This window comes from Nycticebus coucang, chromosome 10 (genome assembly GCF_027406575.1).
Source record: "Nycticebus coucang isolate mNycCou1 chromosome 10, mNycCou1.pri, whole genome shotgun sequence".
Classification (NCBI taxonomy): domain Eukaryota; kingdom Metazoa; phylum Chordata; class Mammalia; order Primates; family Lorisidae; genus Nycticebus; species Nycticebus coucang.
This window is the reverse complement of record NC_069789.1, coordinates 106359509-106496323: the sequence shown is the minus strand read 5'-3', so window position 1 is coordinate 106496323 and position 136815 is coordinate 106359509. Positions and strand designations below refer to the sequence as shown.

Here is a 136815-nt window from a genome sequence, read left to right as displayed (position 1 = left end):
GCGGCCTGTGGGGTGGTCGGGCAGCGGCCAGGGCCACGTGCTTCCCGCCCCCGCCACTCCCTGGGCGTTTTTTGCCTGTGACTCCCGGAGAGACTGAGGGCCACAGCCGGCTGCCGGAGGCTGCGCACAGGGCTCGGCGGTGCGCGGGTTGTAGCCCCGCTCTGGCCTCTTACCGCGCCGTATGTTGCCGGGGACCGCGGCGTTGACGTACCTGGCCAAAGAGGGTCAAGGGACCGTTCTCCCGTGGACCTGCGCCCCACCGAAAAAATGACTCTACCTGGACGACTTCCCCGCGTCGCTTTCGTCTCCGGCTGTCCGAGGGCGAACAGAGGGGTGAGCGCGTGCAGGTCCGGACCTCGGGCATCCGTGCGCTTGAGGCGGTGAAGGAAGTTCGGGGGAGGGTCCCGTCAGTACAAGAGGTGGGAAGGAGACTGAGCCCTGTTTCTGAACTGAGCCTTCTCAGCGTGGCGCTCGGGGGCGGAGATGCGGGCTCCTGAAAAGGCCGGCCAAGGAGGTGGACTTCACCTCGAGGGCAGCGAGAGCCAGGGAAGGTTTTGAACAGAATTTTGACATCTTCTGTGTTGGGATTTTAAAACCTCTATTCCACCGTTTGTTTCATGGGAGTGTTGGTGTGAATGCAAGAGGTTACTGCCACAGTCGGGGGAGCAGTGGTTGCCTGGGCTACAGGGGGCAGTTGAACCCCGGTACCGCTGCTGCTGTCAGGTATGGGATGTGAGCGAGTGTTGTGACTAAGAAACGCCGGGTTCAGGCGGCGCCTGTGGCTCAGTGAGTAGGGCCCCATGTACCGAGGGTGGCGGGTTCAAACCAGGCCTCGGCCAAACTACAACAAAAAAATAGCTGGGCGTTGTGGCGGGTGCCTGTAGTCCCAGCTACTCGGGAGGCTGAGGCAAGAGAATCGCCTAAGCCCAAGAGTTGGAGGTTGCTGTGAGCTGTGATGCCATGGCACTCTACCGAGGGCGACAAAGTGAGACTCTGTCTCTCAAAAAAAAAAAAAAGAAAGAAAGAAACGCCGGGTTCTTCAGCCTGAGCACCTAGAGAAAAGGAACTGCTGTAGACAGAGAGGAGGATGTGAAGTACACCGGCTTTCACTCAGGGGAAGCATAAGGATTCTGTGGCATCCAGGAATGGAGAGGTCCCTGGACCTGATGTCGTTGGCATTCTGGGCCAAAGCAGTGCCTATGAATTACACTGAGGAGAGGGTGATGGCAGGGCCTGGGCCAGGGATAGACAGTTAGGGCTTGAGGTGAGAAGTGTGTGTTGGGGTGCCTGCAGATATGGCAGGGTTGAGGGAGGGGAGGGTGGCAGCAGAGTAGAAAGAAACTGAGGGGCACTGGTGTGAAAGGTGCAAAGGATTGACTTCCATGTGTTCACCAGGTCCTTGGGGTCACCCCCCTGGTCGGAATCATTTAGTCCCACAGGCTGGAGGAGCAACGTGGAAATGTAAGGCAAACATAGCCGGGAGGGTTCCCAGAATGGGCATGCCCTGGGGGTACATGGCTGTGACTTACACTGTAGCTTGGTACAAGAGCAGGAAGGGCCTGTCTGGGGAGGGTCAGGCATTAACGTGCTGAGACATGAGTGGACACCTGGAGCTGCCCTTGATGTGGCAGCCAGCATAGACCCCAGGGCTAGCTCTGACTTGCTAGTGTAGAGTAGCCCATTTGGGTGGGGACCTGGGTATCAGTGACCCAGACCAGGACAGCAGAGGGGAGGGAGCCCTGACAGGGGAGGGAAGTGCCATCTGTCCCACGCAGTGCTGAGACAGAAACAAGAAAGAAGGAGGCTTAACACCCCTAGCTCAGTGGTTACAGCACTGGCCAAATAACACCAGGGCTGGCAGGATCAAACCTGGCCAGGGCCTGCTAAAAGACAACTGCAACAAAAAATAGCCTGGCATTGTGGCAGGTGCTGTAGTTCCAACTACTTGGACGGCTAAAGCAAGAGAATTGCTTGAGCCCAAGAGTTTGAGGTTGCTGTGAGCTGTGACACCGCGGCACTCTACTAAGGGCAACATAGTGAGACTCTGTCTCAAAGAAAGACGAGTGGCCAAGGGACATCAGGGAAGGTGGCCATTGGAGGGGAGCTTGGTCCTGGGTCACACAGCCATATCTCATTAAATAGGGCTTAGACTTGTGTATCTCCCCTTGGTTGCTGTTGTAGGGCCTGATGGCCTTCGAGGATGTGGCCGTGTACTTCTCCCAGGAGGAGTGGGGGCTCCTGGACACAACCCAGAGGGCCTTATACCGCCAGGTGATGCTGGAAAACTTCACACTTGTGGCCTCATTGGGTAAGGACTTGGTCCTCTGTGGGAAGTGCACCTAATGATAGGCTGGCCTGCTAGGACTGTGCCCTCACATCCCTGGGAGCCAGGAGCAGGCCCACACCTTCAGACCTGGGCCCACATGGGCTAGCAGTCTGGGCCCAGAGCAGTCTGGTTGACCCAACCACTCACAGCATCCCTCTGGCTGTCGTGTCTCCATGCCTGGGGACCCATGAGCTGTTCCATTAATTCCCTTACAATGATGCCCTGGTTCTCCTGGTTACAAAAATGACATGATCCCTTTCTTTCCTTCTTTCTCTCTTTCTTTTCTTTTCCTCTTTTATTTTTTTAGTTTTTATTTTTAGCCAGTCTCACTCTGTCACCCTGGGATTGAGTGCCATGGTGGCATCCTAGCTCACAGCAACCTCAAACTCTTCAAGAGAACCTCAATAGAACCTCTTGCCTCAGTCTCCCAAGTAGCTGGGACTATAGGCCTATGCTACCATGCCCTGCTAATTTTCTGTTTTTAGTAGAGACAAGGTCTTGCTCTTGCTCTTGCTCAAGCTAGTCTCAAACTCTTGAGCTCAAGCAATCGTACAGTGCTAGGATTACAGGCGTGAGCCACAGCTCCCAGCCAGGACATGATTCCTTTCCATGAACCCTGATTCCTGTCCTCTGTTGGGAGGTGGGTGGCCCTGAGCTGGGGCTGGGCTCTCACTCGTTCCTCCTTCTCAAAGGACTCTCCACCTCCCGACCTCGTGTGGTTGTCCAACTGGAGCGAGGCGAAGAGCCCTGGGTTCCCAGGAGGAGTGACTCTACCCCAGCCAGGAACGCACAGGGGAAGCACAACCCTGGTGAGTGGGAGCTCACATGGGGCGAACTTGGGACCAACCTGTGGCCAAGCCTCTTGGCCCCCTTCCTGACCCCTAGACACACTTCCTCTCCCACCTCCCACCCGATTGCTTTCCTTTCCATTATCAGCCTTTCCTGGAGGCTACAGCCTTAACTGCCCTGGAAGGAGGAGCTCCAAGGGCACAGACAGTGGTGAGACCTGCCCAGAGTCCTACCTTCAGGTAGATTATGAGGCCTCAAACCTTCCATTTCTGCCTGCCACACTTGTGAGTCAGTTGATCCTCTTCATTCATGTTTGTGTTCATCAAGTGTTTCTTGAGCACCTGTGGTGGCCAGGCCCACCCCAGGTCCTGTAGACCCAGCCTCGGCCAGGACTCTGTGGTCCTGCTTTTGTGGGGCCAGCTGGTCCCAAGAGAGGCAGTAGGTGAGCAGGGTTTATGAATGAATCTACAACATTAGATGGAGGTCAGTGCCAGGAGCAAAGGCAGACTGGGGCGGCAGTGCCTGAGCAAGGAGCACTCAGGGAGAAGGGAGCAAGTCTTGGAAGGGGAGGAGCAGCTGCCACAGCTGGGTGGCACACAGCATCTACTCAGCTTTCCTCACCCCACGTTTGAGCATCTTCAGGTGGTGCCTAGATTGTGGGAGCCCCCGATAGAGTGAGTGCCACACTCACCAGTGCAGGTGCTGTCCCAAGTCCCCCAACACCTACCCCATGGTGGGCCTCAGCCTCTCCTTTTTCCTAAACTACTCCCAGTCCATAGCATCCCTCTTGCCTGTCCAGTCAGCCTGCTTCAATTGCCTCCTGGCTAGGATATGTCAGGTAACCACCATTTCTCTACCTTCAGGTTCCTGGCATTTGGCAGAGGACAGAGATGTTTCCGGAGAAGCAGCCTCACCAGGGGCCTTCCCTGTTATTGGTGCCTGGCACAGTGCAGAAAGCCAGGGGGGAGAACAGGGTGCCTCCCCGTCACAAGAGCGAAAACCCACAGGGGTGTCGATGGTCTACTGGGAGAGTCTCCTGCTCAGCTCAGGCACTGGCCAGGCAAGCGTCAGCCTGCGACTAACATCCCCCTTGCGGCTTCCTTGCCGCACTGAGCCAAGGATGCAGCCCCAGCGGCTGGAGCAGCTGGAGCAGCAGAAGCTATCTGCCCGGGAGGCCCCTGGGAGACCTTTCCGGAGGGTCCCGGACCCGAGGGCTGTTAGCAGTACCCAGGAACGCAGAGTGGGTGCGGAGTGGCTCAAACCCCAGAGACTGCTCAGCGACCAGGCACCTCCAACCTGGGATGAACTGGGCGAGGCTCTGAACACTGGCCCCGGCCTCCCTGGGGAGAAGTCCTTCGAATGCAGGGCATGCAGCAAAGTGTTCGTGAAGAGCTCCGACCTCCTCAAGCACCTGCGCACCCACACTGGGGAGCGCCCGTACGAGTGCGCACAGTGCGGCAAGGCCTTCAGCCAGACCTCGCACCTGACGCAGCACCAGCGTATCCACAGCGGCGAGACGCCCTACGCGTGCGCAGCATGCGGCAAGGCCTTCCGGCACAGCTCTTCACTGGTGCGGCACCAGCGCATCCACACGGCGGAGAAGGCCTTCCGCTGCAGCGAGTGCGGCAAAGCCTTCAGTCACGGCTCCAACCTCAGCCAGCACCGCAAGATCCACGCGGGCGGGCGGCCCTATGCCTGTGGGCAGTGCGGCCGCCGCTTCTGCCGCAACTCACACTTGATCCAGCATGAGCGCACGCACACGGGAGAGAAGCCCTTTTCCTGCGCACTCTGTGGTGCTGCCTTCAGTCAGGGCTCCTCGCTCTTTAAGCACCAGCGAGTGCACACGGGGGAGAAGCCCTTCTCTTGCCCACAATGTGGGCGTGCCTTCAGCCATAGCTCCAACCTCACACAACACCAGCTGCTGCACTCAGGCGAGCGGCCCTTCCGCTGCACGGACTGTGGCAAGGCCTTTGCTAAGGGAGCCGTGCTGCTGAGTCACCGGCGCATCCACACTGGCGAGAAGCCTTTTGTGTGCACACAGTGTGGCCGCGCATTCCGGGAGCGCCCGGCACTCTTCCACCACCAGAAGATCCACACTGGCGAGAAGGCTGTGCGGCGGCCTAGGGCCAGCCGACAATCTCTGTCCAAGCCTCCTTTAGCAACTTCATCAACAGTATTGAGGAGGGAAGCAGATTCCAGTGCTGCCCCTGCCTCAGGCCCAGCTGCTGTCCCCAATTTAGCTGAAGCCTGAGGCCATAGCCCACCCCTCCCCGGCCTTCTGTGAATCCCTTCCTCAGTTGCTAGGCCCATGTCTTCTACAAATCCTTGGTGAGAGAAATCCCTGTGCATTTGAGTCAGGCACAAGCAAGACCCATTGGCTGTGGTTCTATTTGCATGTGCTGACAGAATTTGCCACTTCAGCTCCAGCTTACACCTCCATCCCCAAAGAGGTCACAGTGCAGAATCATTACAGATAGAATCCCAGGTGGCTGGGATTCTGGTGGGCCAAGACTGTAGTCAGAGCCAGTGAGAGGCCGACAAAGGCAGCCCTGCACAGTGAGGATGCTTCAGGTGCATTTTGACAGGGATGATGCTAAGGTGAGGAGAGAAAATGCCAGCATGGGGGACAGGGAGGGTCAGAGAACCTTCTAATGTCTGCACACAACCTGGCCACTGGACAAATGGTGAGGAACTTCCCCTTCTGCAGCCTTGGTTCATCCAAAGCTTCCTGGCTCACCAGTCTTAGTACACAGGAGGGGATAGGGAAATGGGGTCAGTGCTGGCTTTGGCCAGGTGACTTGCTGTGAATTTTAGCTTCCTCTGGGAAAAAGAAAAAAGATTTGGTCAGTGAGGATCATGTTGGCAGACGCTCTGATAGTCAACACAATTTGCTGCAATCTCTGGTTTTGAGTGCTGGGAAATTGCAGCCCTATGTGTTAGCTTCTGTGCCTTGTATCCCTACTTGGAAGATAAGGAAACTGAGACACACACAGGATAGGACTTGCCTGTGTCAAACAGCAGAGCTTGGACTCAAACTCAGGGAGAATGACATCATGTCCTGAGCTATGCTCTAGCCTTCCTGGTATGGGGCCTGGCCTGACAACCCACATACAGCCAACTGAGGCTGTGGAAGCCTCCAGGGGAAGGTGTGGCTCTCAGTATTGGAAGCACAGATGCAGGGTGATGGGTCTACAGTGGCACTTGTTCACATTCTCATCCAAGTCTCAACCTTTGCCTAGAGTCACTGACTTGTTCCAAATTCAACCTCACAAGGAGTCTGCATCTGAGGTGACAGTAATAACTTCAGAGGAGAAAAGAGGCTGGCTTATATTTTCTAGGTTTGACATGCACTCCTATTCTTCCTTTTCAATTGCAGGTGGACAGAGAGCCAAATAGGAAGGAGTTGCCATTACCTAAGGCTATGTGTAACACCATCCTGAGATCCAACTCCCACCCCCTAATGTAATACTCCTGAATGGTAGGGATAGAAAGGTGGTATGGGGGACCTGTTTGCTTCCTCTGGCTCTCACACCACCTGGAGCCTTACTTGGTGGGAATTTAATGGCCTTTTGCCTAGAAAAAAAAGACTAGCATTTACAACTTGAAATAGACATTGTAATTCTTGCTTAGCAATATGAACCTCTGTCCTGACTCCATGGCATGGTTCAGATTAATAAGAGTTCAAATTGGCTCTCTGATAAAAGTTCTTTTCAAATACTTGTACATCCATGTCACCCTAATATAATTACAGATGATGCTGAACATGCAAACGTCAGGGTATTATTGTTGCAGAAGTTCAGGGTCTTGCCTTTATCCTCGGTCCCTTCAAGAGGGGACTGGGTAGAGATGGAACCTGTCTAGGGCCCAGTGAATGACTGAGATCCCTCCATTCTCCCTGTGGAAGGGGACAGGGTGGGCCTTCTCTAAGCAGCAGGTCTGCTGGCAGGTGAGTCTTCCTGGTGCTGGCCATGGAAGCATGGCAAGTTGGGAATCCAAAGCAGGAATGTGTGCCACCTGCTGCTGAGGCAGTAGGTGTGGCCATGAGTGGTTACCCTGCAAAGTTAACTGCAGCCTAGTGAGCATTCCATCCCATGGCCTCCCAAATCTTGCAGCCATCCATCACATACAAGGAACACTATGTTCCCACCTACCTGAGCCAGACCCAACTTCTGCCCCTCGAACCTCTCAAGTTCCTGCAAGGGGGAGGGTATGCAGGACCCAATTCCCCAAGACCCTGAAAGGGTAGGCCCTCTGAAGTGGGCCTCCTGATAATCTGTAGGTCCCTGAACCACTATCTGTGGTTGTTGATTCGAGTAACTGTGGAGCTGTGAGATGCAGATGAATTCACCCTGCCTGCCAGAGACTTCAAGGAATCCCTGAGGATTCAGCAGCAAAGGTATCATACAAGTGAGTATCCTGAAAATGAAATGTTTTCTGGCTTTGGACAAACTCTTCCTGGGGCTGTTTCTGCCCTAAGCCCTTATCCCTCAGACTGGCTTCAATGCCTTATCCTGTGTTCTCAGCAGCCTCCTTCCTCCTGCATCAAATTTTCTCCTACCTCTGCTTGTGTCCCTGTTGGTCCTCAGCTCCCCTACTATCCTTAAAAATACCCCTCCCAGGGCTGGGTGTCTGTAGCACAGTGGTTAGAGTGCCAGCCCTGCACAGTAGGGGTGCCAGGTTCGAACCGGCCCAGGCCTGTTTAACAAAAAATGAAAGGAAAAAGAAAAAAAACTACTAATCTTTGGCTGGGTGAGGTGGCTGATGCTTGTAATCCTAGCACTTCATGAGGCCAAGGCAGTGGATTGCCTGACCTCACAGGTTTGAGACCTGCCTGAGGTTGAGCGAGACCTTATCTCATCTCTAAAAATAGCTGGGTGTTGTGGCCGGCACCTGTAGTCCCAGCTACTTGGGAGGCTGAGGTAAGAGGATTGCTTGAGCCCAAGAGGTTGAGGTTGTTGTGAGCTATGACGCCATTATATGCAACGGAGGATGACAAAGTGAGACTCTATCTCCAAAAAGAAAAAGAAAATACCCACTTGGGTGGCGCCTGTGGCTCAGTGAGTGGGGCGCCGGCCCCACGTACGGAAGGTGGTGGGTTCAAACCCAGCCCCAGCCAAACTGCAAAAAAAAAAAAATAGCCAGACATTGTGGCAGTCACCTGTGGTCCCAGCTACTTGGGAGGCTGAAGCAAGAGAACCACCTAAGCCCAGGAGCTGGAGGTTGCTGTGAGCTGTAATGCACTCTACCAAGGGCAATGAAATGAGACTCTGTCTCTTAAAAAAAAAAAAGGAAGATACTCCTATCAATATGAAGTACTAGTTGTTGGACCCCAGTACTTGCCTCCCCCCAGGTCTTAGCCCCTCACTTGAAAAACACACACACACACACACACACACACGCAGTTAATTGTTCCTGAACAGGCAGTGATTGTAAATGTGCCCCTGGGCTTCTGGGTCAAAAGATCAGATGGAACAGATGTATCACCTAACTCAGAAATCCACTGAAACCACAGGGGCAATGTTTAAAGCATAAACCCACAAGTGCAAGGATGGTGAAAGGGCACTCAACAGCAATGTATTCCGAATCTAGTAGTGGATAATGAGATGTCACTAATCATAGAATGTCAAATACTCAGTCGGCACTAATGGAAGTGAACAGAGGTCCCCCCAGGTAGCCGGGAGAGGAGACTGGAACGGTTGCCTTGGGTACACCTACTTGAGAAGCCTTCAAAGCCTCAGTGCTCTCCCCACCTGGTTTAGGGTGAAAGAGTTGTTTCTTAAAAATCTGCACGGTGGGCGGCGCCTGTGGCTCAAAGGAGTAGGGCCCTGGCCCCATATGCTGGAGGTGGCAGGTTCAAACCCAGCCCCAGCCAGAAACTGCAAAAAAAAAAAAAAAAAAAAAAAATCTGCATGACTCCAGAGGTAAAACCTAAGTGCCCCCTAAAAAGCACAACCTGAGGAAGTCATTGGGAAGCTCAGCATTGACAACCCCACCCACGCACATGGGAGCTTGCCATGCTTGTGCAAGACCACTGCTCTTCATCCAATTCAGGCAGCCAGGGATTCCCAGGTAACAGATGAAACCAAACCAAAGAGGCAGATGCAATTTAGGTTTGAATAAAGTCATGGTTCAACCGCTTGATGTGTGGAAGCACACTGACCCCATCCCACAGGCTGATTTTAAAACAGTATCATTGCTGGGCGGCACCTGTGGCTCAAAGAAGGTGGCGGGTTCAAACCCAGCCCCGGCCAAAAACTGCAAAAGAAACATGAAAAACAGTGTCATTGCCTATTGAAATGAATAAAGGTCGCCCTGTCTAGCTCTGCTTCCCAAAGTAAACAAAAGGTAAATAGGCTCGGCGCCTGTGGCTCAAGCGGCTAAGGTGCCAGTCACATACACCTGAGCTGGTGAGTTCGAATCCAGCCCGGCCCGCCAAACAATGATGGCTGCAACCAAAAAATAGCCGGGTGTTGTGGCGGGCACCTGTAGTCCCAGCTACTTGGGAGGCGGAGGCAGGAGAATTGCTTGAGCCCAGGAGTTGGAGGTTGCTGTGAGTTGTGATGCCACGGCACTCTTACCCAGGTGACAGCTTGAGGCTCTGTCTCAAAAAAAAAAAAAAAAAAAAGGTAGCTACTTGGGAGGCGGAGGCAGGAGAATTGCTTGAGCCCAGGAGTTGGAGGTTGATGTGAGTTGTGATGCCACGGCACTCTTACCCAGGGTGACAGCTTGAGGCTCTGTCTCAAAAAAAAAGGTAAATAAACGGTTGAGCACGTCCGTAGCCTAGATAGAAACCTCCGTTCCTTACTTTGCAGGACTGACACCTGGATATGGCAGAAACTGAGGGTGCAATCACGAGACAGTTAACCTCATCGGCAAAGGGGTCCAACCAGAGTCACTGTTCCCCGCATATGCGCAGGGTGCATGGTGCAGATCGAATAAAGAACCCCGCACCCTGTTCGCGAGGGCACTCCCCAGGGGTGGAGACAAAAGCCCTGGTTTAGGCTGCCCCTTCAGCGTCGGCTCCCACGGCCACCTGGAAGCGAGTCTCGGCAGAATTATTCGACTTGAGCGCCAAGCCGCCGCTCCAGGCCTCCGAGAATAGCAGGGAGGAGGGTAACAGCTGTGTCCGGTGGAAGCGCTCTGCCTGTTACCTGGGCGAGCCCGTTCTCATTGGCCTGATGATCACACTTTCCATCCTACCACCCTTGCCAATGGTAAGGGAGCGCATCTCAGATGAGAGCAGCCTCCGAAAACAAAAAGCCTTTGCTTCCTGAGGCTCATGGAAAACGTAGCTGGACGCGTTGGGGGCGGCGCCTCCAGAGCAGGGGCGGTATTGGCCAGGCGGTGTCGTCAGGCTACGCTCCGACAGGCGGTGTTGTGGGTTCCACTTCCCGGAAGCGGTCTCCGGGCCCTGGCGGCGGGATTGAGGTGAGCATGGGTCTCGGTGGGTAAGTCGCGGCTTTCCCCACCCCGCCTCGGTTGGGTCTGGAGCGGGCTTCTCTTCCCTGCGCTCTGGAGAGCCCGCCCTTGTCCCAAAGTGCTCTGCGCGTCCCCACCTGGTAGTCTTGCACAGGCCTGTCCGCTCCCCCTCAGCCCGACTCCTTGTGACCCGTCCCCGGTACTCTTGGAAGCCATTCTTACTCTTTTGAGGGGAGTCAGATCTTGAATTTCCAGTGTGCTGTGGATAGGTCCAGGGTCTGGCCTGGTCTGAGAGGGCCCCTCTCAGGTGGACGTGTTTCACTGCAAGACCGTATTCAGGGCTTGGATACCATGGCCACCCCATGACTCTACGCAACATTTTTCTTGATTTTGCATTGCGTTTGTACATACTTGGGCTTAGTCAGTGGTAGTCATCCATCATTCCCTGTGGTCAGCAAGTATTGTGTCTCGTGTTGCACCTAGTCCTTCAGCCCCTGCCTGCCCTGTGGTGTGGACTGTGCCTTGTGCCTCACTGAAGTAAATATGTCCCACAGATTGTGGAGACACGCCTTGTACAGCCCAGCCTGGCCCAGCCTTCTACTTTTTGACCCTTTCATGCCCAGGGCTCCTGCTCCCCCTGGACCATGGCCCAACTGACCACTCCCCTTCTCTACTGGGCAGCGTCTGCAGCTCCTTGGCCTGACCCTGGCAGCCTGTGAAAATTCCCCATTCCTATCCCTTCACCATCACCTCCCAACAGTCTTGCAATTTCCTAGAAGCTCCCTGGACACTTTGCTTCCAGGCATTTGTCCCCAAACCTGCTTCCTGCTATCAGTTCTCATTGTGTTCATCCTGCAGTCCCTTCCCTCCATAAAGATTTCCTGTCCTCCCCTACTTACACCCTCATCATCTATTCTGTCTGGCCTTAGCTGTCTGGGATGGACCTCTTGACTGATGCCCTGGCTTCTCCTCTCATGTAGGTCCATCTTTGTAACTACAAGAAGACCCTCTTGAACAAGAATGCCATCCTCTCTGGGTCCCCCATGCCTGCCTCTCATGGACCCTCAGACCACCTTCAAAGAGCCTGAGGCTGCACGCCTGCGCTTTCGGGGGTTCTGCTACCAGGAGGTGGCAGGTCCCCAAGAGGCCCTGACCCAGCTGAGAGAGCTGTGTTGCCAGTGGCTTCGTCCTGATACCCACTCCAAGGAGCAGATGGTGGAGCTGCTGGTGCTGGAGCAGTTTCTGGGCGTGCTGCCTCCTGAGATCCAGGCATGGGTTCGAGGTCAGCAGCCAGGCAGCCCTGAGGCGGCTGCTTCCCTGGTCGAGGGGCTGCAGCATGACCCTGGGCAGTTGCTTGGCTGGGTGAGTATGGGCTGGCATTGGCTTCTTGGAGAGACCAACCAAAGCTAGAGCCCCTGTGACTCTCCTCTTCTCCTCAGATCACAGCCCACATCCTGAAGCGGGAGGTACTCCCTACAGTCCAGAAGACAGAGGAGTCTTTGAGGAGCCCCCATCCCTCAGGGACAGTGGAGTCCCCTGGAGCAGCCCCTGGGGAGAGTCCACAAGACACCAGGATAGAGGGTTCCACGCAGCTCAGCTGCAATGTGAAGGAGGAACCCGATGCTGATGGGCAGGAAATGGGTGCGGTTAAGGCTGTGCCAGGGATGAGGGTCTCCTAGAGGAAGTGCAGACATCCCTGGCTAGGTTGGGAGTCTGGGAGGTTGAATAAGTGTGAATGTCCCCAGCTGGGGTGGGACCTGGGAGGGACTTCAGAACTGGGTCCCTGTGAGGCTGGAGCAAAGGGTGGCTGCCCATCACATCACACAACAGAGGATCAAGGCCACAGCAACACCAGCTTCTGATCTACCCTGTCTCACCTGGACCTGACACTCCCCCTCCGGTCTGCCCCACTTTCCAGCACCCTCCGGTGCCCTCCTTTCAGCCCAGTCCCCCAAGAGGCACCTTGGACACCAGGAACCAGCCCCCATGTCATTTCAACCACACAGGATTCAGGTAAGCAGTCCAAGTGGGAAATGTAGGCTACAGGAGTGGAAGGGGACTGTCCCCGTGGCTGCCCTGTGGTTTTCCTGGCTCTTTGCTGCCCAGAAATGGAGTCAGTACCAGTAATCCCTGCCCATAGGACCTGGGGACAGAGGAACAGACTGGTGGCCTCTCTAGCATTGGAAAGGATTCAGGCCTTAGACCATGGAAACCTAGTTTAGAATGGCTAGAACTGATGGGCTTGGCTTTCTCACCTCCGGAGAAGTCATTCAGGAGGTTTGCTGCTGCTAGAGGTGCTGGGCTGGCTCCTAGAGGTTTGAACTTTCTTGTGTAAGTGGGGAAGGGACAAGATGACCAGCTGGCATGATTCCCCCCACCTGGGACCAGAACAGAAATTCTCTGGGAAATGCCTGAAGTCCCTTCTCTCCTGGGGTTTTCCTCATAGGGCAACCTGCTGGGCCTGGAAGCTCAACTCAAAGTTTCTGCTACCTGGAGCACTTAGCTCCCAAGTGTGGGTAATGGGGTCTTGTCCTCTCCCAGTTCCTCTGCTTCTCAACCACTCCACTGGGGAGCTTCCACAGTAGAAGTGCGAGTTAAGACAGCAGGATGCACCCTCCACAGTATCCTCACTTCCAGCCTACACCATCTATAGCTGTGGCTCCTTGGATCGGCCACCTCCCTGCCCCTGGACCTACTTCAGCTTGTCCTTCAGGATTATTTTCCCCAGCCCAGCAAAGCCCCAGGTGATGGGACTCAGGCAGGGAGGAGGGCTGGCCCCTTAAACAGGGAGTACCTCCTTGGTAAAGCCCATTCTGGTCCTGCTATGCTGCCAAGCTGACCCTCTCAGTTGGGTGGGGCAGCCAGGGCCATGAGCACTGGCAGCTTGGTCAGATTGTCCGAAGGAGGACCCCAGCACTCAGCACCCATCTCAGCTTCATCCTTAGCCACTCAGCAGATGAGGCTTAAGTAGCCCGTTTTCCCCCCCAGGTAATGAGTAAGGACGTGGCCACCAGTGGGGCAATGAGCGGGCAGGTGCCTACAGGAATAGGCCCTGGATCCCAGGAGGAATGGGGGCTTTTGGGCCCGTCGCAGAAGGAACTGTACTGGGATGCGATGCTGGAGAAGTATGGCTCTGTGGTGTCCCTGGGTGAGGACCTGCCCACCCCAGCCCTTCCTGATCCTGCCACCCAGTGCCACCGAGTTCACCCTCCTTGCAGAGGGGCACCCTTCTACCTCCTTGAAGCCCTCACTGTGTGCCTCCTTTGTGTGATCCCAGAACCATGCCTGACTGTGCTCCTTATACTGGTAGGGTTGCCGCCCCCACCAGAGGCAGAGCCTGGGACACTAGGTATGGGGACCAACAGCAGAAGCCGCTGTCCAGGTGAGTATCACCCCCCAGGGGAGCTCGTGCTGCCCCACAGGCATGAGTGGGGTGGGCTGGTGTCACGGGTGCCAGGACTCAGTTGGGTGTACCCCCTCCTCCTGCTAGGAGTTGAGTGCGAGGGTCCATCTGGCTGCCCAGAGGCCCAGCGACCCCAGGGGCCAGAGCCTGTCTGGGAGGGCCTGGCCCAGGCAACCCCGCCAGTGGGCCCCAGGACCCAGCCTGCACATCCCCTGACCACGCCCCTAGAGGCTGGAGAGCCGGGTGCCCCCTCCAGGAAGCCCTACATGTGCGAACAGTGCGGCCGTGGCTTTGACTGGAAATCCGTGTTCGTCATCCACCACCGGACACACGCGGGTGGTCAGAGTGCGCGGGCGCTGGACACTCAGGGCGACGCAGGGAAGTTGCCACAGGGCCCCCGGGAACCAGCCACTTCACGACAACCCCGGCGATCATTGGCAGGGCCTCGCAGCTATGCGTGTGAGGAGTGCGGGCGCAGCTTCAGCTGGAAGTCGCAGCTGGTCATCCATCGCAAGAGCCACGCTGGCCAGCGGCGCCACTTTTGCAGTGACTGTGGCCATGGCTTCGACTGGAAGTCCCAGCTGGTTATCCATAGGAAGAGCCATCGGCCTGAGGCCCTGTGAACCCCTGAACAGAGCAACCCCACCTTAGGGGCTTTACTCAGCACCAGGAACTGCCTCAATCCAGAAGACTCTGGGGCAGCAGAGAACTCTGGAGTGAACCAGGGTTCCCCAGCCAGTCCTATGCCCCTGGTCTGGCCTCCCCAAAAAGACCTGGGTGAAGTTTAAAGCAGCTGCTCCCTCCATTCTTCCCCATCTTCTGAAATAAGGCCTGGGTTTAAGTCCTAGGCTAACTAGTAATTCTGGGGTGAGTGCCAACCCCCAGGCTCCCCACTTGTGACATGGTGCAGGCCGACCGTACTCCCTACTCCTGTAACCTTGTTGCCCCAGCTGGGGGCTCAACTATGCCTTTCCACCCCTGCCAGTGGCCATGCCTGAGGTCTCAGTTTGGAAGGCTGCAGAAAGCTCAGGAAAGCACGGCTGCTTCTGTTTGTCCTGTTTTGTGTGACCCTCGCACCTCCATGTGTGTTAGGTTTTTAAATAAATTCCACTTTTATAATGGGGAGTTTCTGCATAAAAAATCCTGATTTCTGGGCAGCGCCTGTAACTCAGTGAGTAGGGTGCCAGCCCCATATACCGAGGGTGGTGGGTTCAAACCCAGCCCGGGCCAAACCGCAACAACAAAAATAGCCGGGTGTTGTGGCAGGCGCCTGTAGTCCCAGCTACTTGGGAGGCTGAGGCAAGAGAATCGCCTAAGCCCAAAAGCTGGAGGTTGCTGTGAGCTGTGTGATGCCATGGCACTCTACTATGGGCGATAAAGTGAGACTCTATTTCTAAAAAAAAAAAAAAAAAATCCTGGGTGGCGCCTGTGGCTCAGTGAGTAAGGCACCGGCCCCATATACCGAGGGTGGCGGGTTCAAACCTGGCCCAGCTGAACTGCAACCAAAAAAAAATAGCCGGGCGTTGTGGCAGGCGCCTGTAATCCCAGCTGCTTGGGAGGCTGAGGCAGGAGAATCGCGGAGGCCCAAGAGAGGTTGCTGTGAGTCCTGTGACATCATGGCACTCTACTGAAGGCGGTAAAGTGAGACTCTGTCTCTACAAAAAAAAAAACAACCCTGATTTCTGGCTTCTGCTGGTCAGAAGAGTAGCAGTGTGTGTTTTCTGCCCAGCAAGGGGAGTCACAGGGCAGCCAAGCCCAGAAAGGCCAACCCTCCTTGCCACGGTGCCCAGGTCCCCAGCCTCCCTTTCTCCCTGGCTACCCATCTCACTTCCCAGCTCGTTGGACTGGAAGCTTTTAAGTGTGGGCTTGGGTGGATAGAAAAGGGACTTCCTTTAAAGCATGAATGGACAAGGGTTGACCTCTGAAAGGATGAACACACATAGGTGTTGCTGAGGCCTATGCACACCTCCAAATCAGGGCTGCATCTCCACAAGGTCAGTTGGTCATGTAGCAGAAGGGCAAAGGGTCAGCTCTATACTGCCCAAGATGATAGGGTTGTTTTTTGTTTTTTTTAACAGAGCTGCTTAGATCTGAGATTGGGGATTTTTGGTTGGGTTCCTTTGTTATTTTTTCCCAAGAGACAGAGTCTTGCTCTGTTGCCCAGGCTGGAGTACAGTAGTGTTATATCTCACTGCATCCTTCAACTCCTGGGGTAAAGCTGTCTTTCTGCATGTAGCTGGGGGCTGTAGGCGCATACCACACACCCAGCTAATTTTTTGTAGAGACAAGGTCGTGCAATTGCTGAGGTCTCAGTCCTTCCCAACTTAGCCTCCCAAAGTGGTAGGATTAGAGGTGTGAGCCAACTCACTGATCCTAAAATTTCTTTAAAATATGGAATGCTTCATAAATTTGTCATCTTCTCTGCCTCATTCCAATTTTAGTATATGGGCTGCTGAAGTGTGCAAAAAACTTGTGTATTTTGGCTCAGCGCCTGCGGCTCAAGCAGTTAAGGCGCCAGCCACATACACCTGAGCTGGTAGGTTGGAATCCAGCCTGGGCCCACCAAACAACGACGTCTGCAACCAAAAACATAGCTGGGCATTGTGGTGGGCACCTGTAGTCCCAGCTACTTGGGAGGTGGAGGCAGGAGAATCACTTGAACCCAGTAGTTGGAGGTTGCTGTGAGCTGTGATGCCACAGCACTCTACCCAGGGTGACAGCTTGAGGCTCTGTCTCAAAAAAAAACAAAAAAAAAAACAGTGTGTTTTTTTAATGCCTGGATGCATCTTCCATTTTCTGGCCAGTACCATTTCTGCCAGAGAGTTTGCTGTTCTACCCCATGCTATCCTGTGCTACAGTCAATGCTCCTGAGCAAACATTTTGATACTACTCTATTTCCTTAGGATAAATTTTCCAAAGTGGCATTGGTAAATTACAGGGAGCATGGGATGTTTTTCTTTTTTTTTTGTTTTTGTTTTTTGGCTTAACACAAATTAATTATCCAGTATCTAAAGACCAGTATTTAGAAACCATCTCATCAAGCTAAAATCAAGATGTTGGCAGGTCTGATTTCTTCTGTAAACTAGAGGGAAATTGTTATTTGCCTTTCTGTTTCTAGAAGCTGCCTGAATTCCTCAGCTCATGGCCCTTTCCTCCATCTTCAAAGTCAGCAATGGCTCATCAATATAACCCTTCCTTCTGCCTCCTTCTTCCACTTGTAAAAAAGAACTCATGTGGGCTTGGCACCCATTAGAACAGTAGTTGTGGCGTCAGCCACATGCACCAAGGTTGGCAGGTTTGAGGCCAGCCTGGGCCAGCTAAACAACAATGACAACTGCCACAAAAAATTGCCAGGCATGGTGGCAGGAACCTGTAGTCCCAGCTACTTGGGAGGCTCAGGCAAGAGAATTGCTGAAGCCCAAGCATTTCAGGTTACTGTAAGCTGTGACACCACAGCACTCTACTGAGGGCAACATAGTGAGACTCTTGTCTCAAAAAAACAAAAAAAAGAAAAGAAAAGAACTCTTGTGAGCCAGGCATGGTGGCTCACATCTGTAATCCCAGCACTCTGGGAGGCCGAGGCGGGTGGATTGCTTGAGCTCAGGAGTTCAAGACCAGCCTGAGCAAGGTGTTGTGGCAGGTGCCTGTGTTCTAGCTACTTGGGAGGCTGAGGCAAAAGGACAACTTGAGCCAAAGAGTTTAAGGTTGCTGTGAGCTATGATGCCATGACACTCTAACAATGTCTAAGTAAGACTCTGTCTCAAAACAAACACTGAACAAAAGCAAGACCCCATCTCCACTAAAAAAATAGAAAAATTGCAGCTAGCCATAGCTCAGTGCTTAGAGCGCCAGCGACATACACCGGGCAGGTGGGTTTGAACCGGGCCTGGGCCTGCTAAAAACAATGACAACTACAACAACAGAAAAATAGCTAGGCGTTGTGGCGGGTGCCTATAGTCCCAAATACTTAGGAGGCTGAGGCAAAAGAATCGCTTAAGCCCAAGAGTTTGAGGTTGCTGTGAGCTGTGATGCCACAGCACTTTACTAAGGGCAACATAGTGAGACTGTTTAAAAAAAAAAAAAATATATATATATATATATATATAAACTGAGCCAAAATTACTTCAGCCCCAGAGTTGGAGGTTGCTTTGAGCTCTGACACTACGGCATTTTGCCCAGGGTGACAGCTTGAGAATCTATCTGTCTAAAAAAAACAAACATTGCGGCAGATGCCTGTAGTCCCAGCTACTCGGGAGGCTGAGGCAGGAAAATTGCCTAAGCCCAAGAGCTGGAGGTTGCTGTGAGCTATGACGCAATAGCATTCTACTGAGGGCAACAAAGTGAGACTCTGTCTCTAAAAAAAAAATTATAAAATGAGGGCGGCGCCTGTGGCTCAGTGAGCAGGGCGCTGGCCCCATATACCGAGGGTGGAGGGTTCAAACCCGGCCCCGGCCAAACTGCAACAAAAAAAATAGCCGGGCGTTGTGGCGGGCACCTGTAGTCCCAGCTACTCGGGAGGCTGAGGCAGGAGAATCGCCTAGGCCCAGGAGTTGGAGGTTGCTGTGAGCTGTGTGACGCTACGGCACTCTACTGAGGGCGATAAAGTGAAACTCCATCTCTACAAAAAAATAATAATAGTAATAATAAAATGAAACAAACAAACGGGCGGCGCCTGTGGCTCAGTAAGTAGGTAGGGTACCAGCCCCATATACCAAGGGTGGTGGGTTTGAACCCGTCCCCCGCCAAACTGTAACAAAAAATATAGCCGGGCGTTGTGGCAGAGGACTGTAGTCCCAGCCACTCAGGAGGCTGAGGCAAGAGAATCGCCTAAGCCCAAGACCTGCAGGTTGCTATGAGCTGTGTGACGCCACAGCACTCTACCGAAGGCGATAAAGTGAGACTCTGTCTCTAAAAAAAAAATAGCTGGGCGTTGTGACAGGCACCTGTAGTCCTAGCTACTCTGGAGGCTGAGGCAAGAGAATTGCCTAAGCCTAAGAGCTGGAGGTTGCTGTGAGTTGCCAAGGCACTCTACAGAGGGCGACAAAGTAAAACTGTCTCAAAAACAAACAAAAACAAAAAAAATCCCGAAACCTCTTGTGATATAATTCCCACCTTGATAATCCAGAATAATTTCCCCATCTCCAGGTCACATGACAAGGTATGGGATTTTTGTGTGTGTGTGTGTGTTTTTTTTTTTGGCTGGGGATGGGTTTGAACCCACCACCTCCGGCTTATGGGACCGGTGCCCTACTCCTTGAGCCACAGGCACCGCCCTAATGTTTTTTTTTTTTTTTTTTTTAAGATAAGAGTCTCACTTTGTCACCCTCAGTTGAGTGTCATGGAGTCACAGCTCACAGTAACCTCAAACTCCTGGGCTCAAGCAATTCTCTTGCCTCAGCCTCCCAAGTAGCTGGGACTACAGGCACCTGCCACAATGCCCGGCTAGTTTTAGAGACAAGGTCTCACCTTGGCTCAAGCTGGTCTTGAACTCGTGAGCTTAGGCAGGCAATTCATCGCCTTGACCTCCCAGAATGCTAAGATTACAGGTGTGAGCCATCGCGCCAGCCTGGGATTTTTAAATTCTTTTTTTTTTTTAAGAGACAAAGTCTTGGGCAGTGCCTGTGGCTCAAAGGAGTAGGGCACCAGCCCATATGCCAGAGGTGGTGGGTTGAAACCCAGCCCTGGCCAAAAAAGAAAAAAGAGACAAAGTCTCACTTTATCGCCCTTAGTAGAGTGCCATGGTGTCACAGCTCACAGCAATCTCCAACTCCTGGGCTTAGGCGAGTCTCCTGCCTCTGCCTCTCAAGTAGCTGGGACTACAGGCGCCGGCCACAACTCCTGGGGTTTTTTGTTCTTTTTTTCAGTTGCAGTCGTCATTGTTGTTTGGCGGGCCCGGGCTGAATTCGAACCCGCCAGCTCAGCTGTATGTGGCTGGGGCCTTAGCTGCTTGAGCCACAGGCACTGAGCCCAATTTTTTAATTCTTAATGGACATGCCAAAGTGTCTTCAGAAACATGGGTCTAGTCTGCCTTCTATCCAGAAGGGTTCCCCACAAACTCGAACCCTCTAGACTCTCATTTTTTTCTGTTCTTCTCAATTCTGTAACAAGAACATGATTCAAGTGTTGTTTCTGTGGATGCTGTTCCTTCTGACAACTGCTCATATATGCCACCTCTTCCGTGAACAAAAAAGGGTGTATGCCACCCACTTGTCACATCTTCGTACCCCTGGTCATTAGTTGCTTTTATTAGATAGTTTGCCCATTACATTTTCCCTAGTCAGATCAGTGGCTCTGTCAATCTCCAGGGTGGATGCCAGAATCTACCTCTTCACATTAGAAACTGGACCAGACCACCCATACACAGTGGTGCCCACTCACCCCTTCCATTCTCAGGGCTGAGACTGGTGAACATGGGAGAAACTGTCTTTTTTTTTCAAATATTTTGTTTTATTAGTTTCCAATCCTATTGAGGATTTTTTTGTTGTTTTTGCTATTGAGACAGAGTCTCACTTTGTTGCCCTCAGTAGGGTGCTGTGGCATCACAGCTCAGAGCAACCTCAGACTCTTGGGCTCAAGCGATTCTCTTGCCTCAGCCTCCCAAGTAGCTGAGACTACAGGCACCCACCACAACACCCGGCTATTTTTTTTGTTTTAGCAGGCCCAGGCTGGGTTAGAACCCACTAGTCCTGGTGCATGTGGCCGGCGCCCTACTCACTGAGCTACAGGTGCCACCTATCTTCTCATACTATGCTAGTTGTTAGGGATCTCTACAGGGTCCCCTAAGTTTCATGTGTGAAGGCATGTGTGAACTCAGTCTAGGGTGCCAGTCTGCCACATTGATGTCTATTCAACCCCTGTTCCAGGAATGCCTCTATGTTATCTACTGTTACCTTAAATCCTGGCCTTAAATGGATGGAAATGATCCTGCCCATAAATCATGTGCTTGGCAGATTCACACAGAATTCTCCAGTTTCCCTGAAGGTCCAATTTTAATTGTCCTGCTCATTTCTTCCCTATAGTATACAAGCCTTGTGTCTGGGGAGTAATGGAGCAGAGATCCACCATCTCTTCTCCTATTGCCACCTAAGACATGGCTTCTGTTTGTAAGTCCCTATTAAATGTTTCTTTCTAGGCTGGGAGAAGTGGCTCACACCTATAATCCTAGCACTTTAGCAGGCGGAGGAAGGAGGTCACTGGAGGCCAGGATTTCAACACCAGTCTAAGCGAGAGCAAGACCCTGTCTCTACAAAAAATAGAAAAATGAGCCAGGTATGGTATCATGCCCTGGTAATCCCAGCTACCTGGGAGGCTGAGGCAGGACGATAACTGCAGTTCGTAAGCTGCGATTGCAGTGACCTATGATGACACCACTGTATTCTAGCTTGGGAAAAAGAGCAAGTCCCTGTCTCAAACAAACAAACAAAGAAATAGGAAGATGACAAAAAAACATATACTATTTGGCCAGCACTTTGGGAGGTCCAGGTGGAATGACAGCCTGAGGTGGGGAGTATGAGACCAGCCTGAGCAATATAGTGAGACCTTCTCTCTACAAAAAATATAAAAATTAACTGGGTCTAGCGGTGCACAGCTGCAGTCCCAGCACTTTGAGAGGCAGAGGAAGAAGATTGCTTGAGTTCAGAAGTGTGAGGCTCCAATGAGGTAGGCTCCATCATGCCACTGCACTCCAGCCTAAATGACAGACTTTGTCTCTTAAAAGAAAAAGACCCGCACTCGGCACCTATAGCTCCGTGGTGAGGGCACCAGCCATATACACTCAGACAGGGGCCAGCCCGGGCCTGCTAAACAATGACTACTGCAACAAAAAAATAGCTGGGCATGGGGGCAGGGGCCTATAGTTCCAGCTACTTGGAAGGCTGAGGCAAGACAATCACTTGAGCCCAAGAATTTGAGGTTACTGTGATCTGTGATGCCATGGCACTCTACTGAGGGCAACATAGTGAGACTCTGTCTACAAAAAAAAACCCAAAACAAAAAACACAACAAAAACAAAACCCCAAAACACCCAACACTTATTATAAAACTATGCTAATTACAGCAGCGTGGAGCAAGGTGTTGAAACAGAAAGATCAATACTAGGCTCAGCCCCCGTAGCTCAAGCAGCTAAGGCATCAGCCACATACACCAGAGCTGGCAGGTTCGAATCCAGCCCAGGCCCGCCAAACAACAATGACAGCCACAACCAAAAAATGGCCAGGCATTGTAGCAGGCGCCTATAGTTCTAGCTACTTGGGAGGCGAGGCAAGATAATCGCTTGAGCCAGGAATTGGAGGTTACTGTGAGCTGTGATGCCATTGCACTCTACCCAGGGTGACAGCTTGAGGCTCTGTCTCAAAAAAAAAAAAGATCAATACTATGAAATATTGGCTCAGTGCCTGTAGCTCAAGAGGCTAAGGCGCCAGCCACATACACCAGAGCTGGCGGGTTTGAATCCAGCCTGGGCCTGCAAAAACAACAATGACAACTACAACCAAAAAATAGCTGGGTGTTGTGGTGGGCACCTGTAGTTCCAGCTACTTGGGAGGCTGAGGCAAGAGAATCGCTTAAGCCCAAGAGTTGGAGGTTGCTGTGAGCTGTGACACCATAGCACTCTACCCAGGGAGACAGCTTGAGGCTCTGTCTCAAAAATTAAATAAATAGTATGAAATATTAGCGTGTGTCACCTGCCACCAGCTTATCCCATACTTCACAATAAGGGGGTTAGGGTAGGACTCCATCTGTTCATTTTACCCCAGGAAGTCAACCCTCCGCCCAAGCCCAGGATATTTTTGGAAAAACAAATAGGGCTTTCTGGGCGGTGCCTATGGCTCAGTGGGTAGGGTTCCAGTCCCATATACCAAGGGTGGCAGAATCAAACCCAGCCCCAGCCAAACTGCAACAAAAAAAAAAATAGCTGGGCATTGTGGCAGGTGCCAGTAGTCCCAGCTGCTCCGGAGGCTGAGGCAAGAGAATCGCATAAGCCTAGGGAGTTGAAGGTTGCTGTGAGCTGTGATGTCACAGCACTCTACCAAGGGCAATAAAGTTAGACTCTGTCTCTAAATAAAAAAAATAAAAAATAAAAAAAATAGGGGCAGCGCCTGTGGCTCAAGGAGTAGGGCGCTGGTCCCATATGCCGGAGGTGGTGGGTTCAAACCCAGCCCCGGCCAAAAAAAAATAGGGCTTTCCAACATCCCAAGATCCTCTTCAGTGTAACCAAATGTTTCCGATAAAAATGTTTTGTTCAAGGCAGTGCCTATAGCTCAGTGGGAAGGGGGCTAGCCACATACACCAAGGCTGGGGGGTTCAAACCCAGTTCCTGACAGCTAAAACAACAATGACAACTGCAACCAAAAAATAGCCGGGCATTGTGGTGGGCGTCTATAGTCCCAGCTACTTGGGAGGCTGAGGCAAGAGAATCGTTTAAACCCAAGAGTTGGAGGTTGCTGTGAGCTGTGACACCACATCATTCTGTGTAGGGCGACAGCTTGAGACTGTCTCAAAAAAAAAAAAAAATGTATATGGGCGGCACCTGTGGCTCAACAAGTAGGGCACTAGACCCACATACCAGGGGTGGCAGGTTCAAGCCCGGCCTGGGTCAAAAACTGCAAAAAAGAAAAAAAAATTATATATAGGCTGGGCGAGGTGGCTCGCACTTACAATCCTAGCCCTCTAGGTGGCTAAGGCATGCAGACTGCTTGAGCTTAGGAGTTTGAGACAACCCCGTCTCTAAAAAATAGCTAGGCGTTGTGCTGTGCACCTGTAGTCCCTGCTACTTGGGAATCCCCTAAGGAGGCTGAGGTAAGAGAATCACTTGAGCCCAAGAATTTGAGGTTGCTATGAGCTATAATGCCATAGCACTCTACGGAGGGTAACAAAATGAGACTCTTTCTCAAAAAGAAAATATTGATATATAATAGTTGTACATATTTTAGGGGTACATGTGATTTTTTTTTTTTTTAAGACAGAATCTCAAGATGTTGCCCTGGGTAGAGTGCCATGGCATCATACCTTACAATAATCTCCAACCCTTGGGCTCAAGTGATCCTCTTGCCTCAGTTTTTCTATTTTAGTAGAGATGGGGGTCTCACTTTTGCTAAGGCTGCTCTCGAACTCATAAGCTCAAGCTATCCACTTGCCTCAGCCTTCCAAAGTCCTAGGATTACAGGTGTGAGCCACCTTGTCTGGCCTACATGTGATATTTGGATAACATGTATACGATATGGTTGAGGAAGCCCCAGGTGGTAGGGGCAGTGAGTTATTTAGCCAAGCCCTTTATTGGCAGGTGTTGGGTCAGAGGGCATGGATATTATATTAAAAAAACTCACTGTGGGTTAGGCACCTGTGTCTCAAGTAGCTAAGGCGCCAGCCACATACAGCTGAGCTGGCGGGTTTGAATCAAGCCCGGGCCCACCAAACAACAATGATGGCTGCAACCAAAAAATAGCCGGGCATTGTGGCAGGTGCCTGTAGTCCCAGCTACTTAGGAGGCTGAGGCAGGAGAATCACTTGAGTCCAGGAGTTGGAGGTTGCTGTGAGCTGTGATGCCACGGCACTCTACCCAGGGTGACAGCTTGAGGCTCCTTCTCAAAAGAAAAAAAAACCTCACTGTGTAGAAGTAATACGTTCTAGTATTCGGTGCAGGAGCCCAGGAAAGCCTGGAGAACAGGACCTGGCAGATCTCAAAGGATGGTCACAAGACATGGCAGAAGCATGGTACCAAAGTAGGAGTGGCAAGCACCAGTCTGCTGCTTTCTCCAAACACTCCAAGCTCCTTTCCAGGTTGGTCTCTGGTCCTAAAGGGTGTTAAGGGCCTTTATGTAACAAGGACCTACTATGTTCAGGGTAGGAAGGAAGTGCCATAGTGGGGGAACCAGCACAGCATACTGGTCAAATGATATCAGACCTATTGTGCACCAGAGGGAGGCAAGCTGAAGGTGCAGCAAGAGTGGCCAGCCTGGGTCTCTGCTGCTATGTTTATATAGCTCCAAGCACCCTTCTTGCTCAGGGTCCCTCCTGAAGGAAACAGGAATGCGACCAAACTTGAAAACTTAATTTTTGCAGTAAACAGCACCGGCCTCTGCTACTATATGAACCCAGCTCCCTACTTCCCTTCATCTCTTCTGGAGCAAACAGGCGTGTAAAGGAACGCAATGACCTACAATGTGTAGAGGATCACAATGGGTCCGCATCCAAGTCCAGTTGTATGAAAATGGCTGGAGTTCCACAGGGGACATGTAGAAAGGTCAGAGAAACAGCAAGTGACAATAACGACCACTTCTTGTGCGATAATTACAGTGCACAGCCGCCACAGATGACAAACAGCAGAACGCAAGCTAAAATGACCAGAAACTCAGAAGGGCACTACCTCCGCCTCAGGCTGCTGGCGGACAGGCAGAGGCTCAATTCCTACCCCCAGGGTTCACAGAAGCATCACTCGCTTCCCGAGGACCTTGGCACAGCACGGCTGCCCGAAGGCCCTTATGGGACGCCGCCTGCGCTTCCTCCTTAGAATCTCCGTTCCGACCCGGCAGAGGCCCAAGGGCCAGAGAAGGAGGCCGAGGCACGGTGGCGCACCGTCAAGGGATCGGTGGGGTTGCGGCCTGCAGTACTACCAGGGGACAGTCGAATCCAAGTGTTACTGTGGAGAGCTATCTGTTGTCACCGTCATGCTCCCGCTGGGAGCCTGAAGGTCACCCGCGGACTGCACCTGCCTACGCCGCCTAGCCTACGACTCCCACAGTGTCCTGAGGATCACCGCTGGTCACAGAAATGTCGCTAAGATACCCTCCCAGTAGCCCCGGCATCCGCTTGCACCTGCCCAGTTCCCACAACGCCGAGAGGGACGTTTCCGGTCGCTGCGCCCGGACAGACTACACTTCCCAAGGGCCTCAGTAGCTGCCCAGCTCTGCCCACAGCTTCCTCAAGGCCCCGAGAGACGCTTCCGGTCGCCGACCTGGCACAGACTACACTTCCCAGAAGCCTCGGTAGCCGCTTGCTCCGGTTCACATGTCCCACAAGGCCCCTAGTGACGCTTCCGGTCTCTGAGGCGGCACGGACTACATTGCCCAGGAATCTCGGTAGCCGCTCGCAACTGCCCACGGCTCCCACCGCGCCCTGAGCCTGCGCAGGCAACACTTAACAGACCTGAGGCGCCTGCTCTCGTCTACCTTTCATCAATGCTACGGGCAAGTATGTCCGTCTCCTGAGATGTTTAGCCTCCAATTTCCAGAGGCCTCCCCGCCTATAAAACTTGCCCTTTCCCTTGCTGTTCACTCTGCAGGGGACTCTCCTTTGCCAATAACTTCCTGCTTACCTTTAGCTTTAGTCCAGCCCTTGTCAGATCGCCCGTTCTTAGCACTTCTCCCCTACATCCTGTAGAACACAGGTCACGGGGACGATCCACATTTGCTGGCCCACCTGATCCAGGTTCGGCCCCTTTATTGACCACAAAAGACCCACAGATGGAGTCAGGGTTATTTCTCCTAGTTGTGGCTGCAAGACTGGCTCCTCCCACCCCTTTGGCCTTACCCATGCAGGGTCATCCCACAGGGATGGCTGAGTTCTCTGAGGAAGTCAGGAAAGACCCTAAAGCAAGTTCTCTGGAGGCACTGGCCCTGCAGGCTCACAGACGTACGCGTATACATTCAAGTTTACTCTTGTACTGCTACAGGGCCCACTGTCAATTCCAGCCCAGTGAGGTTGGGGATACGGTCAGGCTGGGATTCATGACAACCTCAGGCAGGCCCAGGGCGAAGACGACAGGGGAGGGGGGTAGTTGGCAGGAGTTGGTCCCTGCTCCTATGGGCTGGTCAGATGATCAGAGCCTCCAGGTTCCCTCACACACAGCCTGGTAGATGTCTGGTGTCAGAGGCAGGAAGGTCTGGGCTCGGTGGTCCAGTATAAACAAGGGGTCAATGACAACACCCACGTTGAAGCCCTCACGCACCAATCGAGTCTTCACCAATTTGAACGTGCTCGTGATCTCCAGAGTGTCCTGCAGGGCAGTGATTGTGACCTCCTTAATGTGACTGCCCACGGCAGGAATCACTAGCCGTGATTCCTCACCCACCTACTCCTGCTACCTTAGACTCACCTGGATACGGATGAAATGAGGGGCAGCGTAGGCAGGGAGCCACGCACGGACGTGCCGGTAGAGCTTCTGCCCATCGAAAGTCTGGCCGGGAACCAGCTGCACCGCAGCCATACCCACCTTACCCTCACATCCTAGGAAAAACACTGGTCAGTCTCAGCTGACCCATCTCGAGGGGCCCCTAACTGACCCTCTAGCCTCGCTCAGCTCTCCTCAGTGGCTGTATGACCAAGCAAGTCTCTAAATTTTCCTGTACCCTTGCAGTTCTCCACCTGTAAAACTGGAACATCTCCCAGCCTGAGCAAAGCAAGACCCATCTCTACTAAAAATAGAAAAACTAGCCGGGTCTTGTGGCGGGCTTCTATAGTACCAGCTACTCGGGAGGCTGAGACAGAGGATCGCTTGACCCCAAGACTTTGAGGTTGCCGTGAGCTATGATGTCACAGCACCCAACCCCAGAGCGACTGAGACTCTGCCCCCCACCCCCAAATTGGAACATTCCTCCACCCACAAAGTTGTTAGTTTAAAATGAATCAAACCCTCCGCACCTGGCACAGACACGCCGTAGACATTAACCTCCTGCAGGAAGTCCACCTGCGACAGTACGTCCTCTACCTCCCGCGTGGACACGTTCTCACCCTTCCATCTGCAAAGTTGGAGCATCAGCTGCAAACACGCCACGCCCCTGGCAAGGAGGAGGCCCTGCCTCCTGCCCTCTCCAAGCCCCGCCCCCTCTAGGATCCGGAAGTCCTCCAACCTGCTCCAGAAGACGGGGCCCCCTAGTCCCTCCCCCAAAGCCCCGCCCCAGACCGGAAGGTGTCCCCAAGGCGGTCGCGGAAGTAGAGGAAGCCTTCGCGATCCATGGCCACTGTGTCCCCGGAGTTGTAGTAAACGTCACCCGTGCGCCGCACGTCCCGCACCAACTTCCGTTCTGACTGCTCTTGGGGGCCACGGTAGCCCAGGAAAGGGTGCCGGCCTACCACCTGGGTCAAAAGGAGCCCCGTCTCTCCTGGAGTAGGAGCGGAAGTGGAGTTATCAGCCAGGAACTAGAACCCATCGCCCAGGACCCTGCCAGAGGCTGACCCAAAGATATAAGGACCTTGAGAGAATGGGGCAGGAGGACACAGAAAATGAGAGAAGCAGAGAGAAGGTAGCATCAGGGAGTCAATAAAGAAACAGGAGAAGCGGGCGACGCCTGTGGCTCAAAGGAGTAGGGCGCCAGCCCCATATGCCGGAGGTGGCGGGTTCAAACCCAGCCCCGGCCAAAAACTGCAAATAAAAAAAAAAAAAAAAAATTATATATATATATAGGCTCAGGGCCTGCGGCTCAAGCAGCTAAGGCGCCAGCCCCACATACACCTGAGCTGGCGGGTTCGAATCCAGCCCGGGCCCTCCAAAGACCAATGACGGCTGCAACCAAAAAAATAGCCAGGCGTTGTGGCGGGCACCTGTAGTCCCAGCTACTTGGGAGGCAGAGGCAAGAGAATCGCTTGAACCCAGGAGTTGGAGGTTACTGTGAGCTGTGATGCCACAGCATCACAGGGTGGCAGCTTGAGGCTCTGTCTCAAAAAAAAAAAAAAAGAAAGAAAGAAAAGAAAAAGAAACAGGAGAAAGAACAAGGAATGGAAGAGGGACACAGATAAGTGGTGGGTAGGAAGACATATGACCAGGACCTTGCAAGGCCCCATGAAAGAAGAAACTAAGAGAAGGTGTAGGACAAAGGACTGATGCCTGGAAGATGTGACCCTCACAGAAAGTTTGAGAGAACAGCTCAGATGGACAGCCCCAGAGATTCAACAGGCCACAATGAGAGATTGAAGCAGAGGGTCCAGAACAATGGCCAGGGACTCAAGGTTCAGATGAGGATTGATATATTTCTACTGAAAATCAATCTCAAGGATTTGGGCAGTTCCAGACAAGGAGGAAAGTGAAGGTCTCCACTCCTTCCACACCCAGGAAAGGTTCCCCAAACCCTCATACCTGGTCCCACAGGGACGCAGAAGCCCTTATTATTCCTCACAGGCTCCTCTGTCTCCGTGTCAAACTGTACCAGCTCAAAGGGGGACAGCACCTGGGGTGGAGGGTGGGGAGCATCAGCATAGGTCCTGTGGACACAATCTCAGATAGGGTCACTCTCACACCAACACCCAACCCACTTACCCTAAGGAAGAAGCTTGTCTTGCCCAGAGCCCCACAGCGCCCAGGATAGTTAACGAAGCCTATGTTGCCCTCTGTGGAACCATAGAGTTCCCAGATCCGAATGGGACCAAAGCGCTGCTGGAAGGTCTTCCACACGTCAGCCCGGAGTCCATTGCCCATTGCCAGGCGGACTGTATGCTTCTGGTCGTCCGGTTGCTATAGGGATTTCCCCAGAGGGAGAGGAGGCGGTGCTCTCGGAGTATGCCCTGAAACCTTTACCTGGACAGGGGGCTATCTTGGGTCATTACCTTAAGCACCTCTCCCTAGAGCAGCGGTTCTCAACTTGTGGGTCCCGACCTACAGCAACTGTATTAAAGGGTCGTGGCACTAGGAAGGTTGAGAACTACTGACCTAGGGGATCTACCTGGAGTTCTTACAAAAGAATAGTTATTGGAGTCTACCTGGAGGATTACCTGTGAGTCTTGCCTTGGAAAGTTACCTAGAAGTAACTGGGAGCCTCATCTAGGGTCTTACTTGGAGGGGATACCCAGGTTCTTACCCTAGGGGTAGTTGCCTGGAACTGTAATAGGAGGAGGGAGTTACTTGGATGTCTTACCTAGAAGCATTCCCGAGGGAGTTTTACCTGGAGGCACCTAGAGAGTCACTTAAGGACTCATCTTGAGGAGTTACCTGAAGTCCTTACCTGAGGGTAGTTACTTGCAACATTTCCCTGAGGAGTTAACTGGAGACTTTATCTGGAAAGCTATCTGGTGACCTTTCTTGGACATAGTTACCTGGAGACTGTGTAAGGATGAGGCCAGCTCTCATCTGGTGCGTTTACCCTGTGTAGGCACTTTGTATATATTTAATTTATTCAATTCTCATGATACCCCCTTGAGGTAGGGGCTATTAATATCCCTGTTTAAGCCAGCGCCCATAGCTCAGTCAGCAGGGCATTGGCCACATACGCCAAGGATGGCAGGTTCAAACCCAGCCCCAGCCTGCTAAGCAACGACAACTGCAACCAAAAAATAGCCCGGCATTGTGGAGGGTGCCTGTAGTCCCAGCTACTGGGAGGCTGAGGCAAGAGAAATCACTTAAGCTCAATAGTTGAAGGTTGCTTGAGCTATGATGCCATGGCACTGTACACAGAGCGACAGCTTGAGACTCTGTCTCAAAAAAAAATCCATTTAACAGATGAGGACACTAAGTCTGAAAGTTAAAGTCACCTGCTTCAGGTAGCATAGCTAATCATCAAAGGAGCCGCTATCAGAAAACATGTATAGAACTCATTCTCTGAGGCTCTGGCCTAGGGTGTATTACCTGCCTGAGAGACCTTGCTTGAGTCCAGTACCTGAATCTTTTTTTATTTTTTTTGAGATAGAGTCTCACTTTGTCACCCCCCACTAGAGTGCCACACAGCTCACAGCAGCCTCAGACTCTTGGGCTCAAGAGATTCTCTTTTCTTTTTTTTTGTAGAGACAGAGTCTCACTTTATCACCCTCGGTAGAGTGCCATGACGTCACAGGATTCACAGCAACCTCCAGCTGTTGGGCTTCCGCGATTCTCCTGCCTCAGCCTCCTGAGCAGCTGGGACTACAGGCACCCGCCATAACGCCCAGCTATTTTTTTGTTGCAGTTCGGCAGGGCTGGGTTTGAACCCACCACCCTTGGTGTATGGGTCTGGCGCCCTACTCACTGAGCCACAGGCACCACCCTCAAGAGATTCTCTTGTCTTAGCCTCCCAAGTAGCTGGGATTACTGGCGCCTGCCACAACACCCGACTATATATTTTTTTAGAGACAGGGTCTTGCTGTAGCTTAGGTGATTCACCTTTCTTGGCCTCCCAGAGTGCTGGGATTACAGGCATGAGCCACCTCCACCACCCCAGTATCTGAATCTTTACCTGAGATCTTTTCCTGGGTTCCTGGGTTTTCATACCTGTTTTATTTTGGGGGGTTTTGTTTTGTTTTGGGACAGAGTCTCACTCACTTAGTTGCCCTGTGGCATCATAGCTCACAGCAACCTCAAACTCTTAGACTCAAGAGCTCCTCCTGCCTCAACCTCCTAAATAGCTGGGACTACAGGCATCTGCCACAATGCCCAGCTAGTTTTTCTATGTTTAGTAGAGATGGGGTCTCACTCTTGCTAAAGCTGGCCTCAAACTCCTGAGCTCAGCCTCAGCCTCCCAGAGTGCTAGAATTATAGGTGTGAACCACCATGCCTGGCCCATCCCTGGGGTCTTCACCATAGAGCCCTAATCTTACAGCCTCACCTGGGGAGTGTTACACAAATACCGCAGGACCTCTCCCACATACAGGATCACTGTCACGCCATGCTGCCTACAATCATCCCAGAAGTTGGAGACAGAGAACTTGGGGGCCAGGACACAGGTGGCACCTTGGAAGGAGAAGAGGACGGGGTTTCAGGACATACTTCCAAGTTGCTGTGAGAAGCTACTTTGATCACCTGTGTGGTCCCCTGAAATGCAAAACAGTGTCAAGCTCATCTCTGTGTCTTCAGCCCAACCAGAACTGCTCCCATGAGAAGAGCAGACCTGAGTTCAAATCCTGTCTTCAGGCTTGGTGCCCATAGCTCAATGGTTACAGGACCAGCCACACACGCCAGGGCTGGTGGGTTTGAGCTCAGCCCCAGTCTGCTAAAACAACAATGGCAACTGCAACAACAACAAAAAATAGCCGGGTGGTGTGGCGGGCGCCTGTAGTCTCAGCCTACTTGGGAGGCTAAGGCAAGAGAATCGCTTAAGCCAAGAGTTTGAGGTTGCCATGAGCTGTGACACCATGGCATTCTACCAATGGTGACTTAGTGAGACTGTCTCAAAAAAAAAAAAAAAAAAATCCTGTCTTCAGGATGTGTGGAAAGCTGGTATAAAGTATAAAGCTGGTATAAAGGTATAAATGAGGGCGGTGCCTGTGGCTCAGTCAGTAAGGCACCAGCCCCATATACCAAGGGTGGCAGGTTCAAACCCGGCCCTGGCTGAACTGCAACCAAAAAATAGCTGGGCGTTGTGGCGGGCGCCTGTAGTCCCAGCTACTTGGGAGGCTGAGGCAAGAGAATCGCTTAAGCCCAGGAGTTGGAGGTTGCTGTGAGCTGTGTGAGGCCACGGCACTCTACTGAGGGCCATACAGTGAGACTCTGTCTCTACACACACACACAAAAAAAAAGGTATAAATGAATCCCTACCTATGCAGATGGGTAAGTTAATGGACAGAAAGATAAGTAGGTGATGGGAGGCGCCTGTGGCTCAAGGAGTAGGGTGCCAGCCCCAGATGCCGGAGGTGGCGGGTTCAAACCCAGCCTCAGCCAAAAACTGCAAAAAAAAGAAAGATAAGTAGGTGAATGGACAGATTTGGTGGGTAAATGAATAAATGGGTGGACAGGTGGCATGGATAGATAGGTGAGTGGAAAGATGAATGGATAGGTGTGAGGATGGATGAAAAGATGGGTGGGTGCATGGAAGGGTGAGGAGGTAAGTAGATGAATGAGTGGGTTGTTGGGTGGATGTATGGAAAGTGATGCCCCCCATCTCCTCCTTTGCATCTGGCTCTGTGGAAGGCACTCTCCCTCCCCCAACACTAATCATTATAAAACCCTGCAAGCTAAATATCATCATCCTTCCACCCAAAGGGATAACTGCTGATGTGCTCAGTGAGATAATAAGGTGTGCCTTCTTTGAGACTGTATTTTTTTTTTTTGTAAAGACAGAGTCTCACTGTACCACCCTCGGGTAGAATGCCACGACATCACACAGCTCACAGCGACCTCTAACTCTTGGGCTTACGTGATTCTCTTGCCTCCTCCTCCCGAGCAGCTGGGACTACAGGCATCCGCCACAACACCCAGCTATTTTTTTGTTGCAGTTTGGCCGGGGCTGGGTTTGAACCCGCCACCCTCGGCATATGGGGCTGGCGCCCTACTCACTGAGCCATAGGCACCGCCCATTGAGACTGTATTTTTGAGTAACATATAATGCATGCCCTCTCTTGTGAAAATAAATGATGATTCCTTTAAATAAACATCTTTGTGGTTCCGGTGCCTATAGCTCAAGCGGCTAAGGCACCAGCCACATACACCAGAGCTGGGGGTGTGAATCCAAAAAATAGCCAGGCATTGTGGCAGGCACCTGTAGTCCCAGCTACTTGGGAGGCTGAGGCAAAAGAATCACTTGAGCCCACGAGTTGAAGGTTGTTGTGAGCTGTGATGCCATAGCACTCAACCCATGGTAACAGTTTGATGCTCTCTCTCAAAAAAAAAAAGGCTCGGCGCCTGTGGCTCAAGCGGCTAAGGCGCCAGCCACATACACCTAAGCTGATGGGTTCGAATCCAGCCAGGGCCCGCCAAACAACAATGACGGTTGTAACCAAAAAATAGCTGGGTGTTGTGGCAGGCGCCTGTAGTCCCAACTACTTGGGAGGCAGAGGCAGGAGAATCGCTTGAGCCCAGGAGTTGGAGGTTGCTGTGAGCTGTGATGCCAAGGCACTCTACCCAGGGCGACAGCTTGAGGCTCTGTCTCAAAAAAAAAAAAATCTTTGTTTGCAAACCCTCATGAAACATCTGGTTCAAGAAAAGTCTTCAAGGGGCGGCGCCTGTGGCTCAGTGAGTAGGGCGCCGGCCCCATATGCCGAGGGTGGCGGGTTCAAACCCGGCCCTGGCCAAAACTGCAACAACAAAAAAATAGCCGGGCGTTGTGGCGGGCGCCTGTAGTCCCAGCTACTCGGGAGGCTGAGGCAAGAGAATCGCGTAAGCCCAGGAGTTGGAGGTTGCTGTGAGCTGTGTGAGGCCACGGCACTCTACTGAGGGCCATAAAGTGAGACTCTGTCTCTACAAAAAAAAAAAAAAGAAAAGTCTTCAAGAACTGGTAAATTCTGGCCAGGCATGGTGGCTCACGGCTGTAATCCTAGAACTCTGGGAGGCCAAGGCAGGTGAATTGCCTGGTTTGAGACCAGCCTGAGCCAGAGGGAGACCCCCATCTCTAAAAATAGCCAGACATGGGCAGTGCCTGTGGCTCAGTGAGTAGGGCACCAGCCCCATATACCAAGAGTGGCAGGTTCAAACCCGTCTGCAGCCAAACTGCAACAAAAAATAGCCGGGCGTTGTGGCGGGCACCTGTAATCCCAGCTACTCGGGAGGCTGAGGCGAGAGAACCACCTAAGCCCAAGAGCTGGAAGTTGCTGTGAGCTGTGACATCACAGTTCTCTACGGAGAGCAACGGAGTAAAACTGTCTCAAAAAAAAAAAAAATAGCCAGGCATTGTGGCAGGTAGCTGTAGTCCCAGCTACTTGGGAGGTTGAGGCAAAAGAATTGCTTGAGCCCAGAAGTTTGAGGTTGTTATGTGCCACGACAGCACTCTACTGAGGGTGACAAAGTGAGACTCTGTCTCAAAAAAAAACACACACACACACAACTGGTAAATTCAGCAAGAGGAAGGTTGCTGAAGATGGGGAGCATCTTAGTCTAAGGTAGGATAAAAGGCGTGAGCTGTCTCCAGTGGGATGAGTTAGGAGGCACAAAGGCACCTCCATCAAGGTTCTGGCCAAGAATTATTGAAACTGAAATAACAGCTCTAGAGGTTTCCAATCCAACAAGGAATCTGGGGAAAAAGGAACAGAGACCTAACTAGTAAATATGATGAAGAGACTGATAAGAAAACAAAGGTGCAGTGGCTCACACCTGTAATCCCAGCACTTTGGGAGGCTGAGGCAGGTGGATTGCCTAAGCTCAGGTGTTCAAGACCAGTCGGAGCAAGAGAGAGACCCTGTCTCCAAAAATAGGCATTGAAGCAGGCAGCTGTAGTCTCAGCTACTTTGAGAGTCTGAGACAAATGGATTGCTTGATTCAAAAAGACTGAGGTTGCTGTGAGCTAAGATGGTGCCCTCGCACTCTGCCTTGCCAACAGAATGAGACTCTGTCTCAAAAAGAAAGAAAAATTAGCCAGGAGTCATGGTGGGCAACTGTAGTCCCAAATACTTAGGAGGCTGAGGCAAAAGGACCTCTTGAGCCCAGGAGTTTGAGGTTGCTGTGAGGTATGATGCCACAACACTCTCTACCCAGGGCATGGAATGAGACTGTTTCAAAACAAACAAAAAACCCAAACCACCAATTGGAGAAATTTGAACAGGGACTGGGCATTAAATGATATAAAACAATTACTGTTGATTTTGTTAGGGGTGATAAGTTTTTTGTTTTTGTTTTGTAAGACAGAGTCTCACTTTATCGCCCTCAGTAGAGTGCTGTGGCATCACACAGCTCACAGCAACCTCCAACTCCTGGGCTTAAGAGACTCTTGCCTCAGCCTCCCGAGTAGCTGTGACTATGGGCACCTGCCACAACGCCTGACTATTTTTCTGTTGCAGTGGTCGTTATTTAGCTGGCCCAGGTTGGTTTCGAGCCCTCCAGCCTCAGCGTATGTGGCCAACACCATAACCACTGTGCTACAGGCACAGAGCCTGTTTGTTTGTTTTGTGGTTTCTTTTTGCAGTTTTTGCTTTTTTTTTTTGGCCAGGGCTGGATTTGAACACGCCACCTCCAGCATATGGGGCCAGCGCCCTACTCCGTTGAGCCACAGGTGCCGCCCAAGAGCCTGTTTGTTTTTTTGAGACAGAGTCTCACTCTGTCACCCTCAGCAGAGTGCTGTAGTATTATAGCTCACAGCAACTTCTAACTGTTGGGCTCAAGCGATTCTCTTGCTTCAGTCTCCCAAGTAGCTGGTACCCACCACAATGCCTTTTAGAGACAGAGTCTCACTCTTGCTCAGGCAATCTACCCACCTTGGCCTCCCAGAGTGCTAGGATTATAGGCTTGAGCCACTGCACCCCGCCAGGGGTGATAACGTTTTTAAAGCCCTTATATGTTAGAGATTTGTACTGCAGTATTTACAAGCAAAAAGATAGTGTCTAGGATCTGCTTTAAAACAATCCAGAAAGAAAGAAGAGAGTACATGTGAAATAAAACCAGCAACATGTTAACAATTGTTGAAGCTGGATGAGGACACGTGAGGCATCATCACACTAGTTGCACTTTTTTTTTTTTTACTATTTGCACTTTTATACATGTTTGAAATTTCCCATGATAATTTTTTTTGTGTGTGTGGTTTTTGGCCGGGGCTGGGTTTGAACCTGCCACCTCCGGCATGTGGGACTGGCACCCTACCCCTTTGAGCCACAGGCACCACCCGATAATTTTTTTAAATATGAGAGTAAAAGGGGGAGGATGGCTGGGCACCTGTAGCTCAATGTTTAGAGCACCAGCCCCATGCACTGAGGGTGGCGGGTTCCAACCCTGACAGGGCCTGCTAAACAACAACAAAGAAAAGGTGGGGGAGGATGATAAATAAAACATGTACAGTAGCCAGGCGTGGTGGCTCATGCCTGTAATCCTGCACTCTGGGAGGCTGAGGCTGGTGGATTGCTTGAGCTCGCAAGTTTGAGACCAGCCTGAGCAAAAGCCAGACTCCATAGCTACTAAAAATAGAAAAACTGAGGAAAGAGGATCGCTTGAGCCCAAGAGTTGGAGGTTGCTGTGAGTTATGATGCCATGGCACTCTACCCAGGGCTACAGCTAGAGACTCTGTATCAAAAAAAAAAGTACAATAAAATGCTGATAATAGCTGAATTTGGGTATTGGATATGTGAAGATTCACGTAGAAACATTTAGAAATCTCTTTATGTTTCAAACTTTGCATGATAAAATTTGAAAACAGGTTGAGCGCGGTGACTCGTGCCTATAATCCTAGCCCTCTGGGAGGCTGAGGTGGGTGGTTTGCTTGAGCTCATGAGACCAGCCTGAGCAAAAATGAAACCCTGTCTCTACTAAAAGAAAAACTGAGGCAAGAGGATTGTTTGAGCCTGAGTTGGATGTTGCTGTGAGCTACGACACAACGGCTTGAAACTCTGTCTCAATGAAAAAAAAGAAAAGAAAAGAAAAGAAATTTGAAAACAGAACAAACTGTGGAGAGGTCTCATTATAATTTCTGAGGCGGGTATCCAGATACCTTATGGAATGCTTGTGGGGCATTCCCTCACCAGCTTCTCCTGTCCATGTCACAAATCATTACCTCCTGATCACCCCTGCTCCCTTGGAGGAGCATGATCATCACTCATATCAGCTCTTGTTACCTTCTAACCAAAGCACAGCCATTAGGGACTGTCTGGGTGTCCAAGCCTCTCTATGTGGCCCTAAAACTCATTTTTGTGTGTGTGTGTGTGTGTGTATATATATATATATATATATATATATACACACACACACATACATACATACATATATAAACTGAGACCTAAGAATGCTATATAACTTACGAGGTCTTTTCCCTGATAGCCCCTCCATGACATTCACTCTAATGGTCCCATAGATTGGAAGGCTCCTCAGAAAAGGGCTTACCAAGCGTTAAGCAGCCAAGGACCCCAAGGACAAGCCCCATTGTGTGGTACAGAGGCAGAACGGTGTAGACCACATCATCAGCTGTGGCCCCACACAAGGACAGCATCCCACTCATCTGCAGTATCCGCTCATGGGAGATGATGGCTGGCTTTGGGAGGCCTGGAGGAATGAAGAATGGGAATGGTGGGATGGTGAAAGGACAACATGGGAGAAGGGCTAGCACTGAGGGGTCAGGGGTGCACTGGAGATTGAGGCTCTCAGAGGGTGGTCAAGTATGAACATTTGTGGTTAGGTTCAGAATTTGAATTCAGAGTGGGAATAACAGAGTGGGAATTCAGAGTCAAGATCAAAGGTCAATAAAGGTTTCAGGCTGTTTATCAGAAGAGGCAGGATTCTGCACTGACCACTGAAATCACATTGGTATCAGAGTTCTAACCAATGTCAAGGTCAGAGAACAGGGTGGTTTCAACAGTCAATATTGCAGCATAGGTCAAGTTTGGGATCAGGTCAGAGAGAAAGTTGAGAGGCTGGGGCTAGGACTACTGGGCACCCTCACCAGTGGTCCCAGAGGTGTAGATGAACAGGGCAGGGCTTCGCCGTGTGATCCCAGTACGCAGGTCAGCAGGCACTGGGTCAGGAGGGGCAGCATCCAGGGCTGCCCCCAACGCCCCCACACCCGGTGTAGGGGAGGTATGACTGAAGTAGAAGCAGCGGATGTTCTCAGCCTGCAGCTTTGGAAGGATCTCCTCCAGGCTCTCCTGGAGGTCTGTGGGGATGGGTCAGAGGAAAGACTGAGGCAAGTTTCACCTTGGGAGTCTTGAAGGGAAAGCTAAGACCTGCAGATTGGCAGGGGGTGGGGTGGCAGAGAAGTAGCTAGCAGAGAAAAGCTTCTGCTTTCAAAAAAATTAAAAAATAAAAATAAAAAAAGAAAAGAAATTAGAAAAAATGAAAAAAAGGAGAAAGAAAAAAAAGGAAAGCTTCTGCTTTCAACAAAGAACCCCATTGTTAGTATTGGAATACTGTGGAAAAAATTAAATTCCAGTAACCTCAGAATTACTTTCCAGTTATGTAAGTTTTGATTCTCTCTGTTCACAAAGGTAGGTGAGTACAGAACAAAGGCATCTTTGCCCAGCCCCTCCAAAGATCCCACCCTCCAGCTGGTCCCTTGCCCTTACCCCCTTCCATTCTCCAGTGGCCCTCACCTGGGTCTACTACCAGCAACTGGGCCCCAGAGCTCAGCACTGAGTGTACCAGGGGCGCTCCTCGGCCATGTGGGTTGATCCAGGCTGCTGGGCAGCCCAGCTTGGCCAACCCCAGCCACAAACTGACAGCAGGAATGATCTGGGAGGCCACCAGGAGGGCAACAGGCTTGCCAGAATGTAGGCCCATGGGACCACCCAGCTCAGCCTTCAGGACCCATGCTGCCTGGCAGGCCCAGGTGTCCAGCTCGCCAAAAGTGACAGAGCGAGCTATGGGCCCTGTCCACACCAAGAACACCCGGGCAGGCTGCATTTGTGCTTGTCGCTCAAAGGTGTCCACAAAGCTGTCAATCGGCTGTCGGCTCAAACGCACCCTGACATCCAGGTCCAGGCGGAAGATCTTGGTCAGGAAGGTCACATCAGCAGGCAGCCAGCATAGCGCCAGAGGTGGCCATGTGGGAAGCAGAATCAGTGGCAAGGATGCAGCCACCAAGCTCAGCCAGTGAGGCATCCAGTGGCTGAGCCAGGGCTGCATTAGCACGGCCAGGCTTAGCAACACACAGCATGCACGGCCCCCCAGGAGCCAGTGCAAGGCCAGGGCCATGACTGCTGGCCATGCTGGCTGCCCCAGTCCCCAAAGCAATAGCAGCAGCAATAGCAGAAAGGACAGCCACTGAGGGACACCCATCACACCAACTGTCTCCTCAGAGAAGTAGCTGTGGAATACACAGGTTCTCCTCCGTCACCAGGTTCCTAAGTGCTGACCTCTGGCATCAGAGTAACCTGACTGCTCCTCCCCTTAATCTCCCCCATCAAGTGGTGGCCCAGGTACTGTCAACAGTGGCTGCTCCTGTCCCCAGCACTGTCTTGCTCAATCACCCTTGTGTGCAACTCCAGCCACTCTGCCTATGTGCCACCCACATGAGGTCCCTCCCTTTTTTGTTTTTTTTTTTTTTTTTGAGACAGAGTCTCACTCCTCTGGCTGAAGTCCCATGAGTCATAGCTCACAGCAACCTCAAAATCCTGGGTTCAGGCAATTTTCCAGCCTCAGCCTCACAAGTAGCTGGGATTACAGGTGCCCACCACTATGCCCAGCTAATTTTTCTATTTTTAGCAGAGACAGAGGTCTCGCTCTTCTCAGGCTGGTCTCAAACTCCTGAGCTCAGGCAAGCCACCTGCCTTGGCTTCCCAGAATGCTGGGATTACAGCATGAGCCCCTGTGCCTGGCCATAAGCTCCCTCCACCAGGGTCTATCCCCCTCTGCTCTGCCACTGGCTTTTGGACTCCCACATCTCTGCCCCTCAGGCATACATTGCCAGGCTCTGTCCTGCTGGCTGCTTAACAAGTTCTCCCTCCAGGGCTGACATCTGCCTCCCTTCCCTCACTTTTGAAGCTTGTTGTGCACCAGGCACTCTTGGGAGACCGGCAGAAATCCCTGGTCTTGGGGAACATTCCAATCAGGCCAAAAATAAAAGCAACAAGATAATGTGGACCTGCCTCCAAACATGTCATGCCACACCTCACTGTCAGATCCAAAAGTGACCCAAGGGAACATAACCTCCTGCCATGGTACACAGCAAGTTAACATTTGCATTGTCTGAATTTAAACCCAGCTCTGAATCCCACCCAAGTGCCTGCTTTAACTCTCTGCCCCACCCTAGATGAACGAGGACAGAGTGCTTGGGTTCAGGAGAATGAACTCTGCACGTGTTGTACCTGGTTCGACCATGAAAACCTCAGCCTCTCACCTCTGGGGGGTAATCACAAAGGGTCATCAGATGCCTGTAATCCCAGCACTTGGGAGGCTGGGGAGGGTGGATTGCCTGAGCTCACAGGTTTGAGACCAGCCTGAGCCAGAGCAAGACCTCATTGCTAAAAATAGCTGGGTGTTGTGGTGGGCACCTGTAGTCCCAGCTACTTGGGAGGTTGATGCAAGAGGATCACTTGAACCCAAGAGTTTGAGGTTGCTGTGAGCTAATATGCCACAGTACTCAACTGACAGTGACAAAGTGAGACTCTGCCTCAAAAAAAAAAAAAAAAAAAAATCACAGAGAAGCCACCACTGGCCTAGGAGTATGGAAAATTGGGCTGGGGTATGGCCTTTCACAGGCTCCAATCCTTAAGACTGGCTGCCCTGGCCAGGAGCCACCAACATGCAGGAGGTGGGAGAAGTAAAGGAGAGTGGCCACCTCTCCACACTGGATGTTGGGTCCTGTTACACTGGCAATTGACTATGGGACACCATCTCCATCTGCCCAGTGGTCAGCCCAAGGGTTTGAGCAGTGGCTGTTTCCTGCCTATTCTCAGCACTTGCCCTGCACCCTGGAATTTGGCCCCAGGCAGCCAAAGCAGGTATACCTGGCTCATCTACCTGCAGGGCAGCCTTGCCCCAGAGACCCCCTTATGTCCCCAGAAATAAAGTGCTCAACCATCATACCCATCAGAAAGGGGAAGTGGAAACCTTAAGTCTAAAAGGCCCTTAGAATTTGGCTGAAAGATCTGAGGGGCCTCGAAATCTATATTGTAGATAAAGACAGACAGCAGTGTGACCACATGACAGATTTCCACATGTGGCCTTCCACTCTAAGACCCACTTCAGATGAGCCTATCGCCTTCCCCACGGGATGGAGGGCTCCAAAACAACCAAGTGCCAGTTATATATGCTGCCCACCCTAGCCCTCCAGAACAGAAACCTGGGATGGCAAAAATGGGTCATGCTGTCTCTGCCCATGAGAGCCTGGGGACCAGCCAGGGTGCTGCCCAAGGACCAATACTCTGAGCGAGGACACCCACAGCCCACCTATAAAGAGAAGCATGCCCTGGTACAGGTGCATGCAGCTTTGTGGTTTAGGCCCCACGGCCAATGGTACTTTATTACAGATCAAGAGTCGCAAGGCCCAGCCCCATTCTATCACAGGTGCACCTGAGCCTCCTCAAGCGCCCCCTGAAGGAGGACTAGCTCTGGGTAGGGGACCTTTTGCAGCCTAACACCGGGAAAGGGGCATGGCCCCAGGACACCCCTCTTTCCCCCCTCCCTACCCCATCCCCCAGGAGCGGGCAGGTTACAAGCCGTGGGCACAGGCAGGAACACAGGGCCTGGCTCCAAGGGGAGAGCCGGTTCAGGCTGGAAATGGTCCAGTTATCAGAGGTGGTCGGGTCTCCAACCAGACACAGCCCAGCACCACCTAGAAGGTCGAAGTACAGGGTGGAGTAAGGTGGACTGGGTCCCATTACACAGAAAGGGGTGAGGACAGAGGGAGGGCCTGAGCTCAGGAGTATGTGGTGGGGTTGCTCCCACAGTGGGAGAGGCCGGCCCGACCCGGGCCCCAATCAGGGCGCAGGGTGTGAGGAGAGGTGGCGCTCCAGCAAACCACGGTGGGAGAAGACCTTGCCGCAGGCGGGACAGGGCGCACGCTCAGGCCGGTGCGTGCGCATGTGCACGTTGAGCGAGCTCTTCTGCGTGAAGCGCTTGGCGCAGATAGCGCACTGGAAGGCGCGCACACCGGTGTGCGTAACCATATGCTTGAGCAGGTAGTCGCGCAGCGAGAAGGATCGCCAGCACACGGCGCACTGGTGTGGCTTCTCCCCTGCGGACAACAGGGTATGCCGTGAACCCATGTCAGATCATCCAGCTCTCCACTTGGCTGGGGCTCCACCCCCCTCCTCTCCTGAACCATCTCTCTGGGATTCCTTACCTGTCAGAGATCCCTCCCCTCACTATGGGATCTCCCCTCCAGGACCACCCCTTTACCTCCACTCACATGAGGGCTTTCTTGCCCCATAGGGACCCTGGAACACATGCCCAGGTATGTCTCTCCCACTCATGCCTGGCTAAATCTAGCAGATACCTTCCCAGAAGGGAACCCTGCTCATCTGGGACATCTGTTGCCCATCTAGACTGCCCACTCAGTCTCTCCCCACCTCTAGGGACCCTCCCCCTCAACCCCTACTGCACCTGGCAAAGGGAGACACTCAAGCCTGGCCTCCACTGCCCCTATGCCCATAGAACTAACTCTCAGAATACCAGCCACTATTTTGGGGACACTCTAACCCAGTACCTTTTTTTTTTTTTTTGGAGCCACAGTCTCAAGCTGTTGCCCTGGGTAGAGTGCCATAGCATCACAGCTCACGGCAACCTCAGACTCTTGGGCTTAAGAGATTCTCTTGCCTCAGCCTCCCAAGTAGCTACAACTACAGGCACCCACCACAACACTCAGCTATTTTTTATTGTTGTTGCAGGCCCAGGCCAAGTTGAACCTGCCAGCCCTAGTGTATGTGGCTGGCACCCTACCCACTGAGCTATGGGCACTGCCCAAGGCCTGGTACCTTTTCACAATGAGAAACATGGGCACTCTGCCACCTTCCTGGTGGAAGCCCAGTTGTCCTGCACCCCCACCCACTGGGTCACTATAATGTTCCTGGGGTGACAGCACCCAGCTGGCTGCCCTCCTCACCCTGGGTTGGAGGAGAAGAGGCAGGCTATGTCTGCCCCTAGAGCCATCAGGGGTTAACAAAATACCTATCCCAGTGGCAGGAGTCAGACACTTCCTACACAGCCAGTACTGCCTTGGAACCTCTGGCAGCCTCTTGTTGGCCAATTACCCAGCTTCCCTTACTCCCAGGTCCCTAGCTTCTGCCCATCCTCCCCAAGGCAGCAGGAAGGACCTTTTATTTTATTTATTTTTTAGAGACAGAGTCTCATTTTGTCTCCCCCGGTAGAGTGCAGTGGCGTCACAGCTCTCAGCAACCTCCAGCTCTTGGGCTTAGGTGATTCTCTCTTGCCTCAGCCTCACAAGTAGCTGAGACTAAAGGTGCTCGCCACAATGCCCAGCTATTTTTTTGTTGTTGTTGCAGTTTGGCTAGGGCTGGGTTCAAACCCACCACCCTCAGTATATGGGGCAGGCACCCTACTCACTGAGCCACAGGCGCTGCCCTGGAAGGACATTTTAAAGTGACATCTCAGGGGCGGTGCCTGTGGCTCAGTGAGTAGGGTGCCAGCCCCATATACCAAGGGTGGCAGGTTCAAACCCAGCCCTGGTCAAACTGCAACAAAAAAATAGCCGGGCATTGTGGCGGGCGTCTGTAGTCCCAGCTACTCGGGAGGCTGAGGCAAGACAATCGCCTAAGCCCAAGAGCTGGAGGTTGCTGTGAGATGTGACACCATGGCACTCTACCCAGGGCGACAAAGTGAGACTCTGCCTCTAAAAAAAATAAAATAAATAAAATAACAAAGTGACATCTCAGTCATTCCCCAGCTTAGAACACCAATGGCTTCCCTTCCATTCAGAGTCAAACCCAAAGTTCCTGCCTCTACAGACATTCCTTACACACACTCACTCCCACCATGGCCTTCCAGCCAAATGTTTACTTTTCCAGACAATGCCTGCAGGCCTCTGCTTTCCATATCCCTATCCTCCACCTGAGCCTCCAGAGAGCACCCCCATCCTCCTCCTGTGGCACACACCACCTCAGCCCTCTCTCCATATACACACATTTCCCAGCACACCTCCCACTCTGTACCACTCTCATAGATCTGCACAGCTGCCTCTCTGACATGTCCAAGGTCTAAGGAAACCTCAGAGCCTTCAGAAGCCCCTTCCTCCATCTGTGGCTGTGGGGTCCTCACACTGCAACCATATCTTCCTCCTCTTGCCCCAGTCTCAAAGGGCTCCTTAGGACCTCATTGGCAACCTCTCTACCAGCTTTACACCCCCTAAGCTAGCTAACCCTCCCTTCCTGCCAGCCCATAACCAGACTGCTAGCATCCAGAGAGAAGCAGGAGGCTGTCCAGAACACAGTTCTCCAACCTGACCAGGGCACCCCTGCCAAGTCTCCACTGAAAGCTTTGTAAAGGCAGAGAGCAGGATCCCTGCTCCACCTCTGGGAAGCTTCCCCACCCCTACATGTCTTGTACTTGGGTTGCAGGCTCAATTTCTAGGCCCCATGGAGTTACCAAAAAGCAAACCCTGTCCCCTATGCCCAATTCCCCCTTGGGTTTGAATCTCAGAAAGAGGGATTGATGCCTCTCACCCTGGCTCACCCGAGTGGATGAACATGTGCTTAGTGTAGTTTTTCCGTGAGCTGAACGTCTTGTGGCAGTGGCTACACTCATAGGCCGGCGGCTCTGCACCTGGGGCACGTGCTGGGGTGGTTGAGGGGGTTGTCGCAGGAGCGGCAGAGGGGGCTGGGGCTTCACCCAGCTGAGAGGTGGGGGCTGCATCCGGCTGGAGCGCAGGGTAGAAGGCAGGTGGGGGCGCAGTGGCTGGCCCGGATGGCGCAGGAGGAGGTGGGGCGGGAGCGCCCAGGTGAAAAGGAAAAAGCGAGACAGGTGGCCCAGGGGTCTTCACTCCGGGCGGGCGGGGTCCGGCTAGGACGCAGTCAGGCGGGACAGGAGTCTCAGAAGCACAGCCTTCAGCGCCAGCACCGTCCTCATCGTGCCAAGCAGATACATAGCTGTCGGGGAACACATCTTCAGCTGCTGTAGCTCCCCGAAGGAAGTCCCTGCCAACACCGCCATAGTCAGCAAGGCCGGCGGGCGCAGGGGGGTCCTCACAAGCGCTGTCAGCAGCAGCAGTAAGGAAGCCCGCCGCACAGTCTGGGAAGGAAGGGGGAGCCTGGCCCTCACCCGGGCCACCGCCTTCGCCGTCCTCACCGTCAGTGTCATCATCTGTCTCCTCGTCCTCATCGTCGCCTCGGTCGTCAGAGGCCGATGGCAGTGCAGGATCGGCGTCAGGTCCTTCGGCCTTGGCTGGCGCCAGAGATGTAGGTAGCTGCAGACGTGCGGGCTGGCGCTGCTTGCGGCTATGCGCGGCGCTGGAGTGCCCCGGAGGGCGCGCAGCTAACAAGTGGCGCAAGCGGTGCCGCAGTTGGGCTGGCGCCAGAGGTGGAGGCACCGGCGCAGGCAGGGGCGCGGGTGCTGAAGTGCTCGGGGCGCGAGCACGCGCGATAATCTGCGTGCACTCGTCAATAACTGTTTGGATGCGAAGCACCGACGCAGCTGTGAGCACCTGCAGCGCTTCGCCTTGCGCCACTACCAGTGAGCCGCTGTAGAGGAACTCAACCAGCTGGCGCACAGTCTGCGCGGGTACCACCGGCGGCACGCGGATCTCAGAATGACCCAGCAGCAGCTTGTCCTGGAAAAAGGGCGAGCCAGCAGCTAGCACGCAGCGGTGTGCGCGCAGCGAAGCCTCGCGGATGCGCACAGTCACGTCGCAGAAGTGCCCCCCCAGCCTCTGCCCATTAAGGGTCTCCAGCAGTGAGCGAGAGAAGTTCTGCAGGTGTATGTGGTGCACCGCCTCCGCAGCCGCCATCTGCACGGAATGAAAGGAGGGCGGGAGAGGTCAGCTGAGGACCTTCCTCTGCCCCAGTGTCCCTGTCCCTTCACCCCTTATCACAGGGCAGGGCCCAATAGCGCATCATACCCTCAGACCTCACCGACCCCATTCCTTCCCAGCAGCTCTTTTTTTAAAGGAAACTTTATGTATTTATTTATTTATTTTACAGTTTTTTTTTTGGCTGGGGCCAGGTTTGAACCCACCACCTCCAGTATATGGGGCCAGCGCCCTACTCCTTGAGCCACAGGCGCTGCCCCCCAGCAGCTCTTTACAGTCCCATTCCCAACACAGGACACGCTAACGCTTCCTCCCACCATACTGTCCCCAGGATTTCTTCAGGGTCCTCCACCTCTACAGATCCTTCCACACTCCTAGGAAAGGACTGGAGATACAGAAGGTCTGCCCTCTCACTCCCTCAGGGAAGGTTCAGGGCTTGGCCTCCCCTATCTTGGCTCACCCACACTTCCCCTACCTCTACTAACCTTAAGCCTCTCTACGTCCCCCTCCAAGGGGCAATCCTGTGTAGAAGAGGCCAGAGACACCCTTCCCCAATCCTAACTGGCTAACATGCCTCACCCAGAGTAGACTGTGCTCTCCACCCAGCTAACTTTGACTCCTCCACCCTATCTCAAAGCTCATTTTTGGTCACCCTTAGCCACACTCCCCAATCTAAGGTGCCCTCCTACACATCCAGGATTGCTGCCTCAGAACTAGGTTACATTAACTACTGTACATGGAGGTCTTCCCAGGAAGTGGGGTGGCACCACCTGCCTCCTGGGCAGAGTAATTCAGGATATGCTTGGGCACAGAAGGCTGAAGGTTGGAATTACTCTGGCAAATGCCCCATGGGAGACTCCAGCCCAGCCAGCAAGGAGATTCTCCTGCAGTCCCAGCTTCTTGCAATCTCATTGGGACCTGTGGAACCCAGAGTGTCCATGTGGCACAGAAAGGTAGATTACAAGAGAAAACAGGACCCTTCTTTTTTTTTTTTGTAGAGGCAGAGTCTCACTTTATAGCCCTCGGTAGAGTGCCGTGGCCTCACACAGCTCACAGCAACCTCCAACTCCTGGGCTTAAGCAATTCTCTTGCCTCAGCCTCCTGAGTAGCTGGGACTACAGGCGCCCGCCACAACGCCCGGCTATTAAAACAGGACCCTTCTTAAGAACCTGTGGCTGCCTAATCAGAGCACTGCCCATACTTAGGCGCCAGAAAGAGGAGAGGGGTAGTCCCAGGGGACTCACAACATCTGAGACGCTCTGCTACTACACACATCAAGTCAGCTGACCCCTTGGTCATTCAGCCTGTTTTCCCTTCTACCAAACAAGGGGTGGGATACTTGCTCCCAGGTTCCACCACCACACCTCCAGTCTAAGGAGGTATAGAGGCATAGGATGCACCCTGATATCCATATACTTTCCATCAGCCTGCCTCTCCCTTAGGGCCACACAACCCCAGAGTAGGGCTCCACTTAGTCCTGCCCCTACACCCTCTGGCTCTACTGGGGTCTCAGATCCAACCCCTCAGGGCCCCTTATGCACAAACTGCCTTCCTTTGCTTTAGCCAGACCCCTTCCTTTCTTGGATCCCCCACAGATGACCCCTTAGACCACTTTGCACACTTCCACTGTGCCGGTTACTGCTCTTGGACTGATGAGGTAACTTTGCTCGTCCCCTCCGCGTCCCCCTCTTCCTGTTATATTCCCCACGTGGCAGCCAGAGGGAGCCTGATCAGACCTAACTGATCCAGACACACACCACCCTGCACCCGCCCTGAGCCCTCTATGGCGATGAATTAATTGAAATTTCTAAAATGGGGCGGCGCCTGTGGCTCAAGGAGTAGGGCACCGGTCCCATATGCCAGAGGTGGCGGGTTCAAACCTAGCCCTGGCCAAAATAAAAAAAAAAAAGAAATTTCTAAAATGAACCAAGACTTTTTGGCTTGCCTCTGCCAGCAGTACTGTCCCCCATCTTAATTCATGTAGCATCTGAAGGACTTCAAATCTGTGTCTAGGCAATGGAGACGGAGACCTGTGCATCAACCCGTAGGGCTTGAACCCTTTCTTTTCCGACCCGCCCCCACCTTGCTCCCTGGCGGGCTCCGATTCCTCAGTCCAAAAATCCGATTAAGGGCCTTCTTGGCTACCACAGGACAAAGGACCACCTTCAAGACCTGACACCGAGGCCCACCCTCCATTATCTGGAGCAGGATATTCGCCGCCACGCCTTCTCCCAAGCCATGGATTTTGCTCTGAGGCCCGTCTCCGGTACTCTGCGCCAATGTTCGCTCCCTGCCTGAGCCCAGAGCTCCCTGTATGTTCCGTTACAGCTGCACCCACTCCACTCCCGCCAATTTAGCTTTCCCGGCTCCCACCCTTGCCTGCAACTGTGCCCCGATCCCGCAGCGCCCTCTCGCGTTCCCAGTGTGCGCCCAGAGCCTAGCGCGAGCGCACCTCCCCTGGCACGCCTCAGCTTCCCCGCCGGCCCTGCGGCCGGGGGATGCCCGTCCGACCCCACCTCCGGGTCCTCCTCAGGCACCAGGCCACGCCGCGGCTGCCTCTGGTCGCCAACACCAAGGCTGCACTTCCGGGCCGCGATGCCAGCGGAACTGAAGCGGTGCGCCGCTGATGCCCAGGGGGAAACCCTAGACTGGTGCACGTTTCTCATATTTTTATGACAACCAGGTGCTGCAGTCTCAGCAGGCCGTACTTCCGGCTGTCCTCAAAGTCGGAACCAAAGTCTCAGAAGCTGCGGCTGCCGCGGCTCGAGAAACGAATGGACCATAGCATGCTTCCGGCGTCGCCCTGGAGACCAGAGTGGGGGCGGGGCCTGCTGTCTTTCTTGGGGCGCGCGATGCTGGAGGGCGACCTGTCTTGGCCGGTTTATTTTGTATTTATTTATAGTAAACGTGAGGTCTCACTTTTGCTCAGGCTGGGCTCGAATTCCTGAGCTCAAGCTTTCCACCCGCCTGGGCCTCCCAGAGTGCACCCGGCCTTTTTATTTTACTTTTTGAAGACGGGGGTCTCTCTGTCGCCCAGGCTAGAGTGCAGTGGCGCAGTGATAGCTCACTGCAGAACTCCTGGGCTCAAGCGATCCTCCGGCCCCAGCCTCTCGAGTAGCTGGGACTACAGGCGCCACAACCACGCCTTATTGGTTTAAACACCACTTCGACCCGGGGAAGTGCCCTTCTTCCTCTAACATTCGCTGGAGCTTAAGTCTCTTCACCGGTCTGCTGGACATAGCCCTGTAGCATCGCTCCAAGACTCCTGGCTATGAGTGGGATGCCCCGCTGCGGCCCTGGCTCCCACCCACAAGGTGGAGGCAGCCTTACTCTGTGCCCCCCGCCCCTCAGACCACCAGGCCCACCTACGCCAGGCAAGGAGTGAACAAATAAATTAGTGGATATTGGACCGAATGCCTCCTGTGCGCCACAACCAAGGTCAAAGGTCAGAAAAGAAAAGGTGGCTCCTATGGTGCATCTTAGAATGGGTACAGGCAATTGCACTAATGTACACAGCTATGATTTAACAAAAAAATAAAATAAATAAATAAAAGGTGGCTCAAGCGGCTAAGGCGCCAGCCACATACACCTGAGCTGGCGGGTTCGAAACCAGCCCGGGCCGCCAAACAACAATGACGGCTGCAACCAAAAAATAGCCGGGCGTTGTGGCCAACGCCTGTAGTCCCAGCTACTTGGGAGACGGAGACAGGAGACTCGCTTGAGCCCAGGGGTTGGAGGTTGCTGTGAGCTGTGATGCCATAGCACTCTACCCAGGGCAACAGCTTGAGGCTCTGTCTCAAAAAAAAAGAAAAGAAAAGGAGTGTAGGGATGAGATGAGGTCACAATCAGCCAGAAATGGAAGACCAGAAGACCTGAGGGGGTTGGAATCTGTGAGAAGAACTGTCCATGTAGAGAGAACAGCCTTGGTCTGCAAAAGCCCTGAAGTGGGGCTGGCTGTCTAAGGCACCCATGAACCTGGCCCACTAGATGGTGGGCTGGCAGGGCTTTCTGTTATGCTCTTGCAGGTACCCCTTTGGCCACTTTGTTGGGGCAGGTACCACTGCAGCTGGAGAGAGGTAGAAGGGCCTGGACCTCAAGGCCAGATCACAGGGCCCCAGTGGACCCTATGCCTTATGTAGCAGGTTTGGGGGCCAACATGGGGCTTTCAGCCTCCAAGAGGGAGATAAGATCAGGATGCCTGTCACTCAGGGAAGTTGCTGGATAGCTATATTGTTCGAGATCAAGTTGCTGTATATGCCAGGTTGTCTTTCTTCCAACTCTTGAGTCCCACACTATGACCAGCTGAGCCAATTGGATCTGTTCCCACTGAACTTAACAGCCTCCTCTCCTCTCTTGGTGGATGCTTATTCCTCTCCAGCCTCACAGGCCCCTAGCTATACCCAATATGAGGCTGACTTGTGCAGTTCCCTCTGGCTGTAGCACCCTGTCACACAGCTAAGATGCCATCAGCCTCCCTGTGCCCTTCATGACCCTAAAGGCCCCCCAACTTCTGTCACAGTGTTTGTGAGGGTGGGTGTTCATCTGTTCCTTTATCTTGGCACCTGCTGTTACAACACACATAGGAATAGACAGTCACTTCACCCTACCCTGAACCTCCACTGTGCTTGACCCTGTGGAATTGCAGGATTTTGGAACATTGTGGGTCAATCTGGCATGAGGGAGGTAGAATTCTGAAAATGCCCCCTGCCTGGGCGGCGCCTGTGGCTCAGCGGGTAGGGCGCCGGTCCCATATGCCGGAGGTGGCGGGTTCAAACCCAGCCCCGGCCTTAAAAATAAAAAAAAAAATAAAAAAACAAAAAACGAAAATGCCCCCTGCCAGGATTCTGTGCCCAAATCCACAGAACCTGTAAATATGATATCATCTGTACATAGTTAAGACTACACTATATGGTGTAAGGTTCTTTGCAGACGTAATTAAGGTTGTCAGTCAACCTTAAAACAGATGATTCTGGATTTTTTTTTTTTTTTTTTGTAGAGACAGAGTCTCACTTTATGGCCCTCCGTAGAGTGCCATGGCATCACACAGCTCACAGCAACCTCCAACTCCTGGGCTTAAGCGATTCTCTTGCCTCAGCCTCCCGAGTAGCTGGGACTACAGGCGCCTGCCATAACGCCCTGCTATTTTTTGATTGCAGTTCAGCCGGGGCCCCACAACTCCCTCTTTCTGCCTTACTGCCCTTATCAGGCACCTTCATGATCACATTCCAGAGGGAGCAGCTCTCACTTCCCCCATCCTTACAAGCACAGGGATTTGCGGGTGAAAGAGGGAACCAATAGTCCAGATGCATGGCCAGAACAGGCCCAGATGAGTTTTGGGAAGAGTATAAAAGCCGGTGGAAAGATCTGTTTTGGGGCTCTGAGGAGGGAAGGTGGCCCTCCCTTGGGTGAGGCAGGTGAGGAAATGTCAAACTAAGAAGTGGAATTACAGCATGTGAAAGGTGTGTTTATTTTATTTATTTATTTTTTTTTGTAGAGACAGAGTTTCACTTTATGGCCCTCAGTAGAGTGCCATGGCATCACACAGCTCACAGCAACCTCCAACTCCTGGGCTTAAGCGATTCTCTTGCCTCAGCCTCCCGAGTAGCTGGGACTACAGGTGCCCGCCACAACACCCGGCTATTTTTTTTGTTGCAGTTCACCGGGGCCGGGTTTGAACCCGCCACCCTTCGTATATGGGGCCGGCGCCTTACCAACTGAGCCACAGGTGCCGCCCGGAAGGTGTGTTTAATTGGCACATTTAAAGAGCTATGAGGGGCTTGGCGCTTGTAGCACAGTGGTTACAGCGCCAGCCATATGCACCAAGGCTGGCGGGTTCAGGCCTGGACCAGGCCAGCTAAACAACTACTGCAAAAACAACAGCAAAAATAGCTGGGCAGCTCGGCACCTGTGGCTCAAGCAGCTAAGGTGCCAGCCACATACACCTGAACTGGTGGGTTCAAATCCAGCCTGGGCCCACCAAACAACAATGACGGCTGCAACCAAAAAATAGCCGGGCATTGTGGCAGGCACCTGTAGTCCTAGCTACTTGGGAGGCAGAGGCAAAAGAATCGCTTGAGCCCAGGAGTTGGAGGTCGCTGTGAGCTGTGATGCTACAGCACTCTACCCAGGGCGGCAGCTTGAGGCTCTGTCTCAAAAAAAAAAAAAAAAAAAAAGCTGGGCGTTGTGGTGGGTGCCTGTAGTCCCAGCTACTTGGGAGGCTGAAGCAAGAGAATCTCTGAAGCCCAAGAGAGTGGAAGATTGCTGTGAGCTGTGATACCATGACACCTCTACCCAAGGCAACATAGTGAGACTCTGTCTCAAAAAAAATAAAAATAGGCTCAGCGCTCGTAGCACAGTTGTTATGGCGCCAGCCACATGCAGCAAGGGTGGCAGTTTTGAACCTGGTCCCGGCCAGCTAAACAACTGCAACAAAAAAATAGCCAGTCATTGTGGTGGGCACCTGTAGTCCCAGCCTCTCCACAGACTGAGGCAAGAGAATCGCTTAAGCCCAAGAATTTGCGGTTGCTGTGAGCTGTGATACCATGACACTCTACCGAAGGTGACATAGTTAGACTCTGTCTCAAAAAAATATTAATAACCCAGCTACTTGGGAGGCGGAGGCAGGAGAATCGCTTGAGCCCAGGAGTTGGAGGTTGCTGTGAGTTGTGATGCCAGTCGTGAGATGTGATGTCAGGGCGACAGTTTGAAGCTCTGTCTCAAAAATATATATATATTAATAATAATAAATAAATAAAGAGCTATAAGGAGGTCTCAGGTCTGTAGCTCAGCAGATAAGGTGCCAGCCACATACACTGGAGCTGGCTGGTTCGAATCCTGCCAAACAACAACGACAACTACGACCAAAAACTAGCCAGACATTGTGGCAAGCACCTGTAGTCTCAGCTACTTGGGAGGCTGAGGCCAGAGAATTGCTTGAGCCCAAGAGTTTGAGGTTGCTGTGAGCTGTGATGTCATGGCACTGTACCAAGGGTGACATAGTGAGACTCTGTCTCAAATAAAAAAAAAGCCATGAGGCAGTCAGGCAAGGAGGCTGAGGTGGGTGGATTGCTTGAGCTCACAGGTTCCAGACCAGCCTGAGCAAGAGTGAGACCCCACCCCGTCCCTGTCTCTAAAAAATAGCCAGGCGTTATGGCGGGCGCCTGTAGTCCCAGCGACTTGGGAGGCTGAGGCAAGTGAATCTCTTGAGCCCAAGAGTTTGAGGTTGCTATGAGCTATGACCTCACAGCACTCTACAGGGGGCAAGAAAGTGAGACTGTCTCAATAAATAAATAAATAGCTATGAGGGGCCAGGCATTGTGGCTCAAGCCTGTAATCCTAACACTCTGGGAGGCCCAGGCAGATGGATCACTTGAGCTTAGGAGTTGGAGACCTGGTCTCCAACTGGTCTCCTGAGAGAAAGCAAGACTCTGTCTTTACTAAAAAAATAGAAAAACCAGCTGGGCCTTATGGCAGGCACCTGTAGTCCCAGCTACTCGGGAGGCTGAGGCAAGAGGATCACTTTAGTCCCGGAGTCTGAAGTTCTTGTGAGTTATGATGTCACAGCACTCTACTCAGGATGCCAAAGTGAGACTCTGCCTCAGAAGAAAAAAAAAAAAAGAGCTATGAGGAAGTCATTGAACCTAGTAGTGTAGCAAAGACAGGAGACCCAGCCAGCAATAATGGTGCTGACCTCATCAGGGAACAACAGAAAGGGACAGATTCAGGGTAGGAAGAAGAGGACACAGGTGGCTTTAGAGGAGGTCTCAGCTCCAAGGGATGAGGCCAGGAGGATAAATGTGAGGTGGGGGTAGAGGACCTGGCTCATGAGGCCAGTATGGGTATAGCAGGAAGACACCCAAACCCTGACCCATCTCAGGCAGCCAAGGGAGATGACAACTGCAGCCTCCAGAGTCACAGACTTTGAGAAAACATTTATTGCAGGACCCCCTCAGATGGCATGGATCAGTGGACAGATGGCTCCCGTCAAGGGGGTCTTTGACTGGGCGAGGTGGCTCACGCCTGTAATCCTAGCACTCTGAAAGGCAGAGGTGAGTGGATTGCCTGAGCTCACAGGTTCAAGACTAGCCAGAGCAAGAGCAAGACCCCATCTCTAAAAATAGTTGGGTGGGCTCGGTGCCTGTGGCTCAAGTGCCTAAGGCGCCAGCCACGTACATCAGGGCTGGCGGGTTCAAATCCAGCCTGGGCCCTCCAAACAACAATGACGGCTGCAACCAAAAAATAGCCGGGCATTGTGGCGGGTGCCTGTAGTCCCAGCTACTTGGGAGGCGGAGGCAGGAGAATCGTTTGAGCCCAGGAGTTGGAGGTTGCTGTGAGGTGTGATGCCACAGCACTCTACCCAGGGTGACAGCTTGAGGCTCTGTCTCAAAAAATAAATAAATAAATAAATAAAAATAAAAGTAGTTGGGTGTTGTGGAGGGTGCCTGCAAACCCAGCTACTCGAAAGGCTGAGGCAAGAGAATAGCTTGAGCCCAAGAGTTTGTTCTTGCTGTGAGGTTGCTGTGAGCTATGATGCCAGACAACTCTACCAAGGATGACAAAATGAAGGGGGGAAAGGGAGTTCTTCCAGGCCCCTCACTTGCTTCCAGCTTAGTCAGGGTCTAACCTCCCTTTCTCCTCACTATCAGACCAGCTTTTTATCCAGGGTCTCCCTCTGTGGCAGCCACTGTCTAGGAATAAAGCCTAATGCTTGGGTCTCCTTCCACAAACCCAGCTCAACCAAGTACATCTGGGCTGTGCCAGGTGTGGGATGCAAATCCCAAGATATAGGCACACACTTCAATCTGTCAGGAGCTTCCGCCCAGCCCAGGGAGCACACACTAAGCACATGCCCCCAGAATTACTTCCTGGGGCTGGGTGTGGTGGCTAATGATGTAAGCCCAGCACTTTGAGAGGGTGAGGAAGGAGGATCACTTGAGCCCCGTAGTTCTAAACTAGCCTAGGTGAGACTTTGTCTCTACAAAAATTAAAACAAATGGCTATACTTGGCTCGGCGCCTGTAGCTCAAACGGCTAAGGCGCCAGCCATATACACCTGAGCTGGCTGGCCCGCCAAACAACAATGACGGGCTGCAACCAAAAAATAGCCGGGTGTTGTGGCTGGAGCCTGTAGTCCCAGCTACTTGGGAGGTGGAGGCAGGGAACTCGATTGAGCCCAGGAGTTGGAGGTTGCTGTGAGTTGTGATGCCATGGCACTCTACCCAGGGCGACAGCTTGAGGCTCTGTCTCAAAAAAAAAAAAAAAAGCTATACTTGGTGACACAGGGCTATGGTATCAGCTGTTCTGGTGATTAAGGCAAGAGGATCCCTTGAGCCCAGGAGTTCTAGGCTGAGATGAACTGTGGACATACCACTGCACTCTAGCCTGTGTGACAGAGCTAGACCCTGTCTCAGAAAAAAAAAAAAAAAAAGGCAGTGCCTGTGGCTCAACGGAGTAGGGCGCTGGCCCCATATGCCAAAGGTGATGGGTTCAAACCCAGCCCCGGCCAAAAACTGCAAAACAGAAATCTGGTTTTGGGCGGTGCCTGTGGCTCAGTGGGTAAGGTGCCAGCCCCATATACCGAGGGTGGCGAGTTCAAACCCAGCCCAGGCCAAACTGCAACAAACAAATAGCTGGGCGTTGTGGCAGGCACCTGTAGTCCCAGCTACTCAGGAGGCTGAGGCAAGAGAATCGCCTAAGCCCAAGGATTTGGAGGTTGCTGTGAGTTGTGATGCCATGGCACTCTACCGAGGGTTAATAAGTGAGACTGTCTCAAAAAAAAAAAAAAGAGGATGGCACCTGTGGCTTAGTGAGTAGGGGGCCAGCCCCATATACTGAGGGTGGCAGGTTTGAACCCAGCCCAGGCCAAACTGCAACAAAAAAATAGTTGGGTGCTGTGGCAGGCGCCTGTAGTTCCAGGTACTTGGGAGGCTGAGGCAAGAGAATCGCCTAAGACCAAGAGCTGAAAGTTGCTGTGAGCTGTGATGCTAAAGCACTCTACCAAGGGTGACAAAGTGAGACTCTGTCTCTAAAAACAAAAAACAAAAAAAAGAAAGAAGGAGAGAAAGAAAGAAGGAAGAAATGTGTCCTGGTACCAAGCACAGTAGGGGGTTGAGATCTTTTGATGGTACAGAGAGGAAATGGGAGTCAGGAGAGGGGAAAGGGTAATAGCAAGGTCCCCTTTACACTCCAAAAAAGCCTCTGAGGCTGCAGTTTAGACAGGAGGCCTGAGGGAAAGCCCAAATCCAGGCCCTGGTAGAGCCTATGAGGTAGTGGAAGCAATAGGTGGAACTAGGCCAAAATGTAACAGCATCCAGATAGGTATTTAACAAAGAGGGGTGGGGAAGAGGAATATTTTAAGAGAGCAAAGGTTTAATGTGCTTTCATATGTAAAATAGGAAGACAGTTCCACCAGCCTTGTGGACTGCGGCCTGAGAAAACAACTCAAGAAGGATAAGGGCAGTGCCTGTGGCTCGGGGAGTAGGGCGCCAGCCCCATATACTGAGGGTGGCAGGTTAGAACCCAGCCCCAGCCAAACTGCAACAACAACAAAAAAAATAGCCGGGTGTTATCTTGGGCGCCTGTAGTCCTAGCTACTCGGGAGGCTTAGGCAAGAGAATTGCCTAAGCCCAAGAGCTGGAGGTTGCTGTGAGCTGTGATACAACGACATTCTACTGAGGAGACAAAGTGAGACTCTGTTTCTAAAAAAAAAAAAAAAAAAAGTAGCAGGGCATTATGGCGGGCGCTTGTAGCCCCAGCTACTCAGGAGGCTGAGGCAAGAGAATTGCTTGAGCCCAGGAGTTTGAGGTTGCTGTGAGCTGTAGCACTGTACTGAGGGCGACAAACTAAGACTTCGTCTCAAAACAAACAAACAAAAGGTAAGGTGCAATGCACATAACACAACATTAACTTTTTTTTGAGACAGTCTCACTTTGTCACCCTCGGTAGAGTGTCGTGGAGTCATAGCTCACAGCAACTTCAAACTCCTGGGCTCAGCGATTCTCTTGCTTCAGCCTACAGAGTAGCTGGGGCTATAGGCGCCCACAATGCCCAGCTATTTCTTTTTAAAGACAACTTCTCACTCTAGCTCAGTCTGGTCTGGAACCCATAAGTTCAGGCAATCCAACCACCTAGGCCTCCCAGAGTGCTTGTATTATAGGCATAAACCACTGTGCCCGGCCCACAGCTCACAGCAACCTCCAAGTCTTGGGCTTAGGTGATTCTCTTGCTTCAGCCTCCCACGTAGCTGGGACTATAGGCTATTTTTTGTTGCAGTTTGGCCGGGGCCAGATTTGAACCTGCCACCCTCAGTAAATGGGACCAGCGTCCTGCTCACTGAGCCACAGGTGCTGTCCTCCCCCTCTCCTTTTCTTTTTTTCTTTCTTTCTTTTTTTTTTTTTTGTAGAGACAGAGTCTCACTTTATCGTCCTTGGTAGAGTGTCGTGGCATCACAGCTCACAGCAACTTCCAGCTCTTGGGCTCAGGCGATTCTCTTGCCTCAGCCTCCCCAGTAGCTGGGACTACAGGCGCCCGCCACAACGCCCGGCTATTTTTTGTTGCAGTTTGGCCAGGGCTGGGTCTGAACCTGCCACCCACGGTATGTGGGGCCGGCATCCCACTCACTGAGCCACAGGTGCCGCTCCCCCTCTCCTTTTCAATTAGTTGTATTGAAATCTAATTTACATGTATGGCATGAGTGCTGGGAGGGATCTCAGTCCCCTGCCCACTCACGTGTTGCTCCCAGGAACTGCACTGACACTACACCCTCCATATAACATATAGTATAAACATAAGAAGATAGTCCTGACTTATACCGGGGCTTTATCTCTAGTTGGGAAAGTAAGTTTCTCACATTCTAGCATGTAGCAATGTTAATTATTAACTTTTTTTTGAGACAGAGTCTCACTTTGTGGCCCTCGGCAAAGTGCTATGGTGTCATAGCTCACAGGAACTTCAAACCCTTGGGCTCAAGCTATTCTTTTGCCTCAGCCTCTTGAGTAGCTGGGACTACGGGCACACACCACAACACCAGGCTATTATTTATTTATTTATTTATTTATTTTTGAGACAGAGTCTCACTTTATTGCCCTCGGTAGAATGCCGTGGCGTCACAGCTCACAATAACCTCCAACTCCTGGGCTTAGGCAATTCTCTTGCCTCAGCCTCCCGAGTAGCTGGGACTACAGGCACCCGCCACAACACCTGGGTATTTTTTGTTGCAGTTTGGCCAGGGGCCGGATTCGAATCTGCCACCCTGGGTATATGGGGCTGGCACCCTACTCACTGATCCACAGACACCACCCTATTTTTTATTTTATTATTATTATTTTTTTTTTTTAGAGACAGAGTCTCACTTTGTCGATCTCGGTGGAGTGTCATGGCATCACGCAGCTCACAGCAACCTCCAACTCCTGGGCTTAGGTGATTCTCTTTCCTCAGCTTCCTGAGTAGCTGGGACTACAGGTGCCTGCCACAACGCCCACCTATTTTTTTGTTGCAGTTTGGCCTGGGCTGGGTTTGAACCCGCCACCCTCGGTATATGGGGCTGGCACCTTACTCACTGAGCCACAGGTGCTGTCCCTGGCTATTTTTTAGACACGGGTTCTTGTTCTTGCTAGGGCTAGTCTCAACCCTGTGAGCTCAGGCAATCCACCTGCCTCGGCCTCCCAAGTGCTGGGATTACAGGTGTGAGTCACTGTGCCAACTATTTTTAGAGACAAGGACTCTCTCTGATTCAGGCTGGTCTCCAACCTTTGAGCTCAGGCAATTCACCTGCCTCAGCCTGCCAAGTGGTGGGATTAGAGGCATGAGCCACCATTAGCAGACATTGTTCTGTAAACAAGAACTAGGGCCTTGTGTTTGCCTGAAATACAGTTCCCCTTGGGAAGACAGGATTGGTTCTAAATTCTCAGAGTAAGGGGCTGGCTTAAAAGCAGCATCATATGGTGACAGATGGGTGTATTTTTCTGGTTTTTTTTTTCTGAGACAAAGTCTTACTTTGTCATCCTCAGTAGAGTGCCATGGCATCTTAGCTCAAATTCTTGGACTCAAGTGATTCTCTTGTTTCGACCTCCCGAGTAGCTGGGACTATAGGCATCTACCACAACTCCTGGCTAGTTTTTTAGACAGGAGGTCTCATACTGGCTCAGGCTGGTCTCTAACCTGTGAGCTCAGGCAATCCACTGGCCTTGGCCTCCCAGAGTGCTGGGATTATAGGCATGAGCCACTGTGCCTGGCCTGGCTTTTCCTTTTTTTTGAGAGCACTTAAGAACGCATGGATAATGTGGATTTACCATGTGTCAGTGGATAGCATTCACCGTTCTTTTTTTTTCTGACAGAGTCTCAAGCTATCCCCCTGGGAATAGTACCTTGGTGTCATAGCTCACAGCAACCTCCAACTCTTGGCCTAAAGCGATCCTCCTGCCTCAGTTTTTTCTATGTTTAGTAGAGATGGGGTCTTGCTTTTTGCTCAGGCTGATCTGGAACCTGTGAGCTCAGGCAATCCACCCACCTTAGCCTCCCAGAGTGCTAAGATAACAGGCGTGAGCACCCGCCCATATTCACCATTCTTCTGTTGGAGTTGTATTGTTAAGTTTGGCTTCTGTGTCCTTTCAATTTGTCCATGTTCTTCTTTGGGCACTTCTTCTTTTTTTTTTTTTTTTAAATATATTTTTGTTTCTATAGGTTTACCTACTTTATTATTTATTTATTTATTTGTTGCAGTTTGGCCAAGGCTGGGTTTGAACCCACCACCCTCAGTATATGGGGTTGGTGCCCTACTCACTGAGCCACAGGTGCCGCCCCATTAGAAATGGTTACTGGGCACTTCTTATTTTAAAGTGTAAGGAGATGTTTCGGGGTCACCTGACTTTCCCTGAAGAGCCCTAGAATCAGTTATTTCTCCTGGATCTGGAATCTGGATCCTCTCTCAGCAAGGAAAATGATTAGACTCTGAGCTCCAGGTATTTCCTGTCCTCTCCCCACTCCCTGAACTTCCTGGAGGTTCCTTTGGGAAGACAGTCGACAGAAAGGGTGAGAACACTCACTGAATCCAGGACTGGGTAGGATTCATACAGGCTGAGGAGCTCTGGATAACCCCTTGCACTATCCAGGAACTGGTTTCCTATCTGTGAAATGGGGACTGTAGTAAACTAAAAATGGCGACAAAGACATATACATCCTAATTCTTGGAGCCTGGAAGTGTTACCTTCTTAGGAAAAACAGTTTTTGCAATTGTGATTAAGGATCTTTTTATTTGCTATTGTTTGTTTATTTATTTCAGAATGTTATGGGGTATAAATTTTTTTTTTTTTTTTTGAGACAGAGTCTCACTATGTCGCCCTCCAGAGAGTGCCCTGGCGTCACAGCTTACAGCAACCTCAAACTCTTGGGCTTAAGTGATTCTCTTGTCTCAGTCTCCCAAGTAGCTGGGACTACAAGTGTCCGCCACAGTGCCTGGCTATTTTTTTTTTATTAATTAATTAATTTATTTGTTTTTTCAGTTTTTGGCCAGAGCTAGGTTTGAACCCACCACCTCCGGCATATGGGGCCAGCGCCCTACCCCTTTGAGCCACAGGCACTGCCGAATGCCTGGCTATTTTTTTTAATTTTTTTTGTTGTCATTGTTTGGCAGGCCTGGGCTGGGTTTGAACCCACCAGCTCTGGTGTATGTAGCTAGCACTCTAGCTGCTGAGCTACAGGCACTGAACCATTTTTTTTTTTTTAGAGACAGAGTCTGACTTTATCGCCCTCAGTAGAGTGCTGTGGCGTCACAGCTCACAGCAACCTCAAGCTCTTGGGCTTAGGTGATTCTCTTGCCTCAGCCTCCTGAGAAGCTGGGACCACAGGCGCCTGCCACAACGCCTGGCTATTTTTTTGTTGCAGTTCAGCATGGACTGGGTTTGAACCTGCCACCCTCCGTATATGGGGCCGGCACCCTACTCACTGAGCCACGGGCGCCACCCTGAACCATTTTTTTTTTTTGAGACAGAATCTAAAGCTGTCACCCTGGGTAGAGGCTGTGGCATCATAGCTCACAGCAACCTCAAACTCTTAGGCTTAAGCATTTTTGTTGCCTCAGCCTCCCAAGTAGCTGGAATTATAGTCATCTGCCACAAGGCCTGGTTATTTTTGTTGTTGTTGCAATTGTCATTGTTGTTCTAGCTGGCCCAGACTGGGTTCAAACTGGCAGCTTTGGTGTATGTGGCTGGTGTCCTACCCACTGAGCTATAGGTGCTACCCAAACTTTTTTCTTTTTTTTGAGACAGAGTTTCACTTTGTGGCCCTCAGTAGAGTGCTGTGGCATCACTCCTCACAGCAACCTCAAACTCTTGGACTTAAGAGATTCTCTTGCCTCAGCCTCCAAAGTAGCTGGGACTACAGTCACCCGCCACAACGCTCGGATTTTTTTTCTTTCTTACAGGCGTGAGCCACTGGACCCTGCCTATATATATACATATATATATTTTTTTTTTTGCAGCTTTTGGCCAAGGCTGGGTTTGAACCCTCCACCTCTGGTATATGGGGCTGGTACCCTACTCCTTTGAGCCACAGGAGCCACCTTGGCTTTTTTTTTTTTGCTTGTAATTGTTGTTTGGCAGGCCCAGGCCAAGTTCGAATCCGCCAGCTCCAGTGTATGTGGCCAGCGCCCTAGCCGCTGAGGTACAGTTTTTCTGTTTTAGTAGAGACAGGGTCTTGCTTTTGCTCAGGCTGGTCTTGAACTCAGTGAGCTTAAGCAATCTACCTGCCTCGGCCTCCCAGAATGCTAGGATTACAGGAGTGAGCTGCTGTGACAGGCAGAAAACATTTTGGTTACATGCATTACTTTTGTACAGTTTTTATTTTATTTTATTTCTTTGAGACAGAGTCTTACTATGTCTTCCTCAGTAAGTGCTGTGGTGTCGCAGCTCACAGCAACCTCAAACTCTTGGGCTTAATAGATTCTCTTGCCTTAGCCTCTCAAGTTGCCCAGCTGTTTTTTTTTTGTTGTTGGAGTTGTCACTGTTGTTTTAGCTGGCCCAGGCCGGGTTCAAACCTGCCAGCCTGGGTGCATGTGGCCGGCACCCTACCCATCCACTGAGCTACAGACACCGACCACTTTTGTACAGTTTGAGTCAAGGTGATTAAGAATCTTTTTTTGTTGTTGTTGTTGCCCTTGGTAGAATGTCATTGGCATCACAGCTCACAGCAACCTCCAACTCCTGGACTCAAGTGATTCTCCTGCCTCTGCCTCCCAAGTAGCTGGGACTACAGGCACTTGCCACAACACCTGGCTATTGGTTGCAGCCGTCATTGTCGTTTGGCAGGCCGAGGCTGAACTCGAACCTGCCAGCTCAGGTGTATGTGGCTGGTGCCCTAGCTGCTTGAGCCATAGGCGCCGAACCTAAAGATGTTGAAAGACAGAGATTAGGGCGGCGCCTGTGGCTCAGTCGGTAAGGCGCCGGCCCCATATACCGAGGGTGACGGGTTCAAACCCGGCCCCGGCCAAACTGCTACCAAAAAATAGCTGGGCGTTGTGGCAGGCACCTGTGGTCCCAGCTACTCCGGAGGCTGAGGCGGGAGAATCGCTTAAGCCCAGGAGTTGGAGGTCGGTATGAGCTGTGTGAGGCCACGGCACTCTACCGAGGGCCATAAAGTGAAACTCTGTCTCTACAAAAAAAAAAAGAAAGAAAGACAGAGATTATTCTCAATTATTTGTTGGGCCCTAAATGTAAATCAATATGCATTGTTGTTGAAGGAGAGAGGCAGAGGATGGCGCCTGTGGCTCAAATGAGTAGTGGCTTTAACAACAAAAATTTATTTCTCACAGTTCTGGAGTGGGGGGGTGTCTAAAATCTAGGTAAATTTCATTCTAAGGACTCTTCTTTGGCTTCTTGGAAATGGGAGGTTTGGGGAGTACTCTCTGGTGTCCCTTCTTTGTAAGGGACTAAACCCACTCTTACAACCTCATCTAACTGTAATTACCTTACAAAGACTCCATTATAGGCAAAGAAAAAAAAAGACAAAAACCAAGGCTTCCTTTCCAAATACCACCACATGGGGGGTTAGGGTTTCAAAATATGAATTTGAGAGGGACACAACTCGGTCCATAGCAAAAGTGATAGGAAGTCAGAACAAAGAAAGATTTGAAGGCACTGGCCTTAAAGATTGGAGTGATGCATCCACAAACCCAGGAAGAAGCAAGGAAGCACCCCTCCTGGCCACGAGAACTGTGAAAGAATAAATTTTTGTTTTAAGCCACAAAGTTTGTAATGATGTGTTACAAAAGCTACATACTAATGGAGGGCCACAGTGATTTAAAAGGGCAATTGAGAAGATCTGCTTGTCTTGTCTTCTGCTTTCTGTCCCATTCCCATCCATCCACTCCGCAACTGAAGCCCTTTTTTTTTTTTTGTGTGTGTGTGTGTGGTTTTTGGCCGGGGCTGGGTTTGAACCCGCCACCTCTGGCATATGGGACCAGCGCCCTACTCCTTGAGCCACAGGCACCACCTGCAACTGAAGCCCTTGAAATGGGAATCAGATCATGCTACCTTCTGCTAAAACCTTCTGTTAGCTCCTCATTACAATTAGAGAAACATCTAGACAAAAGCCATATAAGGCATTACTCACTGCAGCAGCAAAAGTGGGAGGGAGACCCAGAAGCAGTTAAGAGAACATGTAAACAAACTGAGGGTATTCCTATGGTGAGACACTACATAGCAAGGGAGGAAAGAAACCAACCCACACGTGGCAACATGAATATGCACTGAGGAGAGGCCGGGCAGACAAGTGCACATCCTATGTGTTTCCTATGAATAGGCAGGCAAATCTCACCTGCAAAGTCAGGATGACGGCTAAAGGGGTCATAAAGGCCTTCTTGGAGCCAGAGACATTCTGTTTTCTGCTATCAGAGCTGGTTACTTAAGGTGCTCCCTGTACATATCTCTCTACATCATAAAACTACATGAAAAGGTTAAAAAGTCAGGCCAGGTGCAGTGGCTTATAGCTGTAATCCCAGCACTTTGGGGGGCTAAGGTGGGAGGAGCACTTGAGACCAAGAGTTTGATCTAGCCCGGGCAATTTAAGGAGACCACTTCTCTATTTAAAAAATTACACAGGCTCAGCGCCTGTGACTCAAGCGGCTAAGGCACCTGAGCTGGTGGGTTTGAATCCAGCCCGGGCCCTCCAAACGACAATGACGGCTGTAACCAAAAAATAGCCAGTATTGTGGCCGGCACCTGTAGTCCCAGCCACTTGGGAGGCAGAGGCAGGAGAATCACTTGAGCCCAGGAGTTGGAGGTTGCTGTGAGCCGTGATGCCAAGGCACTCTACCCAGGGTGACAGCTTGAGGCTCTGTCTAAAAAAAAAAAAAAAAAAAAAAAATTGCATAGCTTCTGTAGGTCAGGAAAAAAATAATTTTAAAATTAAATAAGGTTAAAAAGTCTATGATCACAAGCCAGGTGCAGTGACTCATGCCTGTAATCCTAGCACTCTGGGTAGCCCAGGCAACAGGATCACTAGAGCTCAAGACTTCGAGATCAGCCTGAGCAAAGTGAGACCCCATCTCTACCAAAAATAGAAAAACTAGCTGGGCATGGTGTGAAGTGCCTATAGTCCCAGCTACTCAGGCAGGTGAGATAGGATGATTGCTTGATCCCAGGAGTTTAAGGTTGCTGTGAGCTATGACACCATGGTATTCTACCCAGGGCACCATAGGGAGACTCTGTCTCAAAAAGAAAAAAAAAAAAGTCTATGGTGACAGAAAGTAGACTAGTGGTTGTCAGGGGCTAGTGGAAGAGAGAATGGGGATTGAGTACTGATGGATTAGCAGTTCTCAACTTGTGGGTTGCGACCCATAGGAACTGTATTAATGGCCGCGGCATTAGGAAGGTTGAGAACCACTGGATTAGCGTTTCCTTTGGGGGTAATAAAAATTATTTGTGAGGGGCGGTGCCTGTGGCTCAAAGGGGTAGGGCGCTAGTCCCATATGCTGGAGGTGACATGTTCAAACCCAGCCCAGGCCAAAAACTGCAAAAAAAAAAAAAAAAAATTATTTGTGAGTTCTGGGAGGCCAAGGCGGGTGGATTGCTAGAGCTCACGAGTTTGAGACCAGCCTGAGCAAAAGTGAGATCTTGTCTCTACTAAAAATAGAAAAACTAGGCTGGCACCTGTAGCTCAGCAGGTAGGCCACCAGCCACATACACTGGAGCCGACAGGTTCGAATCCAGCCTGGGCCTGCCAAACAATGACAACTACAACCAAAAAAGTAGACGGGCGTTGTGGTAGGTGCCTTGTAGTCCCACCTACTTGGGAGGCTGAGGAAAGAGAATCGCTTAAGCCCAAGAGTTTGATGCCACAGCACTCTACTCAGGGTGACAGCTTGAGACTCTTTCTAAAAAAAAAGAAAAGAAAAGAAAAACTGAGGCAAGAGGATCGGATCACTTGAGCCTGAGTTGGAGGTTGCTGTGAGCTATGATGCCATGATGGTACTCTACCCAGGGCGACAGCTTGAGACTGTCTAAAAAAAAAAATATTATTTGTGAGTAGATGAAGATGGCAGTTGTACAATATTGTGAATGTGTGGAATATTTTAACTCAATTACCAAAAAAAGTTTTTTTGGATTTTTTTTCAGTTTTTGGCCAGGGCCAGGCTTGAACCCACCACCTTCCGTATATGGGGCCAACACCCTACTCCTTTGACCCACAGGTGCCCCCTCCAAAAATAAAAAGTTTAAAAAATAATACAACCCAGGCTCAGCACCTGTAGCATAGTGGTTACGGTGACAGCCACATACACCAAGGCTGGCAGGTTTGAACGCAGCCCGGACCAGCTAAAATAACAAAGACAACTGCAACAAAAAATAGCTGGGCATTTTGGTGGATGCTTGTAGTCCCAGCTGCTTGGGAGGCTGAGGCAAGAGAATCACTTAAGCTGAAGAGTTTGAGGTTGCTGTGAGCTGTGATGCTAAGGCACTCTACCGAGTGTGACATAGTAAGACTTGTCTCAAAAAAAAAAAAAGGGGGCAGCACCTGTGGCTCAAAGGGGTAGGGCACTGGCGGGTTCAAACCCAGCCCTGGCCAAAAAAAAAAAAACTGCAAAAAAAAAAAAAGGAAAAAAATAATAGAACCCAAACCTCACCTTATGGCATAAAAAATAGGCAGGGTCAAAACAGTTACCATCCTCATGCATTTGTTTTTTAATCTGCAGGCATTATGATTACATCTTTGTGCATTTGTTTGTCCTTTCACACATTTTCTGATTGCCTGCTATGGAGTGGCTGCTGAGCTAGGCACAGTAGACGTGGCAGTGAGTACAATTTGGAGAGCATGTCCTCGTGATTGTCTCTAGCCAAAAGGGGAGGAAGAGAAGCAGAGAAGCACATTCTGAGTAGAGGCAAGTACAAAGGTGCTGAGGTGGAGACAATAAACCTTCTATGTGGCTGGAAGAGTGGTGAGGTCAGAGGTCAACAGGGCCAGACCTCAGAGCTTTCATCAGAACTTGATTTTTTTTTTTTTGAGACAGAGTCTCATTCTGTCCTCCGTAGAGTGCTATGGCATCATAGCTCACAGCAACCTCCAACTCTTGGGCTCAGGAGATTCTCTTATCTTAGTTTTTCTATTTGTAGTAGAGATGGGATCTTGCTTTTGCTCAGGCTGGTCTTGAACTTGTGAGTGCAGGCAATTCACCCACATCAGCCTTCCAGAGTGCTAGGATTACGGGCATGAGCCACTGTGCTCAGCCAAAACCTGGGTTTTTTTTTTTTTTGTAGAGACAGAGTCTCACTGTATCGCCCTCGGGTAGAGTGCCCTGGCGTCACATGGCTCACAGCAACCTCTAACTCTTGGGCTTACGCAATTCTCTTGCCTCAGCCTCCCGAGCAGCTGGGACTATGGCGCCCGCCACAACGCCCGGCTATTTTTTTGTTGCAGTTTGGCCGAGGCTGGGTTTGAACCCGCCACCCTCAGCGTATGGGGCCGGTGCCCTACTCACTGAGCCACAGGCGCCGCCCAGAACCTGGGTTTTTAATATGTGATAAGACACACATAAGGTTTCCACTTTAACCCTTGTAAAGTGCGACATTTGGGTGGCTCATGACTATAATCCTAGGACCTCTGGGAGGCGGAGGTGGGAGGATCAGATCACTTGAGGCCAGGAATTTGAAACCAACCTAAGCAAGAGTGAGAGTTCATTCCTGGAAAAAATAGAAAAATTAGCTGGGCATTATAGCAAGTACCTGTGGTTCTAGCTACTCAGGAGGCTGAGGCAGGAAGCTTCCCTGAGCCCAGGAGTTTGGGGTTGCTGTGAGCTATGATGCCGTGGCATTCTTCCCAGGGTGACAGAGTGAGTTTCAAACTGAAAAAAAAAAACAAAAACTTCTAAAATAAATAAATAGGGCAGCGCCTGTGGCTCAGTGATAGGGTGCTGATCCCATATACTGAGGGCCCTGGCCAAACTGCAACAAAAAATGGACAGGCGTTGTGGCGGGCGCCTGTGATCCCAGTGAGACAAGAAAATCACCTAAACCCAAGAGCTGGAGGTTGCTGTGAGCTGTGATGCCACAGCACTCTACCGAGGGTGACAAAGTCAGACTCTGTCTCTAAATAAATAAGTAAATAAATAAATAAAGTGTACAATTCAGTGACATGAATTACATTCACGATGCGGGCAACCATTGCAATTATCAAGTTCCAGAATAAGGCAGGGCATGGTGGTTCATGCCTGTAATCCTAGCACTCTGGGAGGCCAAGGTGGGTGAATTGCTTGAGCTCGCGAATTCAAGACCAGCCTGAGCCAGAGTGTGACTCCGTCTGTAGAAAACTAGCTGGGCGTTGTGGTGGGCACCTATAGTCTCAGCCACTTGAGAGGATGAGGTAAGAGGATCTCCTGAGCCAAAGAATTTGAGGTTGCTGTGAGCTATGACGCCACAGCATGCTGCCAAGGGTGACAAAGTGAGACTGTTTCAAAAAAAGAAAAAAGTTCCAGAATAGAATTTTATTTTTATTTATTTATTATTATTTTTTTTTGTAGAGACAGAGTCTCACTTTACCTCCTTCGATAGGGTGCCATGATGTCACAGGACTCACAGCAACCTCTAGCTCTTGGGCTTCTGTGATTCTCCTGCCTCGGCCTCCCGAGTAGCTGGGACTACAGGCGCCCACCACAATGCCCAGCTATTTTTTGGTTGCAGTTCAGCCGGGGCTGGGTTTGAACCCGCCACCCTCGGTATATGGGGCCGGCGCCCTACTCACTGAGCCACAGGCGCCACCCATAGAATTTTATTTTTATAAAACCAAATAGATTATTGAAGGGGTACATGATTGTAGAGGCTGGCAGATTGGAAACCTGCAAGGAAGACTGGCATCTGGGGAAGACTGGCAAACCCAGGGAAGAATTCTACTCTCTGCTAGTAGAATTCCCTCATTCTCAGCATAGGTTGATCTTCCTTTTTGTTTTCTTGAACTCCTGAGCTCAAGTGATCCAGTGGCTTTGGCCTCCAGACAGATAAGATTACAGGCATACGGGCGGCGCCTGTGGCTCAGTCAGTAAGGCACCGGCCCCATATACCGAGGGTGGCGGGTTCAAACCCAGCCCCGGCCAAACTGCAACCAAAAAATAGCCGGGCATTGTGGCGGGCGCCTGTAGTCCCAGCTGCTTGGGAGGCTGAGGCAGGAGAATCGCTTAAGCCCAGGAGTTGGAGGTTGCTGTGAGCTGTGTGAGGCCACGGCACTCTACAGAGGGCCATAAAGTGAGACTCTGTCTCTACAAAAAAAAAAAAAGATTACAGGCATAAGCCACCTCCACAGACCAGGTCAATTTTTTTTTTTTTTAAAGACAGTCTCACTTGGTCACCCTTGGTAGAGCGCCATGGTGTCATATCTCGCAGCAACCTCAAACTCTTGGGCTTAAGTGATTCTCTCTCTCTCTCTCTTTTTTTTTGAGACAAAGCCTCAAGCTGTTGCCTTGGGTAGAGCGCCATGGCATCACAGCTCACAGCAACCTCCAATTCCTGGGCTCAAGCGATTCTCCTGCCTCTGCCTCCCAAATAGCTGGGACTACAGGCGCCCCCCCACAACACCTGGCTATTTTTTGGTTGCAGCCATCATTGTTGTTTGGCGGGCCCAGGCTGGGTTTGAACCCACCAGCTCAGGTGTATGTGGCTGGTGCCTTAGCTGCTTGAGCCACAGGCGCAGAGCCGGCTTAAGTGATTCTCTTGCCTCAGCCTCCCAAGTATCTGGGACTACAGGCGCCCACCACAATGCCCGGCTATTTTTTAGAGATGGGGTCTCACTCTTGCTCAGGCTGGTCTTGAATTTATGAGCTCAAACAATACACCCACCTTGGCCTCCCAGAGTGCTAAAATTACAGGCATGAGCCATCTTGCCCAGACTCACCTACACTATTGAACGTAATTTGCTTTACCCAAAGTCTACTGACTTATTCATCTCACCTAAAAAAATACTTTGACAGAAATATCTAGAGTAATGTTTGACTAAATACAACATCTGGATTCCCTGGCCTAATCAGTTTGACACATAAAATTAACCATAACAAGTGGAGTGCAGTGACTCATGCAGGTAATCCCAGCACTTCAGAAGGTTAAGGTCCAAGACCACCTTGGACAACATGGTGAGACCTCATGTTTACAAAAATTAGCCAGGCATGGGGGTACACACTTGTAGTCTCAGCTACTTGGGAGGCTGAAGCAAGAATATGGCTTGAGGCCAGGACAGCCTGGGCTACAAAGTGAGAACCCCACTCTTAAAAAAAATTAACTATTGGGTGGCGCCTGTGGCTCAAGGAGTAGGGCGCTGGTCCCATATGCCGGAGGTGGTGGGTTCAAACCCAGCCCCGGCCAAAAAAAAAAAAAAAAATTAACTATTGGGTGGCGCCTGTGGCTCAGTGAGCAGGGTGCCGGCCCCATATACCAAGGGTGGCGGGTTCAAACCCAGCCCTGGCCAAACTGCAACAACAAAAAATAGCCGGGCGTTGTGGCGGACGCCTGTAGTCCCAGCTACTTGGGAGGCTGAGGCAGGAGAATCGCCTAAGCCCAGGAGTTGGAGGTTGCTGTGAGCTGTGTGATGCCATGGCACTCTACCAAGGGTGATAAAGTGAGACTCAGTGTCTACCAAAAAAAAAAAAAAAAGAAAAAATTAACTATTTTACTGGCTCACGCCCATAATCCTAATACTGTGGATGGCTGGGTGAACTGCCCGAGCTCAGGAGTGTGAGCCTAGCCTGAGCAAGAGCAAGACTCTGTCTCTAAAAATAGCCAGGTGTTGTGGCAGGTACCTATAGTCCCAGCTACTCGGGAGGCTGAGGCAAAGGGATCATTTGAGCCCAAGAGTTTGAAGTTGTTTTGAGCTATGACACCACAGCATAGCTCTACCCAGGTTGACAAAGTAAGACTCTGTCTCAAAAACAAAACAAAACAGGGTGGTGCCTGTGGCTCAGTGAACGGGACGCCGGCCCCAAATAGGGTGGCGGGTTTGAACACAGCCCCGGCCAAACTGAAACAACAATAAATAAATAAATAAATTAATTAATTTAAAAAAACCCCAAAACATTAACTACTACAATGAAAAATCCCTGTCCAGGCATAAATACTAGTCTACATGAAGCTGTGTGTCATAGCATTGCAGGGACCATGGGTGAAGGGAGTAGCTGCCTTGGTTTATCACTGGGCAATGAATATGTGCGTGTGGGAGGTAATCCTTTATAGTAGGTGGTAGCCTAACCCATGGCCATGCAGAGATTTCCATCCATCAATCATACTAGAGGACAATCAGCAGTCTGGAGAGGGTAGTTGAGGAGAAGGAGGACAGTGGGGACAGTGTGGGCAATTAAGGAGAGAAAATAGTACAGTAAAGTATAAAGGAGAGGGCGGCGCCTGTGGCTCAACTAGTAGGGCGCTGGTCCCATATGCCATAGGTGGCGGGTTCAAACCCAGCCCCGGCCAAAAACCACACACACACACACACACACACACACACACACACACACACACACACACACAAAAAATATATATATATATATATATAAAGGAGAATGTCTGAAATAGGCAAATCCATAAAGAAAGTAGATTAGGGGCGGCGCCTGTGGCTCAGTCGATAAGGCTCCGGCCCCATATACGGAGGGTGGTGGGTTCAAACCCCGGCCCCCGCTGAACTGCAACCAGAAAAAAAAAAAAAAAAAAAATTAAAAAAAAAAAAGAAAGTAGATTAGAGAGGGTGCCAGCCCTGCATATGGAGGGTGGCGGGTTCAAACCCAGCCCCGGCCAAATTGCAACAAAAATAGCTGGGCATCGTGGCGGCGCCTGTAGGCCCAGCTACTCAGGAGGCTGAGGCAAGAGAATCTCCTAAGCCCAAGAGCTGGAGGTTGCTGTGAGCTGTGATGACATGGCATTCTACCGAGGGCGACAAAGTGAGATTCTTAAAGAAAAGAAAAAAAGAAAGTAGATTAGAGGTTAACAGGCTCTGGGAAGACAGAGGTTGGTGGTCATTTGAATTTCCTAGAGTTCTGATAACAAAGTATCACAAACTGGGTTGCCGAAAACAACAGAAAATTATTCTCTCTCAGTTCCAGAGGCCAGAAGTCCAAACTCCACAAGTTGGTAGGTTTGGTTCCTTCCAGATGTTCTAAGGAAAAAATTCATTTCATGGCTTGGTGCCTGTGGCTCAAGCGGCTAAGGCGCCAGACATACAGCTGAGCTGGAGGATTCGAATCCAGCCTGGGCCTGCCAAACAACAATGACGGCTGCAACCAAAAAATAGCCGGGCCTTGTGGTGGGCGCCTGTAGTTCCAGCTACTTGGGAGGCGGAGGCAGGAGAATCACTTGAGCCCAGGAGTTGGAGGTTGCTGTGAGCTGTGTCACAGCACTCTACCCAGGACAACAGCTTGAGGCTCTGTCGCAAAAAAAAAAAAAAAAATTCATTTCATGATACTCTGTGAGCTTATTGGTGGCTCCCGGCAATTCTTGGCTTATAGACACATTATTCCCATCTCTGCCCAGGTCTTTTTCTTTTTTTTGAAACATAGTGTCACTCTGCCACCCTTGAGCTCAAGCGATCCTCCTGCGTCAGCCTCTGGAGTAGCTGAGGCTACAGGAATTAATGGTAATTCCTGTGTAATTTTTCTATTTTTAGTGGGGGAGGGGGGGGTTGTCTGGCTCAGGCTAGTCTTGAATTCCTGATCTCAAGGGATCCTCCACCCTGGGCCTCCTAGAGCGTTGATATTACAGGTGTGAGCCACCCCACCGGGCCTACTATCTTATCTTGACCTTCTAGTCCTAGGACCAGGGTCTATCCTAGAGGCCAGGGTGGGTGTGGGTTATGCTCCACACTCCCGGGGATTTGGGAAACCAGCACAGGAGCTTGAGGAAAGTGCTCAGCAAAGGATGCCCACACCTCATACCATGCACTGCCAACCATCAACTTTTTTTCCTAATTACCAGAGGAAGGGATCTGGTGGTGGGCTGTAGGTGCAAGGCCCGCGGTGGGGAGTGTGAACGTGGAGGGGCAGGTGTGGATTTGGGGGCAGCAAGGCAGAGCTGGAACAAAGGCAGAGGCGGGGACAAAGCCCCTCGGCCCCCAGTACCCGGCAGGAACAAAGGCCACAGCCGCCTGGCGGCCCGGCAAGCCTCTGCCGCCGCCATGAGTAGGTACATTGGCGCTGGGCCGGGGGCGGTGGTGTGGTGCCCCCAGCCCCCGCCGCCTTTGCCTGGGCGCGCCTGGGGAGCCGCAATTGGGTTTTTTGCGACACTCGCCGCCGTCGGGACCGGAGACCTCCGGACCTGAGGGGCGCTGCGCAGGGGGCCGAAGCCCGGCCCAGCGGAGCCCATTCCTCGGGCGGCTCCCCTCTCTGCATAGGCCTGTTTCTCCCAGACGCGTTCTGCACAAACTCTGCCTTCCTTTCGGACAGGATCCTCCCCACACAGATCCTGCTCCCTTCCTTGGCATTCTCCACCTAGAAAAGCATCGGAAGACTGCAGCAGACTAAAAGACAGGGACAGGAACCTGAGGGCTGGGTGGGATTTCCCAGACACGCTGCCTTGTAGCCGTTAGTGATCTACATTTTATTTAGACAACTTTCTGTGTTCCTCAAGTTAACAAGGTTACAACCTAAAATCCAGCTTCCTGGGTCCAACAGGAGGGCACTTTCTCCCCGAAGGGACACCCCCGACCCCTCCCCCAGGCACAACCTCCACTAGGCCTCGGGCCCTCCCACTTTCCCATAGGCCCCGCCCCTAGCCTGGAACTATTGGTGACGCAGCGGCTGGAGATGTGTGACTGTGAGGCGAAGGGGCGCAGATTGAGGAGGAGCTCAGACTGTCCATGCGCTTGGGCACACAGCAGTCTTCCCGGGTGCAGCCTAGAATTGCAGCTAGGTGGGAATCACACTTCAGCAATAGCGTGCTCCACCGGCTCGCGGATTAAATCGCGGCGGTGACGTCACAAGGGCCCCGCCCCCACTACAGGAGCCACGCCGAGGTAGCGTTTGTGGTGGGAGGACCCGGACGGGCGCGTGCGTACTCGCGGCCTAGCCTGCGCTGACCGGCCTGGGTCCCGCCCCCGGCCTACGGCGCCCAACGCGCGTGCGCGGCAGCGTCGGCGCCAGTTATTTCTGTCCCGCCCCCCGGCCGCGGCTCTTTCTGCAAGCGGGCGCGCGGGCGAGCGGTTGTTCGTATCTCTAGGGGTGTAGTTTTCGGCTGCTGTTGAGGCTAAAGGGCAAGGGCCCCGTCGGCAGCCCAGCAGGCAGTAACCAGCCGTGCTCGGCAGCTCCCCGCGCGCGGCGGGCAGCGGCCCAGGAGGCGCGTGGCAACGCTCGGCCTCGCGGCGGCGGCGGCCCAGCCGTTGGCGGTGAGCGCATCTGCGCCTGCGCGGCGGGCCGCGCGCCCCTCCTCCCCCCCGGGTGCCCCCGGCGGCGTGTGAATGGCGGCCTCGGCAGCGGCGGCGGCCTCAGCGGCAGCGGCTTCAGCCACCTCTGGCAGCCCGGGCCCGGGCGAGGGCTCGGCTGGCGGTGAGAAGCGCACCGCCGCCTCTTCGGCTGCGGCCTCGGCCTCGGCATCGGCCTCGGCGTCGTCGCCCGCCGGGGGCGGCGGGGAGGCGCTGGAGTTGCTGGAGCACTGTGGCGTGTGCCGGGAGCGCCTGCGGCCGGAGAGGGAGCCGCGCCTGTTGCCCTGCCTGCACTCGGCCTGCAGTGCCTGCCTAGGGCCCGCCGCGCCCGCCGCCGCCAACAGCTCGGGGGACGGCGGCGCGGCAGGCGACAGTGCCGGTAAGTACCGAAAGGCTGGGCGCCACCCCTCCCCCACTCCCTCCTACTCCGTTTCGGTGCGGAGATGGGTGTGCATCTGGGCCAAGCGATGGGGCCCTACACAGAACTTGCCTGATCGTGCACGGGAAGGGGGTTCTGGGCCCTGATGGGGATAAGGGTCTGGGCTAATAACTGAGGTAGTGTCTGACTTCAGTCGGAGGAAAGAAGGCTGGGGAGGAGGATCTGGGCTGCTGGTGGGCTGATGGTCTACGCCCAGTAGGGGGACGAGGGCACACCCTACATGGGAACACGGCCGTGGTCTCATATTTTCCTGCTCCTTACAGTGGTGGATTGTCCCGTGTGCAAGCAGCAATGCTTCTCCAGAGACATTGTGGAGAATTACTTCATGCGTGATAGTGGCAGCAAGGCTGCCACTGATGCCCAGGATGCAAACCAGGTGAGTCCTACCTTAGCAAGCCCTAGGTGGTCTCTGGCTATGGGTGGGGGGCATCTGTCTGGTTGGGACTTGGCACCAGGTTCCAAGGTGTTAACTCTTTCCACTCCTAGGCTCTGGGCTGGTTTCCTAGTGTGGGTCAAGGGACCAATCTTTTCAGGTTGTGTTTCCTGGGATGTAAATGTGGACTTACCAGGTTGGCCTGCCTTCCCTGACCATGCTTTTGCTTGGCAGTGCTGCACTAGCTGTGAGGATAATGCACCAGCCACCAGCTACTGTGTGGAATGCTCCGAGCCGCTGTGTGAGACTTGCGTGGAGGCGCATCAGCGGGTGAAGTACACCAAGGACCACACTGTGCGTTCCACTGGTATGTGAGGCCTAGGAGGCTGTTAGAGCTGCTCTCCTTTCTGTGTTCTCAGCTTGTTATGATACTGATTGTTCGATGGAAGGGTCATTGTTCAACGGAAGGGTCCTATAGCTGTGCTCTAGAGGAGCCACCTGAAGGGCCCCAGTGCTGAACTCTAAAAGCAGGGAGGTAGGGCTCTATGCGGCAGCCTCTGGGGGTTTAAGAGGAATGCCCATGGGCAGGAGAGGCACAGGAGACTTTAGTATGCTGCAGGAGTACAGAGGGTTCCAGGAGGCTCATGGGCTTAGTATATGCGGGAAAAGCAAGGCATGATGTGAGTAGCTTACTGTATTTTGGGTTTTTTGGTATCTAGTTAAGATTCTTGAAGAGACAGGCTTCAGGGCTGGACTTGTTGACAAAGCTTCATATGTGCCCTTGAATGGTCAGTGATGGTGAGTTTGGGAAGTGTTTGGGAACTATGGGTTGTCAACAGTCTCTCTGAAGCTTAGTTAGGTGTTTTCAGGTTTTATTGTGCGCATGCTGTCTTTGGTATGGGAATAGGCTTGAAAGTCTAATCTGATGTTTTTCTTAGAACTTTCCTATGAGTGATCTTTTGATGGTTGTGCTATGACTCTTTCCATTCCTTAGGGCACCATTGGTGGGAAGGTGGGGGTAGAAATGGTGACCGAGGTGCCCAAGGAAGGGTCTGTAGGGCAACCTACATTTTAGAGGTTGCAGGAATGGGTGGCATTGGGGAAGCCAAGGCTTGGCTCACCTGTGTTTTGATAACTACATGTTGTTAGTTCCATTGGTCCATTGGGGACTAAAGTGCTGGATCAGCTTTTAGTGGAGAAGTAGGTTTTGGAGGTTACTGGTATATGGGTTTTTGGAGTTATTCTGACCAGCAGGATCCTGACCCACAGAAGGGACCTGACACCATTCTGAGGGTCCTGGTCTGACATCTTATCTTTATCAGTCTGAGAAGGCTCTGCAAGATTTCCTCTGGGCCCTCGAATTGTAAGTGACTCTGGTGTTTTGTTAGCAAACAGAAGGGGGTTACCATGAACAGAGGATAAAGGGTACCAAATAGAGAGTGTTCTATAGGCAGAATTGTGAGATTCCCCACTTTGAGATGTTCTCAGTAGGGAGAACATTATGGGGGCCCTAGGACTGTCATCCTTTATGTTGACACCCCTAGAAATTGGAAGGAATGGGGTGTTTTTTCTGGTAGGCTAGGGCAGAAGGTTCTGGGAGCAAGGACCTAGGTGTATAGTCCTGTGCTTTTCCCTGGCCACTGCCATGTGTCATCTGGGTCTTCCCAGTAGATGGCCCAAGGTTGCAGGAAAGGAAATGACACCCAAGCTCCATCTGCTGCCTGAGTTTGCGGGGAGCGAGGGCAAGCTTCAGCTTTTGGTTTTCCACTCCCTAGGGCCAGCCAAATCTCGGGATGGTGAGCGTACTGTCTATTGCAATGTGCACAAGCATGAACCCCTTGTGCTGTTTTGTGAGAGCTGTGATACCCTCACCTGCCGAGACTGCCAGCTTAATGCCCACAAGGATCACCAGTGAGTCTTAAGGCATGGTTGGGTGGATGGCAGGCATTGGTTCCCAGGTTCAATACCCAGGCCCATCTCTGTTCTCAGATACCAGTTCCTAGAGGATGCAGTGAGGAACCAGCGAAAGCTCCTGGCCTCTCTGGTGAAGCGCCTTGGGGACAAACACGCAACATTGCAAAAGAGCACCAAGGAGGTTCGCAGCTCGTAAGTATGGGTGCCAGGGCTGTGGGGGTGGTCTCGGGTGAAATCTTGCCTACCTTGACCTGCTGTTCCCCCTAGGATCCGCCAGGTGTCTGACGTACAGAAGCGTGTGCAGGTGGATGTCAAGATGGCCATTCTGCAGATTATGAAGGAATTGAACAAGCGGGGCCGTGTACTGGTCAATGATGCTCAGGTCAGTCTTGTGTTGGCAAGGGAGTCCCCGGGTCTGCTCTGCTGATTCCTGACTATACAGAGTGGGGAGAGATCCTGCTATTTCCTGTCCTTGCTAATCTTATGCCTGCTCCTTCCACCCACAGAAGGTGACTGAGGGGCAGCAGGAGCGCCTGGAGCGGCAGCACTGGACCATGACCAAGATCCAGAAGCACCAGGAGCACATCTTGCGCTTTGCCTCTTGGGCTCTGGAGAGTGACAACAACACAGCCCTACTGCTTTCTAAGAAGTTGGTATGTGTTTGTGGGTTCTCCAGTGATGGGTTCCACACAGGTAGCCCCAGCCCCATTTACCCCTGTTCATGGTATTCTCATCTCCCGCTCTACCTAGATCTATTTCCAGTTGCATCGGGCCCTCAAGATGATTGTGGATCCTGTGGAGCCACATGGAGAGATGAAGTTTCAGTGGGACCTCAATGCCTGGACCAAAAGTGCTGAGGCCTTTGGTGGGTCTGTCTTCTGCCTCAGCCATGTTTCTTTATCACCCTAGGTGCTACACATACTTAATGCTGCATTCTTATTCTCACAGGGAAGATTGTGGCAGAGCGCCCCGGCACCAACTCAACAGGCCCTGCACCCATGGCCCCTCCGAGGGCCCCAGGGACCCTGAGCAAGCAGGGCTCTGGCAGTGGCCAGGTGAGCAGGAAGGAAGAGCTGGGGAAAGGGGCAGGGTGTGAGGTCCCATGGGGCTCTTGCCCCACTGAGGGCCACCTGGTCTGCTCTCTTTGTAGCCCATGGAGGTACAGGAAGGCTATGGCTTTGGATCAGGTGAGTAGATCTGCCTGATGGGTATGGAAGGTTGCAGTATGCCTTATTCAACCCAACTTCTTTGTCATTTTTTTGTACTCTATGCAGATGATCCCTACTCAAGTGCAGAGCCCCATGTGTCAGGTGTGAAGCGGTGAGTGTGACAGTTCCCTAGTTGGAGGGTAGGTGGGGATGGATGAAGGATGGGGGTTCACACGAAATTGCATCTGTAGGTCCCGCTCAGGTGAGGGTGAGGTGAGCGGCCTCATGCGAAAGGTGCCACGAGTGAGCCTTGAACGCTTAGACCTGGATCTCACAGCTGACAGCCAGCCACCCGTCTTCAAGGTCTTCCCGGGCAGCACCACTGAGGACTACAACCTTATCGTTATTGAGCGGGGTGCTGCTGCTGCAGCTGCTGGACAGCCTGGGACTGCGCCTCCGGGAACCCCTGGTGCCCCTCCACTACCTGGCATGGCCATCGTCAAGGTGAGCCAGTCCCACAGGACCCTGACTATATAGCATGATGGTTGTTAACCCAGGTCTGGATCCTGTTGAGCAATGTTTTTTACTCACTACTTTGCAGGAGGAGGAGACAGAGGCCGCCATTGGAGCCCCTCCTGCTACAGAGGGCCCTGAGACCAAACCTGTGCTAGTGGCTTTGTCGGAGGGTCCCAGTGTTGAGGGCCCCCGCCTGGCCTCACCCAGTGGCAGTACCAGCTCAGGCCTGGAAGTGGTGGCTCCTGAAGGCACCTCAGCCCCAGGTGGTGGCCCAGGCACCCTGGATGACAGTGCTACCATTTGCCGTGTCTGCCAAAAGCCAGGTGACCTGGTCATGTGCAACCAGTGTGAGTTTTGCTTCCACCTAGACTGCCACCTTCCTGCCCTGCAGGATGTACCAGGGTGAGTGCAAGGCTTGGTGGGGTTCGGGCAGGGCAGGGGGTTGCTGGACAGGTTTTTGTGCAGCCCCTTATTTTCTTCACTGTAGGGAGGAGTGGAGCTGCTCGCTGTGTCATGTGCTGCCTGACTTGAAGGAGGAGGATGGCAATCTCAGCCTGGATGCTGCAGACAGCTCTGGTGTGGTGGCCAAACTCTCACCAGCCAACCAGCGGGTGAGGGCAGGGGCTGATTGAGTGGGGGTTGCTCACAGGTTTGATGGGGGTTGCTCAGAGTTGTGTTATGTATTGTACTGTCTGTAGAAATGTGAGCGTGTTCTGCTGGCCCTGTTCTGTCATGAACCTTGCCGTCCCCTGCATCAGTTGGCTACCGACTCCACTTTCTCCCTGGTGAGTCCTGGGACAGGAAAAATAAGGGATGGTGATTGCTGGGCCTTATCTTCAACCTGTGTATGTGGTCTCTGCCTGGTAGGACCAGCCTGGTGGCACCCTAGACCTGACCCTGATCCGTGCCCGCCTCCAGGAGAAGTTGTCCCCCCCCTACAGCTCCCCTCAGGAGTTTGCCCAGGATGTGGGCCGCATGTTCAAGCAGTTCAACAAGTTGACTGAGGTGAGCCCATGAACTAGGGGTGTTGTGGGCAGGTGGAAGTTGGGAAAGAGCTAGGACCCACCTACCCACCCCATCCCTGCTTGGCCCAGGACAAGGCGGACGTGCAGTCCATCATCGGCCTGCAGCGCTTCTTCGAGACGCGCATGAATGAGGCCTTCGGTGACACCAAGTTCTCTGCTGTGCTGGTGGAACCTCCGCCGCTGAGCCTGCCCAGTGCTGGCCTGAGTTCCCAGGAGCTGTCTGGTGGCCCTGGTGATGGTCCCTGAGGCTGGGCCTCCCATGGCCAGTCCAGTCTGGGTCTGTTATCTCCTGTCACCCTATCCCTACCCCCTTGGTGGCCTGATTCCCACTCCCTGGTGGCTCCATCCCCCCAAGTCCCACACGATAAATGGTTTTTACTTCTGTGGATTTAATAAAAACTTCACCAGTTCCTCAGGCTTTGGCTAATGGTGGGGCGATGGGTTGCTGGTGGTGGTGGAGGGGCATTGACACTGTGGTCCTTGGGCCTGGTCAATTTGACTGCATCTACTTACCTTCATCAAACACTGTTGACCCTGGGGATTTGGTTCCCAGCTTGCCTAAACCTATCTAGATGCCTAGGGAGTGGCTGGGCATTGAGAGGTTCAGGCAGAGTAAAGGATGCACATAATGGAAATCATCAGGAGCTGGGTCCTGTGGCTTATGCCTGTAATCCTAGTACTCTGGGGAGTACTAGGGGAGTGAATTGCTTGAGCTTAAGGGTTAGAAACCAGCCTGTGCCAGAGTGAGACCCCGTGTCAAATAGCCAGGCTTTGTAGCAGGCACCTGTAGTCCCAGCTACTTGGGAGGCTGAGGCAAGATAATAGTTGGGCCTAAGAGGTTGAGTTGAGGTTGCTGTGAGCTGTGACACCATTGTACTTTACTGAGGGCAATAAAGTTAAGATTCTGTTTCCAGGGCGACGCCTGTGGCTCAAGGAGTAGGGCGCTGGTCCCATATGCTGGAGGTGGTGGGTTCAAACCCAGCCCCGGCCAAAAACCACAAAAAAAAAAAAAAATTCTGTTTCCAAAAAAAAAAAAAATCGTTGGGAACCTTGGGTAGGTGTGAATGGACTGGCTGGCTTTAGGTAGGCAGGGTTAGGCCCCCAGATTTAGTGGCCACTCTCCTTAACAGTTTTTCTTCAGATAGGGACCTCCAGGTATATTTTTTCCTTGTTTCTGCCCTTGGTGAGACTACTGATATCATTCATTCTTGTCTGACTCTTGGGCTACTCCAGCTGAGCCCCAGTGGGAACTCACGTTTACCCATATCTCTTGGCCTGGACCATCCACAAGTGTTCTCATAAAGCCATCACTGGACCCAAACAGTGTTGGGCACAACAGCCTGGCAAATGGGGGCCCATACTCTTATGAAAAGCCCACCATGTTGGGCCAGGCATGGTGGCTCACGCCTCTAATCCTAACACTCTGGCAGGCCTAGGTGAGTGGATTGCCTAAGCTCTCAAGTTCAAAACCAGCCTGGGGTGGCGCCTGTGGCTCAAGGAGTAGGGTGCTGGTCCCATATGCCGGAGGTGGTGGGTTCAAACCTAGCCCCGGCCAAAAACCAAAAAAAAAAAAAAGGAACAAAACCAGCCTGAGCCACAGTGAAGTCCTTGCAAATAGCCCGATGTTGGGGCAGGTGCCCGTAATCCCTGCTGCTTGGGAGGCTGAGGCAAGAGAATCACTTAAGCCCAGGAGTTTGAAGTTGCCGTGACACCATGCTACTCTTTTTTCTTTTTGAGACGGAGTCTTAAGCTATTGCCCTGGGTAGAGTGCAATGGCATCACAGCTCACAGCAACCTCAAACTTCTGGGTTCAAGCGAGTCTCCTGCCTCTGCCTCCCAAGTAGCTGGGACTACAGGTGCCTGGCTATTTTTTGGTTGCAGCTGTCGTTTGGTGGGCTAGGCTGGATTCGAACCTGCCAGCTCAGGTGTATGTGGCTGGCACCTTAGCCACTTGAGCTACAGGTGCCAAGCCTGACAACCATGGTACTATTAATCAGGGTGACAAAGAGACTGTCTCAAAAAAAAAAAAAAAAAAAACCACCATGTTGGGAGTAGAGGCTGGGAGAGGATGTTGGAAATGTGTGCATAGCTAACCTCTGGTCCTGAACATCCAAAGTGGCTTGTCACCCCTAACCCCAAACTGCTACTTGGCTTTGTGCCAACTGTCTCCTTAGTAAGCCCTGTCCAAGTGACTCTAGTTCTTGGCCCCAGGGGCACCAACCTTGTCCTGTGTCAAGCTAGTACTCACACAAGCTCAGAAACTAGTGTCCAAAGTATTTTATTACAGAGGGGTCATGGTAATAATCCTGGGCATCTGCTGGTACCCCTGGAGTGGCAGGTGGGGCAGTCAGTCCCTCCGCAGGTTCTTGAGCCGCTCCTCCAGGTCTGCATCAGCATCAGCCAGGGCTGAGGCTGCAGCCTCTGCTTTTTTCCCACCAGCAGCCACACTGAGTGAGCCTCCAGTTGAGGGGAGGTCTGCAGGGGGGAAGAACAGGGAAGTAATGCAGGAAGAGCTAGGGTCTGTGAAACCCAGTGGAGAAGACTAATGCAGAGAGGGAGAGTCTGGGGCTGTTGCTGGGCCCTCCGTGGGTAGGAAGTGGGACTTTCTTTTTGGAGCACTCACTTGACAGCTCGTCTGTCAGGCTCAGTCCCAGCTCATCCAGCACCTGGGACACAACAGCATCACTAGGAAAGAGATAATTCTTGTCAGAGCTATGCAAGGGTGAGGGTTAGGCACACATCTCACCCACGGTTTCTCCATACCTCTCCTCTTCATCATCTTCATCACCCATGGCATCATCTATGGCATCATTCATCATCTCCTCTTTCATGTCCATGATCTCTGCCTGCCGCTCAAACTCCATCATGATCTTCTGAATCTGGGGTAATTTCAGCTGAAAGGGAGAGAGAGGGAGACTGGTCCTTCCAAGTCAGATGGGTATGGGAAGGGGGAATCGGAGAGTATACCTGTCTGTTCATGGTGCCCATGGCCTTGGTGACACCTTTCATGGCTTGTGCCATTGAGTTGTTGGACTTGAGTGTCTGGATCTTGAGGGACACGGCCTGGATGTTGGCCCGCATCAACACAAACTTGCGCACATAGCGCCTAGTGCGAACCAGGTCTTTTGCCATAATGCGCACAGCATCCTGTGGAAATAGACAAGGGTACTAAGGACACAGGTGGTGCAGTTGTGTCCCCCCCAGCCTCAATACCACCATACTCTCAAGTCTCCAGGGACCTTATGTTGGTTCAGTCAGTAGTCAATACTCTCCCTCTTCCAGACTTCACCCTCTGCCTCATGGGCCACCACTCCCTGGACTCCTTTGTAAGATCCTCAGCTCTCTTAATTCCCAAATTGCTGGAAGGTAGGCCTGGGCTCCCTGCTTAGGAGATCCTTTTCCCTCCATGTCTGCAGTCACTCCCTTAATCTTAATCTTATAACAAAATTCCTATTTCTGTCTCCAGCCAAAACAAAAACATGTGCCTCTTCTCCTGATACAAGCCTCAATTATTTATCTAGAATTACATACAAACCTATCCAAGACTCAGCTATTGATTTCCTCCCCAAAGATCTTTCTCACCCATCCCAATTAAAGGCATCTCCTGCTCAGCTGTTCAGGCAAAAACCCTGTCATCATTAAACCAGTAGTTCTCAACCTTCCTAATGCTGCGACCCCTTAATACAGTTCTTGTGGGTGGTGACCCACAGGTTGAGAACTGCTGCATTAAATAGTCTGTTCCTTCTCAGTGTTCTCCCTACTGGTTCTGCTGTGTACAGCTTCTTACCTGCTTTGTTGTTAACTTTATGTTTTTTTGAGACAGTTTCACTTTGTCCTCCTCAGTAGAGTGCTGCAGTGTCACAACTCATAGTAACCTCAAACTCTTGGGCTTAAGCAATTCTCTTGCCTCAGCCTCCCAAGTAGCTGGGACTACAGGCGCCCGGCTATTTTTTAGAGATGAGGTCTGTCACTGGCTCAGGCTGGTCTGGAACTCGTGAGCTCAGGCGATCCACCCACCTTAGCCTTCCAGAGTGCTAGAATTACAGGTGTGAGCCACCTCGCCCAGCCCTTGTAGTTAACTTTTCAAATCCTCAGGGCGGCGCCTGTGGCTCAGTCGGTAAGGCGCCGGCCCCATATACCGAGGGTGGCGGGTTCAAACCCTGCCCCGGCTGAACTGCAACCAAAAAATAGCTGGGCGTTGTGGCGGGCGCCTGTAGTCCCAGCTACTCGGGAGGCTGAGGCAAGAGAATCGCTTAAGCCCAGGAGTTGGAGGTTGGTGTGAGCTGTGTGATGCCATGGCACTCTACCGAGGGCCATAAAGTGAGACTCTGTCTCTACAAAAAAAAAAAAAAAAAAAAAAAAACTTTTCAAATCCTCATACTATAGTTCACAATTCTGAGTCATCTGGCCTGCACCCAACCCTTGGAGCTCACCAGTGGTTTTGCTAAGGCTCTCCCATGTAACATGTGCTGCTCTGTTTGCTTAACATACTATCCTACACAGATCTGCAAACTCAATACCCTCACTGAAGCCTTGGCTCCTCCACAGCACCTTCTCTGAGACAGTCTTCTGACTCCCAAATGAGGAAAGCCCCATTCCCCATTCTCCTTTAAATACCTGTCTATCGGTGTCTTGCCAATCTTGTTTACTGCTTTTACAGCAGTGCCTGAGTGATGGCACCTTGCCACTGACTACTCAAACTCACCATCTGGCCCTGTTTAGCCATCTTCTTGATGTCTGCAATGATTTTCTTTTCCTGGGTCTCTAGTTTTTGTCGCTCACGGTCCAGCTCCCGCATGGCGCGGTTCAGGGCCCTCTGGTTCTGCCGTAGCAGCTCCTCTGGCGTCTTTCGGCGCCCGAACAAAAGGTCCATGGTGGTAGGAGCCCACTGACAGGCCTGAGACAGATGTGGGGCTTAGCTGTGGGGTGTAGGGGACTAGGAGAACAAGAAGCACATTGGGGTCACTGAGGGCTTAACAAAATAAAAAGAGGCAAACAAGGACAGGAGGCATGAAGCAGGAGCTGAAGAGGCAGACATGAAACGGGAGCTGCCAGGAACATTAGGGCTGCCCTGGGGACACAGAAGGGACAGACCTGAAAATCATTCATCAGGTGCTGGACCAAGTCCCTCCTTCATGATCCCACAGAGGTTAAGGCTGGAAGTTAAGGTTCTCTCTCCAGACTCAAGGGGTAAGGCTTTGGAGTCTTACATGGACTAGGTGGAAGTGGACGTGAATGGGTGCCCTGGAGCATTTGGGACCTTGGGCACCCAGGACAAGTCTGTTGTATGGGAGACCTGGCGGGGAAGGACAGGATAGATGGAGGTTCTGAGTGCCAAGAACAAGGTGGATGTGGAGGCTCTTATGTTGAGGATTGGGAGGTGTCCCTAAATGGTGAGGGAACCTGCGTGAAGGACACAGTTGTGGGCAGTGGGGCGCACTGTACACCGAAATCGGAGCGTCAACGAGCCTTGCACACCAAAGGCAAGACGGTGTTGGCGACCCCGATGGTGAGGCCAGGGGAATCAAGGAGAGCCAAGGCAATGTACGCCCCAGCGAAAAGACGCCCTGGTACAGCCGCCGCCCGCGAGCCCGCCCGGGATCCGCGGTCCAGCAAAGGCCACTCACCAGAGACGGGACGAGGGACCCACTTCCGCTTCCGGGTCACGTTCCTCTTTCTGGAACACCTGGCGCGCCCCCCCAATGAAGTCCCCTCGGATCTGTAGCCTCTGCCTCCAGTGCCGTTTCCGGATTAAACGACCTGACGTCACACAGCCTTCTCGCAACCGGAATGCTGGGAGGCAGCAGGAGTGCGCATGCGCACCGAACAAGGCCGGCTTCCGAGTGCATGCGCACTAGCTACGGTTTTTCTGCGGAGGATCCGAGCATGTTCTATGGTTTGAATCCCGCCCGAATGACCGTACCTAGATCTGGGTTCGGCGCCCTGGCGAGGGTGATGCAACTTTGGACATCTTCTACCCAGGCACGCCGTAGATCTCCCATCCATTTGAGAGCCCTGCTCATCAGTCAGACCCTGACTTAGTGCCAGGCAGAAGCCGCCTCCTCCACCTAGGTTGGCCCACCCATGGGAAAAGGTGGAAAGCGCCAACCTGAAGAAGAGCGAGACCTCGTCTCTACTAAACAGAAAAAAAATGGCCGGGTGTGGTGGCGCATGCCTGTAGTGCCAGCTACTTGGGAGACTGAAGCAAGAGATTGCCTGAACCCAGGAGTTCGAAATTGCTGTGTGTTGTGATGAGGCCACAGCACTCTACTCAGGGCGACAGAGTCAATCTTCAAAAAAAAAAAAAAAAAGTGATTGCTAAAATTTGAAAAAAGTAAAAGAGGAAAGCTGGAAATGGCAAGAACTTTACCCTATGGTGGCATAATGGACAGGACACCAATAGTCACTAGATCCTGTCCTTGCTCCTTATCACAGCTGGCTTCATCCCACCCAACCTGAGGTTAAGGCCTGGTATCCATCATCTCCATGATTGCCCCAGTGCCACCTCTGACCACACACCTTCCACCACCCATGTTTTCAGAGGCCCTAGTGGACCTCACTTTCCCCTCCCACCCCACAGAAGGAAGAAGCAGAGGCCATGCAGTAACATTCCCCTTTAATAGCCTGGTGGGACCTCCAATGGTGGAGGGGTGGGTCGACCGGGCCTAGCTACCCAGGCCCCTTGCCTACCCACCCTACAGCCCGGAATGGGGGCTAGACAGCACTCAGCTGGGACGGGGGCTGGACAAGCCAATTCATTTCCCATCGCTGAGTTGGTCGGGGGAGGCAACACCGACCTTAATCACATGGTGGTAGAAAAAAAAAATAACTAGGGGAAGGTGGCAGGGAGAGGAGACAAGTCCAACGCAGGAGATTCCCTCATTGGCCGCCCCCCAACCCCCTACCCATGGCCCCCAATAAATATTTGCAGGGGATGCCAGGGCTGCTGGCCCTGGCAGGGGCAGGTATGAGCCAACCCTATTTCAGGCAGCGCTCAAAGTAGGTGGAGCCGATGTAGCCACCCCGCATGGAGCGCTGCACATTTTGCTCAAACAGCCGCCGGTTGTTCTGCAGGACCTCGGCAGCCTCCTTGTTCAGTGGGTCCTCAGGGTTGGGCTCCTGTAGCCAGTACAGGTGGGAGTCAACAAGCCAGAGGGGCAGGTCAACCCTTCCACAGCCCTAACTACCCCCTCCTACTCACCAAAAAGAGATACTGCAGGCCATAAATTATGGAGTTTATCGTAAGGACTGGCTTCCAGTCCTCTCTGTGGGCAGAGAGCATCAGGGTCAGGGGCTGGTGAGTGGCATGTTGCCACAGGCCCTGCTGGTACTGGACAGGTCAGGCTCAGGGCACAGGAGAGTGAGAATATAGGAAGCTAAGGGGGAGGGTATGGAGCAGGTCAGGCCAGAGAAAAAGCCAAGGTCAGGACATGAGGAAGATGACTTGGAAATGAAGGGACCCAGACAGCAAGGGAGGGCAGGAAGGGACCGAGGCTAATGCAGTGCCCGCTAAGCCCTAAGATGGGCCTAGTTGACAGGGGCTTGGGAGGGCAGTGGAGGGCCAGTGCCCTCACCTGAGAATGTTGAGGCAGACGTTGCCCTCGAGGTCAATGTTGGGGTGATAGACCATCGTCTCACACTTCACCTTGGGGGGGTCATGCGGGTAACCCTGGCCCACCTGGCTCCAGGAAAAAGAGGGGAGGTGGGTGGGTGCCTGGCAGGGCCTCAGCTGTTGCCTCCTCAGTCCAGAGAGCCACCCCTGGCCACCTGGGACTCACCTTAAAACTGAACACAAACTTCCCGCTCTTGTAGAAGCCCTGAAAGGGGAGGGCAGAAAAGAGGAAGTTATTAGGGCACTATCCCTAGAGGATGGACAAACCAGCTCTCCCTCCCCTTGGTGGGCTATCATTGGTCTGCTCCTGAGAGTCCAGCCATGTAGGCCCTCACCTCATCAGGACAAATGACCAGCTTGAAGTTGAGGAGGTCATCTGGGTCTGAAAAGCTGATATCACACGTCTTGGGCAGGTTCAGCTCGTTTATATCTGGGTTTGGACATCAAAAGGGGACAGAAAGAGGGAGAGGAAGAAAGTGAGAAATAGGCTGGGTGTAGTGCCTCATGCCTGTAATCCTAGCAGTGTGGGAGGTCAAAGTAGGAGAACTGCTTGAGGCCAGAAGTTTGAGACCAGTTTGGGCAATACTGAGACCCTATCTCTAAAAAATAAATAAATAAATAAAAAGACAGGTGTGGTGGTGTGTGCCTATAGTCCCAGTTACTTGAGAGGCTAAGGCAGGAGGAATGCTTGAACCCAGGAGTTGGAAGCTGCATTGAGCTATGATGATGCCACTGCACTCCTGCCTGGCAACAGAAATCCTGTTGCAAAAAGTAAAAGTAAGAAAAAGCCGCTCTTCTGTATACTGCAAATATGCATGTTCAATTATGGCTATGTGTTCCTGTTCCTGGTCCAGGGTAAACAACTTTTCTGAATAAACAGCCCCCAGTACCCCCAACCCAGTTCCCAAGGGCCCGTATTCCCATGTAGCCCCCACACCCCCAAAAACCTATGACAGCACTAAACTTCAAGCTCCCAACCATGACCTCCACTCTCCAGTTCCTGACTGTCCCTTCCCCCATAATCCGAATCTCACTCACATCAATCCCTAGTACTCATTTGCTCTCTTCTCTGCATGTCTTCCAAATTCAGGTTCACATCTGACCCTTACACTCTCAAGTCCAGGGCCTCCCCTTCCATACTACCTCTGACTCTGAGATTCCCAGCTTGACAGCCTAAATTCTGCCTCATCCCTATCTCCAATCCCTGGCAACCACTATCCCTTCCCTACTGCATCCATCACCCTGAACCCCAAATTGCTATGACCCCCAAACCCATGAGTCCTGGGCTCCTTGACCTACTCCACACGTCTGACTCTCACCCTCCCAGCAACCCAAGCAAAATACACTAAATCCTCTCCCACTCATCCCCAATCCCTGGCCCTCACTATCCCTCTCTTCTCTGCCTGTCACCCCAAATTCAAGTTCTCGTCTGACCCCCAGACTTTTGAGTCTCCCTCCACCGCATGACTCTCAGATTCTCGGGCCTTCGGAACAGACATCAAACTCTCCACACTGGACCCCCATATCTGACCCCTGCCTGTAACTGCATTAACCCACACCTAATTCCTCCAACACTCCAACCCTCAAGGTCTTGACTTCCGACCCCCCACACTCGCAGCCTTCCACGTTTCTCAGCGACAGCATTACCCTAATTCTGACTCCCAAATCCTCCAACCCCACACTCTGACCTCCGACCCCCAACCCCCATCCCCTGACCCCCTACCCTTCTGGATTCGCAGCTGCGCCGCCGACGCCTTCTTGCTGCTGCCCTTGGTGCCGCCCGCCGACTCCTCCTCCTTCTTCTGCTGCTTCAGCGAGAACAGCTTGATCATCCTGCCGCCGCCGCCGCTGCCGCCGCTGCGGGGCCCGGGATCCCGGCCACCCAGTCCCCCACCGCCGCCCGCGTCGCCTCCGCTCCTCGGACCCGCCGCCGCCGCCGCCCGCCGGGCCTGCCGCGCCGCTCCGCGCCCACCGCGCGGCCCGCCTCGGCTCCCGTAGTCCGGCTCCGGCCTGGCCCAGCGCCTCGCTATCCCTCGGCAGCCCTCGGACTAACTCGTCTGTTCTCGGGCCCGCTCGGCCCCGCCCCTACCTCCCCCCCCACGGCCGCTCCCTCCGCCCCCTGGCCCGCTCTGTCTTCCCAGGCCAAGCTGCGCTTCTTGGGTAGCGCCGCTCGCCCGCTCAATCGATCACTCCGCGAGGGGGCTGAGGCTTGGGGTGAAGGATTAGGCGGCGGCCGGCTGCCGCGTTCTTGAGGCGGCTCGGCTTCTGCGGCAGCCGCGGCTTCGGCGCGAAGGTCGGCAACGGCCTCGGGCGCCTTGCCGCTTCGGGTATTTCCGCCGCCTGCCCGCTTCGGCTCTTGCCGCCGGCCTGCGTTTTGCGCCTGCGCATCCGCCTTGCCCGGCGATGGGGTTTGGGAGGTTTGGACTCTTTCGTCTGTACTCGGGTTTTTCCGTTCGGCGGTCCTGCGGTCACTTCCGAGGGCACTCCCCTGGCCGGGCAGGAAATGGCGTTGGCCGCCATCTTTGAGTAGGGCAAACGCGGGCCGCTTTGCTTGGGGTGGGTCTATTCTGTTGCACTGGTACCCGACGGGAGTGTACCCGACGGGAGTGTGCCAGACAAGGTCTTTAACCCCGTAGGGAGACCATCTCAGGCCAGAACCTGGGCGAGGCCAGCGGCGTTGCCCAGCGGGTTCAAGGCGGAGCACCTTTAGTGTCCCTAAGATCCTCGTTCATGGAGATTCTGACTTTTGTTTTCTTTTTTTGAGACAGAGTTTCACTCTGTCACCCTGGGTTGAGTGCCGTGGCGTCATCATAGCTCACAGCAACCTCAAACTCTTGGGGTCAAGCAATCCTGCTTCAGCCTCCTGAGTAGTTGGGATTATATGTGCCCACCACAACACCCAGCTAATTTTTTCTAGTTTTAGTAGAGATGTGGGTCTTGCTACTGCTCAGGCTGGAAAGATTATCTTTTTTTTTTTTTAGACGGAGTCTCTCGCCTTTGCTCAGCCTGGTCTGGAACTCTTGAGCTCAAGCATTCCTCCTGTCTCGGCCTCTCAGAGTGCTAGTGTTACAGGCTTGAGTCACAGCGTCTGGCTTTTTTCTTTTTTGAGACAGTCTCACTGTTACCCAGGCTAGAGTGCGGTGGCTTCACCCTAGCTCGCAGCAACCTAACACTCCTGAGTTCAAGCGATCCTTTTGCCTCAGCCTCCCGAGTAGCTAGGACTATCGCCCCAACTCCTGACTAATTTTTTATATTTTTAGCAACTATGAGGCCTCCCTCTTGCTCAAGCTGATCTCCCAACTCCTGAACTCAAGCAGACTTCCTAGAGTGCTGGGATTACGGGCGTGAGCCACCGCTCCCCGGCTTGGAGACTCTGATTGAAGTAACCAAAATGTATACTGTGCCAGAGTGATAAGCACTGTGGTTAACAGGGGTATACGGGAAAACCTGTCGGACAGGAGGAAGAGGTCTAGCGGGCCGTCTCTTGGCGCTGGCAGAGTTCCCCTGGAGGCGCACTGCAGCTCTGCATTTCCGAGCCTGTCAGAATCTGGGGATGTTGGCGGGTCAGCCTTCCATCCAATCACAGCTCAGCGTGTCTCCAAGGGCGGGAGGAAGCGACGTCGGGCGGCCAGAGTCGTCCACCCGTCACCACGGTAACCGTCAGGCTGGTGAGCTTCGGGTAGCAGAGACTGAGCTCAGTCCTGAAGCTTCCCAATGCGTCTCCGCGGGCAAGTCCTCCCTTCCTTGTGGTAGCGCGTCGTCACAGCTCCGAGCATTGTGGGAGACATAGTCTTCATGGTCCGTTAGGTGCCATGGTGGGTCAGGCCGGTGTGTTCTTGGGCCTTTCGCCGCCACCTGACCCCATTCGGTCACCTCTGCTAAGTCGTTGTTGAAGCTCTCTCATCTCCAGCGACTACTCAAGATCCACCTCTCGCCTCGGCGGAGTCGGCTTCAGCCCCTCACCTCCCGCGCCTCCTCGGACCCGCACCGCCCCCATTTTCACTCTAGCGGAAGAGTCGCCTCTACCTGTTCAGACATTGGTCTGGCGTCCATCCCCTCCCCAGTCTCAGTTCGGAGGTTCTGCTCTGTGTGTGCCCGGTACCTTGGCAGCCTCTGGTCTTGTGAACAGGTGCCTGCCTTGTCTCTGTTGCCCCTCCTTTCTGCCCTTCTGTGTTCAGTGTTCTATCCCAGAGCTGTCCTAAGCTTCCTCTCCTGTTCTTCAAAGAGCCTCCTCCTGCTTCAACCCTCTGGCTGTCCCAGCTTCACATCCCCAGCATCTTCTCTTGCCTTTACGCCTGAGAGAGCTGAGTACCAGAGACGTCTGGGGTGAGGAAGGGGAGTCAGAAGCCTCAAACAGCTTGGATTTGGGGCCAACATGATTTCAGTGGTCCCACCTTCCTCAGGCTTCACACATGGCTAGTTCTGAGGCTCAGAGGGCCTCTCCATACTGAGTCTCCCTCTTTCTCTGTTCTTTCTTTTCGGCCACCCTGCTCTGTGCTGATTTATTTTCATACAGGTCACCTATGTGGCAGTTGATGATCCTCCTGCTGTTTCCATCTAGTCTCACAGTGGTTCCTGTTGGCTAGCCTGGTCCATATGTCTATCCTCAGGTCAATTGCTGAAGTCCATTTGCTGAAGGCCCATCTAGGAATGGGGTATTGGTCTCCCAGAGATGTGATCCTGGACTAGTTAAAGTTGGACTTGTGTGTTCTCTGTTCTTCTACTGGGGAAGACCATCAGTAATGCAACAACATGGGAGAGGGAACTGGCAGGGTCCAGATAAGGGAGGAAGGGATGGGCAAATTGAAGCTGGATGGTGCACTGGATGTGGTATATATAGCTGTATCTTCCTTGTCACCACCACAGCTGCCCAAGTGCCAGGAAAGCATAGGAGTTGAGTGGCGTGGGAGGTGAGAGGACCTGCTGCCTCTGGGGAGGAATACAAGACTTGCCATGTGCAAAGACTCTGAGGGAAGCCAGGGGCAGTGCCTCAGAGGGACTGGGCAAAGGGCTGTGTTAGTGTAGCTTCTGGGAGCTGGGAAGACAGGATCTATGTTAGGTGTTAGGAGAGGCTGGAGGCTGAGGGGAGATGCCATGGTCCAACATGCCAGAGATTGGAGGCTGGAATTAGAGTAGTGCTAAAGCAAGTAATCAGAATCAAGGAGGCTGGGGTTGAGGTGAGAGTAATTAGATGGATGTGGCATTGTGGGGAGGGATATTTAGCTTGAGAGTGAACTATATGGCTTCAGAGACAGGCTAGCTGGCTGGGCATATTGTTATACCTGCTCCAGCTGACCAGGGCTTTGTGGGTTCCTTTCCTAGATTATTCTTATGGCTGTGGCTATGTGCAGGGGTCATTATGTCCAGGCCCCCAACCCTGCTGAGTATGGTAGTACTTGCATACTGAGGGACCCAGTTACCACTTTTCTGATTCTCTAGTCCCAAAAGTAGCCTCTAGTCCAAGCTGGTTTGTCTGTTTTTCCTGAGGCCAAGGCTCCAGTCATGGTGGTCAGAGTGACTTGACATAGCAGAGGAAAGTCCAGTTATACCCCCTGGAAGGGGGTATACACAGACCTCAAGTCCCTGTTTCTGGAAATGTCCAGGCCAAGGCTTGCCTTGGCTGAGTCCAAGTCCAGCTGTACTCAAGCTGGACCCTGCTGCATGTGGACCCCTTCACTGAGACGGTCTTTCACCCTGAGTTGCTTGCACTTACACTCAAGGAACCCACTGGGAGGGGTGAGGGGCTGTGTCAAGGGCTTGATCAATGGGATGGAAGCAGAAGATGGCTAGGGCAGAAAAGGCAATGGCACAGGGTCCTGGAGATGCTGCCTTGAAGTCTGCAAGATGCTGAACCTGTGCTGACAGAGTCTTTCTGCTTTTACCTAAGCTACTGTCAGGTGTGCTTTCCCGGGACTGGCTGCTAGATGCATTCCTTATGAAGATCACTTAGTGTGTGTGTGGCGGGGGGCCTCCATGGGAACCTGTGCTGACAGAGTCTTTCTGCCTTTACATAAGCTACTGTCAGGTGTGCTTCTGGGACTGGCTGCTAGATGCATTCCTTATGAAGATCACTTAGTGGGGGGGGCCTCCATGGCACTGTGCACAGGACCATCCCAGATTGACTAGGGTCCCATTTTCAAGGTTCTACACCATCAGCACCTGTTGGATGTAAATAGGTGGTAACAGGAAAAGTCCTAGAAAATCTGAGTTTCTGGGTAAAACTTTCCAGTTTTTGAACTGGAAGTGGTTTCCTAAGTGTAAAGGAACTTTGTGAAGACATCTGCAAGTGAGAACTGCTAATTTGTTAACTTCTGCTGTATCCGATGATCTTGGGATAGCTGGGAAGAATCAGGCCAGTCCAGGTCCTCTCCTGGGAGTTGAGTTGGCCCATGGCCCTGGGAACAGACGTGACAGGAGGGGGTGTTCAAATCACAGGCATCACAGGCCCGGCACAGTGCCACTCACAAACCTGGGAGCTGGATGATCCAGGTGAGATTCTGGGCTCCCAGCTGTAAGAAGTGCTGAGAGCCCCAAATACCAGTTCCCCAGCAGCTGTTAATAGAGGGAAATCCTTAACCACTTATGATGACTACTGCAGGGAGGGGAAGGGTGCTGGCAGGATAATTGGACAGCTGAGCTGGGGGTGGAAATGCCAGTGCTGGCTTGGAGCAAGGTGGATGACTTGGTGACTTGACAAGCTGGTAACCCCCTTGGGGACTGAGTGTTTTCTCAACCCCTCAGAGGCCCTGGGTAGTGGCCTCAGTATCAAGGGAGGATCTCATGGAATGTCACCCGTCAAGGGCTGGGCTCCAGACTTGTTCACCTAAGTATCAATGTGTAGGGCAGAGACTTTGCAAATATATTCTTTACCTCCAGCTGTTAGTGACAGAGGAAGTAAGGTGGCAGGTGGGGAAAGACTAAGGCAGCAGTAGTCTTCATCTGGTAGCAGCAGGTCCTTCTGGGAGCAGCATAACCTCCCAGAACCAGGCTCATTGAGCTCCTCAGAGACACACCAGTGCACCCTCCTCAGGAGTCTCACTTCTAGGCCCATGGGGTACCCTCCTTTCAGCCCAGCAACCCCACAACTGCTACACAGTATCCCCTCTTTGGAGTTCTGGCTCCCAAGCCCATAGGGATTCACCACTGGGTAAGAGACCCCAGTATCAGCCTGGAAGTGCTCTCACATCAAGGGCCTGAGTTTCAGCTCCATGGGAAACTCATTGGAATCTAAATTGCTATGCTTCCCTTTGTTCCTTTAGCACAGGGGATCTAGCTGCTCTTTGCATTTCCCACCTTTTCCACCTCCATGACAGCTTGACTTACCCTTTTCTTTTTTTTTTTTTTGTAGAGACAGAGTCTCACTTTATGGCCCTCGGTAGAGTGCCGTGGCCTCACACAGCTCACAGCAACCTCCAACTCCTGGGCTTAAGCGATTCTCTTGCCTCAGCCTCCCGAGTAGCTAGGACTACAGGCGCCCGCCACAACGCCCGGCTATTTTTTGGTTGCAGTTTGGCTGGGGCTGGGTTTGAACCCGCCACCCTCGGTATATGGGGCCGGCGCCGCCCGACTTACCCTTTTCAATCACCCATCAAGTACCTAAACCTTAGTTACCAGTTCTGTTTAAACACCTGCTGTGGCTCTGTCTCTTGACTGGATCCTGATTGCATGGCACCATGCAATACACATGTGGTCTCCTGGCAGATGTTGGCAGAGAACATTTCCTTCTCTCTGGGTTTGAGAAACTGAGGTGGTATATTGCTTAGGGAGAGCTGAGGCTAGGCTGCTCAGCGCTGCTCTACCGACCTGCTGCTGGGTGATTCATTACTCAGTGTAAGTCAGAAACATAGTATAAAGGCCCCCCCCCCAATAGGAGCAGGTGCTGCTAGGAGCCACCTCTGTGGGGGTGAGGGAGTGTTGCAGGGGAAGGATACAATCCTCACAGGAAGCATGTTGGTGCAGAGGGAACACCCCAGGACAGCACAGTGGGTAGACAGGGACTGTGAAAATGGGGAGGCATCAATCAAGAGGGTGGAGACTCAGTTTTTCATCTACTGTGTATTGAGCATCTACTGATGGCAAAGCCCCAGGTGAACCTGTTGTACCTATGTGGTCACTGGCCTCCCAACAAACCTGCCAAGTGTTCTGACCAAGGTGGACACAGTGTGTCCAGGCTGGAGCTACTCAGCACCGTGCACGCGCTGGTGCTGGATGAGCTTGGTGCTCTGGTGGAAGCGGCGGCCACAATCTTGGCAGGCAAAGGGCTTCTCTCTCCAGTGTGTGCGCAGGTGCTGCGTGAGTGTGGGTCGCTGGCGGAAGGCCTTGCCACAGTCGGGGCATGTATAGGGACGCTCCCCCGTGTGTATGCGCCGGTGCTGCGTGAGGTTGGCATGCTGCCGGAATCTCTGGCCGCATTCAGGACAGGTGAAGGGCCGTTCGCCAGTGTGGATGCGCTGGTGCTCCGTGAGCCGCGAGGCCTGTGTGAAGCCCAGGCCACACTCGCTGCAATGGTAGGGCTTCTCGCCGGTGTGTGTCCTTTGATGGCGTGTGAGCTTGAGGCGCTGGCTGAAGCGCTGGCCGCATTCGGGGCACGCAAAGGGCTTCTCACCTGTGTGCACGCGCAGGTGCTGCGTGAGTGTGGGCCGCTGGCGGAAGGCCTTGCCGCACTCTGCACAAGTGAAGGGCCGCTCGCCGGTGTGGATGCGCTGGTGCTGCGTGAGGTTTGAGCGCTGCCGAAAGCTCTGGCCGCACTCGGCACAGGCAAAGGGCCGTTCGCCGCTGTGCACGCGCCGGTGCTGCAGCAACACTGAGCGGCGGCCAAAACGCTCTCCGCACTCCACACAGCTGAAGGACTTGATACCTGTGTGCACCACCTGGTGCTCTAGCAGCACAGCACGCCGTGGGAAGCTTTCGCAGCATTCACTGCACGGAAAGGGGCCTGGAGGCTCAGGTGTGCCAGGAAGGGTGGGAACCACAGAGCCGGGGCCTGGGGGGTCGCCGTGGATGCGCTGGTGCTGCAGCAGGTTGGCGCGCTGCCGGAACCTCTGGCCGCACTCTGAGCAACTAAAGGGCTGTTCACCAGTGTGCACGCGCCTGTGCTCCTCCAGGCGCACGATGCGCACGAAGCCCTGGCCACAGTCGCCACACACAAAAGGCCGCTCTTCGGTGTGTGTGAGCTGGTGGCGGAGCAGGTGTGAGCTGCGGCTGAAGCTGCGGCCGCAGTCACAGCACATGAATGGTCGCTCACCCCTGTGGATCTTCTTGTGCCGCAGCAGATTGCTGCGTTGACTGAACACCTTGCCACACACATCACAATGGCAGCCCTGAACTGTCTGTGTTCCGGTGCTGGGACGACCCCGGCCCCTGGGGGTTTGCCAGCGGGCAGTGACCAGTGTAGGTCCCACATTTCGGGGGGAACCCTTATCCATGGGGTCCTGCTCAGTGCTCAGGTCACTGGGGAGCAGGAGCGCATGCGGGAAGTCACCTTCGTGAGAGGGTGACCGTATCCGACCTGAGAGACCAGCCATGCCAAAGTCCCAGGAGACGTGCAGTGGGGGGCTTACAGTACCTGGGGCTGTGCAGATGCTGTTCATCTGGAGTGCAAACCCTGCATGCACAAGGGAACCCACTCATTTATGACAGAATACCCACTGTACCTAGGCCGCTTCAGCCCTGGGGACAGTGAAACTGACCAATGGAGGCAGACAGAGGTGATAAGGGCAGGGATTCTATCTGTACAGCCTTCCCTGAGGAGTTAACAATGAAATAGAGGCTCGCATAAGGAGGAAGACTGGGCAGTGTGAGAAAAAGGCTTTCTGCAACATGCGAATCTTAGGGAACATTAAAAAAAAACAACAGTGCTCTGGATCTTACATAAGTGTGAAAAAAATCACCCCTTTCTGGAAGAGCTGTAGGGCAATATTGGTGGCAGATAGCCCTTGCACTGTCTAGGTGGGCAAAGATGGTCTCTGCAAATGCAGAGAAGTGGGTGGGGCTTAAGGGAGGCTGGAGGTGGAGCCAACAGAAAGGAATGGGGAGGGGGAGGGAATGAAAGCCCTTACACTTTGGTCTGGAGTTGGGATGTGTTTTGGATGAGACCCTGTAGGACATTTGAGGAAAACATATTTCATTGAGGCTGCTGGGAAGTGTAAGCAAGAGCTTGAGGTCATATAACATGGCAAATGGAGCGATGAGCCTGCATATTATCAACAAGGGTGAGTATCTACAGAGGAGAGAAGTAGGTCTTAGCCACACCATGAGCGCTACAGCGTTAGAGGCTGGGTGATGGAGCAGTCAGGAACTGCAACTGAGAAGCAGGGTCTGGTGAAAGAGGAAACTTGTAGGAGGTTAAATCAAGAAGACTGAGAGAATAGTGAAGGGTTTAATGGTGATAGAAAATCTATAAGCTGCCAAAAGAAAAGCCAAACATATTAGAATGCATCAAAGGAAATCAACAAAAACACCTCAGAGTCAAATGACGGGGGAGGCGCCTGTGGCTTAGTGAGTAGGCTCCCCACCCCATATACCAAGGGTGGTGGGTTCAAACCCGGCCCTGGCCTGCCCCGGCCAAACTGCAACAACAACAAAAAATAGCCAGGCATTGTGGCAGGCTCCTGTAGTCCCAGCTACTCGGGAGGCTGAGGCAAGAGAATCGCCTAAGCCCAAGAGCTGGCGGTTGCTGTGAGCTGTGACACCACAGCACCCTACTGAGGGCGACAAAATAAGACTTTGTCTCTAAAAAACAAACAAAACAAAAAAAAGACAAATGACAAACTAAAAGACTTTTCAGAGGCAAAGGGTTAATTAACCTTCTAAGTAAAGAGCTTCGATAAATGGGCTCAGCGCCTGTAGCTCAAATGGCTAGGGTGCTAGCCACGTACACCGGAGGTGGTGGGTTTGAGCCCAGCCCAGGCCTGCCAAACAGCAATAACAACTACAGCCAAAAAAAATAAATAACCAGGCATTATGGCGGGCACCTGGAGTCCCAGCTACTTGGGAGCCTGAGGCAGGAGAATCACTTAAGCCCAAAAGAGTTTGAGGTTGCTGTGAGCTGTTACTCCATAGCACTCTACTGAGGGCAACATAATGAGACTCTATCTCAAAAACAGAGTCTCTGTCTCATAAATCTCATTATAATTTTATTGTTATATAAAATATTTTATATTATAATATTTCAATTTATTTTTTATCATACAATAAATACTATAATTTTATTTTATTATTATACAATAATATTATTTTTTATATTATTATAAAAATATAATATTTAGGGTGACACCTGTGGCTCAGTCGGTAAGGCGCCGGCCCCATATACTGAGGGTGGCGGGTTCAAAACCAGGCCCGGCCGAACTGCAACAAAAAAAATAGCCTGGTGTTGTGGTGGGCGCCTGTAGTCCCAGCTACTCGGGAGGCTGAGGCAAGAGAATTGCTTAAGCCCAGGAGTTGGAGGTTGCTGTGAGCTGTGTGATGACACAGCACTCTACTGAGGGCCATAAAGTGAAACTCTGTCTCTACAAAAAAAAAATAATAATATTTGTAAATAATATAAATATTTATTTAATTTGTTGTATAATAAAATATTATCGTATAATAAAATAAAAAATATTATTGTATAATAATAAAATAAAAATAAATAAATTAAAAAGAAAGACCAATAACCTGATAGGCATATGGGCAAAGGATATGAACAGTAAAGGAAATGTTAAGTAATGCTTAAATCCCATAAAAATACGCTGTCTCACTGGGCACAGTGGTCCGCGCCTATAATGCCAGCACTTGAGAGGCCGACGTGGGTAGATTGCCTGAGCTCGAGACCAACCTGTGTAAGAGCACCTGTAGTCTCAGCTACTTGGGAGGCAAGGCAAAAGAATCACTTGAACCCAAAGAGTTTGAGGTTGGTGTGAGCTAAGATGCCACAGCACTCTACCAAAGGTGACCAAATGAGACTCTGTCTCAAAAAAAAAGAAAAAATATGCTATCTCCTAGTAAGAAAAATGCATGTGCATTTTGGCTGAATGCACCTGCCATTTTCTATACCGTCACTGCAGGGACCCATGCAAAATCCACCAAAACAGCCAAGTATCTTGCACTTTGACCTAGTAATCCCACTTTTTGGGCAACAAGGAGGAACAAAAGATGAGGTATGGTGGGGAGCTTGGATGATGGCAGACCAGGACAGTGGCTGAGAGGTGGATGTCAAGGGGCCTTTGCCTGTGATGTCTGGGTGATTGGGCAGGATCCTGGTCTGTCCTTGCCTGATCTCTATCTTATATAGAGGTCTCACCTGCTCACCCACCCTGTCTACTAACTTGTCGTCCTTACCTGGTCTTGAGCCTCCCTGCACCAATGTCTGGCTAGCAGGATACAAGCCCAGTCTGGGGACTATCCAAGATGCCAAGACTGGTAGAGAATATGGGTGTGGGGAACATAGGCCTCATTCTCAGGAGGTTTTACTTTGGTGGGGAGAAAAAGCTAGAGGGGCTTTGGGGCAAGTAGTGGCTTGGCTTTGGAGAGCAGAAGATGCTAAAGCAGGCTGAACACTATAGGGGTTGGTCTAGGGAAGAGGGAAGCTTGGAGATGCTGGAGGAAGAGGGCTGCCTGGGTAGGGCCAGAACTAGGCTTAGCAAAGGTGGTGCTGCCCATGCAAAGGGCCCGGCCCCACAATGCTCCATCTCACTTACCTGGGGAGAAGATGCTCCCAGTTTCCTCATGCCACAGGGTCCCAGGGTGCTGCCTCCATAAGGGCCATTCAGGCTTAGTCTTGTTGTGGGGAAAGGCCTGGTGCAGCATTGGCCCACAGCCCTGAAACCACAGTGGTCACTGCTCATCTGTGCTTGGCTAGGCTCAAGGAGAGTCCTACCTGACCCCCACTCATTGAAGCACCTGGGGCAGGGAGGCAGGCATAGGCTGTGCAGGGCTCACCTGGGCCTCCTCAGGCAGGAGGATGGGTGCAGCCTCCTGGCTGGCAGCTAGAGGCCCAAACTCCAGGAACTCTAGAGAGGAAGGGTTGGGTCAGGTAGCTGAGGGACTTTCCACCCTGCTGCTCTTCTCAGTTGTGTGCCAGATGCTAGTGTCCAAGTACAGGGGAGTCCTGGGTGTGGGCTTAGTGCTGGGGAGGGCAGCATAGGGCAGCTGAGGGACCAGCTTGGGAATCGGTGAAGCAGAGCACCCTGGAAGGCCAGGGGCTGAGCTGTAGTGGTATGAGGTGGGCTCAGGTCTCTGCCTATGGTCCTCCATGAATCCTGGGACAGGATGGCCAGTAGAGGTCATGGGGGACCGTTTAAGGGCCCACTGAGGAATGCAGAGTGTAGTCAGTGGATTTGGGTACTGTGCCTGACAAGTGAATGGGTGGGCATAACCCCAAAACTGTCAGGTCCTTCCCCAGCAGACTTCAGACTACTCAGACCAGGCCCCCTAGTCTACCCAACCAGGCCTCTGCCTACCCTGCCTGTCCTCACCTGTGTCCTCTGTAACCTCTGGCTCCTTTTTCACCTGAAGGCTCAGTGGTGGTGATTCCTGCATGGGCCCAGGGGGCGTCTCTGGCCCAGGCTCTGGCGTTTGAGACTCAGTTTGAGGTAGGGGCTGGAAGGTGAAGGGCTCCATCTTCTCTGATAGGACCTCTTGGCCTTGCACCTGGACTGTCACCTAGGGAGGTGCCCCACCATTAGAGGCCCAAACAGAGAGGGAGCTGGGCACAACCTGGGGTTCACAGGGATCCACCCCACTGCAGGACTTCAGGGGTCTGCCTGGTAAGCAACTGCTGACTAGGTTTTTTTTTTTTTTTGAGACAGAGTCTCACTATGTCACCCTCTGTAGAGTGCCTCCCAGCAAACTCAAACTCTTAGGCTTAAGCCAGCGGTTCTCAACCTGTGGGTTGTGACCCCTTTGTAACAATGAAACTACATCCCGGCATTAGGAAGGTTGAAAACCACTGGCTTAAGTGATTCTCTTGCCTCAGCCTCCCAAGTAGCCCGGACTATAGGCGCCCACCAGAACACCTGGCTATTTTTTTGTTGTAGTTGTCATTGTTTAGCAGGCCTGGGCTGGGTTCGAAGCTGCCAGACCCATTGTATGTGGCTAGCATCCTAATCACCGAGATACGGAGGCCGAGCCTGCTGACTAGGTTTTCCAAGGTCCTAACATCTCTGGGCCCTGAGTAAGGAGCAAAGGCACCACCTGCAGTCCCTCTTCTGCTGCTGACACCCAGGGTTGCCCATTAATCTCCCTGTCTTACCTTACCTTGCAGCTCTTGAATTCTGTTACTCTGTGGCAGGTGTACCATGAGGGAAGATAGGTTTTGACCAAGCATGGGACCCCCAGGATGAGGCAGGGCTGGACAATATGCCAGTCCTGACCCCCCTACTCAGGGCCACTGACTCACCCATTTCCGAGGCCTGCCAAGCTCCTGGAGCAGCCTGTCTGCCAGGGTAGCAGCCTCCTTGGGGCTGCCTGGATGCTGTCTCTGCACACGGGCCTGGATCTCAGGGGGCAGTACGCCCAGGAACTGCTCCAGCACCAGGAGCTCCAGCATCTGCTCCTTGGAGTGCACTTCTGGCTGAAGCCACTGGCGACATAGCTCTCGGAGCTGGGCCAATGTCTCTTGGGGCCCTATTGCTTCCTCATAATGAAAGCACCGGAAGCGTAGGCGTGCAGCTTCAGGGCCTGGGTCCCATGGTGTGGCTTCATCTTCTTCCTGAAAGTCCTCCAGCTTCACCATGACAGGGCCCTCATCTTCTGGGGGTACAGTGCCTGGGGAGCCCAGCACAGTAGGTCTCATTGGGAGTACCAGGTCAGGTACTGACCTGAGGCCACCGTCTGCCCCTGAGAAAGGAACAGGATAAAGCTTCTGCAATAAGAGTAGACAGTGACAGTGAATGCTTATTGAGTACCTATTCTATGCGATGTTGACCAAACCTCAGACCTACCCCATGTACAAAGCAGACAAGGAAACTGAGGCACCAAGAGGTCATACCCCAGGGACTCAGAGGGTTAGAAGCCCTCATTGAATAACCCATATTCCTGGCCTCCTCTGTAGCTGGGCTTGTATGGAGTGTCCAGTAGCCCACTTGCTCCAAACACAGGCTGTTTTGTTCTTTTCCTAAGGCAGAGTCTCATCTGTCATCTTGGTTAGAGTGTGGTGGCATCATAGCCCACAGCAACCTCAAACTCCAGGATCAATGAAGCCTCCCGCCTCAGCCTCCTGAGTAGCTAGGACTACAGGCACCTGCCATAATGCCCAGTTAATTTTTCTATTTTTTGTAAAGATGAAATCTCACTCTTGCTTAAGTAGGTATCGAACTCCTGGCCTCAAGTGATCTTCCCACCTCAGCCTCCCAAAGTGCTAGGATTACAAGTATGAGCCACTGTGCCTGGCCTAACACAGGCTGTTTCTTTCTTCCTTTTTTTTCCCCTTTCTTTGAGACAGTCTCACTATTTCCCCCTTAGTAGAGTACTGTGGGTGGGGCATCAAAGCTCACAGCAACCTCCAACTCTTGGGCTTATGCAATTCTCTTGCCTCAGCCTCCCAAGTAGCTGGGACCACAGGCGCCTGCCACAATGACCGGCTATTTTTTGATTGCGGTTGTCATTGTTTAGCTGGCCTGGGCCAGGTTCGAACCTGCCACCCTCGGTGTATGTGGCTGGCGCGGTAACCACTGTGCTACGGGCGCCAACCCAACACAGGCTTTTTCTTAAGCCTAGAAGATAACTCCTCTCTTTTCTAAATCCTGCCCATCTTCTACAAGCAACCTCATTTGCTCTGCAGTTTTCCCTTTACCAGATAGATGGCATGTACACCACGTACGCCCTGGGCATCAGCACCACTGCCCCACCCTACTGCAACCTCCTAATGCTACCTTCCTCCACAATCCATTTGCCCACCCAGTGGCTCACATATGGCTCCTCATTTGGGCCCCATCATCATACTCCTCCCATCCTGGTTCCAGAGGGCAGCCTCATTCCACCCACCTGGTCCCCATCTTAACCTGTGCAAAGCCACTTGTTGGTCCAGTTCCTAGGCAGTACTTTCTTCCACTCAGTCCCATCCTCTGAGACCAACTTACCATACCATGCAAAGCTTAACTTCTCAGCTCCGTGATTTAGGTGGGGCTGAAAAATGACAGGGAACTTCTGGCGAGCCTGCAAAACCCACTCCACCCTGCCTCCCGATTGAACAGGAGCCTGCAAGAAAGGCGCGAGTTCCTGCTTCTGCCCATTTTCTGATCGCTGTGCTTCAGTGAACCTGTTTCCCCATCTCCCAACTGGGGCTGACCTCCCTGCTCACGCTGCTCCTTCTGCAGTTGGGGTTTGTGAAGTAATTAGACTTTAGTAAGAGAATGGCGCCACAGAGTCATCCCCCAGTGGATAGAACGGAATTCGAAGGCCGCCTGAACCCGGGGTTCAAACCTCTAATCTTCAAGGTTCCACGTCAACCTGAAACCCTGGGAGAAACTTGGGCCAACGCCAATCCGGGGAGTCCATTGGAGGTTCCCGAAATACACTTCCCAGAAGTCTAGGCGGGCAAGTTCCGTTCTAGATTTTCCAGGCAGGTCCCAGTGCCGCCATAGCAACCGGGGGCGGAGCTCCAAAGTCTGTTGCCAAGGCAACAGTGATTGAGGAGCCTCGCCTGACAGGGCAGGGACAGCCTACAGGGATTGCCAGGATTCCTGCCATGCGGAGCCTCCCTGGTTGAGAAGACCACCCCCTCGACCTCACCTAACGTGCTCAACTGCCCGCTCCGCGCTCTGGAGCAAGCGCACTGACAGATTTCCAACCCCCTCATGGACTACGTCTCCCAGGATGCTCCGCGTACCAGCTTGAAGCACCTCCCCGCCCTTCCCCCACCCTTGTTTTCGTTTTTACCCCACCTCCTCCGATCCCTTGTGGGTAGTGGTGATCGCAATGATCAGGTCCCACTCCCTGCTGCCTCTTTTTATACTCCCGTCCTCGAACTCAGGCGTCCAGCCCCGGTCGACTTGCGCAAGCTTCTCCAGGGCAACAGACTGCAGTACTGCCTTGCAGACCGCGCATACCCCCCTCCCCCCGTTTTCCTAAATTCTCTACGGGCCTTCCCGGGATTAGCAGGGTTATGCACCTATCACGGCCCTCAAGACGATGCAGTCAGCCTCTTTCCCCACCCCCGCATCTCTGTGGCATCCCGTTGCAGGGAAGAGGCCTCCTGCCTTAGGTCACCGACCGCAAAATGGAGAGAGACTAGGCCCAGTGCTTTCTGGGAGATGTAGTTGGTGGGGGACCCGCCCTACGCGCAGGCGCAGCGCTATTACATTCTTGCGACTGTCCGCGGTGGCTGGCTGTGAGTATCTCCTTGAGGTCCCGGACCCGGTTGTCGCCAGGCCAACCGGAGGACTGGGCGGACATTCAAAATGCAATGGGTGAGGAGGGAGGAGTGAGGGAGTGGGTAGGGCGCTGAGGCAGAGAGATGCTCCTCAACTGAGACAGATGCAGAGACAGGAGGGAGACAAGGAGGCAGAAGGGAGAGACCGCCAAACTGGAGTGCTGAGTCTCAGCATGAAGAGAGACCGTGAAAGTAAGTAAACAAACAGAGCCACGGGTCCAAGTCAAAGAGAATTTCAAGTCTTATTAAAAAGAGCCAGAATCGGCTCGGTGCCTGTAGCTCAAGCGGCTAAGGCGCCAGCCACATACACCAAAGCTTAATGGGTTTGAATCCAGCCCGGGCCGCCAAACAACAATGACAACTACAACCAAAAAATAGCTGGGCGTTGTGGCGGGCGCCTGTAGTCCCAGCTACTTGGGGAGGCCGAGGCAAGAGAATTGTTTTAGCCCAGGAGCTGGAGGTTGCTGTGAACTGTGATGCCATGGCACGCTTCCCAGGGCGACAGCTTGAGGCTCTGTCTCAAAAAAAAAAAAAAAAAGCCAGAATCAGGGCCACGGAGGCCAGTGTGTCATAACAGAAAAAGACAGAGAGATCGGGAAGGGACGAAGATAAAAGAAAGAGGGAAATGAGTGGATCCACAGAGACAAGAAATGCAGATATAGACTGGAGGGACAGCGACCAGCACAAGGCAAGACAGGAGAAAGGGACGGAAATTAGAGATACAGTTAGATGGGTTGACAGTTTTCAAAGATTCAGAAAGATGATAGCAAGAGACGAAGAATTGGAGGTAGGCTTGATAGGAAAAGTTATCCAGAACTTGACAAGAAGTCTAAAGATGACTGAAAACATATCACAAAAATGCCCCTTGCTATCTTGATTTTACGAGCAAACTATTCTCAGGAATTCAACCGTAAACAGCAACAGTACTTTCCCCTTGCATATCTCCTCAAAAATGCACCCCCCGCCTTAGGGTCCTTCTCCTAGTAATTTTCCAGAAACTAGCCCCCTCCCCGCCCTGCTAGGAACAGCCCTTAGTTACTTCCTCGTTTGTGTGCTTATAAGCCCAGCTGAAAAATAAACTCTTCGGAGCTTGATCAGACTCTTGACTTGCTCTCATTCTTTCGTGTCTCTTGTCCCCTCTTGTCCCCTCATTCGACTGACCCCTTTGTTTCCCAGGTCCCCGTTGAATTCTGGGCTGGGGCAGGTTGACAGTTTTCAAAGATTCAGAAAGATGATAGCAAGAGACGAAGAATTGGAGGTAGGCTTGATAGGAAAAGTTATCCAGAACTTGATAATAAGACTAAAGATGACTGAGAGCCCTCTCTCAATACCCTAGCATTGTCTATCAGTACCGCTTCGCGTCATCTGACTTCCTAAGCGAAGCAATTCTTTTGACTTTACTCTTGAAGTCTAGATGCTGTTCAATTAGATGCTACGCTGTAAAGGCTGATAGGCTGCAAATGTTTTCGGCCCAGTGTAGCGCCCTGTAGGCCACTAAACACTTTTGTATCCGGCTTTGCGTTATTTCAGTGTTTATTATTTACCATCTTCCTGGAACCACCTATGTCACCTTGTTGATTGCCTCAGTGAGGTAAATAAACCTTTGACACATGCTCATTGATAGACAGGTATTTTAACTTTTTAGAAAATTATATTTCAGCAGTCTGAAGCAAACCACGTTTCCAGGTTGGGAGATAGACCGGGTGGGGGGGGAATAGAGAGAAAACAGATACAGCCAGGACTGGAAGGAGGAAGGGAAAATGATGGTAAACAGAAATTAGATGGCGAGAAAGCCAGCCTTGGGTAGAAATGGCCTGGACGCCCCTGCCTGAACTCTTCCCGCGGAGCGTGGTGGTCGAACTACGCTTCTCGGCAGCTTCCGGGGCGTAGGGCGAAGCGCGGTGTTTGTCGCGGCTGCCTCCAGTCCTGGCCGTGGCACTGCAACCATCCCCTCCACCGCTGAGATGGAGGGTGGGCTACCCTTCCTAGAGAAAAGATACTGTGAGGCAGCGGATGGGGAAAGGCTGAAGCTCCGTCGGCCCAGATGAAGCAGGAAGCTCACATCGGGTCCCGGAGGTGAGGATGGCTGGCTGCGTGAGGGGTTAGGTTGTGGGGCCATGAGCTTCGGCGGTGCCTTGTTTTTGGCCATGGATTGGGGATCGGGGAGGCCGCATCGCACAGCGAGGACGCGCGGGAGTAGAGAAAACCGAGCCTTCGGCGACCCGGCGGCCGCCTCCTGGTTTGTACTGCGGCAGGTGCTGACCTGGTTTTGGCTCCCTCCTTGGTTGAAGGGCTTTTTCGTCTGGAGTCTTGTGCTCGCAGGTTCATCAGGCTAACCGACACCGCGTGTGAAGCGCCCTTGACCCTAAGGTCCCTTTATTAACGAACCCTCAAGGGGTGTTCATGTTGCTCTCCACACAGAAAGCCAATTATTGAGAAAACGAGGATTATCAAGGAGGAAAGGTTTTCAGAAGACGCATCAACTGGGAGGAGGCACAGACTACTAAAACCTGCCTCCCTGATTAACCAGGTCAAGGGGTTTTTATGGAGGTGAAAATGAATAATATATGAGAGGAGTGAACATCATTACATGTGAAGGGGGGTCTTAGGGAAACTTGCCCTTTTCCCCTGGATGGTTAGCTGAAAAGATCAATTTACAGTTATAGTAGATTGATAACAGAAATGTTTATTTCCAAATACCATGTGTATGGGGGGAACCACAAGAATGATTTCCCAAAATTTCAGTGATAGTAGCTTTTAAAAATGCCTTTTAGAAGGCAGGGGGGGAGAGAAACTGGAAAGCATACATACAGTAAGTGGTTGCTAAGGCGGGGGATGGGTAGATGGCAGGAAGCAGATTGATTAGTAGATTAACCTGAGAGACAGGTATTGTGCTTCAAATTGGGGCCAGGTCTATTACCATGTGATAAGTAGTCCAGAAGCCCCTTTTCTGATTCTAGATCAGGTTACTCAGGTTTTTTAGAGGAGAGGCCAGTGCTTTTTAATCAAAAATGGCCTTTACACTGAAAATATTCTTTATAGGAATCATATTTTGGGGTGAAATTTCCTTAGCTCCTTCACATGTTTGGGGTGGAGTGCAGGGGACTCAAGCACAGTGAGGAATCATGCTAGTACATACATCCCATGAACAAAAAATGGTGTGTGAATCCCATCCAAGGGTGGGACTTTTAGTATTTTAATGAGCTAGGCAGTGGTTCTCAACCTGTGAGTCACTACCCACAGGAACTGTATTAAAGGGCCATAGCATTAGGAAGGTTGAGAACCACTGAGCTAGGGGTTACTATTCATTCTTTTAGCCTTGCGTGCTGGCTCAGAGGCTCTTGAGCACAATCTGCGGTGGCATATAGCTTATCTTGTCTTTCTCTGGACAACCAGGTAGTGTAAAGAGCTGTAGTTATCTCAGGGCTGCAAGGAGGTTCTGCTGTTCCTGGGAAAAAAGCAAAAGAATTGCATTGATTACAGAAAGTTACAAAGTTCTGCTCAGCAATTTTTTGTTTTTTTAGAGACAGAGTCTCACTATGTCTCTCTCGGTAGAGTGCTGTGGCATCACAGCTCACAGCAACCTCGAACTCCTGGGCTTAGGCGATTCTCTTGCCTCAGCTTCCCAAGCAGCTGGGACTATAGGCGCCTGCCACAATGCCCGGCTACTTTTTGTTGCAGTTTGGCCGGGGCTGGGTTTGAATTCGCCACCCTTGGTATATGGGGTTGGCACCCTATGCCACCCGTGCTCAGCAATTCTTACTGAGACCTCTTTATCTCTTCTTTGCTTCCAGTGTCTAGGCCACTGACCCTGAGGTAATGATCACTCTGTTAGTCCTATCCAGGCCACTTAGCTACCTGCTTTAGCTCTGATATGAACACTGAAAACTCTTTTGGAATAGGAGGGAGCAAAGACACTGAGAATTTTTAAATTTGGGTTATAGAGCCAGTTATATCCTCATGGGCTTCTTTGGTCCCTTGGTGTTTATGTTACTAACTACTATTCATCTGAACAGCCTTTTCCTGCAGGATGCTGGTGGTCAGGCCCTGGCAAGGTGAAAAGAGCCTACATGCTAACATCTGGAGATTGTTTATTCACTCCAAGGCCTTCTTTCATAGATAAGTTAGAGAACTGGACTCCATGGTAATTGCCAAGGATCCATGGCACTCCGTGTACCCAATGACATGTTGACTATGAATTTAGAATAAAAATTCTCAGTGGCACCTGTGGCTCAGTGGGTAGGGTGCTGGCCCCATATACCAAGGGTGGTGGGTTCAAACCGGCCCCAGCCAAACTGCAACATCAACAAAAATAGCTGGGCGTTGTGGCGGTGCTGTAGTCTCAGCTACTTGGGAGGCTGAGGCAAGAGAATCACCTAAGTCCTTGAGCTGGAGGTTGCTGTGAGCTGTGTGATGCCACGGCACTCTATCGAGGGCAATAAAGTGAGACTCTGTCTCTACAAAAAAAGAAAAAATAGAATAAAAATGCCTTGAAGATGTAACTACTTTACGATAGGAAAACATGTAACTTGTAACCTAAGAGAAGAAATCTGTTTGACATGTAATAATGTTATTAATATTTACTTTTACTAAAAAAATAAAAAATACAAAGGGAAAGAAGAGAGAACAGTTCTTTAAGGAGATATACTCACTGTTCTCCAGAATCGCTGGCTTTTCTATTAATAGAATTAAAACTGTTAATCTTTCATTTGCTTCTCTGTTGATTGGCTTAGATAACAGACAGATGGACTCCTTGGTACTGCAAGCTATTTTGGCGACCACAAAGAGATCATCAGCTGGATAGCATAGTGAGTGTAGACCTCTCTAGGGCCCTGCCAATCTGCCTGGACAGGTGAGACTGTACATGCAGTGCTGCTGGAATACTTTTTTTTTTTTCCAGAAACGGCTGGTGTGGTGTCTTCCAGCTCTTGTCATCACCTCACATTGGTGAAGAGATCTGTTTCTTTTTTTCTTTTTCTTTTTTTGAGACAGAGTCTCAAGCTCACCCTGGGTAAGGTGCAGTGGCGTCATAGCTCACAGCAACATCCAACTCTCAGGCTCAAGTGATCCTCTTGCCTCATTATTTTTCTATTTTTAGTAGAGACTGGGTCTCGCTTTTTGCTCAGGGTGGTAAACCCGTGAGCTCAAGCTATCCACCTACCTCAGCCTCCCAGAGTGCTAGTATTTATAGGAGTGAGCCACTGCGCCTGTCTGATTGGTGATCTTTTTCACTTTTATTCAGGTGTGCACAGAGGTTAGAGTCCCCATCTGGTGTGCATGGAGGGTTAGAGTCCTGTCTGGTTGTGGGTGGGTTGGGAGGGGAGGGTCCCGTCTGGTTGTGCCCGGAGGGTTAGAGTCCTATCTGGTTGCCTAGGCATATTTTCTGTGGAGCCCACCTAGTGGGGGCTTTGGGTTATGTACTATTTGATTGGTCATCTTATTAGTACCCATCTATGACTAAGAAAAAGATAAGGTTTTACTGTAACATGGCCTGGCCCTTGTACAATCTTAAAGGTGAAGAGACATGGCCATTAATTGGATCCATGGATTACTATACTGTTTAGCAACTAGAGCTCTTTTGTCAAAGATCAGAGAAACGGGACCAGATTTCTGTTTGTGTATACACCTGGTATTTGTCTCTGCTAGAGGAAAGCCTCTTGGGGTGAATCCTATCTGATTGGGCCACTTATGGATATTACTCTCTGACTAAAAGAAAATTAACCTTCTATGGTAACAGTGTTTAAAAGCCTATGTATGGGCTCAGTGCCTGTGGCTCAGTGGCTAGGGCACCAGCCACATACATTGGAGCTGGCGGGTTTGAACCCACCCAGGGCCTGCCAGGCAGCAATGACAACTACAACCAAAAAAATAGCTGGGCGTTGTGGTGAGTGCCTGTGGTTCCAGCTGCTTGAGAGGCTGAGGCAGCAGAATCGCTTAAGCCCAGGAGTTGGAGGTTGCTGGGCGCTGCAACAACAGGGCACTCTACCAAGGGCAACATGGTGAGACTCTGTCTCAAAAAACAAACAAACAAAAAATGTTTATGTATGTTTTGGGCTCTGAGAAAATATGGCACTTGAATGCTTCCTTAAATGATTATACTATTTTTTTTATTTTTAATTTCAGCTTGCTTGTTCATTCTTCTTCATTTGAAGTACTTTTTTTTGTTTGTTTGTTTTATTTATTTATTTTTTTAAGGTTCTTCCTTTGGCGATTCTTTTTCCTGTTGCCTCCCCAGTAGCTGGGATTACAGACGCCCACCACAACGTCCGGCTGTTTTTGATGTTAGTAGAGACGGGGTCTTACTCTGGCTCACTGCTGCTCATACTGGTCTCTAACCTCCGAGGTCAGGCAATCCACCCGCCTCGGCCTCCCACAGCGCTGGGACTATAGGCACAGGCATGAGCCACCACGCCCGGCCATGATTATACTATTTTACAACTTAAATTGTTTTGTCAATGGTCAGCAAAATGAGATAAAAGTCCGTGTGTACAGCTTTTTATGTCTTTACATACTACAGATGCAAGAAAGAAAAGCATCTTTTTTTTTTTTTTTTTTTGAGACAGAGTCTCACTATGTCGCTCTTGGTAGAGTGCCATGGTGTTGCAGCTCACAGCAACCTCCACCTCCTGGGCTTGGGCAATTCTCTCGCCTCAGCCTCCCAAGTAGCTGGGACTATAGGCACCTGCCATAACGCCCAGCTATTTTTTGTTGTAGTTGTCATTGTTTAGCTGGCCCAAGCCGGGTTCAAACTCACCAGCCTTGGTGCATGTGGCTGGCGCTGTTACCACTGTGCTACGGGCACCGAGCCAACCTTCAATGGTTTTGATAAGCAGATGGAAAGAGAGAGAAGGGAGAGAGGAGACAGGCTGGCAGCAGGCCCTGGGAGCAGAAAAAAGCTGTGCTAGCGGCGTCAACCCAACCTTTAATGGTTTTTTTACTTTTTTTTTTTTTTTTGCAGTTTTTAGCCAGGGATGGGTTTGAACCCACCACCTCCTGCATATGGGACTGGCGCCCTACCCCTTTGAGCCACAGGCGCCGCCCACCTTCAATGGTTTTTGATAACCAGATGGAAACAGAGAGAAGGGAGAGAGGAGACAGGCTGGCAGCAGGCCCTGGGAGCAGAAAAAAGCTTTTCGAATGGCAACTAACACTGTGATAAAAATTTTTCAGAGACAGAAGTATCCTGGAGGCTCAGACAAGAAGATGTCAAGAATGCTTTGCTCTGGGAGCTGCATCCTGCCTCTACAGCCAGCTGGGTCTTTGGAAAGAAATGATCTAGAGAGCAGAGCTCTCGCCCAGAACTGGCGAAGCCCCCCTGAGCCAGCATCTTCCACATCAGAGACCTTCTAGGATTACTTCAGTCTGACAGAGATCCTAGCCTTGGAACAAGTTCAACATCCTTACACTGGGATAGCTGAGCCTCAGGTAATACTCTCTATTTACAGGTAAGCAAACTGATTTTAGTAGTATCAGGACTACTTCTTTTGTTCTCCCTGAATTTTAGGACCTCTATTTTCCTTTCCTATCTCCATCTCTGGAGTACAAGATAAAATACATCTCCCTGTGTATTTCATAGCCTCACTGCCACTGGGAAATCAAGTCCAGTTGCCCTACCCCACTGTTTGAATGGAATCTTAAGGTTAAGTTAAATACTTAGCACCTTAACATTATAGGCTCTTAGGAAAGCTTAACTGAGACTTTGTATATAACCTTTTTTCCTTTTTTCTAACTTTGAAGTTAAAATAAAAGGAATCAGTAAGTAGGGGAGAGAGAGATATGTAAAAAGACATAAGTATAAAAATGTTCTTCTAGTGAAAAAAAAGAAGAGAATAATTTTGTATAAAAAAGAGTCTTACAGGCTGGGCGTGGTAGCTCACACCCGTAATCCTAGTACTCTCGGAGGCCAAGGTGATTGCCTGAGCTTACAGGTTCAAGACCAGCCTGAGCAAGAGCAAGACCCAGGCTCTAAAAATAGCTCAGTGTTGTGGCGGTTGCCTGTAATCCCAGCTACTTGGGAGGCTAAGGCAAGAGGATTGCTTAAGCCCTAGAGTTTGAAGTTGCTGTGAGCTATGATACCATGGCACTCTACTGAGAGTGACAGAATGAGACTCTGTCTCAAAAAAATAAAAAAATAAATAAATAAATCGGCTTCGTGCCTGTGGCTCAAGTAGCTAAGGCACCAGCTTCATACACCTGAGCTGGCGGGTTTGAATCTAGCCCAGGCCCACCAAACAACAATGCTGGCTGCAACCAAAAAATAGCCAGGTGTTGTGGTGGGCAACTGTAGTCCCAGCTACTTGGGAGGCAGCGGCATGAGAATTGCGTGAGCCCAGAAGTTGGAGGCTGCTGTGAGCTGTGAGGCCATGGCACTCTACCCAGGGTGACAGCTTGAGGCTCTGTCTGGGGAAAAAAAAAAAAAAAAATCTTACATAAAAACTTTTTAGGGGCTAAGGTGCCAGCCACATACATCAGAGCTGGTGGGTTCGAATCCAGACCCTTGCAAACAACAATGACAACTGCAACCAAAAAATAGCCGGATGTTGTGGCCAGTGCCTGTAGTCCCAGCTACCTGGGAGACTGAGGCAAGAGAATCGCGTGAGCCCAGGAGTTGGAGGTTGCTGTGAGCTGTGATGCCACGGTACTCTATCCAGGGTGACAGCTTGAGACTCTGTCTTCAAAAAAAAAAAAAAAAAACAGGTGGTGCCTGTGACTCAGTGAGAAGGGCAAAAGATTGTTCATTTAAGTGCTAAAGATTCATGAAGAGGAATTTAAAAAAATTGTATATAATTACATTGATTATAATGAAAAGGAAATCACTGGTTAAAACAAAATTTTCTGGCTCGTCACCTGTAGCTGAAGCGGCTAAGGTGACAGCCACATACACCAGAGCTGGCAGGTTTGAATCCCGCCCAGGCCTGCCAAACAACGACAACTACAACCAAAAAATAGGTGAGCATTGTGGTGGGCACCTATAGTCCCAGGCACTTGGGAGGCTGAGGCAAGAAAATCGCTTAAGCCCAGGAGATGGAGGTTGCTGTGAGCTGTGACGCCATGGCCCTCTACCCAGGGTGACAGCTTTAGGTGCTGTATCAAAGAAAAAAATAAAACAAAAATTTTCTGGGTGGCACCTGTGGCTCAAAGTACTCGAGTAGGGCACCGGCCCCATATGCTGGAGGTAGTGGGTTCAAACCCAGCCCCAGCCAAAAACTGCAAAACAATTAAATAAATAAATTTTTCTTGTTTTTTTTTTTTTAAACAACAACGTTAAGTGATCAAGGAATACAGCAGTGTCTCAGGTTACAGAATCAACACTCATAAATCTGTAGCCTTTATATATACGAACAATAGTCATGCTGAAAAACAGTCAAGGATTCTATTCCGTTCACAGTAGTGCCAAAGAGGATGAAATATTTAGGAGTTTACCTAACGAAGGATGTGAAAGATCTCTATAAAGAGAACTATGAAACTAAGAAAAGAAATAGCTGAAGATGTTAACAAATGGAAAATGCTCATGGCTGGGAAGAATCAACATTGTTAAAATGTCCATACTACCCAAAGCAATATATAATTTTATTTTATGTTTTTTTTTTTTGCATTTTTTGGCCAGGGCTGGGTTTGAACCCACCACCTCCAGCATATGGGGCTGGTGCCCTACTCCTTTGAGCCACAGGCACCGCCCACAATATACAATTCTAATGCAATCCCTATTAAAGCTCCGCTGTTGGGTGGCGCCTGTGGCTCAGTGAGTAGGGCGCTGGCCCCATGTACCGAGGGTGGCGGCTTCAAACCCAGCCCCAGCTGAACTGCAACCAAAAAATAGCTGGGCGTTGTGGTGGGTGCTTGTAGTCCCAGCTGCTGGGGAGGCTGAGGCAGGAGAATCACGGAAGCCCAAGAGCTGGAGGTTGCTATGAGTCCTGTGACATCATGGCACTCTACCGAGGGCGGTAAAGTGAGACTCTGTCTTTAAAAAAAAAAAAAAAAAGAAGAAGCTCCGCTGTCAAACTTTAAAGATCTCAAAAAAATAATACTTTGTTTTATATGGAATCAGAAAAAACCTCGACTAGCCAAGACATTACTTAGAAATAAAAACAAACCAGGAGGAATCACACTACCAACCTCAGACTATACTATAAATTGATAGTGATCAAAACAGCATGGTACTGGCACAAAAACAGAGAGGTAGATGTATGGAATAGAATAGAGAACCAAGAGATGAACCCACCTACTTGCCGTTATTTGATCTTTTTTGTTTTGGAGACAGAGCCTCAAGCTGATACCCTGGGTAGAGTGCTGTGGCCTCACAACTCAGCAACCTCCAACTCCTGGGCTTAAGCAATTCTCTTGCCTTGGCCTCCCAATTAGTGGGACTATAGGTGCCCACCACAACTCCCAGTTATTTTTTATAGTTGTCACTGTTGTTTGGCAGGCCCAGGCTGGATTCGAACCCTCCAGCTCTGGTGTATGTGGCTGGCCCCTTAGCTGCTTGAGCTACAGATGCTGAGCTCGTTATTTGATCTTTTACAAGCCAATTAAAAACATTCAATGGGAGGGCGGCGCCTGTGGCTCAAGGAGTAGGGCACCGGTCCCATATGCTGGAGGTGGCAGGTTCAAACCTAGCCCCAGCCGAACAAAAAAAAAACATTCAATGGGGAAAAGATCCCCTATTTAACAAATGATGCTGGGTGAACTGGCTGGCGACCTGTAGAAGACTGAAACTGGACCCACACCTTTCACCATTAACTAAGATAGACTCTCACCGGATTAAAGATTTAAAATTTAAGACATGAAACTAAAAAATACTGGAAGAAAGTTCAGGGAAAACACTTGAAGAAATCGGACTGGGCGAATATTTTATGAGGAGGATCTCCCAGGCAATTGAAGCAACACCAAAAATACATTACTGGGACCAGATCAAACTAAAAAGCTTCTGCACAGCCAAGAACACGGTAAGTAAAGCAAGCAAACAGCCCTCAGAATGTCAGAAGATATTTGCAGGTTATGTCTCCGACAAAGGTTTAATAACCAGAATCCACAGAGAACTCAAATGTATTAGCAAGAAAAGAACAAGTGATCCCATCTCAGGGTGGGCAAGGGACTTGAAAAGAAACATCTCTTAAGAAGACAGGCGGATGGCCTACAGGTATATGAAAAAATGCTCATCATCCTTAATCATCAGAGAAATGCAATCAAAACTACTTTGAGATATCATCTAACTCCAGTAAGATTAGACCACATCACAAAATCCCAAAACCAGAGATGTTGGTGTGGATGTGGAGAAAAGGTAACACTTCTACACTGCTGGTGGGAATGCAAACTAATATGTTCCTTTTGGAAAGATGTTTGGAGAACACTTAGGGATCTAAAAATAGACCTGCCATTTGATCCTACAATTCCTCTACTAGGTTAGGGCGGCGCCTGTGGCTCAAAGGAGTAGGGTGCCGGCCCTGTATACAGGAGGTGGCAGGTTTAAACCCAGCCCTGGCCAAAAACTGCAAAAAAAAAAGTATAAATTCCTCTACTAGGTATAAATCCAGAAGACCAAAAATCACATTATAACAAAGATATATGTACCAGAATGTTTACTGCAGCCCAATTCATAATTGCTAAGTCATGGAAGAAGGCCAAGTGCCCATCGACCCATGAATGGATTAATAAATTGGGGTATATATACACCATGGAATATTATGGAGCTTTAAAAAAGATGGAGATTTTACCTCTTTCATGTTTACATGGATGGAGCTGGAACATATTCTTCTTAGCAAAGTATCTCAAGAATGGAAGAGAAAGTATCCAATGTACTCAGCCTTACTATGAAACCAAGTTATAGCTTTCATATGAAAGCTATAACCCAATTATAGCCCAAGAATATGGGGAAAGGTAATAGGGAAGGGAGGGGAGGTAGGGAGGATGGGTGGAGAGAGGGTACTTGGTGGAACCACACCTATGGTGCATCTTACAAGGGTACATGTGAAATTTACTAGGTGTAGAATATAAATGTTTAAACACAATAACTAAGAAAATGCCGTGAAAGCTATGTTAACCAGTTTGATGAAAATATTTCAAATTGTATATAAAACCAGCACATTATACCCATGATTGTATTAATGTACACAGCTATGATTTAATTTAAAAAAAAGTCTGTTCTCAGTTTATAAGACTTATGTTTGAAGCATCTTGAATTTCTATTCTTATATGTGTGTTGAAATAATAAAAAAATACATCAGCCAGGTGCCATGGCTCACGCCTATAATCCTTACACTCTGGGAGGCTGAGGCAGTTGGATTGCTTGAGCTCACAGGTTCAAGACCAGCCTGAGCAAAAGCAAGACCCTGTCTCTACTACAAATAGGAAAACTGAGGCAAGGCTTAGCACCTATAGCTCAGTGACTAGGGCGCCAGCCACATGGACCAGGGCTGGCGGGTTCAAACCCAGCTGAGGTTTAGATGCCTGCCACAATGCTCAGCTATTTTTAGAGATGGGGGTCTCACTGTTGCTCAGGCTGGTCCACTCACCTCGGCTTCGCAGAGTGCTAGGATTACAGGCATGAACCACTGTGCCTAGCCAACAAATGGCATCTTTTGATTTATTTTGTATTCTAGAACTTGATTTTGATTTATTTTGTATTCTAGAATTTGATTTCTTCCCTTTTGTTTGTCCTAGAAAGGTGGTCAGGGGAAGAATGTCAGATATTGACCAGTTCTAATTTTCAGACCCTGTCTTTTCAATTGCATGACAAGATTTATCTCTTCTCACTTAAGGGGAAGAACAGATGCTAGTCATGACCAGGTATCAACGTTTACAGTGACAACCAGATACCCATCTGAATGAAGACAATCACTTTTACGAGTAACTGCATCCCATTTACTGTAGCCCTCTGGAAGGACATCCACTCCTGTCCTGACAGAGAGATGATTATAGAGCCCACTACTCACATTACTCCTCAGCAAAGGAGTCAGAGCAGTTAATGGCCCTTTTCCCAAAGAATTGAGCTCTACAAATCAAAAGAGAAATGTTAAATTAGGCAAGTAGTTAGACATTAGCAGGACAGATAATGGACAGAGGTAGACTATTTTGGCAATTTTGAACTGGCTTGAGTTAGGAGGGCCCATGAACCAAGGTGTTATCACTGCCCTCAAGGCTCATTACCTGTGCCTGAGTTATCATACTAAGTTGTCATGCTAAATTAACATGGAAATGGGCTTAGTGCCTGTAGCTCAAGCGGCTAAGGCACCAGCCACATACACCAGAGCTGGTGGGTTCGAATCCAGCCTGGTCCTGCCAAACAACCATGATAACTACAACCAAATGGGCATTGTGGTAGGTGCGTATAGTCCCAGCTACTTAGGAGGCCGAGGTAAGAGAATCGCTTAAGCCCAGGAGTTGGAGATTGCTGTGAACTGTGACGCTATGGCACTCTACCCAGGGTGACAGCTTGAGGTTCTGTCTAAAAAAAAAAAAAAGACCTTACAAATAGATTCCTTTAAGGGTCCTACAAAGGATGGGTGAGTGGCCCAGGACATAAGTCTGAAAGGGGAGACCTCTGCAGCTACATGCAGAAGTGTGATTTTGGGGCTTGGGCCTGACCTCAGATGAACTTGGCCTGGTGGTGTTTCGTTTCTGGAAGGTAGATGGTTCTCATATCTCATGTCCTGTGGCCTTTCTGTAGTGATTTACACAAAATGATAGGCTTGAATAGAAAGTGTTCGCTGATGAGTAGGTGAGCTGCAGGGCCCAGGAATACCCACCCAAGGTGGTGATACACCCAGGAGGTACCCAAGCCAGTCTTTTTTGAAGGGTATGAGGTGAGGGGTTAGGGTCCCCAGATCAGCCTCTCTGATTTGCCTGCCATAATCTCACTCCTTGATCCATTGTGACACTTCCCAGCAAACTTTAGATGATGCTCAGCATCTCCTTGCTCACTTTCCACATCATCCTGCCAACTCTGGTTTCCCTGCCTTCTGTTGTTTGAGGTTTTTGGGCATCTGTGGGCATGTGTTGACTCTTGTCCTCACCTCATCATGGGCTCTTGTGGTCAAGAAGATTGCTCAAGCCCAAGAATTTGAGGTTGCTGTGAGCTATAATGCAACTACACTCTACGGAGGGCAATGGACTGAAATGCTCTCAAAAGAAAAAAAAACAAAAACAAACCCTCACATCTGGCAGCTACATTTGCTTATCACATCTTACGTCTTCCTTACACCTCACAGTTGACTGACAGTGCAAGGAAAGGGGTGTGTGTGTGTGTTTTCTAACCTACACACACTACACACCTCATTATAAGGATTTCTGTTCAGATCTGTTAGTGCCTGTAGCCTATATTAAGCTAAATGTGAGTATGCTGACATCACCCCTATTATTATAGGGGTCACTCTAGCCTTCTCCCCTTGCTAATAATCTGTAACCTTCCATTTCAACAGTGAGAAACCTGGCTTCCTCCATTTGTCACTTATGTAAGTCATTGTTTCACTTCACATACAGATATAGTGGTTTTAGAGTTGTTAACTATTATTTCCACTGGGTAGAACTTTATAAAATAGAATCTTGTTTTGAAGTTTAATTTGCCCCTAGCCTAGATATTTCACTCATTTCCAAAGTTAGTTAAGTCATCCCCAATTTGCCTGACACCTTCAGTGTGTTTTTTTCCACACATTTATTTCTGACTGTTTTGTGATGCTGTAACAATGCCTCAGGCTAGGTAATTTATGAACAAAGTAGTTCGTCTTACGATTCTGGTGACTGGAATGTCCAAAATGTGGGCATCTGCATCTCTGAGAGCATCAGGATGCTTTAGCTCATGGTGGAAAGTGGATGGGGAGTGGGTATGTGCAGACATCACATGACAAGAGAGAAAACCAGAGAAAGAAACTAAGAAAGGGAGACTAAGAAAATGTTATTGTTGGGCGGCGCCTGTGGCTCAAAGGAGTAGGGCATATGCTGGAGGTGGTGGGTTCAAACCCAGCCCCGGCCAAGAACTGAAAAAAACAAAAAAAAAATTTTTTTTTTTTTTAATTATTGTTGGCTTTGTGCCTGTGGCTCAGCAGCTAAGGCGCCAGCCACATATACCTGAGCTGGTGGATTCAAATCCAGCCCAGGCCTGCCAAACAACAATGACGGCTGCAACCAAAAAATAGCCGGGCATTGTGGCGGGTGTCTGTGGTCCCAGCTACTAGGAAGGCTGTGGCAAGAGGATCGCTTAAGCCCAAGAGTTTGAGGTTGCTGTGAGCTGTGATGCCATGGCACTCTACCCAGGGACAGCTTGAGACTCTGTCTCAAAAAAAAAAAGCTTAATTCTAGGATTGGCTTCAGAAATGAAATTCATTCCCTATGATTGGGGTGCAATTGCTCGCACTGTTCTTGAATCAGGTCAATACTTGCAATTTCGTATTTGGTGGAAGGAAGTGGCAGCATTGTTGGCCAGAAGAATCAGGCTAGACACACTCCAATTGCAGAGGATCAATTAGTGGGCAGTGGACAATGGACAATGGCTTGGTATTCACGCTCAGTTACAATATGGTGATGTTGCTATCATGCAGACTCGTCTGTGCTGTACGAGAGCTTGAGAAAGAGTTCAAGCCCGCAGTGGCCCTTAACTCATGATAAATTAGAAGCCCTCTCAAATATTATACAGGAACAATTAACAAGGTCATATAGAACCTTCTACAAGTCCATGGAATTCTCATATTTTTGCAATAAAAAAGAAATCAGGAAAATGGAGAATGCTTACAGACTTAAGAAAGATTAATTCTACCATTCAACCTATGGGTCCTTATGCCTGGCCTGCCATCTCCTTCTGTGATTCCTAGAGATTGGCATTTGTATATTATTATTATTATTATTATTTATTTTTTTTTTTTTGGAGGTAGCTCACAGCAACCTCCAATTCCTGGGCTCAAGTGATTCTCTTGCCTCAGCCTCCCAAGTAGCTGGGACTACAGGTGCCCTCCACAATACCCGGCTTTTTTTTTTTTTTTTTTTCTTGGCCAGGGCCTGGTTCGAACCTGCCACCTCCAGTATATGGGGCCGGCACCCTACTCCTTTGAGCCACAGGCGCTGCCCTACAAAATATATTAAAATGTGCTTCTTCCATTTTACATAAGTATGATCTGCAAATAGCTCCTGATAAAATTCAAACTCAGTCTCCTTTTTCATATTTAAGCTATAGCTTGATTCTCAAAAAGTACGGCCTCAAAGAGTGAAATTATGTAGAATGCTTGATAACTTTCAAAGGCTCTTAGGAGATATTGATTGATTTAGACCTTCTTTAGGTATCCCAACTTACACCTTGACACATTTATTTTCTACATTTGAGGGCGATCCAGATCTTAACAGCCCTCGCCATTTAACCCCTGCAGCGAAAGAGGAGCTTTTGATAATTTCTCAGCAATTTGCTACCCACTGTCTTCATGGTATAGATCCTAACTCACCAGTTCTTTTCCTTGTTCTTCCCTTGGAACATTCTCCAACTGGCCTCATTTATCAGACTAATTCAATTTTAGAATGGGTATTTTTACCTAATAAAACATCAGAGGTTGTCTACATATTTGGAGAAAATTTGCCACCTAGTGGTAAAAGGTCGTTCTCCCATTAGACAATTACTGGGTTCTAATCCAGCCTCTATTATACTCCCATCAACAGAACGACAGATTCATGATAATTGGAAAATTAATCTGAATTGGCAAATTGCTTTTTCTTTTTTTGTAGAGACGGAGTTTCACTTTATTGCCCTCAGTAGAGTGCCGTGGCATCACACGGCTCACAGCAACCTCCAACTCCTGGGCTTAGGCGATTCTCCTGCCTCAGCCTCCCGAGTAGCTGGGACTACAGGCGCTGGCCACAACGCCCGGCTATTTTTTTGTTGCAGTTTGGCAGGGGCTGGGTTTGAACCCGCCACCCTTGGTATATGGGGCCGGCGCCCTGCTCACTTGAGCCACAGGTGCCACCCAATTGCTTTTTCTTATTTCTTTTTTTTTGTTTGTGTGTTTTTTGTAGAGACAGAGTCTCACTTTATGGTCCTCGGTAGAGTGCCGTGGCCTCACCCAGCTCACAGCAACCTCCAACTCCTGGGCCCAAGTGATTCTCTTGCCTCAGCCTCCCGAGTAGCTGGGACTACAGGTGCCCGCCACAACGCCCGGCTATTTTTTGGTTGCAGTTTTGGCCGGGGCCGGGTTTGAACCTGCCACCCTCGGTATATGGGGCTGGCACCCTACTGACTGAGCCACAGGCGCCGCCCGCTTTTTCTTATTTCTTGAATCTATTAGTAATGTTTATCCAAAAGACAAATGTAGTGCGGTGTGTGTGGCTCAGTGGGCGCTGGCCCTGTATAACGAGGGTGGCGGGTTCAAACTGGCCCCAGCCAAACTGCAACAAAAAATAGCCAGGTGTTTTGGTGGGCACCTGTAGTCGCAGCTACTCAGGAGGCTGAGGCAAGAGAATTGCCTAAGCCCGAGATCTGGAGGTTGCTGTGAGCTGTGACATCACAGCACTCTACCAAGGGTAAAAAAAAAAAAAAGGACAAACGTATTCGGTTTCTAAAGAAAACCTCTTGGGTCTTGTCTTCATGTGTACATTCTGCTCCTCTTTCTCATGCAGATACTTTTTACACAGATGCTAATAAACTTGGAATAGTAGGATATCTAATGGCACAATTTCTTTTTTTTTTTTTTTTTTGTAGAGACAGAGTCTCACTGTACCGCCCTCGGGTAGAGTGCCGTGGCATCACACGGCTCACAGCAACCTCTTAACTCTTGGGCTTACGCGATTCTCTTGCCTCAGCCTCCCGAGCAGCTGGGACTACAGGCGCCCGCCACAAGGCCCGGCTTATTTTTTGGTTGCAGTTTGGCCGGGGCTGGGTTTGAACCCGCCACCCTCGGCATATGGGGCTGGCGCCCTACTCACTGAGCCACAGGCGCCGCCCTAATGGCACAATTTCTAAAGTTCAGCAAGGACCCTATTCTTCGGAAGAATGAACTTTATGCCATTTATCTTTTGTTATCAGACTTCTCATCTCCTTTCAACATAGTTACTGATTCACAATATGCTGAGACTGTTTCTCACATTGAAACTGTTCATCTCCCACTATCACAATGATTTGATTACGTTGTTTTCTAAGCTCCAAACCCTCATTCATTTGCATTCTAATCCTCTTTACATTACTCATATCCGTGCTCACATGGGACTTCCTGGTCCTATGGCCTCATCTAATGATTACATTGATAAATTATTGATCGGATCTGTATTTACTGCATCACAATTTCACACAGACACTCGTGTTAATGTCAAAAGCTTAGCACAACAATTCTCTATTTCTATTAAACAAGCAAAACATATATCACTGTGTCCATCTTGCAGTCAGTTTAATAATTCTACTTATTCCCCTGAAGTAAATCCCCGTGGTCTTCATCCCAACCATATATGGCAGATGAATGTTACTATTCCCTCATTTGGCAAGTTAAAGTATGTACATCACTCGGTTGACACTTTTTCTGGTTATTCTTGGGCTTCAGCTTTCCCTGGTGAAAAATCCAGAGGTTATCACTCATCTAATTGAAGCCTTTTTTTCTTTTTTTTTTAGAGACAGAGTCTCACTTTATGGCCCTGGGTAGAGTGCCGTGGCATCACACAGCTCACAACAACCTCCAACTCCTGGGCTTAAGTGATTCTCTTGCCTCAGTCTCCCGAGTAGCTGAGACTACAGGCGCCCGCCACAACGCCCGGCTATTTTTTTGGTTGCAATTCAGCCGGGGCCGGGTTTGAAATGCAACCAAATACCCTCGGTATATGGGGCCCGTGCCTTACCAACTGAGCCACAGGTGCTGCCCCTAATTGAAGCTTTTAATCACATGGCACTCCATGCCAACATAAAGACAGATAATGCACCCAGTTAACTTTCCCATCCATTTCAAACTTCTTTCACATTGGAATATCTGTCACTCTACTGGTATCCCTTACAATTCACAAGGTCAGGCTATCATTGAATGCAAATACCACACTCAAAGAAACATTACAGAAACAAAAAGATGCAGATGGCTTTAACACCAAGGTTTCTCTTACAGAAAGCACTCTACATTAAATTCTCTGAATAGAGCTGAGGACTCTACTATAGCAGCAGAACGCCACTGGAAACATATAATCCCTCAGCATTCAGTTGAACTTAATCAACCCATATATTATAAAACAATTTTTTTTTTGGTAGAGACAGAGAGAGAGGTATGAGGCCATAGGACAGGAAGTCCCATACTTTATTGCCCTCAATAGAATGCTGTGGTATCATAGCTCACAGCAACCTCCAATCCTGGGCTTAGGGGATTCTCTTGCCTCAGCCTCCCAAGTAGCTGGGATTATGGGCGCCCGCCACAATGCCTGGCTATTTTTTTGTTGCGATTTGGCTGGGGCCGGATTTGAACCCACCACCCTCAGTATATGGGGCCGGCGCCCTACCCACTGAGCCATAGGCGCCACCCTAAAACTTTTTTTTTTTTTTTTGAGACAGAGCCTCAAGCTGTCTTGGTAGAGTGCTGTGGCATCATAGCTCACAGCAACCTCCAACTCCTGGGCTCAAGCAATTCTCTTGCCTCAGCCTCCCAAGTAGCTGGGACTACAGGCGCCCGCCACAACACCCGGCTATTGTTTGGTTGCAGCCGTCATTGTTGTTTGGTGGGCCCTGGGCTGGATTCGAACCCACCAGCTCAGGTGTATGTGGCTGGTGCCTTAGCCACTTAAGCCACAGGCACCGAGCCTAAAACTTGATAATTCTTGGAAACCAGGTATAGTCTTAAGATGGGGGCGAGAGGTGGATTTCTCCCTAGTCAGGAATCTCACCCCATTTGCACTCTAGATGGAATGAAACCACTTTAATTGCAAAAAAAAAAAAAAAGGATGGGAGTGAGGTTTTGCTTATGTCTCCACAGACTTAGAAGGCAAGCAGTGGTCACCTGCACATTGGATCAAATCGCATCATGAACAAAAGACCATGGCATGACTGTGGTAAGTCACTCCTCTCCAAGGATTTTCAACATCTCACCTTAAAACACCCTATGAGGTAGCGTCCTCTACCATCAACAACTCACACCACCCTGCCTACCTGGGGGCAGGTGAAGAAATTTACCCAGACAGCTGAAAGCATGGTCAGCAAGGCAAGCCAGTTATACCTGAGCATCTTTTTGTGGCCATGCTGTCCCTCCTTTCTACCCAGGTAAGAACTATAAATAGCAGTAGTAAACTTTACATATTGGGCTTACATTCCTACTCCTCCTTTGAATAGGGCCATGTCATGGAATGATCCAACCATACTCGTGCATGTTAATGATTCCAGCTGGATGCCTGGACCTTACGATTTCCATGGGCCATTGAGTCCTGGGGAAGAAGGCATCATCATAGCTAATTATACTGTAGGTGTTCAAGGAATCCCTGTTTGTATAGGTAATGGAAATCATTGTTTAAAGCCCAAGAATGAGGCTTGGTTATCCATTATAAGGAGTAGTACCAAGGCTAAAGAAACCAAATCAATCTATATTTTATAGACAAAAGGATGGAAAGGTAAGGAGAGTCATGAAGGATCTGTTCCTCTTGACCTCCTACACTGTTCCATGCCCTTTGTTACACATCTATCTGAGTGGGTGCAGTGGATACTTTGTCATGGAGAGGTGCCTTGAGTATTAGTTAATATTTCCTATGGAAGCGTCAATGATTGGGGACCCCACGGGACTGCTCAAAACAAAAGAGTGGGAGCAGATTTAAGATGGCAGAAAGGTGATAATAGTATATCTACCACAGCCCATCATTCCCTTGTATGGCACAGGGGTGGTACGTCCCCACTGATGCCATTCATGAATGGCCCAGCTCAACAACATCTTTGGAAATTAACAACTTTTTTATCATGATTATATGCTTGGAAAGGAGATACCATGCATAATACTGACAACTCTTCTACTTTAACCTTTCATAGAAATGAATCCCATTATGTACAGGCTTGTGTAAAACTGCCATATCTTTTAATGAAGGGACCTGCCCAGTGGCATCCCGAAGAGTCTGTTATCTCTTGCATGAATTGTTCCTTTTTCACAAACTAATTCCTCAGTTTCTTTTTATCACAGTCAGGAAAGCATTTATATTTTAAGAGCTTGAGTTGTAGTGTGGATACCAGTGTAGATGCAGAGACCATGGCAATATTCACCAACAGCCTTGCTGTTTCAATGTCTTGTGGACTCTATCAAGAAATGGACTAAACAGATGATTGGACTGTTGATATCTATTATTATTGGACTGATTACTATCACTGGTGCTGTAGCAACTGCTGGTACAGCTTTACACCAATCTGTACAAACTGTAGAATTTGTTCAAAATTGGCATAGTAATTCAGAAAAATTATGGACTGCCCAGCGTGAAATAGACCCTGAAATTAATACAAATTAACAGATTGAGAGGAAGCCCTGGTATTGTTTGGGAATCAAATTGTAAGTCTACAAAGACAAATCAGATTACATTGTGACTGGAATATTTCTACATTCTATGTAACCCCTGTTCCTTGGAATGACACTCATTTTAATTGGGATAAAGTTAGAAAGCATTTAATTAATACTGACATGACCGAAGGAATTCTAGAATTGTAACAGCATATTTCAGAAACATGTAGCACATCAGCTACAATTGTTATCAGGAACAGATGTATTGCAAAGCATTTCTGATGGTATTAGTCAACTATCTCCTATTAAGCAATTGAAATAATTGAATAGTGCTTCTTTCATTTTTATGCTATTAGTCATTTGCACTATTGTGTTTTGTTGCATAGTCTGGAGAAGAATCTCAAGAAAGTCACAAAGAATGAAACAAAAGGCTGCAGTTTTTTCTTAATGCTTTACAGAGATCATTAAAAACAAAAAGGGGGATATGTAGATGGACTTTTCCTCAGTCTGTGACCTGATTTCGACCATGGAGGACAAGAGAGTGTTAAAAGTTCCTGATGTAAGCACAGGAGCATCTGAAGCTTGGCGGCATGCCACCAGGCAGCTCTATGTTCTCACAGGCAGGGTTGGGAAGTGGTCAAGGAAATGTTTATGTATAGATTAGAAACCAACAAAGTTGTTGGGAAAAAGTTATTGAGGAAAAGAACCTGCAAGCCGTGGTAACTGTTCCTTGTTTGTGAGAACTATTTCTTGTTTGTGAGATCTGCTACTTGTTGACAAAAGCCTTATACTATTTTCTTTCCTTTTTTTTTTTTTTAGAGACAGAGTTCCACTTTATCGCCCTCAGTAGAGTGCCATCGCATCACAGCTTACAGCAACCTCCAACTCCTGGGCTTAGATGATGCTCTTGCCTCAGCTTCCCAAGCAGCTGGGACTACAGGCACTCACCACAATGCCTGGCTATTTTTTGTTGCAGTTTTGGCTGGGGTCAGGTTCAAACCCACCACCTGTGGTATATGGGGCCAGCGACCTACCCACTGAGCCACAGGTGCCACCCAGCCTTGCAATATTTTCTAATAAAAACCCTGCGGGTGCTGAGGGGCTCCCTCTCTGCAGAGTGATGGTGAGCCTCTCTCCTTGCAGCATGTACTGATCATCCATGTCCTGTGACCCATTTCCTCAGACAAACTACAATTTCTACAGGGAAACTGCAACACCATTTCATTCAGCAGCCAAAGAAACTTCAGTCTATGCTTAATTTTTACACCTTTATTTTTTATCTTTTCCATTTTACAAAAGACATATGTACTTAAATGCCATATGCTGACCTTGAAGGAGAAAATATCTGGGATCTCCCCACACTGGGCTTGAGACTCATTTAGCCCTATTCTATTGAAGGACAGATTTGCCCTCAATGAACAGCTCCATAGAAAAAGAAGTTGTGAAATCGTCGTTGGTTTTTTTTACACATATATGTATGTACATGTGTTTATTTGGTTTCCACTTTTTGCCTTCACAAAATCAGAAAGGCTTAAAATTTAGTAACAATAATGATGTTTAAGATACAGACTAGAAACAAAAACCTTGTAAAGAATGTACAAAGATAAATACATTCAGAAAAGAAATCAGATGATTGCTGCAACAAAATATTGAGCAATAATAATAATGCAAAAAAAGTAACATTCACATTGTCAAATAAGAGTATGTCTATTATAGAATGCTTTAACTCTGAGGTTCAGCATGGAGTCATCAGTTTACTTCTTATTTTTTCCCCAAAGTCTCAAAAAATAGACAACTAATATTTATAAATAAAAATAAAAGATAATTTCAAAAAACAGATCATGTCAAATCTTATAGACAACAGAAAAAGAAGAAATACTTCAAAATCATTCTACTTCATCTGGATACACCTGATATTAAAATTGGAAAAAATATATTATTATAAAGGGAAATAACAAACATATTTCACTTATAAACGAGGATACAATATCTTAAACAACATATTAACAAGTTGAATTAAAAATTAATGTTTAGGCTTGGCGCCTGTGGCTTAGGCAGCTAAGGTGCCAGCCACATACACCTGAGCTGGCAGGTTCAAACACTGCCAGGGCCGCCAAACAACAATGATGGCTGCAGCCAAAAAATAGCTGGGCGTTGTGGCGGGTGCCTGTAGTCCCAGCTACTTGGGAGGCTGAGGCAAGAGAATCGCTTGAGCCCAGGAGTTGGAGGCTGCTGTGAGCTGTGATGCTACAGCACTCTACCCAGGTGACAGCTTGAGGCAATGTCTCAAAAAAAAAAAAAATTAATGTTTAAGTAATGTACTTTGGTCAAAATTAAATCCAATTTATGTAAGAGTTAGTCACTAGTTTCTTTTCTTTTTTTTCCTTTCCTTTCCCTTACCCCCTCCCTCCTCTGCTCTCCTGTTCCCCTATACCCCACCGTGTCATTAATTGTCCTTATATCAAAGCAGAATACGTAAGATTCATACTTATCCATTCCTGTGATGCTTCACTGAGAATAATGTGTTCCACCTCCATCCAGGATAGTACAAATGCTGCAAAATCTCCATTTTTTTTTTTTTTTTTTTTTGGTAGAGACAGAGTCTCACTTTATTCCCCTTCATAGAGTGCCGTTCGTTGCAGCTCACAGCAACCTCCAACTCCTGGGGTTAGGTGATTCTCTCTTGCCTCAGCCTCCCGAGTAGCTGGGACTATAGGCACCCGCCACAATGCCCGGCTATTTTTTGATGCAGTTTGGGCGAGGCCGTGTTTGAACCCACCAACCTCGGTATATGGGGCAGGGGCCCTACCCATTGAGCCACAGGCGCCGCCCAAAATCTCCCATTTTTTTTTTTTAATGGCCAACAGCATTCCATTCCTGGGTTGAAGGGCATTTAGGCTGTTTCCACATTGAAGCGATTGTAAATTGAGCTGCGATAAACAGTCTAGTAGAAGTGTCTTTATAATAAAAGTTTTTTTTTTCCTTCTGGATAGATGCCCAGTAATGGAATCGCGGAATCAAATGGGAGGTCTAAGTTGAGTTCTTTGAGGTTTCTCCATACTTCCTTCCAAAAAGGTTGTATTAGTTTGCAGTCCCACCACCAGTGTAAAAGTGTTCCTTTCTCTCCACATCCGTGCCAGCATCTGCAGTTTTGAGATTTTGTGATATGGGCCATTCTCTCTGGGGTTAATGATATCTCAGGTTTATTATTTCTCTAATCATTATGGATGATGAGCATTTTTTCATGTGTTTGCTAGGCATTAATCATCTTTGGTTTTACAATGATATATTTAAAAAGTTAAAATCACCCATTCAAACAAGGTACAAAATGATTACTATGTTTTTGCCACCATAACCACTGCCACTGCAGTAGTAACAAGAAAAGCTAAAGTCCCAGGACATAAAGATCAAGCTGGCCAAGAGAGCCGCTGGTGAAGGGAGGGAGTCTTTCCATGGGACCAGTATTTCCCCCATCCCATCAATCTAAAATATGGATGAAGGGGGCGGCGTCTGTGGCTCAGTGGGTAGGGCGCGGGCCCCATATACCGAGGGTAGCAGGTTCCAATCTGGCCCTGGCCAAACTGCAACAAAAAAAAAATAGCCAGGCATTATGGCGGGCGCCTATAGTCCCAGCTACTTGGGAGGCTGAGGCAAGAGAATCACATGAGCCCAAGAGCTGGAGGTTGCTGTGAGCTGTGTGATGTCATGGCACTCTACCGAGGGCGGTAAAGTGAGACTCTGTCTCTACCAAAATAAATAAATAAATAAATATGGATGAAGGCACATATACCGTTGTCCCTGGTTCCCTAGTGGTTGGGGATAGGGGAGAAGTCAGTTGATTTTTTTTTTTCAAATAAAATGACCACACACCTAAGCTTACATCCTTGGGACTTCACCCATCAGCTCTACTAATAACACAGGCAGGCAGTGAAAGTACATGTAGTGAGAATAAGATGGAGTCAGGCAGGCTAGGGCAGACATGACACAGCTAGTTTGGTCAGTTTAGGTCCTGCCTGAACTTCATGCCATCTCCCATTCTTACTGTTTTATAAATTTAGCTCCCAACATAAAGATGCTTATCTTGAGTCGTTTAGGTGGATTGATTTAAGAGATTAACTTTTATTTATTTATTTATTATTATTTTTTTTTGTAGAGACAAGAGTCTCACTTTATGGCCCTCAGTAGAGTGCCATGGCCTCCCACAGCTCACAGCAACCTCCAACTCCTGGGCTTAGGCGATTCTCCTGCCTCAGCCTCCCGAGTAGCTGGGACTACAGGCGTCCGCCACAACGCCCGGCTATTTTTTTGTTGCAGTTTGGCCGGGGCTGGGTTTGAACCTGCCACCCTGGTTGTATGGGGCCAGTGCCCTGCTCACTGAGCCACAGGCGCTGCCCACTTTTATTTATTTATTTTTTATTAAATCATAGCTGTGTACATTAATGCGATCATGGGGCACCATACACTGGTTTTATAGACTATTTGACACATTTTCATCACACTGGTTAATATAGCCTTCCTGGCATTTTCTTAGTTATTGTGTTAAGACATTTATATTCTACATTTACTAAGTTTCACATGTACCCTTGTAAGATGCACAGTAGGTGTAATCCCACCAATCACCCTCCCTCCTCTCCCCCTTCCCCATATTCTTAGGTTTTAACTGGGTTATGGCTTTCATATGAAAGCCATAAATTAGTTTCGTAGTAGGGCTGAGTACATTAGATACTTTTTCTTCCATTCTTAAGGAGATTAACTTTTGAATTGGCATGTTCTAATAGGTCACTGAGGTATGCTGATTTATTATTTGGAATAGAGGTCGGTGTGGTCTCTGCTTTGAACTTTTATGTATAAAACTGTAATTTTGGAAAGTTTGGTGGACCTATCCGCGTCTCTGCATACTGGCTGACAGTGACAGGCAGATTGGACCCTCTTCTTCCAGTAACAGCTCATTCTTAGAGAAGGTGTTTTAAAAAAATAGAAAATAGGGGCGGCGCCTGTGGCTCAGTCGGTAGGGCGCCAGCCCCATATACCGAGGGTGGCGGGTTCAAACCCGGCCCCAGCTGAACTGCAACCAAAAAATTGCTGGGTGTTGTGGCAGGCACCTGTAGTCCCAGCTACTTGGGAGGCTGAGGCAAGAGAATCGCTTAAGCCCAGGAGTTGGAGGTTGCTGTGAGCCCTGTGACGCCACGGCACTCTACCGAGGGCCATAAAGTGAGACTCTGTCTCTACAAAAAAAAAAAAAAATAGAAAATAGACAAAGGGAAGGAAGGAGAGAGACAGAGAAGAAAAGAAACAAAATGAGAAAAGAAAAAAGTTAAAAAGTCATACCAGAGCCATCTGTTCTCTATGAGTGTGGTGACCATTGTTCACTTACACACCCCCTTCCCAAGGAGGAAAAATACTGACCCACGGGCGCCTCCTAGGGGTGATGTGGCCAACAACTACCCAGTTTACCCCCGGACATGCTCCATACACCTACGGCGCAATTCGCCACAGACATTTGGGTCCAGGCGACACAGAGGTCAGGTCCGGTCAAACCGCAGCCTAAAGTCTGCCCCAGACATCTGGTTAACCCCAGGGCACTGTGGCGATCGAGGCTGAAACCAACGTGCGGTCGACATGGATGCCACGTATATCCAGCAGCCAAGTCCCAGCAGGCAGGCACAAGAGCCCGGGTACTAGTTCTCAGCTCCAGTGTTTAAGGTGGGATGGGGAGGAGAGAAGAAAGAAAAAGAGAAAGAAAAATTAAAAAGTCATACCAGACCCTTTAGTAGTTTACAAGCATCAAGCCTGTTCACGCACGTGTGTGAGATGCGCCTCTCTTCTTTGTTGGTGCATTATCCCTCTGACATGCAAAAAGAAAGGAAAAAAAAAATCAACGGAAAAGGAGAAAGAAAGATAAAATAGGGAAGTAAATTACAAAATAAAATAACCCTGGTCAAGCAGCAAGCAATGTCACGTCAACATCCTGCAGAAGCCAACTAGGGCAGGACGAGGGGAAAAGTCTGGCTTAGACAATTTGAGTCAGCTTGAATATTGTGGGTCCTGGACATCTATCTGATTGACCAGTGGGACACAGACAACTGGTACAACCAGCCAACACCCACTAAAGATTTCTGGTCCTCCCACAGTCCCCAGCTGGCTGGTGGAATTGGGAACTGGGAAAAGCAGCGCCCCGTCAGTCCTACTCAACCAGGGAGCGGGTGAAGACCCAAAGACCATGACGAAAAACAGTAAGTTCCCCTGTTGCAGGAAGACAAGACCCAATGAAGAGACAGAGCACTCAAACACCGTATTTAAGAGGAAAAAGGCTTTATTCAGCCAGCGGAGCAAACAGCATAAATGAATTTAAAATGGCCACACTCTGACTGGCTTCGTCTTTCCCTTTTTTTTTTTGTTTTTTTCAGTTTTTGGCCGGGGCTGGGTTTGAACCCGCCAACTCCAGCATATGGCACTGCCACCCTACTCTGTTGAGCCACAGGCGCTGTTCCCCCCCTCCCTTTTTTTTGTAGAGACAGTCTCACACTATTGTACTTGGTAGAGTGCGGTGGAGTCACACAGCTCATAGTAACCTCCAACTCCTGGCTTAGGCCATTCTCTTGCCTCAGCCTCCCGAGTAGCTGGGACTACAGGCGCCTGCCACAACAACCAGCTATTTTTTTGTTGCAGTTTGGCAGGAGCTGGGTTTGAACCCACCACCCTTGGTATATGGAGCCGGTGCCCGACCCACTGAGCCACAGGCACCGCCCCAGGTCTCTCCCTTTCTATCTCCAGTCAAAAAATTCCAACCGGATGGCATCTGTGGCCTGTGGGTAGGGCGCCGGCCCTATATACCAAGGGTGGAGGGTTCAAATTCCTAACAGTAATCAAATTACTTATTTTATCCTAAATTAAATTTACAACAAGCTCAAATAACAATACCAGGCCTGGGCACAGCATCATTATTTGATATTGGTGGCTCACGCCTATAATTCTAGCACTTTGGGAAGTGGAGGCAGCATCTTTGCTTAAGGCCAGGGGTTTAAGGCCAGCCTGGGCAACACAGCAAGACCCTATTCCTACAAAAATCAAGCCAGAACAAAAAACAAAAACAAGGCAGCACCTGTGGCTCAGTGGGTAGGGCGCTGGCCCTGTATCCCGAGGGTGGTGGGTTGGAACCCAGCCCCCGCCAAAGTGCAACAAAAAAATAGCTGGGTTGTGGCGGACACCTGTAGTCCTAGCTACTCGGGAGGCTGAGGCAAGAAAATCGCCTAAAGCCCAGAAGTTGGAGGTTGCTGTGAGCTGTGTGATGCCACGGCACTCTACCAAGGACGATAGTGTGAGACTGTCTCTACAAAAAAAAAAAAAAAAAAAAAAGAAAATCCAACCTTTCTCATTGGTCAGTTTAAATCAAGCAGAAGATGTTCCAGCCCCCACAGAACTACAGGAGTTTACAGAAGTGGAAATTTCCAGGTCCCAGGAAGTTAAGTCTACAAATTCTTTTTTTTTTTTTTTTTGTAGAGACAGAGTTTCACTTTATCGCCCTCGGTAGAGTGCTGTGGCGTCATACAGCTCACAGCAACCTCCAACTCCTGGGCCTAGGCGATTCTCCTGCCTCAGCCTCCCGAGTAGCTGGGACTACAGGCGCCCGCCACAACGCCCGGCTATTTTTTTGTTGCAGTTTGGCTGGGGCCGGGTTTGAACCCATCACCCTCGGTATATGGGGCCAGCGTCCTGCTCACTGAGCCACAGGCGCGGCCCAAATTCTTTTTTTTTTTTTTTAAGAGACAGAGTTTCACTTTGTTACCCTGGGTAGAGTGCTACGGTGTCACAGCCCACAGCAACCTCCATCTCTTTGGCTTAGGTGATTCTCTTGCCTCAGGCTCCCAAGTAGCTGGAACTACAGGCACCCGCCATAATGTCCAGCTATTTTTTTGTTGCAGTTTGGCTGGGGCCAGGTTCCAACGGGCCACCCTGGGTATATGGCCCCGGCGCCCTACTCACTGAGCCACAGGCACCGTCCATGTCTACAAATTCCTAAGAGCTGAGTCACCATGGAGAGGATCCTGCAGGTGTATCCTTGAGGTCTCCTTGAGAAGACCTGTTCTCCTAGACCTCACCCTTCCCAGGTATCCTCTCTCATTCTCCTGCCCCCGCCCCTTTTTTTCTTCTTTCTTTGTTTTTTTTTTTTTGGAGACAGAGTCTCACTATGTCACCCTCAGTAGAGTGCTGTGGCATCACAGCTCATAGCAACCTCAAACTCTTGGGCTTAAATGATTCTCTTGCCTCAGTCTCCCAAGTAGCTAGGACTACAGGTGTCCACCACAATGCCTGGCTATTCTTTGGTTGCAGTTGTCATTGTTGTTTAGCAGGCCTGGGCCAGGCTCGAACCCATCAGCCTTGGTGTATGTGGCTGGGACCATACTCACTGAGCTACAGGCGCTGAGCCTCATTCCCCCCTTTTGAGACTCCATATATTCTAATTTGGGGTCTCAATATCAACTTGCTTCTGCAGGAGCTGGTATTAATCACTTTTCACATTTGACTTTACATTGTTTTTCTACAAAATCTAAGACATGGGCGGCGCCTGTGGCTCAGTCGGTAAGGCGCCGGCCCCATATACCGAGGGTGGCGGGTTCAAACCCAGCCCCGGTTGAACTGCAACCAAAAAATAGCTGGGCGTTGTGGCGGGTGCCTGTTGTCCCAGCTACTCGGGAGGCTGAGGCAAGAGAATCGCTTAAGCCCAGGAGTTGGAGGTTGCTGTGAGCTATGTGATGCCATGGTACTCTACCAAGGGCCATAAAGTGAGACTCTGTCTCTACAAAAAAAAAAAAAAAAAAAAAATCTAAGACATAGAAGTATTTCTGATCTGTCCTATAGTTTCTTTCCCAGTTCCTTCTGCTGCAGCACCTTTGCATGGTGCTACAGGCATCAAACTTCAGAGTCACCTGGCTGGGCTTTCCTGAATGGTCTGGAACAGCACTCAGTTAAGGAACTGTGACTCCTCTCGGGTTCTCTACCCAGGCCTCAATTAAACCATGGTGGGGGGCTAATATACATAAGGGTTTTCACTTTTCCTTGTGTTACATATAGAGTACTGTCTCCGATTATGAGTGCAAGCTCCCTTCTGGGTGCCTTCACATTCATAAAAGCTATAAAGGAGTCACTCTTTGTACTATCTTAGTGGTGTGGGTGCACAGATCACATCCCTCCTCCCCTTTTCCCAAAGTCCAAAGTCCAATTAAGACAAATCCACAAAGAGTTTCCTCAGGCTTCAGCTTTGCATCAACCAGCCAGCTCCCACTATGTGACTGGAGCAGGGCATGTTGACCATGTTAAATGTTACCTTTGGTTCCCACAGGGCAGTGAAGCTTTCTTCAGCCAGCTGTGATGAATCCAGGCGAGGATCCCTTGTACCTTCACTGCCATGCGTGGGGTCTGGATGATGGTGTACAGTCCCTTCTACCTTGGTTTGAGGGGGACCAGATTCTGATCCTTGACCTAGACTTAAGCCCCTTAATCCCCCAGAGAGAAAGGATGTACAGATACAAAAGATTAAACAGAACACGGTTAATTACCCAAGTAGAGATCTTCCTTGCTATTCTTCCTAGAACTTCTAACCGCCTGTTCAATTCTATCTCTCCCAGCTCTTTTAGGAGTGCCTGCTAAATTGCAGAGGATTGATGGAGGCCTCTATGAACAACACCAGTGGCAAAGCCTGTATCCAAATAAGCTTTGCTTCCTGGGAGAGTTTATGAATTCCTGCTCTTATGGCCCTATTCATGCACTCTAACCTGCCTGAGCTTTGAGGCCTATATGTTACATACAGTTTCCAGGTGATATTGAAAGCTTTAGCTATCATTTGCACAATTTCTGTTATGAAGGCTAGCCCACTGTCAGATCTAAACCAGTGGCAACCTAAACCATGGGATGATTTCTCTCAGCAACAGTTACTACTTCAGGAGCCCTCTTCATCCTGGTGGGGAAGGCTTCCACCTATTTCAAGTATGTGTAGACTAGAACTAGTAAGCACCAGTTTCCTCTACATCTGGACAACTCAGTATAGTCCATTTGCACATCTTTATTTATTTATTTATTTTTTTTGTGGTTTTTGGCTGGGGCTGGGTTTGAACCCGCCACCTCTGGCATATGGGACCGGCGCCCTACTCCTTTGAGCCAGAGGCGCCGCCCCATTTGCACATCTTTAAAAGGGGCTTCCCTGGAGGACTGAATTTCAGGTGGTAGGCATTGTCCCTGTCTAGCATTGTGTTGCTTACATGCCACACAATGCTGGCTGACTTTCTTGGCAAGAGTGGCCAATAGGGGAATGTAAAAGTATCTCCCCAGAAGCTTCTTAATTTTCTTTTGCCTCTGTCCTAAGTGCATGGCCTCATGCATACAACCTCTATAACCAACATCAGAGTTTTACACAGTAAGCTTTGATATTCAGTGAGACATGAGTTGGTCAACCAATGATATCTCTCAGTATTCATAAGGGTGACCATTGCGTATGGTACCCAGACTCTTTTAAGTTTTTTCCCAAAGTCAACTTATCAGCTTTCTTGCGCCAGCATGGCAGTGGCTGCAAGTGTTTTTAGGCATTGGGGCCATCCTTTCGAGACTCCGTCAAGTTGCTTAGAGAGATAAGCAACTTGTCCTGCCCAGGATGCTATGTTGTGAGCATTCTACCAGCTGTTCTACCTCTTTCTGATATCTTTTGGCTTGGCCTGATCAGGGAAGCTTCATGCCAGGACTGTACACAGTTTTTCCTTTAGCCTCTTGAAGGCTTTGGTTGGCCAGATTTCTACTTAATTGGCCTATTCTCTCCCCCCTTAGTAACTTCATGCAATGGTTTGGCCAGTCTATATGTTTCACACAGCCTTTCACAGAAATTCTCAGGGCTTTCATCTAACTTCTGCATGACCTCAGCCACCTCGCATACATTTGTGGCTTTCTAGCTTCCCTACACTGACAGGGACAAAGTCAGGGTTGGGTCCAGGGTAAGAGAATGAAACCATTTAGCAGTCATCTACAAATATCTATAAGTTCTAGATTTCAAGGCTAAGGTTCATACAATGAGAACATTAGTATTCCTACTT

At 50.6% G+C, this 136815-nt stretch overlaps 8 protein-coding genes, 1 long non-coding RNA gene and 1 pseudogene across 28 annotated transcripts; 5 read left to right on the top strand and 5 right to left on the bottom strand.

Annotated features, from left to right (window-relative positions):
• Positions 1–197: 197 nt before the first annotated feature.
• ZNF324 (zinc finger protein 324) lies at positions 198–5367 on the top strand. 5 transcript variants are annotated; one of them, XM_053605529.1, is made up of 5 exons: positions 198–333; positions 1396–1461; positions 2182–2308; positions 3019–3135; positions 3979–5367. In XM_053605529.1, exons 3-5 carry the CDS (start codon positions 2188–2190, stop codon positions 5364–5366), a joined length of 1626 nt encoding a protein of 541 aa, XP_053461504.1. In that variant the 5' UTR covers positions 198–333; positions 1396–1461; positions 2182–2187; the 3' UTR covers position 5367. The 5 variants fall into 5 exon arrangements, with proteins under 5 accessions (XP_053461504.1, XP_053461505.1, XP_053461502.1 ...); XM_053605530.1 differs by having other exon boundaries at positions 214–347; XM_053605527.1 differs by lacking the exon at positions 1396–1461 and having other exon boundaries at positions 214–333.
• Positions 5368–10419: 5052 nt separating this feature from the next.
• ZNF446 (zinc finger protein 446) lies at positions 10420–15062 on the top strand. 4 transcript variants are annotated; one of them, XM_053605535.1, is made up of 7 exons: positions 10420–10543; positions 11515–11896; positions 11974–12175; positions 12453–12547; positions 13523–13659; positions 13845–13916; positions 14194–15062. In XM_053605535.1, exons 2-7 carry the CDS (start codon positions 11555–11557, stop codon positions 14558–14560), a joined length of 1215 nt encoding a protein of 404 aa, XP_053461510.1. In that variant the 5' UTR covers positions 10420–10543; positions 11515–11554; the 3' UTR covers positions 14561–15062. The 4 variants fall into 4 exon arrangements, with proteins under 4 accessions (XP_053461510.1, XP_053461509.1, XP_053461508.1 ...); XM_053605534.1 differs by having other exon boundaries at positions 13812–13916; XM_053605533.1 differs by having other exon boundaries at positions 13523–13682.
• Positions 15063–26334: 11272 nt separating this feature from the next.
• On the bottom strand, positions 26335–39561 carry SLC27A5 (solute carrier family 27 member 5). Its single transcript, XM_053607300.1, has 10 exons — positions 38766–39561; positions 38120–38329; positions 37564–37722; positions 31439–31563; positions 29185–29379; positions 29005–29095; positions 27835–28033; positions 27573–27670; positions 27028–27158; positions 26335–26928 (listed from the first exon to the last, which is right to left on the bottom strand). Exons 1-10 carry the CDS (start codon positions 39448–39450, stop codon positions 26752–26754), a joined length of 2070 nt encoding a protein of 689 aa, XP_053463275.1. The 5' UTR covers positions 39451–39561; the 3' UTR covers positions 26335–26751.
• A 244-nt stretch (positions 39562–39805) lies between these two features.
• On the bottom strand, positions 39806–48720 carry ZBTB45 (zinc finger and BTB domain containing 45). 8 transcript variants are annotated; one of them, XM_053607306.1, is made up of 3 exons: positions 48610–48720; positions 44803–46072; positions 39806–42349 (listed from the first exon to the last, which is right to left on the bottom strand). In XM_053607306.1, the coding sequence occupies exons 2-3, from the start codon at positions 46070–46072 to the stop codon at positions 42093–42095; spliced, it is 1527 nt and encodes a 508-aa protein (XP_053463281.1). In that variant the 5' UTR covers positions 48610–48720; the 3' UTR covers positions 39806–42092. The 8 variants fall into 8 exon arrangements, with proteins under 8 accessions (XP_053463281.1, XP_053463282.1, XP_053463280.1 ...); XM_053607307.1 differs by having other exon boundaries at positions 48467–48654; XM_053607305.1 differs by having other exon boundaries at positions 48473–48654.
• Positions 48721–73371: 24651 nt separating this feature from the next.
• Positions 73372–79784, top strand: TRIM28 (tripartite motif containing 28). The gene is made up of 17 exons (XM_053607287.1): positions 73372–74338; positions 74662–74774; positions 75006–75138; positions 76547–76682; positions 76761–76877; positions 76953–77067; positions 77192–77338; positions 77436–77550; positions 77634–77740; positions 77836–77872; positions 77960–78005; positions 78085–78337; positions 78435–78751; positions 78837–78960; positions 79048–79134; positions 79217–79354; positions 79444–79784. The coding sequence occupies exons 1-17, from the start codon at positions 73996–73998 to the stop codon at positions 79618–79620; spliced, it is 2505 nt and encodes an 834-aa protein (XP_053463262.1). The 5' UTR covers positions 73372–73995; the 3' UTR covers positions 79621–79784.
• A 1852-nt stretch (positions 79785–81636) lies between these two features.
• CHMP2A (charged multivesicular body protein 2A) lies at positions 81637–85159 on the bottom strand. Its single transcript, XM_053607298.1, has 6 exons — positions 85002–85159; positions 84080–84310; positions 82342–82521; positions 82138–82268; positions 81998–82059; positions 81637–81849 (listed from the first exon to the last, which is right to left on the bottom strand). Exons 2-6 carry the CDS (start codon positions 84245–84247, stop codon positions 81722–81724), a joined length of 669 nt encoding a protein of 222 aa, XP_053463273.1. The 5' UTR covers positions 84248–84310; positions 85002–85159; the 3' UTR covers positions 81637–81721.
• Positions 85160–85973: 814 nt separating this feature from the next.
• On the bottom strand, positions 85974–89336 carry UBE2M (ubiquitin conjugating enzyme E2 M). The gene is made up of 6 exons (XM_053607299.1): positions 88710–89336; positions 87322–87416; positions 87153–87191; positions 86949–87052; positions 86576–86639; positions 85974–86493 (listed from the first exon to the last, which is right to left on the bottom strand). Exons 1-6 carry the CDS (start codon positions 88816–88818, stop codon positions 86353–86355), a joined length of 552 nt encoding a protein of 183 aa, XP_053463274.1. The 5' UTR covers positions 88819–89336; the 3' UTR covers positions 85974–86352.
• Positions 89337–94600: 5264 nt separating this feature from the next.
• Positions 94601–104110, bottom strand: MZF1 (myeloid zinc finger 1). 6 transcript variants are annotated; one of them, XM_053607294.1, is made up of 7 exons: positions 103849–103980; positions 103045–103162; positions 101364–101803; positions 100441–100627; positions 99905–99975; positions 99664–99784; positions 94602–96590 (listed from the first exon to the last, which is right to left on the bottom strand). In XM_053607294.1, the coding sequence occupies exons 3-7, from the start codon at positions 101757–101759 to the stop codon at positions 95164–95166; spliced, it is 2202 nt and encodes a 733-aa protein (XP_053463269.1). In that variant the 5' UTR covers positions 101760–101803; positions 103045–103162; positions 103849–103980; the 3' UTR covers positions 94602–95163. The 6 variants fall into 6 exon arrangements, with proteins under 6 accessions (XP_053463268.1, XP_053463266.1, XP_053463267.1 ...); XM_053607293.1 differs by lacking the exons at positions 103045–103162; positions 103849–103980 and adding an exon at positions 104076–104110 and having other exon boundaries at positions 94601–96590; XM_053607291.1 differs by lacking the exons at positions 103045–103162; positions 103849–103980 and adding an exon at positions 103254–103835 and having other exon boundaries at positions 94601–96590.
• Positions 104111–104402: 292 nt separating this feature from the next.
• On the top strand, positions 104403–130288 carry LOC128597157 (uncharacterized). Its single transcript, XR_008383217.1, has 4 exons — positions 104403–104528; positions 111507–111761; positions 124244–124319; positions 126557–130288. It is a non-coding gene; the product is annotated as an uncharacterized LOC128597157 (long non-coding RNA).
• Positions 130289–131499: 1211 nt separating this feature from the next.
• LOC128598044 (uncharacterized) lies at positions 131500–131588 on the top strand (annotated as a pseudogene).
• The last annotated feature ends 5227 nt before the right edge of the window (positions 131589–136815 follow it).

Coding starts and splice junctions, on each gene's coding strand:
- ZNF324 (XM_053605527.1), top strand. CDS start 268: ATGACTCTACCTGGACGACTTCCCCGCGTCGCTTTCGTCTCCGGCTGT. Junction 334..2,181: donor GTCCGAGGGCGAACAGAGGG/GTGAGCGCGTGC, acceptor TTGCTGTTGTAG/GGCCTGATGGCCTTCGAGGA. Junction 2,309..3,018: donor CACACTTGTGGCCTCATTGG/GTAAGGACTTGG, acceptor TCCTTCTCAAAG/GACTCTCCACCTCCCGACCT.
- ZNF446 (XM_053605532.1), top strand. CDS start 11,555: ATGCCATCCTCTCTGGGTCCCCCATGCCTGCCTCTCATGGACCCTCAG. Junction 12,176..12,452: donor TGCTGATGGGCAGGAAATGG/GTGCGGTTAAGG, acceptor CCCACTTTCCAG/CACCCTCCGGTGCCCTCCTT. Junction 13,917..14,024: donor CAGCAGAAGCCGCTGTCCAG/GTGAGTATCACC, acceptor TCCTCCTGCTAG/GAGTTGAGTGCGAGGGTCCA.
- SLC27A5 (XM_053607300.1), bottom strand. CDS start 39,450: ATGGGTGTCCCTCAGTGGCTGTCCTTTCTGCTATTGCTGCTGCTATTG. Junction 37,723..38,119: donor CTACACCTCTGGGACCACTG/GTGAGGGTGCCC, acceptor TCATTCCTCCAG/GCCTCCCAAAGCCAGCCATC. Junction 31,564..37,563: donor CCTTGGCTGCTTAACGCTTG/GTAAGCCCTTTT, acceptor TCTCCTTCCAAG/GTGCCACCTGTGTCCTGGCC.
- ZBTB45 (XM_053607301.1), bottom strand. CDS start 48,289: ATGGAGGGTGGGCCTCGGTGTCAGGTCTTGAAGGTGGTCCTTTGTCCT. Junction 46,073..48,175: donor GGAGCCCGCCAGGGAGCAAG/GTGGGGGCGGGT, acceptor CATTCCGTGCAG/ATGGCGGCTGCGGAGGCGGT. Junction 42,350..44,802: donor GCACATGTTCATCCACTCGG/GTGAGCCAGGGT, acceptor TGTTGTCCGCAG/GGGAGAAGCCACACCAGTGC.
- TRIM28 (XM_053607287.1), top strand. CDS start 73,996: ATGGCGGCCTCGGCAGCGGCGGCGGCCTCAGCGGCAGCGGCTTCAGCC. Junction 78,752..78,836: donor GCCCTGCAGGATGTACCAGG/GTGAGTGCAAGG, acceptor TCTTCACTGTAG/GGAGGAGTGGAGCTGCTCGC. Junction 79,355..79,443: donor AGTTCAACAAGTTGACTGAG/GTGAGCCCATGA, acceptor TGCTTGGCCCAG/GACAAGGCGGACGTGCAGTC.
- CHMP2A (XM_053607298.1), bottom strand. CDS start 84,247: ATGGACCTTTTGTTCGGGCGCCGAAAGACGCCAGAGGAGCTGCTACGG. Junction 82,522..84,079: donor TGGCTAAACAGGGCCAGATG/GTGAGTTTGAGT, acceptor CTATTTCCACAG/GATGCTGTGCGCATTATGGC. Junction 81,850..81,997: donor CCTGACAGACGAGCTGTCAA/GTGAGTGCTCCA, acceptor TCCCCCCTGCAG/ACCTCCCCTCAACTGGAGGC.
- UBE2M (XM_053607299.1), bottom strand. CDS start 88,818: ATGATCAAGCTGTTCTCGCTGAAGCAGCAGAAGAAGGAGGAGGAGTCG. Junction 87,192..87,321: donor TGGTCATTTGTCCTGATGAG/GTGAGGGCCTAC, acceptor CTCCCCTTTCAG/GGCTTCTACAAGAGCGGGAA. Junction 87,053..87,152: donor AGTTTGTGTTCAGTTTTAAG/GTGAGTCCCAGG, acceptor TCCTGGAGCCAG/GTGGGCCAGGGTTACCCGCA.
- MZF1 (XM_053607293.1), bottom strand. CDS start 101,759: ATGAGACCTACTGTGCTGGGCTCCCCAGGCACTGTACCCCCAGAAGAT. Junction 99,976..100,440: donor AGAGGTTACAGAGGACACAG/GTGAGGACAGGC, acceptor CTTCCTCTCTAG/AGTTCCTGGAGTTTGGGCCT. Junction 96,591..99,663: donor TGGGAGCATCTTCTCCCCAG/GTAAGTGAGATG, acceptor TTGTGCATGCAG/GGTTTGCACTCCAGATGAAC.